Source organism: Durio zibethinus, chromosome 28 (assembly GCF_047325235.1).
Source record: "Durio zibethinus cultivar Kanyao isolate XHJ-2024 chromosome 28, ASM4732523v1, whole genome shotgun sequence".
Lineage (NCBI taxonomy): Eukaryota > Viridiplantae > Streptophyta > Magnoliopsida > Malvales > Malvaceae > Durio > Durio zibethinus.
Genome location: NC_143189.1, coordinates 5,643,795 through 5,770,683, shown reverse-complemented (window position 1 = coordinate 5,770,683; position 126,889 = coordinate 5,643,795). Strand labels below are relative to the sequence as shown.

The 126,889-nt window shown below is 32.2% G+C and overlaps 5 protein-coding genes, 1 non-coding gene and 6 pseudogenes across 26 annotated transcripts; 5 read left to right on the top strand and 7 right to left on the bottom strand.

Moving 5' to 3' along the window:
• Window positions 1–2,965: 2,965 nt before the first annotated feature.
• LOC111281306 (large ribosomal subunit protein eL28z-like) lies at window positions 2,966–5,113 on the bottom strand. Its single transcript, XM_022869028.2, has 4 exons — window positions 4,977–5,113; window positions 4,687–4,855; window positions 3,992–4,155; window positions 2,966–3,280 (listed from the first exon to the last, which is right to left on the bottom strand). Exons 2-4 carry the CDS (start codon window positions 4,832–4,834, stop codon window positions 3,140–3,142), a joined length of 453 nt encoding a protein of 150 aa, XP_022724763.2. The 5' UTR covers window positions 4,835–4,855; window positions 4,977–5,113; the 3' UTR covers window positions 2,966–3,139.
• On the bottom strand, window positions 3,655–3,744 carry LOC149510684 (small nucleolar RNA R24). The gene has a single exon (XR_016335261.1). It is a non-coding gene; the product is annotated as a small nucleolar RNA R24 (small nucleolar RNA).
• A 642-nt stretch (window positions 5,114–5,755) lies between the features above and the next one.
• On the bottom strand, window positions 5,756–11,708 carry LOC111280379 (uncharacterized protein At1g51745-like). 5 transcript variants are annotated; one of them, XM_089756900.1, is made up of 5 exons: window positions 11,532–11,708; window positions 10,907–11,253; window positions 10,571–10,696; window positions 8,648–9,726; window positions 5,756–7,209 (listed from the first exon to the last, which is right to left on the bottom strand). In XM_089756900.1, exons 4-5 carry the CDS (start codon window positions 9,468–9,470, stop codon window positions 6,122–6,124), a joined length of 1,911 nt encoding a protein of 636 aa, XP_089613026.1. In that variant the 5' UTR covers window positions 9,471–9,726; window positions 10,571–10,696; window positions 10,907–11,253; window positions 11,532–11,708; the 3' UTR covers window positions 5,756–6,121. The 5 variants fall into 5 exon arrangements, with proteins under 5 accessions (XP_089613026.1, XP_089613024.1, XP_022723459.2 ...); XM_089756898.1 differs by having other exon boundaries at window positions 8,648–10,696; window positions 11,391–11,708; XM_022867724.2 differs by lacking the exon at window positions 10,571–10,696 and having other exon boundaries at window positions 11,391–11,708.
• Window positions 11,709–15,612: 3,904 nt separating this feature from the next.
• LOC111280585 (uncharacterized) lies at window positions 15,613–20,675 on the top strand (annotated as a pseudogene). The gene is made up of 9 exons (XR_016335040.1): window positions 15,613–15,628; window positions 15,823–15,885; window positions 16,132–16,303; window positions 16,360–16,382; window positions 16,654–16,668; window positions 16,868–16,973; window positions 18,173–18,229; window positions 18,789–18,917; window positions 20,372–20,675. The product of XR_016335040.1 is annotated as an uncharacterized LOC111280585 (transcript).
• A 1,502-nt stretch (window positions 20,676–22,177) lies between these two features.
• On the bottom strand, window positions 22,178–31,059 carry LOC111280477 (uncharacterized; annotated as a pseudogene). The gene is made up of 16 exons (XR_016335039.1): window positions 30,719–31,059; window positions 28,836–29,447; window positions 27,808–27,936; window positions 27,494–27,695; window positions 27,093–27,179; window positions 26,935–26,994; window positions 26,758–26,847; window positions 25,958–26,029; window positions 25,681–25,735; window positions 25,312–25,397; window positions 24,455–24,538; window positions 24,199–24,363; window positions 23,996–24,087; window positions 23,212–23,291; window positions 22,692–22,766; window positions 22,178–22,267 (listed from the first exon to the last, which is right to left on the bottom strand). The product of XR_016335039.1 is annotated as an uncharacterized LOC111280477 (transcript).
• Window positions 31,060–33,495: 2,436 nt separating this feature from the next.
• LOC111281320 (uncharacterized) lies at window positions 33,496–50,615 on the bottom strand (annotated as a pseudogene).
• Window positions 50,616–50,621: 6 nt separating this feature from the next.
• Window positions 50,622–57,458, top strand: LOC111280489 (ubiquitin carboxyl-terminal hydrolase 6-like). Of its 3 annotated transcripts, XM_022867943.2 has the most exons (18): window positions 50,622–50,716; window positions 51,539–51,684; window positions 51,858–51,893; window positions 51,998–52,105; window positions 52,896–52,996; window positions 53,105–53,231; window positions 53,674–53,733; window positions 53,827–53,894; window positions 54,191–54,241; window positions 54,734–54,842; window positions 55,251–55,339; window positions 55,558–55,627; window positions 55,823–55,903; window positions 55,989–56,084; window positions 56,174–56,222; window positions 56,589–56,708; window positions 56,804–56,878; window positions 57,292–57,458. In XM_022867943.2, exons 1-18 carry the CDS (start codon window positions 50,707–50,709, stop codon window positions 57,345–57,347), a joined length of 1,452 nt encoding a protein of 483 aa, XP_022723678.2. In that variant the 5' UTR covers window positions 50,622–50,706; the 3' UTR covers window positions 57,348–57,458. The 3 variants fall into 3 exon arrangements, with proteins under 3 accessions (XP_022723678.2, XP_089613484.1, XP_022723679.2); XM_089757358.1 differs by lacking the exon at window positions 51,539–51,684; XM_022867944.2 differs by lacking the exon at window positions 53,105–53,231 and having other exon boundaries at window positions 53,674–53,746.
• A 1,933-nt stretch (window positions 57,459–59,391) lies between these two features.
• Window positions 59,392–61,156, bottom strand: LOC111280797 (dof zinc finger protein DOF3.1 pseudogene; annotated as a pseudogene). The gene has a single exon (XR_016335202.1). The product of XR_016335202.1 is annotated as a dof zinc finger protein DOF3.1 pseudogene (transcript).
• Window positions 61,157–67,257: 6,101 nt separating this feature from the next.
• LOC111280373 (serine/threonine protein phosphatase 2A 55 kDa regulatory subunit B beta isoform-like) lies at window positions 67,258–75,929 on the bottom strand. Of its 10 annotated transcripts, none has more exons than XM_022867697.2 (15): window positions 75,375–75,929; window positions 73,763–73,823; window positions 73,061–73,164; window positions 72,868–72,966; window positions 72,606–72,725; window positions 72,028–72,237; window positions 71,266–71,357; window positions 70,183–70,301; window positions 69,850–69,973; window positions 69,579–69,702; window positions 68,671–68,739; window positions 68,490–68,581; window positions 68,298–68,375; window positions 68,138–68,205; window positions 67,258–67,976 (listed from the first exon to the last, which is right to left on the bottom strand). In XM_022867697.2, exons 1-15 carry the CDS (start codon window positions 75,471–75,473, stop codon window positions 67,840–67,842), a joined length of 1,596 nt encoding a protein of 531 aa, XP_022723432.2. In that variant the 5' UTR covers window positions 75,474–75,929; the 3' UTR covers window positions 67,258–67,839. The 10 variants fall into 10 exon arrangements, with proteins under 10 accessions (XP_022723432.2, XP_022723429.2, XP_022723431.2 ...); XM_022867694.2 differs by having other exon boundaries at window positions 68,671–68,757; window positions 75,375–75,750; XM_022867696.2 differs by having other exon boundaries at window positions 68,671–68,757; window positions 72,031–72,237; window positions 75,375–75,750.
• Window positions 75,930–88,454: 12,525 nt separating this feature from the next.
• On the top strand, window positions 88,455–90,111 carry LOC111280520 (inorganic pyrophosphatase 2-like). Its single transcript, XM_022867997.2, has 4 exons — window positions 88,455–88,686; window positions 88,776–88,897; window positions 89,009–89,210; window positions 89,615–90,111. The coding sequence occupies exons 1-4, from the start codon at window positions 88,546–88,548 to the stop codon at window positions 89,972–89,974; spliced, it is 825 nt and encodes a 274-aa protein (XP_022723732.2). The 5' UTR covers window positions 88,455–88,545; the 3' UTR covers window positions 89,975–90,111.
• Window positions 90,112–92,664: 2,553 nt separating this feature from the next.
• Window positions 92,665–93,744, top strand: LOC111280584 (inorganic pyrophosphatase 1 pseudogene; annotated as a pseudogene). The gene is made up of 2 exons (XR_016335038.1): window positions 92,665–93,012; window positions 93,511–93,744. The product of XR_016335038.1 is annotated as an inorganic pyrophosphatase 1 pseudogene (transcript).
• A 4,898-nt stretch (window positions 93,745–98,642) lies between these two features.
• Window positions 98,643–100,282, top strand: LOC111280521 (inorganic pyrophosphatase 2-like; annotated as a pseudogene). Its single transcript, XR_016335018.1, has 4 exons — window positions 98,643–98,826; window positions 98,896–99,038; window positions 99,152–99,352; window positions 99,755–100,282. The product of XR_016335018.1 is annotated as an inorganic pyrophosphatase 2-like (transcript).
• The last annotated feature ends 26,607 nt before the right edge of the window (window positions 100,283–126,889 follow it).

Below are 126,889 nucleotides of genomic sequence, written 5' to 3'. Positions count from 1 at the left end.
TAATTGTTTGATATAATTGCTCTTTAAATATGATATAAATTCAAATTCTAACAATCCTTCCTTCAAACTCAAGAGTAAGAAAATTTTTTTTATAAAAAACATCAGCTTAAGCATAGCCTGGATAATTTATGCACTAAATTACTTGCATGAGTTGAAATTTTATTTGTAGATTAATGATAAGTTTGTAAAGTACATATGAAATACTAACTCTTAATAAAATGGGATTTTGATTAAAAGTTTCTTGGTCACCAAACCGGGATTAGCATACATTAGAACCTAAAAACTAAAAACTTAATCAATTAATACCAGCAACTTTATATATAAATTAGGAAGTCAATTCCCAATAAATGAATTTTAAAGGGTTGATTAAAGAAACAAGTAAAAACGAGAACAATTCCATTTGGGTATATCAATATGCATATTTGTTTGGTATCTGGTTTCACAGAAATGGTAGTAATCTTAAATTTCTCTGCTGCTTCCATTGAAGACTAATTTAAAAGTTCAGGAATATTCTTTGGTAGCCAAGTTCAATATGCAATTGAGCTAAGGCCAGTTACGACAACAATTTTATATATATATATATATATATATATATATATATATGTTGATTTTAAATGTTGAATCAGTGTCTGTAAAGTTGATTTAAATGAAAATTTAGATTTAATTTAATTAATTAATGTAATTATTAATAATATTCGATAAATTTTAATATTATAATTTTTTTTTTTTTTTTCAAGTTAAGATATCGTTGACAAAGTTGATTAAATAAAAAATTAGAAATGGTATTGCAATGATGCTGAGGTCATTTATGATTTTATGATGCAATTGATATTTGGAAACAATTTCAGCATACCATATGGCATCCAAGTCTAAGATTCGTTCAATTTTGGGTAAATGTTGTCTTCTAGATTTTTTATGATGAAAGAGCTTGAATGGGATTGTTTGACCCTAGTTAAAAGTTCAAACTGGTCTTTTTGAACTAGTAGCGTTTGAGTTGATCCGTCAATTTCGATTTTGAGTTGTTTATTAAATAGATAAAACTATCCCTAATTGAAATCAAGATTACATTATAATACTAACTTGAAACTTAAAAAGCTTACTTATCCTTAATTTTTTTTAACTATATCAAATTAAAACATGTGAATATCGCTTACTCATTTAATTTTAGATAAAAAAATTAATCAAATTTTAAATTATACTACTAAGGGTCCATTTAAATGGGTGGAATAATTAGTTATGATAAGATTAAAAAATAACGATAGTGATGAGATTAATTATTATAATAATAAGATTAAAATAAATGATGAGATATATGATTTGATGCAAACACAACGATAACAGTAAGATGCAGTATAGCAATATGAAAAAATAATTATTATGGATAATAAATTACAATTGATATATAATTAATTTAACAATATATTTGGTATTTTTAAAGTTAACAAATAATTAAATTTTAGTAAAATTAATTTTATATTTAATTATTAATTTTTTTATTTTTATATTTATTTATATGATTTTTTTTCAAAGTAATAATACATCTATTCATATAAAATAACTAAAGTTAAATTTATTTATTATTTGTTTATTTATTTATTTTAGTTAATTTATATTGATTATAAGGATATTTATTTTTATTCATTTATTAATAATTTAATTCATTGTAGAATTTATTATTTTTATGTATTTCTTCAATTTCTAATTATATATATTAATTAGTTTATTCTATAATTACAAAAAAAATGTGTTATATTATACAAAATATATTATTTGAAAATTAAATAAAAAAAAAAAGGGTCCATTTGGATCCTCAATGCCGGTACAGTGCGATTAATACCTCCAACCTTACTGGTGGTTCCATTTGGATCACATCCTTATTACCCGATGAATTCATTTCCATTAAAAAGCAGTCTCAATTTCTGACTGAACCATAATAGTCAGTGAAAACTTTGAATCTTCATTGCAGTTTTTCTTCCAATTATATCCATGTTTTTTTTTTTTTTTTTTTTTTTTTCTGCTCTTATAACTATAGTGTAGTAAAAAAAAAAAAAAAAAAAGCCCATACCACTTAGTTTTTTTTTTTTTTCATTTTTTATTTAATTTTCAATAAAATATTTTGTTTAATATAACACATTTTTTTTGTAATTATAGAATAAACTAATTAATATATAAAACTACAAATTAAATAAATACGTAAAAATAAATAAATTTTACAATGAAATAAATTATTAACCTTATCGAAATTAATCCTACCTTCCATTTATCCAAACGGACATATGGATTTTTTTTGCCTACACTATAGTTATAAGAGAAAAAAAAACATGGATATAATTAGAAGAAAAACTGCAGTGAAGATTGAAAATTTTCGCTAACTGTTAATATCCACTCAGAATTTGGGGCTACGTTTCAGTGGAAATAACTCCACCGGGCAATAAGGATGTGTTCCAAATGGATCACCAGTGAGGATGGAGGTATCAATTGCACTACACCGACACCAATTGAGAATCCAAATGGACCCTAAGCAATTTCTTCAACTGAAAAATGAGATTATATCATTTTTCATCAAGTTCTAACTTCGTATAAATATTAAAATTGACTTCCAACATCAACAGAAAACAAGACAATACAATTTTTAACTTTCCTAGAGCTAATACAAACAGAAAATGCCACCATATGATAGAACGAAAATAAAAAGGAAAAAAATATTAATCTATTACATCAGTTGTAAATTAACAAATTATGTTCTTCCATTATTACTTTAAAACTTCATTTTTCTTTCATCTTTCTCTTTCTTTTCTTAGCTCAAGAAAATTTATAATCTATGGCTGAGATACAACTTTATTGCTTTTAAAAACTTAAGATTAGTTTACAGAATAGTTTAGCGTACACCAAACATTGACTGCCAACCGCAGTAGCCAATTGCTATGTTTTTTCTCAATGCCAGTGGAAATTAAAAGGGGGAAAATACTCAAAAGTACCATATTATAATCAGGAAAGCAACTCATTAGGACCATGATGATGTCTTCTGTTTCAAAATCTAGATATAAAAACCACCTAATGAAAGACAATTTCATCAAAAAAGGACAAAAAAAAAGTGTCTGTAACAATGAAAATCACAGCACAAGACAAATTGTGTAGCTCACTTCCTGCAATGGATCTTCAATGCTTGTCTGTTCCTCTTCTTGACACCAGACTTGGCAACCTTCAGACTCCTGTGGACAGCACTCAACCTTGCCAGGGCTGCTTTTGTTAAATCTGGCCTATAGTAGTTGTCCGTCACCTGCAATTTGTTTGAAACATAGAGCATTATACAAAATTATAAGAGATGTCTAGAGAAGATAAAACTACATTAACAGAATTTCCGAATACCATTGAAAACTAAATAAATAGAATTTCAGAATGTTATTGAAAATCTATATGAATAAAAACAGCATGAAGACAGTGTGAAATTGGAAAGCTCACCTACTTACAATAATATCATTGAGAATATAATAGCTGCCAAGAGCAAGGGAAAGGGGGAAGAGAGGGGGGAGAAAGGTAAAACAGGAGGGGACAAGCTACAAGAGACAGCATGACAGCTACATTCAGCATACATATACACAATTATGTCCACAGTAGTCACACAAGCATTAAAGAAGCATTGCTTAAACATTGGAAGCTCAGAAGCCAAGCGTAACAAGTACATTTCACAGAAGAATCCAACAAATAGATCCTTATTACATGTTATTGCTTCATCACTGCAAGATAAGACTCAATTAAATTTCAACAGAAGCAATAGACAAACAAATCATCGTTTAAGTAAACAATCTAACAAGTTTTACCAATTAGTTTAAGGCTAATGTTAGCTAAGAAAAAAAAACAAAAGACTATTTTCAGGGTTCATTGACAAACAATCTTTTTCTCTTCAACCCAAGATAATCGCAACAATTACCAATGGCAAACCTAGTAAAACAATAAACAGACATATTTCATAAGATGACTTCCTCTTTACCTGGTTTTTGACTGCCTTGGCCATCCTAGGGAACTCCTTTTTCATGACAGACTTGTGAAGTAAGCTCGAAGGCTTGTTCTGCTTCTTAGTCTTGGTCGTTGCTAACAGCACAGACTGGTCTTTGCCCCCACGTTGAATGGTGACTGTTTTCTTGTTTGCCAACCCTAAAATTACATAGATCCAGGAAAGGGTTAAGTCAATTGCACTCAAAGGATCACAGAAAATATATTAGACAAATATGACTCGCATTGTTTGTGCAAGCGTTAAATTCAAGTTTCCAGCTTTAAAACATTCTCAAGATAAAAACAAAAACCTTGCTTTACAATTCTTTGAGTTAAACATCAATTACTATTCCCCATCCCCATCACACTCTAATTTTCCTGTGGTTAACGTTAAATGTAAATTTTCAGTTTTTCTAAGAAACCAAATTCAACGTAAGAAACAAAAAGGGCAGACAATAGAATAAATTAACAAATACCCAATAGTTCTCTTCCCATTTCCTACATAATAACCAAGCATTTATATACAAATCATTTGCGTATGCATATAATATTATTCCATTTTTGTTTTACTTAACAAAAGCAACAGACATTAACTACTATATCAAATTTTTTTTTCAAATAAATCTAAAATCAACATACTCGAATCAACAAGAAAAGAAAAATGAGGCTTTTGGATAAATAAAAAAAGAATACCAGAGTGTTTGTAGGAGTTGAGATTGTAGAGATTGTTTGGCTCTTTGCTGAACTGAACGCTAGCAGTTCCTCTTCCAAACTGCTTCACCAAAAAACAATTGTTCTTCTTCACTACCTCCCAAATCAACTGTCCTGGAACTGTCGCCATTTTCTCTTTCCCTGCACCTCACTGCACCACATCCACCCAAACCCCCCCCCCCCCTCCCCTTAGTAAGATTAAAATCATGTAAAACAAATCAAACAAAATCAGAAATAAATTATTAATATTGAGCTAAGATTAGAAGGAGAACCTGTTGATTTTTAGGGATTTTTAGGGGATGGGAGCTGCAGCTATAAAGCGGATCAAAAAAAGGTTTTAAACAACTAGAAACCCTAATTGCGAGTACTATTGTTGTCCTTAGGTTTTTTTACTAAATTACGATCGTGTCCTTCATTTTCTTTAGTGAAGTTTTATTTAAAAGCCCAAAATTGACTTTTTATTTTTGCATGATAAATAAATAATAAATTTTAATAATAAAAAATATTTTTCATTTTAAGAATATTGGATTAAATCAATCAATTAATTATATTTTAAAAAGAGATTTTACTAAAAAGTGACTTGAAGACACTATAAAATTACCATATTAAAAATATATATTTTTAATAATAATAAAATATCACATTAAGTCATCAACTATCAATTATTATATTAAATACAAAAAATATTAATATTTATAAATAATATGTAAAGAATACTCTTTTGACGCAGTGGCTAGGAAAATCATTTCATCTATGCTATATTCATTTTCTTGTACCATTGAAGCAATTTCCTTCCAATAAATGAGTCATTTAGAATGACAATTATATAGAGATTGAGAGCAGGCCTGACCCATGATCAACCCAAAAAGGGACTACTATATCTCAATTAAAAAAAAAAAGCAACTGCAATTTGCAAGAAAAACATCTAAATTCCAAAAAAAAAAAAGAGTTGAAAAGAAAGAGGCTTTAGGAATTGGAATAAATTACCAAATCACAGTCCCAAAGCAAAAAAAAAACAAAAAAAAAAAGGTAATTTAGGTTATTATCCCCCTGAACCAACCTGAATTCATGAATTATTTTAAAAAAAGAAAACAATATCAGGTCATGGATATACCTAATACCAGATCCCACCTCCTTTACACCTCAACTAATGTAACATTTTTATATATATACAAAGCCAGAGAAGATTTCATCATCCTTCATACTCCTTACTAGTTTCCTTTTCTACAACCACCCAATGTCATTTCAATTGTACATAGGGATACATTCTACCTGGGGGCAGAATGCATGAATGCTACTGCTGCTGCTGCTGCTGCTGTTGCTATTGGCAAGGCTTGTAAATGAACCTACGACCCAGGTTATCTAGCCTAATAGAATCCCAGAAGTGACCACATTCATTATAGTAGGGATCACCTACTCATGAATTGCCGGATGCTAAAGGGCGATTTGTTGGTCGTGCTGAGCCCATAAATGCTTCATTTATCCTGCTGAATACTAACTTCAGAGGAACACAAGCTATTACAGGACCCGTGGGCTTCTCCACCACCAGTTTCCTGTCAGCTACACCAAGCTTCTGACCAGTCAATGATGACAATTTCCGAATCTTTTTAGATAATTGTCCAGATTTGTTTGTTTTGGCTGATTTACGTGGTGGGAAATGTGACTGCAATTTCTTATGCAATTTCTTATGCTTTGTAGGGGCTCGTGCATCTGAATTTCGCTTCACTACATGACATATTTCAGTGCACTCCATAGCAGCTTCATGTGTCAAATTGCCATAGTAATCATCACTCAAAACCTCGACTGTTAGAGGGTGACCAATTATGGCTTTTCCGTTCAATTTACTTGTGAGGGAAACTAACCGAACATGCTGTGGCCGATAGTTAGCTTTCACCTCAATCTTAACATCATATAATGATGAATCAGCAGATTGAGTTCTCCCAGGAAAATCTGTCAACTGATATCTGGAGTGAACAGTATAACGGGACTGACGGTATGGAAGTGACCTTTGAGGGGTCACAGAACCATCAGGTACTAACTTTTCCTCAACTATCGGCCCTCTTGTACGAGGCTCCCCAGACATAGACTTCCTGTCCCGGAACCCTTCAAGCTCCTCTTCAACAACTGACTTGGACTTGGATAGTAAGGCACAAGTATATGGAGCAACTGACCCACCAATACCATTGCAATCAACTTTCTGATCAGAACCCTGAGAAAATCCATCAAAGTCCTCTCTACCTGCCAAATAAGCATTTGGTTCATCATCCATGTCAGCATATTTTCTCAAGTCGGGTTTTTGATTTTTACTTATTTGTCTTGATTTCCTCTTTCCTTTTAACTGCCAATCTGCAGTACCTTTCTCTACCCTCTGGCTAATACTATTTGTATGAACATCCATTGATCTGGTACAAACAGATTCATCATGTCCATTAGTTTCAGCTTGCCTTCCCAAATCACCAACTTCAGGCGTCTCAGATGAACAAGATACAAATATTGGAGAAAAAGCTGTCAGAATCAAATGATTTATCAGTAGCAATATGGAAAAATGTAAAATGCTACAGCTGCAAAAAAGATGAGTAAAAGACACAGGAATCAGGTTCTGGAAAAGTATGCACGCACATCTAGTTATCACAAAGTGGAGGTTTTGCAAGAAAGATCCATAAAATGAAACATTACCAGAATTAGTACCTTCCTATGCTAAATATGTCATCAGACAATATACTTAAATCGACATCTTCAAATTAGAAAAGAAAAACAACCAGAAGATCACAATTCAAATGGAAGAAGACCCAGTACTAAACTATCTTTATTTCAAACTGAATTAGTTGAGATAGAAACAAATTCTGGTAGAGAAGGAGCATAACAAAAGAAGGAAAAGAAATCCAAAAACAAAGGGAATCCCATGTCTTTACTCTAATCAACTTAGTCTCCAGGCAAATTGTGATTCAACAGGGACTACTACCAAGACCATTCAAGTTATTGGTCCACATTATGCCCTTATTAGCAATGCAACTTTGAGTTCGGCCCTGTTCTCGTGGTTATGGAATTTATCAAATGTCATTATATCCTCAATCCATAAGAAAAGTAATTTAGCTAGTGTCCAATCTTAGCACTAGATATCGGTGACAGTTTAAATTCTTATCCATCCCATCTAATACTCAACCTAGTTAGCCACCCAACAGACCACTGCAGATTGGTCCAATTGGCTAGTTACAAAGCACATTATCAGAACAAGTTGTACACTATTTTGGGTTTTGAAAGCACATGTAGATAGAGTTGCCTTCCAGTTTGGTTACTCGTCCTTAGTTGTTTCTTTTAGCCCAAGTTCATCTCATGCCAGAATAGCTGTCATCAAGTCATCAAATCACTAGTGATTGCCTGCAGTTTATTAGTTATGGATATTTAGAAGCCCTAAAGAGTCAAATAAGCTGGAGTCCAGCTAATTTGATTGGTGAACAAATCTGAATAACTGGACTAGATGGTAAACAGTTGGCAAACAGTTGGCCCCAATGATCACCGCAACCACACACACACACACATATCTATGCATGTTAATAGACACAATCATGCAAATAAAAGACATGAGTTATGTAGTTCCAAAAGATATATATGACACTTGAACATAAAAATCTTATTAAGGACCAAAGAAAACCAAACTAATACAGACTCACCACAAGAACAAAAGCTAAAATGCGAGCAGGAATATCTCAGAGGAGTCACACAAGACCAACATCATACAGACACATGATGAACATGGTGAATAATAACAAATCATGAAATAACAAAAAATTTAAACTATCCATCAGCTGCAGCCAAAATCCTCCATTAAAGCCCAATCAATATATACGTACAGTTTATAAAAGTACCAGCATATGTTTAAGCACAAAAAAGATGCAGTGATAGTAAGAAATGCTATAATTTATAAATGTTTAATCCAGAATACCTGCAGATGGCTTATCTTCTCCGACAAATGGCACATCAAATAGCCTGTCAGAAGATTCATTCTCAGCTAACCCTGTTATACTGGAAATTTCATTGTCCTTTGTCTTATTATTAGTTTGAGGTGCATCAGCAGCATGTTCAGAAGCATTTAAGGAGAAACCATTCTCACATGAAACTCCAGTACTATCTGAGTTGTTATTGTTGTTGTTGTTGTTGTTAATTACCGCAGAAACACTTTTCCGTGATTCATTAGAATCCATTCCTGAAACCTTGCTGTCAGAGAGTCCCCTTAGGGGTGAACCACTTGAGCTTGGAAGTTCATCACAAACCACTGGAACAGACAACATAGCTGTACTCTCCAAAACCTTGGTTAATGGTCGCCGACGATTTTTCCTTTTCAACAATTCATGAACATTTGCCACTTGAGATCTCTTTCTTTTCAGTGATGATGAATGATTTCTGCTACCATTTACGGGACCTCCATTAGACAGGCAATTACCAGTGTTTGGGCCATATAATGAAGCATTATCTTGTTGAACTAGCTCAAGCACCCCTGCAGCCTGCACTTTTCTTTTTGACCCTACACCCAAGCCTAGATCCTCGAGTCCTCTCATGCGCTTGATTCCTTCAGTTCCATCATCCTCTGAATCATTTGGGGTTTTTCTTCTCTTTACCAGCATAGAGTGCCCCTTAGTGCCATTAATTTGATTTGGCTCTTCAAAGGATATGCCTGACTGTGATAATTCTGGAGCTGAATCTGAGCCATCCTCTGCTTCACTCATTTCATCAGTCATATCCTCATTTTCTCTCCCAGAACATGACATTATCGGTGATTCTTTGGCCAAACTACCCTGATCACCACCAGAATTATCTTTTCTAAAGAAATAATCTGGATGATCCTTGCCTAAACGTGCACTCTCAATCTCAAGAGCATGGAGAATAGCATCTTCTCTTCGTGCATATTTTACTGCTTTCTTGCTAGAATTTGCTGCCGAAGCCTTTGCTTTCTTGATGCATTCATCATATTCTCCACAGCGAAAGGCCTTCACCCTCTTAGACTTTTCAAGATTATACCAGTCCCTAAAGCCAAAAGAGCAAGGAAATGTAGTCAACAAAGTTAAGTAATAAGAACACATGCCAAGCATTAAATTCTTTTCATTCAAAGGTGCTCATTTGACCAAAAGGCTTCATCTCACTCATATATTTCAATCTTTAGAGACAAATCCTTTTAGAAATTTTTTTTATTTGGAGGAAGGGTGATTCAATCATTCTAGAAATTAAATGAAGAAAATTCAGCACTAACAGTGCTTTACTCATAAATCATTCAGTATTGAACAAGGTTTAAAGATAGATATGATGGAATATAAAGGCAAAACCTTGAATCTAAATCATCACAATCCAAAAAGAAAAATAGTAGTCATCTTTCGAAATTTTGAATAATTTTGTTATTTTCTAGTGGAGAAATACATAGTCACCAAGTTACAAAGTGAAAATTGCAACAAGGGACGGTTACAGCCTCTACTACTTTGGCAAAACAAACACTTTGTGACAGAACAAATACTCATGTATCGAACTGATTTAGAATTTTATCTTTAGAGCTCAATTAACCAATGACTATTTAATATAAGACTGTAAAGACATGGCAACAGGGAAAAAAGTACAACAGCTACAAAGGGCTCTCAGAGGATCAAATGCAGATTCTCTGACAGGCCTAATATAAAATCATTGGTCCTTAAAGAAAATTTTTTCTCAAGTTACCAAAAGTTCTAGTTTTTATTATTATAAAATAGCCACACAAGATTTTATTCAAAAGACAGCCTGTTGAGTTAAATGATTCACTAACAGCACAAATAACAATCATAAATCATAATGCACCAAGGCAAACAAGCAGGCTTTCAATGCGATCAAACGCTCAACTTCCCACCATATATTGCCACCAAAACCATAGATATGAACATGAAAGTGTACGACATAGGTTGAAACCACAAGTTTGCAATCCACTCCTCAAAATGGAACCAAATAGCCACCAGAGCAAAAGACCACTTATTATCTGCAAGTGTTTCCCCTTTTTTCAGCATCTTATTCATTAAGCAATATAAAAAAATTCTACAAATGACAAAACTATCAAAACTACTAAACAAATAAACTTGAATAAAAGAAAACTACTACAATTAATCATTAGCAGAAATGCAAGCTATTAAACCTAGCCAAAAAAATTCTACAAAGTGAACAAAAGATTGCAAAAAAAATTTGAACTCACACGCTTGCATCTTCACGTCCAAGAAGCTTAACAGGAGTACCGGATCTCGGAGAAACCAAACAACCCTCAGCGAGCTCGTCAAGGCCCATAATCCGACCCGGCCACCACGAACCGTTTCTGCGTCGGACCCAAACCAAACCACCCACCGACGCATCAATGCCCTTTATGTTGGCCTCATCGGGACTCCCCATCAGAAAACCTCTTCAAGATAATCCTCGTAAACAAATGTTAAAAATAAAATCTGATCTTTAAAAGTCAATCCTTAAACTCCGTTTTGAAGCAGACCCAAGACTCTAAAATCACCAAAAAAGTCGATTGCTTGAACAAATGCATACGCCCTTTAAAACCTGAAAAAAAAAAAAAAAAAAGAAGCAAAAAATCAGCAACAAAAACCTTAATCCTGCATGAAACGAAAACCCAGAAAAGAAACAAAGAAAAACCCACAAACCCAGTAACTAAAAAGGCTTAAAAGAGAGATAAAAACCTAAGCTTTAAAAGGATCTAGGTGGTGAAGACAAGCCCAGTTTAAACAACAACAAAAAATATTTGAGGTGATTATTTTTATCTTTTCTTGTTTTGAAGATTTCTTTTGGGTTTCCCTTTCCACTTTTAAAAATAAATTGACCTTTTTTCCTCGGTTTTTCTTGAGAGTCTTGAAAATATTTGTCTGTAACTTCACTTTTTTTTCAAAGATTTTATGGTTTTTTTTTGTTTTGCAGTGTACGGGTATAGTGTGAAAAGAAGAGATAGAGGGAAAAAGGGCGTTTTTAAGAAGAAAACGAAGGCTGAAAGGCTTCTGTTTGGGCCATCAAAATCAAAACAAAAGTAAAATACTTTTTCCCTTTGGCGTTTTTAGTCGAAGGTTGGGAATGAGAAAATATAATACTAAAATTAATTAAAAAATAAGCCATGTTAAGTAATATAATTGTCCCGTGCACGTTACAATCGTACGAATTTTTTAAACCGTTGGATTATTTTTCTTGTTTTAATCAAACAGTGCTGATTACTTTTGAAGGTTATCGATTGTCTCTTCTTTCATCTCGGGAAACTTTTATAGAAACAATTTCAATTAACGGAAAAAAAAAACAAAAACTATTTCAATTACTTACCTTTTTTGCTTGTGGGGCAAGGGTTAATTAAAAACAATATTATTATCATTTTTTTCTTATAAAACTGTAATTTAAGTAAAAGAGAAAGATAATTTAAGAATGAGAGAAAGATAGTAAATATTAAAATTTTAGAAATTTTATTTACACGAAATTTATTATTTATTATTTTTAAATATATTTTAAATTTTAAATTTAATTTCTTATTTCTAGTAAATACACCCACATTTTTTACATTCTATTTTTTATTCTTACCCCTTTTTTTTCTCTTTTTACTTATCAGTAAAAAATTTTAAATCCATAAAATTAATTTAAAATCATTTGTGTTTTTTCTAATGATTAAATATAAAAAAATTCCTACCTTGTTTTTTTATTGATTTTGGTTAAATTGTAGTTGAAATCATATGAATATAAATTAGGGTTTGTGGTAGGGTTTAGGTGAAATTGAATTTTTCAAAAATTGATATCTAATAAGTTTCAATGATTTTCGGATATGATAAGCCTTAAAGCTTATTGAATATTTACTTTTAAGAATCATTGAAAATTTTTAGAAATGAATTTTTGAAAGATATTAAAGTTTCTCGAATATTCATCTTTAAAAATCTTTAAAATTTTTCAAAAATGAATTTCTTACCTTTAATTACTAAAAACTTTACTCATGCAGATCCATAACTCATGAGCTATTCAAGAATAACTTAACTGAAAATATATGCATTTATGGACCATTTATTTGATCATATTTATGAATGGAACTGAAATAAATATTCTTAAGCATACGTAGCACAAACTTATTATTTCTCTTAATACTCTAAAAAATCAAAAACATCTTTTTCTAATTATATAATTTTACATAGGTAAAAGGGTGTTCTTGATTTTCTAATCTCTAAGACAATAACACATTTGTGCCATGCATGCTTGAAAATTAACATATTTTTTCTATTCACACATTTGATTAAGTAAGCATGGGTATATGTGACTCGACCCTCCTACCCATGCTTATTTGAGAGTTTGTCTCCAATATTTTTCATATTTGTATTATTTATTTTAAAATTAAATATATTTATTTTTTAATTAAAATTAAATATTATCAAGAGTTTATAATTAAATATATATTTAAAAGAAAATTTATGTATTTTTGAAAATAAATTTTCGAAAATATAATGTACATATTGAAAACTGAATTTTTGAAAATATAACATAATTTTTGAAAATAAATTTTTGAGAATTATATTGCACTATCAAAAATGGATTTCCAACATTTACATTATATTATCAAAAACCCATTTTTAATAATGCAATGTAATTATTCCCATCGTTGAATTTATAAGAAGAAAAAATGTTGGGTATATAAGCTATTCGACGTACTTTTATCATTTACTAAATGCTAAAATTTATATTTGTTATGTGGGTATTTTTAAAATAAAATTTAAGAGATGTACAAAAAAAAAATTGTGATGCATTTAAAAGCTCCCTTAAAATTTTTTGAAATTGTTGAATGTTATTTTTACTGAATTAATTGATTAAATCTTGATTTAATATTAATAATATAATATAATAATTAAGCCTAGTTTAATACTATTGCTGAAAGTAATTTTTATGGTTTACTTTTTATTCAATCTAAATGCTAAACAATAAAAAAATAATTTTTTGATTTAAAAATCTAATTTTGTAGTCCAAATAAAAAAACAATTTAAAAAGTGTTTTAAGTGAAAAAGTGTTTTATAAAAAGTCACTATAGTATTTTATATTTTTAATATTTTATTTTTTCAAACATTTCAAATATTAACAATATATTTTTACGACAATATTAAATATTTAAAATTTTTAATCATAATTTTTTATTTTATTTTTTAAATTTACTTATTTCAATTCCAATTTTTTTCAACTATAACAACAATGTTAAATTAACCTTATAATAAAATTCTATTCGAGAGAATGTTGAAAATATTGATAATAATTTTGATAAAAATAAAATGAGGAATGAGAATGAGAATGGTTATTTCCATTTTAAGTACCCAATTATGAGAATAGGTTTTGGGAAGCATATCGATATAAAGAAGTTAGGTAAAAGGAATCATACCAAAATTAGGGAAATGAAAAATTTTTTTAGATTTATTATACTAACTAGAGGTAGTACTATTTGATTATTGTATATATTCACCTTTTTAAAATTGTTACTTTTTAGTTTTTATAATTTTTAATAGTTTTATCATTTATAAGATATTTTATTTTAGAATTAATATCATGAATTATTTTTAAATTATAATAAATTTTTGTTAAATGAAATTATTTAATTATTTTTCTACTTTTAACACCGTATTTTTTATTTAATACAACCCCATACTCAAAAAATAAATCGAAAATAAATTTTTGAAAAATCATATAATTTTTGAAAATAAAATTTAAAAAAGTTTTAAAGATTTTGGAATATTCATTTATAAAAAAAATTACTTAATTTTTCAAAATTTTATTTATGAAAATATTTATAATTTTTTAAAAATTCATTTTCAAAGCGAGAAAAAAAAGTAATTAAATAATTTATTTATAAAATAAAATAAAATAACTGAAATACGAAGAGAAAAGAATAAATGCATTTAGCAGCACTCTTTTAAATTTTATAATAACCAGCAAAAATCCACCCACAAAAGTAAGAGAGAGTAAAGAACAAAAGTGAAACGGTGAGTTTAGAAGTGAGCTTTCCGTTAGGTTTTATCGGGCTGAACTGTTCATGGCAACTGTGAGCTTCGATCATGCCTGAGAGGAAAAGCAAAATCAAATCCAAAACAAAAAGCATAAAGGAGTAATATCCCATATTCACAACCATGATTGGTAATTCTTTTTCTTTTTTTTTTAACTCAGTATTTAATAAAACTCTTTCTTTTTACTAATCAAATTCTACTATTATATTGCTTATCAAGTTCGTTGAGAACGTTCCTTCAACCATCTCAATTGCTAATTGAGTTTTTTTTACCTCTTTTTTACTCCTCAGTGTTCACTTGGTTTTTCATCCTGTTTTGGGATTTTCTTTTAATGCAACTTGCTTTTGTTTCTTTAAAGTTTGATATAAACAGACAATCTTTTTTCTTGTTGAGGTAATCAGAAATATCCAGCAGGTGCAATGGCATTTTTTGGGTTGAAATGAAATGGGGTTTTTTTTTTTTTTAGTGGCTCTTAGTACATCATTCAAAATTTTCTTCACACTCTATTTTTTTTTTGAAAAATATATATTAAAGTTATCAATTTTATCTTTTAATAAATTATAATTTTACTTTCTTTACATCCTGTTTAAGACTTTCAGAAATTCATTTTCAACAAACCTTCAAAGGAAATAGATTTCTTTCCTAGAGCCTTTTAAAACTCTCAACAAAAAACTTTACAGACCATTCGCACTTCATTAAACTTTTATGGTTGAATTTTCGAGAAGTGACGAAAAAACTTTTGTAAAAATTTTAATTTTCGTATTATTTCAAATAAATCAATGAATAAAAATCTTAAAATCTTACCTGTAATAAATGGAATACTTAAAAAATTTGTGATTTAGAGATTGGTTCGATGATTTTAGGATTAAGTTTAGAATGAACTTAGACTGAGAGTGAAAGAATGAATAGGGAAAAGGGTACGGAAGAAAATGTAACCTTGTTGGATGAAGTTTATTAGGAGAAATAAAAAATCATATTTTAAATGTGGGATATATTAAGTAATAAGGTGTAAAGAGTTTCTATGGATGTAAATTGAATTTTCCCTTGTTTATGGACTTGGGTTTTCTAAAGATATCATGAAATTTACCGATTGATATTTTAAAAATCATAGCTAATACTAGTGAGGCAAAAGTGGTAAACGTACAGTCTTTACGGTCTCACGCACTAGTTACCGGTTACAACTGATAAATCATGGATCAACCGTGAAGCTATAAGGGAACTAATAAAAATACAAGTTTACTGCGTTTCTTCCCTAGCTGTAGCAGCTGGCTAAGGACATGAAATATAATCAGTTTAACGTTTACTAATAGTAGTTAAACCTTATTTAATCAATCGATGGAAGAATGCGATGCTGTGTTGAGATTGGTTTACTATATACTTCCTTCAACACCAATTCATTTCTATTGAGTTATGTTTACAGACCACGTGCAGGAGCAGGAGATGGAAATTGAAGCCCTGGAAGCAATAATTATTGATGAATTTCGAAGGCTCTTTTCGCTTCTTTTGTTGGAGTTATGTTTTCTCCCTGCTAAAATTTCCTGTTCCGTCCTCACCTGTAATGATTGCTGCTTTTGCATCAGAAATTCACTCTGGTGAGAGTGGGCTAAGCACTTCTAATAGGTGCTTCCAAATAACATTATCTCCTCAGGTGCGTTTTTTCCTTGACATATGGTTATCTGCCATTTCCGCAATGCGATTGGCATTTCTTTACAAGCCCATTTTATTATAGTTTTTCATTGTGAGCTTACAATGACATGGGCTAATAGATACAGAGTTGTTTGATGAGTAATAATGCACCTTCAAATAATTAAGAATGTTTTGCATGCTTAGCTGCTGTTTCTACATTATTATTCATTCTTTGTGACTTTTATGCCTTGACAACTAATTGTCCTCTCATCTAATTACCACATTTTGTGTTTGACAGGATGATGACGCATATCAGTTAACCCCCTACTAGGTTATTCTTTTTATATCATCCAACAAATTCTAGTGTCATATTTGTCTGCCGCCACACTTATATGCAGACGGAGACGAATAAATTTATAACATCAAATTTGATTCAATTTGCTTGATTTTGGGAACTCTTTTTGCTGCCCTTAGTTCAGGATTTTCTGTTTCCCTGTGAACATAAGCTGTTGTTCAAACTTCTGTTGCAGTTCTGTTGCAGTTCTGTTGCAGTTCTGTTGCCCTTAGTTCCGTGGCTTTGGTTTTCTCGCCTACGGAAAATTATCCAGATGTGCCTCCACTTCTGAATGTAAAAAGGTCAGTATGTCCTTTCAGTGCAATGTGCCAATACGCATGCCACTATTTGTAAGGATATTTGTTACTGTCTCCTGTTTACATAAATGATATGAGAAAGAAATGTTCTTTTTTCCTTTTGTTTGAAGCTCATTTGGGCTTTGCTTGATGGGGAGGATAGAAAAGTTTTTATTCTAATGGTTATGCTATATAATAGGAAAGTGGTTATGAATCCTAGCCATTAGGTTGCAAAATTTTCCATCCTTCCCCCTTTCCATTTTCCTTACCTATCATATTCTTAATCTTTCCTCGATCTCATGGGGGTTCCCCTAATACCATTTGAGAATGTACCAGCAAACAACTGCCTTTTTCTTTATAAACTGCTTTCATGCTTTTAATATTCAGTTAGAGTTAAATGTTTCATGAGTTGCACCAATAATTTATCATCTGCTCCTCACTCTGAAGTTACTGCTCATCTGGTACATGTAAGTGATATAGACCTCTGAAAATCATCAAGGAATCTTTTTTTACTCACCTTGGCCACTTCATTTTTTTCTTTTTAGATATTGCTATATAGCAAAAGCAAAATTTTATTTGATTAAAGATGAGCAGTTGGTTTGAAAAGTAAAAACATTTCAAATTTCACGGTTCCTAATTGAATGTAATCATGCCTTTTGTTATCCAAGAAACTAATTATTCCAATGTACTTTTTTCTTCTGTATCCAAACTCATTTTTTCTTTTGAAAGCAAATAAGTTATTAAAACTGACAGCCAAATGGACCCTAACATTGACATGATCTACTTTTTCATTTTCTCAATGATCTACTTTTTCATTTTCTTCTTCTGATTTATTTTTAAGCTACCTAAAGTGAAAGGCTGCTCTAAGATGTCAGTGGCTACCATGTATTAAATGATATTTGTGTTGTGTCCTTGCAGGCTTGCTTGTGTTTCTTTCATTGATGACTCCAACTGATACAATAACTCAGACTAAAATAAAAATCATTTTTTGAACGTGATAAATTGTCAATATTGACGTTATTTAACATTCTTTTATGGATATTGGAGGACCGTATCTTTTTTGTGCTAGTTGTTTGCTGATTATTTCCATCTACTGAAATTGAATGGACTTTATCTTGAGCATTTGTGACCTTGTATAGAAGATGCATTCTTTACCCCTCATGATCTTGTTCTTTTGGATGAACTTTTTTAATTTCCTTTTCCAGTACACGGCGAATACAAACCAGTGACCTGAAAGTTTGAAAGAAAAGCTTGAACAGGAGGTAACCTTGCAAGGCATTTATATTTTGTCATAGAACTGAAATTTGTAATTTACTCTTTAAGCATATCTAAAGCTTCCAGGAAATATTCTTTCTAAGTTTAGGTTTTTGCCCTTAATTGAGAGCCAAGATCATGGCTTTCCCCAACCCGTCACCGCATACTGAAAAAATGCAAAATATCCTGAATGGAAGTGTTAAATGGCATAGAGAATCTCAAGTGTGCAAATCTTTTAGCTAATTGAACTTTGTTTCATGTTCATCTTTAGCTGGCAGTAGCATCTGTTAAGTAAAATATCCTGAATGGAAGCGTTAGATGGCATAGAGAATCTCAACTATGCCAATCCTTTAGCTGATTGAACTTTGTTTCATATTCATCTTTAACTGGCAGTGGCATCTGTTAAATAAATTAATCCTTCTTTTTAGAGGAACATTGCAACAAAAAGTGTTATTTTTAGTTTATATTGCCTATTAGCATCTTTTTCTTATATGTAAATTGGCTAATGGTTATACAGCTTAATTTGTCCAGGTTTTGCAGATTCTCACTTCATTCTGTGCTTTACAGGCATTTGAAAATCTTGGAATGGTTATGATTTACACTTTGGTTACATCAGGCAAGGAATGGCTATTTGAAAGATATGGTCAAGATGCTGATGTTGACAATGCTGAAGAAGAAGAAGCAATAAAAGATGAGGTGTGACCATTTATTATACATTTTCATTTCCTCTGTTCTTGTGGTTAGATGTTTACTAGATTCAAGAGTAATTATAACTTTTGTTTTTTTTGCAATCTTTTAGCAAATTCTATTTGCATTCCTATACCGTTGCCCACCTACTAGTTGGATCTTGGATACAATGTTACGTCCATTGTATTTATACTCAATGTATGCGTAGGTCTGTAATTAGAACTGCCTACCTGCATTAATATACAACTTAGACCTATAGTGAATAAACTTTTGACCTAAGGTACTGAATGCCACAGCAGTTACTAAGGTGGTCCCTGATGATGCCTAATTAAGAGGAAGGATATATTTTCAATATATATGTTTCAAAGGTATAAATGTGATAGTTTGTGTGCAAGATGAGCATTTGACATTGATGGATTGGGTATCTGAGCATTAACTAGAAGAATGAAACAAATGGAGTTATTGTTATTTTAAATGCTTTGAACTAGAACATGAAAAGGTGTACGGTGAAGCTCCTAGATTGCAATGTTGTAATGTGAATGTGCCAGATGAATCTCAACTGACATCAGTTTTAATGCTGGAAAAATCCTATGAGTACAGAAAGAAAATGACTTGCAAGTGAGTGTAGAAGAGACAAGGAAGTTGAGACTAAGTCCCAACATTGGAAAGGATGTTACATTTACTATATTACGTGTTAAAAAATTGAAAAAATTATGGAGAAGGGGGTAAGTTGGATAGTTGAGTCATTCCAACGAGTGAGAAGAAGTATGTATATGTTTCTCATTGTGCATGCTGCCCAGTTAATGGAAGGTGAGAAATAATACCCATCAAGCTTGTGAAGATGTGCTCTATAACAAATTGGATCCAGTATCTTGCCCATTGATTTTCCTTCAATTGTTCCCACCACCTTTCTTCTCAAGTTCAAACTTCAAAATGTTGATATGTCCAACGGAACTTTGCTATATGACAGGATCATGGCAGGGATGTTCTACAATGATGTAACTCATTAGGACTGGTTTCAAAGGAAAGTGTGCTAAAATTCTAAAGATATACTATGCCAGTTACTGATATAGCAGCCAGACTTTCAGACAAGTCATATCTCCTGCAAAAAAAAACTTCGATATTTTCCTGGTAGACAGATTTGGAGACCTTTGTGTTTGTGTTATTTAAAAAAATATATATTCATGATCTTCCCTTGGAACTCTTATGCTAATTGGTCAGTCTGCCGTAAGAATACCCATATTATCTAACAACGCTGCTGTGTGACCCATTTTTTGTTTAGATCTGACAGACATAGTGTTTAAGATTTCTACTTGGTGAATCCAAGAGGAAAGCATAAAGCTTTGTGCTAATTATGATCACAAATCAGGATGCTGTTCAAGTTTGAGAGCACTAAGTTTTCTCTTAATACCAGATGTTAGTCTTTATGTAAAAGAAGCTATAATACCTTTTCCTTCTTGCAGGTAATTGTGCCACATGGAGAACCTGTTATCATTAATACATTTTTGGCATGGAGAGAAAGGTTTGAGGCAGAGTTGGCACTAGACAGAGCCAAGTAAGTTTGGTGACTAAATGCTTTTTGTACATATGTGGACTTGCATACACATATTCACACATCTTTTTTAGTGGTCATGAACTTGTATTTTGGCTGTGATGTTTTCTGCCATCAGTCATTAAGTTGTATCTTGGGGTTTTGTTCTGCTTATTTGGGATTCGTTGAAGCACTGATTAGTATTAATCTAATTAATTAGAGGTTTATTAATGAAAGTGTCAGGAAAAACAAGCATGTATATATATGTATGCTAGGAACTCTGCTCATCTGGACTTAATCTTTTCAAATCTCATGCAGCAGAGTTTCAGCCGCAACTCTTATCTTCTCAAATCTCTCGCCATAAAATCAAACAACATTTTCAGGTTTTTGTCATTTCATTCTCACTTGCAAAATATATCTTGCTAAATATATACTTTTGACAGGTTTCAAGCTTAAAAAATGAAAATATTTTCAGATTCGTTGCTGATTTTCTGTCTGCTCAGTCTTATGGGCAACACTAGGGCTAGCAATTCATGCACCTGGTGTAAGTTCAGAATATTATCAACCAGGTCTGTTCACATCACATGCAACGTTAACCAGACTTTCCTATTGTCATGCTGCCACTGTCACCACCTCGGTTTCCATTCTTTTCTCTTACCAATACACATCTACACCTTCTGTCAAGCCTTCTATTTCTCTTGCTAAGCAATCCAGGTCTCTTATTGAAATTCAGCCATGTGAGTCACATTTAGAAGATATTGAATCATGCTTAAGAGCCGAATGTTGGATCAGCTTGATGCAAGGCAAGAACTGAGATCAGCCAAGATTGCTTTAATCGCTTAATTCCACCGTTCATTAGCCAATTCTTTGGTCCAACATCAAGGAACTTTGTTATGTTCCTCCTCGTCATGCATTGTCATTGTTGTCTTAGAATTCTCTGCTAAGGTAACATTTTCCCTAGGCTTTCATGGAATCGTAGAGAGAATTGCTGATACCCCAACAACCTCCTTTTTCTGAAAGAGGAAAACACTAACATTAAAAATTTCTTGAAATAGGAATAGAGTGGGGCATAACCGCTTGGCTCCATTTTTTGGTTGTGTAGTTATGGTACTTTTGCTCCTGCTTAGATTAACATTTCTAGTTTTAAATTGTGTCTCAATAGTTTTATTCCTGTCAAGAATAACATTAATAATTAGACTAGAATACTCAATGGAGCCATTAGATCCCATTTATAGAGTGTAACAGTTTCATGAATTCTGAGACTAGGGGTGCTCAATTTATGAGAGTGGTGAAACAATTTCAATCAGCAAGAAGAAAAAGAAAAAAAGAAATGGAGACTAATGAATTGAAAATAGCAAAAAAAAAATATTTTATTTCCAATTAATGTTGCTGTCAAAGTATGTCACAGACTCACAGTATTGAGCTAAAATTTATGGGCAACTCTGGAAGGCCAAGAATAAATATTTCTATTCCAACCCTACAACTATGGCACATTGCTCCTCTAAACTCCTATGCCAATGAAATTCTACACTAGTCATTAGTACATGTAACATGTACGTTACAAAGAGATCTGTCATATCTCTCATTTTTTCCTGGCATTGACTTCAAAGATCGAGATCTGAAAACCAATACAATAAAGTTGATGATGAGCTCCAGTGTCCTGCCATGGAGTGCACATTCTCCAAGGGTCATCGGTGCTGACAAACAATAATCAGCTTTGGTGCACATGCAAATAACTCTACACCTTTCTCTTCCATAAACATCCTTGATCAGTCTGGCTTGAGCAATAGCCAGAAAAGCAGAGATGACTGATCCATGTAGCAAAGCCCTGTTAAACGATAATGAAGAAAAGGAGTGAATGATAGATCTCTAGGTAGTTCGCAAGGACATAACATCAGTTGTTACATCTTAGGTTCACAAACAATATATTTCCAACCATTATACCTTCTGACAAAAAAGCCTGCCAAGCCCTTTAAGAAAGTTTAATGAATGATCACTAAATAGCCATGATGTAGAATGGTTTTGGTCACAACTATATAATATGTATAGAAGAACTGATTTCTACTTTTAATAAGAAACAGTCTGACTGCAATTTGGTGAAAGAATCCGGTAAGAAAACCAGATCAGCAGCAGATAAAAACTAGTGTTTGATTCACGTACCTTTCACCAAAGAGAAAAATAAATGAGCAAAAGGCTTTCCGCCTTGCTTTCTTACTACTAAAATGATAGTGCTAACACGGAAAAACACTTACTCAGGACTTTCTTTTTCATAACCAAAATCATTTGCTGCTTTGAGGGCTCCATGGAATGTCTGTTTCATTGCTTCCCGTAAGTTGATGGGCAGAGAAAAGAATCCTCACCAAATTTTGTCATTACTAGATATAAAATTATTTGTGAAGTTAATAAAAGCGAAGAAATCTGAAGCACGCTACAATGGTAAACCCAAAACAAGCCAACTCAACTTCACTAGTATCACACTGACATGATGTTTGCAATTTCAATACTCAACTATAAAAGATATTTTATCTTAAATACACACAGTTATCAACAATTGATTATTACCAAGGTTGAGTTCGTCTGTTTTATAGCTAAATTCACTGCAGGGTACATGAATACATGGCTTCTACTGAAGCAAATAAGGGGTAATATAGTTCCAGAATATGTCCAATTTGCAATAGGGGTGCACGTTGCATTGTGGTAGTATTAGCAAACTGATGAATGCTACTCTAGAATATCACACCCTTTAACAAAGACAAATAAATAAATCTTACCTGTAATTTAGATTTAAAATCCTCTGGTGACCAATGCAATACATTACACTCACGGTTTAATTCAATTTCTCCTGCAACAACCTACAATTAAGTGTGTCATGGAATAAGCAAATAAAGTAATATTATAAATAGAAAACATCAATCAAAATTCATGCCAATATGGATGAATAAAGACGTGTTCACAACAATCTTAGCTTTACTGTCCACCTTCAAAATATTTGGCTATTCCAGAAATAATCTTTGAGACCAGTCCACAAACTAAGAGGTCTCAAAAACTTAGCCATAAATCATCATCCTAAATGAGCATATCTGGCATTTGCTGTTAAAAAGGTGACTCCTGTTGAGGAGAATGCACTAATTTTTCTATTGGAATTTGCTGCTATTTCATATAACCCTCATAATTTATCGTCAATTTTCATTTGCATCTTTGTGACAACACAAAATTCACTTTCTATCAAAGTGAGAAATTGGTGGCTCTCTTAAGTCTTAACCTTTGATAGCATCACATTCCAATACAGCAGATTATAAAAAATCAGACATGGGCACATTATGCTTTTGAAAAATGCCTATATTTACCTTCATAACAATTGAGGTTTTAATCATTCAAATCTAGATTTTCATATTCTTCTTACGTCATTATAGAATTGATTTCATGAACATTACTTTTGTTCATGAGGAAAATCAAGCCTATTCTGAATTTGCCTACAAGCAGACGAAATGATTAAACCTATTTATACTAATGAAAATTAATTTCATCAAGAAGAAGGATAAAGTGAAGATCGCACCCCTCCAGAACCAGCAGCCATGGCAGGAGCAATAAGAACATTAGCCTTTTTCAGCACATCAACTGCTTCAGGAGTGCAAGGCATATTTGAGCCTAGAAGATCACAATAACACATAACTATTAGCTAATATAATTAGTATTAGTATTATTCTTCGGGATGGAAAGATGTTAAAATTGTTTGCGCTTCATATCACAAACTACTACCTTCTACAAGTACACGACAACCTGAATTAACCAAATTAATGGCATCAGCCTAGTCAGTTTCATTTTGAGAACCACAGGGAATTGCAACATCACACCTTTCATTCCAAGGTTTTGCTTCATCATAGTACTTAGACTGAGCATAAGTCTTCAAATAATCTCTGCATTCTCCAAAAGTATAATAGCAGCTCTCAAGAGTCAGTAAAAGAAATGAAATTTACATTTATGGAAATGATAGTGAAGAAAACACAGCTCAAACTTCTTTGTTGAGCTCTGAGATCCCTCAAAAATGATATTTTCATATAATCAAATCCGTCCTCATCAACCAAATATCCCTTTGAATCTGTGCCACATATCGGGCAAAGGCAAGTGATTAAAAGACGAACAGCTGTCTCAACTAACTTTATTTGCTAAGATCTTAACTAAGATGAATGTGAAGCCCACTTTATTAGCTTGCACTGAGGCTATTATACATCATATAAGTTCCTAAGAATAGCATGTCCAAGCTTCAGTCCATATAGTGAAAAAGAAAATATAATACACCAAAATCACATCAAACAATCACAAGTATTTGTATGTTCACTATCCTGAGGATTGTTTTCCTAAATCAACTTAAAGGGTAAAGAAAGTAAGTGATGAGCTAGATATTAAGCAATGTAAAAAGAACTTCTTGGCAATAAAAAGAAGAGCTAGGAAAAATGAACTTGAATATGATTTTAAGGCACTTTTCTGAAGCAAAATAGAATGACTAAGGACCTTCATGTACATTAGAGAAATACATGTGATGAGCACCAGGTTAACATGATTAAAACACTTGCAAACAAGAAATAGACGAATTAATATCCTTAGCTCAATGCATCAACTCCTCGTGCAACCACAACTGTCAAGAAAAAGGCAAAAGTAAAAAAAATGCAAAATTGCTGTGTCTTCTGCAAGAGAGCTCATTTGGCGTCAGTATGAGCATTTTTCATTGAAATTAGTGAAATCTGCACTGTGACAATCTTTTAAGCTAGAATAATAATGAAACCAAAGGAATTCTATAACAGTCAGCACATATCAAGTGCACAGCGACATTACAACTAATGACCTCTCTGATGTATCGGAATGGAGAATTACCTGATACTGTAATGGGAAGAGCACCAACAGCAACAAGTTTTTCCAGAACATGCATTGCAATCTTTCCAAAACCGCTTACAACACATCTGGAGGAAGATTCAAGAAAAAATATATTCATGTGAACAATTTAGTCAAACAACTAGCAGTAATGGACTTCAATATTGTGATAAATCTACTTTTTTGGTATATCAAATGACTAGCAGATCTTTGAAAAGAAAAAAAAAAAAAGACCATGAGTTATTAACCAGAGAAAATTCCACATTTTTATATTTGCACAAATTAGGAAAAACATTAAAAAGAACTACGAATTATAACTCGAGGCAACAATATGCTTTTAAAGTCTAGATAATAATAAGAACAAAAAATAACCTCAGTCCTTGGATATCTTATTCAACTCTGCAAGAATAAGCTGGGCGAAGAAAACCTGCAGAAGCAAGTGAACTTTATCAAGTTTCAAGCTATCAGAAAGAGATATATACATGGAAAGAATTGCAGTCACTATAAAGACAAACATTGTAACAATGAAATAGAAATAGAATCTTTCAAGGATACAGACGTACAAAGTCAGGCATCCATGCATTCACCCTGATATTTAACTACCTACCTACTCTGAAATAGCATTGAGTAGAGATGAGATATTAGTTACCAGCTCATATGCAGTTGCTTCAGTTCGAAGACTAGAACCTGACCAAAATAACCTTGGTCCTGTAAAACTTCCCTGCATAAGTAAGGAATAAAATGAAGACACCAAGACCACCTAATAATTTCATTCAACATAATTCTTACTAAATAACTTAAAAACTCATAGAAGTAATATAGAGGAAAATTTAGGAATTGTTATAACAGTTAATATCCTTAAATGACATGTAGGCTGCAATGTCTACAAACAGCATAAACGCAAGTCTTTAATTTTTTTAGGAATAGATGGTAGCAGAAAGTGACTTGCAGAAATCAATACGCACACAGACAATTTTATTTCTAAAATTACACCTGCATCTGCAAACACGAACAGATGCGCTGAAGTGTCAGAAAAGGGAAACTTTCAAAAACACACACACACTCAATGTGTAGGTAGGTTAAATGTTAGTTTACCCTCTTAGATCTCATAATTTTCGAAATAGAATATTTAATTTTACTATACTTTCTGATTCTACTCAAATTTTTGAAGTGCAAATGACCATATGCATAACTTGACAGGTTTACAGCAAGGAGCATACCAAGAAACAAAATAAATCCATCTTTTCCTAACCTTGTGTTAATCCAACAACTATGAAGAATTTCATCCTTCAAAGCTCCCATGACTTTAGGCCCAGTGACATGTACCATACAAAAAAAAAATTACAAGAGAAAAGAGGGTATGGACCTTAAAACAATTCAAGTAATCGGGAAACTATTAGCCCACAGCAAGAACTGAAGAAGATGAAAATAGAAGTTTAAGTCTTAAACTAACTGAAAATGACCAGCTAGACGTCTGTATTGTCCAAAGAGGTGTCCCATTTTCCGAATACCAACTCCCATTTCCTCCAACAGAATGTCCTGAATATATGGTGAATAATCAGATATGCAAGGCTACACATAATGAGCATGTTCAATCAGATAAGAGCAGGAGTCCTACTCAATTACCTTGTCAGGACCAAAATAACGATATATCTCATTCATGAAACTCTGACAAAACCGCATGATCTGCCAGTGTGGGTTTCATAAACAACTGTAAGAGGAATTGCTATTTTCTAAGAAGGTCCTTATTAAGGAGATTAATGAAATATGAAAAAGGATCTGACCTCGTTATCACTTTTTCCTTTAGGATCAAAATCACTTCCACCTGCTGCCCCTCCTAGTTTGTAGGGTGATAAAGCATTCTTTAATGTCTGCAAAGAGGTGAATTGGCAAATTCTCAGGAGATTTTTAAAAGCCAAACATATTTGTCACTGCACATTTCATTTTTGCTACCATTCTGATTTCTGACCAAGTAGTTCCTTTTATTAGCAATCAAACAAATTTTATGTTTCCTATTTATCTTCAGCTGACATATGTTCAGGATCTGGCCTATCCAACAAATTTGGAGTTTCCATAAGCACCAGTTAGCTAGGATGAACTTAAAGGTAAAGCTTGAGAAAACTTGCTATCTGGCACTGATTTAAGAATGAGTAAATTAACATGAAATGTTTAGTGCAGAAAGTACCTGTTCAAAACCAAGAAATTTGGCAATACTTAAGTTCATTTTTGGAGGAAACCGAATGCCACTCCTACATGGACCCAGTGCCTGGTTAAAGTGTACCCTGAAGCCTCGATTGACATGTGTTTCACCTCTATCATCCACCCATGGAACTCGAAAAACAATCATGCGCTCCGGTTCTGACAAGCGCTCCATGATGTTGACATAACTGAAGTAAATTGGAGCAAGATGAGACCCGTAGTACATTTGACTGAGGACTCTTTACTTCAGATAATGAAGAGCAAATCATATATAACTTCAACTTTTTTGGCAAAACTCACTGGGAATTTTTCAAAATCACTCTCTCTAAAGCATGAACAGCTTCTTGTACAGATTGTTTGAACTCAGCCTCATGGGGTCCCTTTTCAATGCAGCTTCAATGATTGATCCAGCCGTTTTGGACATAAGAGCTTCAATTGAGGAAAATTTTTCCAAGGATGGCAAAAATGCATATAAAGGTTAGATTTCTAGTCCTTATTTAAGGTGAAAAAAGAAACTAAAACTATCATTTGCAGTAATCACTGTAGTAAAACATACACATGCTGGCATCACATAATTAAAACAATCATTAAAAAAAAAAAATTATCCCAAGGATATTTAGTTCAGAAAAACAGGAGGATGAGTTAAAACTTCTGATAGTTCATTCTGACAAGTTCCACTGACACAGATGCAATATTTTTATTATGTTTTATGCTGCAGTTACTTCTAAAAATATAACTAAATATTCAGAAGGGGTAGAGAATAAAGAATTGTGCCACACTTCAACAGCCTATAGCTATAACCTATTATAATGCTAACAGGAACTAGGTTCTGCGTCAGTACAAAGTTTTAAATCTGTAATGACAGAAACCATTCTTCTGTCATTTGTCAAGAGTTTTAGTCGTACACCAGCAGAAGCTTGAGAGAAAATACAAATTGTCTGATTGGATTCCCATTCAGGCTTTTCATTTTAAAATTTAAACACCTCTAGCATTTGGGTTCTAGTGAAGGTCATTTGAAAGCAGTCCTCCAGATTACATACTAGGGTGACTCATTCTATGGTATATTGAATTAATCTGAATTAAATGTACTTTGATAGAATGGTTCAACTTCCCTATACTAGATACAATAATACCAACTTGGAATTAAAACAATAATAATAATAATAATACTAATAATAACAGTTAGCGCTTCAGCACAACAAGATTAAAGGAGTTTAAGGCTTCTGCATAAGTGGAAGTTGAAAATAGCAAAATATAATGGCTTACAATGAACAATGTTCGCATCCATCTAATCCACGTACTAAATATACCAGATTGAGAGAACTAACCTTTTACATAAATGGGCTTATCAACAACAATCTTTTCCTTCGAAGCCATTTGGAGACAAAGAGCCTCTTTGTGAAGCAAACTATTGTTGTGCTCTTCCAATGCACTCATCTGCATATTTCTACTACCTTCATTCCCATAAGGATTCCTTCTATGCTTTCTACCATATTCTTTACAAACAGAGCAGAATATCCATGCTGTTCCTTCCTTCATATCAACATATGCCCACTTGTAAGTATCAGCCCATTCCTCTCTCCATCTTTTTACAACCTTCTTCTTCCTCTTTGCAGGTTGTGCTTTCGACATCACTTGATCATCATTAAGGAGTTGAGAGACTATTGCCATCTGCTTAGTTTCATCCAGCTCTTCTGCAGAAGGTTCTTGTGGTGGGCCACTAATGAGATGAGTGTTGGCAAATGAAGGGTCATCATCTCCAGGTCCAATCTCCAAATCAATCTCCTCACCAAGATCCCTGGCCAGATGCATTTGTGCTTGAATCAAGTTCATATCATTCATTGTAGAATTCATCCCTAAAACACCACCTGGTAGCAACATTCAGCATGACAATCTCACCCAACACCTTAAAGAGCTAGGTTTGCTGTCAACATAAGATGCTGCATATTTGAGAAAAAGTGTTCAACATATTAATCAGCATAAAAGTCAAACTGATTATAGAGAAAATAAAGTTAGGATTTCTCCTCCAACTAAATGAAACTAAGATATTCCATTCAACACTCATACAGCAGAAGAACACTCATACTGAGTTTGGATGTTTGAAGGCAAAAGAGGGTAGAGTAAACTGGTGGAAAAGAAGAGGACAGAGTAAAGGAAGCTACTCTCCAGCACCTCATTTGAGAGTGACATGGAGAGTTGAGTACATCAAAGTAATGAGTTTATGCATTATAACCAATGTGTTCTGATTTAAGATCATTACCAAAATAAATTTTAAGAGACCAAAATGGGTTCTCAAGTTGAAATCATTAAAGTGGAATACCATACTCCCAAATCCACCCTGTTTGAGGAAATATAAAAGGGGAGGTTTTGAGGGGATTTGATTCACCTACAAACCCCTCTTCCTCCATTTAAAGAACAAAAAGAAAAAGACTCCGAAGCATGGTAGGGTAATCCTTTTACTCTTTCTCACTCTACTCTCTTCTACTCCCCCTCCTTCCAAACACACCATAATTGCATCAATTGCTTCAAGTTTTACATTTTGTTGAATGCCAGACAGCATAGCACACAAAATCCAAAATTAAATCTTTCCTATTGCCTACATTTTTATTAGGATGGTCAGATAAGAGATGACTATAGATAGTCACATTCACATTAAATAAGTTGTAATAAATTTCATTAACAAAGATAAGAGCATAAGCATAGATAAGCTGTCATGAACTCAAACTAGCAATTCCCTTCAAGCTTACAAAAAATCAGGGTAAAGAATCATGGTCAACTAGCCAAACATAAAAATCAACTCAGTCTACACATTGTTGCACATAAAACCCAAAACTATAGTATCTACACACTGTCCAATCTATTTCACAATCTATTTCATAATCTAACCAGTAAACAATCCAAGAATAGGCTAAGCATACTCTAGCAGTAAATTCAATTCTCAGAAACAATAACTTCTTTACTTCTAAATTTCGTCATTATCCGAATATAAGTCACAATATAAACACTTCAAAATTGAAAATTGAAACCAATACCAAACCAGAAGGTCAGTAAATTACCATATTATTCAAAACCCACCAGTTCAGATAAAAAGAATCACTAAACCCAGAACTAAAAGAGTGATAAATTCAAAATTTTCAACATACCCAGTAGCTAATTTCGAAGTTTAAGGAACACCCAGAGGCTAAAATCAAGAGAAAAAAGATAAAAGTACCTTGGAAATTCTGCATAAAGGTAACAACTTCGAAAACCAATGAGCCAAATTTTACAGCCCCTTCAAAAACTGGGTACTATTTTTTCGTCCTGAGTCCTCTTTCTTGTTTTCTCTAACAATTTGGCTATATATATCTAAACTGACAGTGAGATCGTGCCCTTCTTGATTCTTTTACTGGTCTGTACATGACTACATATGATGATGGACTAAAATAAATAAATAAAAATATTTGATATTCTTGTGAAAGTAGATAATATAGTGGGGGAAAAAACAAACAAAAGAAAACCGACGCAGACAAAGAGGATGATAGGGGAAATTTTTCCCTTTTTTTTTTTCAGTATTATTTATTTATTTAATTTAATACTACAACAGGTAGATTTAATATTTAGAGTGTGTGAAATTAGGTAAATGTATTATCATTTTTGTTTTTTATATCTTAATTTTTTTAAAAAAAATTTATAAATGAAATATTTATTTTTTTTTTTTCATAAATTTTTGGATATCCATATTAAATAAGTTTTATAATTTTTAGATAATATATGTAATGTTATATAATTTATAACTTTTGGAAAATTTATTTAAATAAAAAGAAAATTAAAATTTTTAAGAAAAATTATAAAAAATTTGTTAAAATTTTTTTATAAATTTGGTAATTAAAAAAAATATTATTAGAAAAATCATAAATTTTAAAATTAAAAAAATTTTAAATTTATTATTTTGATTTAAAAATAAAATAAAATCTTATAAGATTCTAATAAAATATTTTATCTCTTAATGTTATAAAGGGTTATGAAAGAATTATTAGATTTGATTAATATATAAGAACTGAAACTGCATTCTTAAAATTGTATAAGTAATATTATTTAATATTTTATTCAAAAAATTTTATAAATATTATATAATTTTGTCAAAAATTAATATGCTAATTGAAAATCCTACTATAATAAGTAAATGAAATTTTTTTTTCAAAAAGTTCAATTAAGTTATAGTTATTATAAAATTTTAATTATTGATAAAAAATGTTTTATTAAGACAATTATAAATTACAAATTTATAAAAATATTACATTTATTATTTTATTGTTAATTTAATTAGAATCTCGTAAGGATTTATTTTTTAAAATCAAAATAATAAAATTAATTTTTATTAATTTAAAATTTTATGATTTTTTAATAATAATTTTTTCACTACATTAATTTAAAAAATTTTAATAAAATTATTCTTTTGTAATTTTTTAAAAAAATTTTGAAATTGATTTTTGAAAAATTATAAGTTATGTAATATTTCAAAAATAAATTTTTGAATAATTATAAAATTTATAGAATTGAATATTAAAAAATTTATGAAAAAATAATTAAATAATTTTACTTATGAAAATTTTAAAATATATATATATGTATATATATATATATATATAGAGTGTGCAAGGCAAAATTATGATGCATTTAGAAGCTCCCGGGTAAATATGGCGTTTTACTTTTCATAGAAGCGTAATTTTCAAAAGCTTCCCTCTCGCTTTCATTTAAATTGCAATCCATCTCTCAAACTTTCTATTATCTGCAATTTAGTCCGTTCGCCTTGACTGCGGCTAAGTAGTAGGGTTGATGTTAGGGATGGGATCGAGTCGGGTTCGGGACGAGTTTTGTTCGCCCTGAACCCGACCTGATTTTTTGATCACCAAACCCGACCCCGACCTGAATTATTTTAATACCCGACCCCGATCGACCCGACAATATGTAAACCGTACCCGATTCAAAATTAATAAAATATTATTTTTTAAATATAAATATTTAAAAATATTATTATATAAATATATATATAAATAATTAATTAATTAATTAATTAAAAAATAATTTTTTAATAATATCGGGTCGGATTTTAGGCATACCCGAACCCGACCTGACCCCGACTATTACCTAAATTTACCTGATCCGATCCCGACCCGAAATCCGAAATTCAAAAAAAAAAAAACCCGACCCTATAGGGTCGGGTCGGGCCAAAACCCGTCGAGGACGGGCTTGATTGCCGTCCCTAGTTGATGTCAGCCATTTGAAACTTTTAATTTTTTATCTAAGCTTTTCTATCCTTAAATTCATTTATACATTAACATATTTTAGCACATGTGAATTATATGAGAAATAAATGGACAAATGTCTAAAACTATAAAATTTTCGAAAAAGATAGTCTAATTAAAAATTTTAATTTCTTTTTTATTAATTTTTATATAAATACAAATAATTTTAATTTTATATTAATTTATATAAATTAATATTTTCATTTTTATTAATTTTATATGGACTTTTTTATTAATAAATAATAATAGTAATTATTTGTTATATTTATTAAAACTATATGTACATAAACAATATTTATTATTTAATACAATATAAAAAATAATTAGTGAAAAAATGTCCATATGCAAAATTAATAAAAAAATAAAATTACTTTTATGATCTGCTATGTACATATTATATAACTAAACGTACATATATTTTGTTTACTTGTATATATGACAATCACTTATAATCTTTTGCTAACCGTCATTGAATATTAAGGTTATAAAAGTATTTTTTATTAATTTTATATATTAATATTATTTTTAATAATTATTTATAGTCATGATATCATTTTAAAATATTTTGTTAAACCACCCCTTTTTAAAAATTTTCCATTTTACATTTTTTGTGCCATGATATATTTTTATCACATCATTGTCTGCATGTCCTAAAATATGCAAAAAATAAAGACTTATTTAGATATAATAGTAGTTTAGGGGAGGCATAGAATTTCTTCCTGTATAAACATGTTACAAAGGAATTTCTTCCTGTAAACATGAGACCATACGGGATCCTCAAACTGTGATGTTCAAGCCCCAACCCTTACCATTTCTAAAGTTTTTAAAACATTTCTGGTCATTGCCAAGGAATCTGGGAGGAAAAGCAAAAAGAAGAAAATGGATTGGATTAAAGCACTTGTCACCGCTGCTGGAGGTTGTGAAGTATACTATTCGCCTGCTCACCCCTAAGACAGGCACCAGAATTGGGTTTGCGGAGTCAACCCTACTAAAGGCATTGGGACAAGCTGCTGTATACAATGAAAATCCTACTTCTAAATCAATCCTGGTTCACATAACTCCTAAAAAACAAAAGCACCAACCAAAAGGGGGTGATATTTCAAATGTGTTTTTGCAGCAGTCAAAAGAGATTTTGGCATCTTGCTTTTTTGCTTGCTTGCACGGTATCTTTCTTGCTGCCATCCTCAAATTGCCTGTCATATATATATATATATGCACTTAACAGGATTGGTCTGTCACAGCCTCAACTGCCTTTCTGCTATTGTAGAAGAGCCTTCATGATGCTGGAGATAAACTGTATCATACTCAAATTATGCTGAAGTCTAAACAATGCCTGAGCCTCCTTTTTTTTTTTTTTTTTTTTTTTTTTCAATCATTTGTATATACACATTGAAGTAAATTGTTGGCTGCAAACAAGATTAAAGCAGGCTGTCAAAAAATTCTAGAACAAAATTGGGCCCAAAAGCCAAAATTCTACACAATATACACAACCAATTTGGGTAGAGCCTATTGCACATCATACCTTCAATCCCTCAAGGACCATGGACCGGAATGTGATGTGTTCCTATCACCTTGAACCATCTATAACCATTTTACAAGAGCTCTATTCTTAAAGAAGCCAAGCAACACATCACTGTTGCAATAATGGCTGTCCTGCACCGCAATGGCGAAATAGGTTTCGCCGATTGCAGCTTAGGCATGAAAGAAAAGGATCAAATCTGTTGGATAAGAAGTTTGGAATAATTCACTATCAATCTATTGAATATATCTGAGCGTACTCTGTAAGCCTCTGCTTAAGGTTCTGAGATAAGGAAGAACCTCTGAATTATATTACTACTCATAAGGTAAGAGAAGAAAGGAGTAAGAGAGATTAAAAGATAATACTAGCAATCACCTTCAGTTCATTATGGAGCATAACAAATATTTTCTTCAGTCTTCTATGTCCCTGTATATTAAAACGGTACTTAAGTCAGGACTTAAATCCTAAAGGAAAATTTTCAATTTTAAATGTAAAAGAAGATGGATTCACTTCATTAAGAAGTAAACACTGGGAACATTTCTGAAGCCAGGCAATAAGGCATATAACAGATACAAAATTTTCAACCAAGATCAAAGCTCCGGATACTATTGGAGACCTGGGGTTCATTTGTGCTGCCACCACATTACTTTCTGTTTGTTATCCAAATATCATTACATGCAAGCTTCTTCTAATCAATCACATGATGAAGTAATTTGGCTCTGGTAGTAAATGATCTTATCCATCATTCTGTTGTTCTCATCATCTGAACATCGCCCTTAAAATAAGAAAAGACTGCTTGTTTCTCGGTTGTTTATCATCTTACTATATTAAATCACAATAAGAAAGTCAGGGTCATGTAGGCAGAACCTTAATTCCAAATTGACATCAGTATATGAACTTGATAATAAACCAAAATTCAAATTATCATGCAGATAGACTAGTAAGAGAAATTCGTCAGAAGGTTCTTTCTTAAAGCATTCCACCCTCAACAAGAAAAAGGATATACCAAAGAAACTAGAGAGAAAATATCTACCATTCCACACTGGTGATAAGACTCCAGCAATTGCTCCAAGGTCTTATAATATTTCTCCTTGTCCCTATCCTTTGAATATTCGATGTCCTTACAAAGCATTTCAAAGTCATTCCTATAAGTAAGAGGTTATCCCAAATAGAAGTTCATCAAAGAAGTCAAAACACAAATACAAAGTGTAGTAACACCTCATACATGAGCAAAGTAATTGTGAATAATACCTATTGGTCTGTAGGGTCTTGTCCTAGTCGTTGTAAGATTCATATTTTTCATGAAACTCATTCTTATATTCTTCATACCTAACATAAAAAAAACTCAAAAATAGTTAGTTTGAATTAGATGTCATAGTCTTCTAAAATTCAACACATCCTCCAAAATTTAAAAGAAGAATAAAGGACCAAAAACACCCTTGAACCATAATTCAATAATCATTTAACCATAATTCAATAATCATTTAAGCCCTTAAAATGTTATTGAAATCAATCAAGCCCTTAATCTTCTATTTCGACTCAATTGAAACCTTAAATGGACGAAATCAAGTCACTTGACAAAATTTAATCAATTAATCTCCGAACTATAGTCAATTGAATCCTTAAAAGAATCTTAGAGAGAGAAGGACAGAGAAAATAGAGAAGAAAAGAGAAACAAAAAAAAAAAAAGAAAAAGGTTTATGTTATTTAATTTTCACATATATTAATTGCGTCACGGGGCAAACTTTCAACTATTTTATTGATACCACATGGAATTTTATCTTAGTTAGCAAAAACGTTAATGGTCTTAAAGTTTTGATCCAAATAAGGGCTTCATTGGATGCAAATAAATGTTGGAGGGGGTTGATTGATTGCAATAAAAAAATAAAGACTTGGATGATTTTTTAATTATAGTTCAGGGGCTTTTTATACTCTTTAGCCTCAAAAGAAACTCATACATCCACAAAAATAAGAACTTACTGAGATAAATCCTTGATTGGTACCCTGTACTCTGGCTCATCTTTTTCATTAATAAGGACAAGTCTTCAACTGAAGCTGACCCCCTTTTCTTTTGATCATTTTCATTGCCCTCTGTCAAAACCATAACCCTTATGCATATCAGTCACATCCATCATTTTATTTGATGTTGGTATTTTACTTTCCTTTATGAATTGCAACACTGAGCCTCGTTTAGATTCCTGTGGTTGTGGGGCACTAGCTGGTGCTTTCTTATGGCTTTCACCATAATCCCCCAGGCCAAATCCCAAATTTTCACCGGTTTCAGTGTGTCTAGTTTTACTAGTATCTGCCAATTTATTAAACTTCGGGATGGTCTACTCTAGAGAGAGTTTGCAGATGAGAGTGAACAACCCTATGATGTGATCTTGTTAAATTTTCAACATGCTGTTCTGGGGTTTCTTTTAAGCCCACTTAGATTGGGTGGACATGGCTTTCCTGAATCCCAATTTGTCTTACCAACAGTTTTGCCTCTGCTTAGTTTAGTATTAAAGTTCTCTGAGGTGCTTGGTCTACTGCACAACTGTTTAAAGGAACTTTTTCTATCAAATTGCTTCTTTATTGGAGTTTCCTCAACCAGCAGCTCACGAATCTCACTTAACTTCAAGTGTGAAATCTCTCTTTGGAGAACATTGCTTTTCCCATTAGCTGGATATCTATCTGCAGTAACCCTGCTGTTATCCTTCAGGGAAGAATTAAGATATGAGCTAGAAATTCGTCCAGCATCCTTAAACTTTGCAACAGTTTCACCATGTGTTCCTGCGATGGATATCAGAGGGCACAGCATTTTTACCTCCAGCACCACCTTCATTAGGATTTCTCAGAAAACTTTTTTCCTTCATTAAACCATCCTCATTTTGAGGGTCCCTAGAAGGGTTATCCTATTGGATTATATGCACATTCTTCTCAGAGAACTTACTGCAGTATAAGTAGCTTTAGCCCGAGCACCTTGATCAGATGGCTTACGACCTGATTGATGAAAATCTGAACTAGATTTTCTTGGAAACACCTGATTGTATCCCTTTCGAGAGCCAAAATCAGCACGTTCTTCTCTGTCACCTTTATTCATCATTTGAATAGATGAGCTTTGGTAAGGCTCGTCTATGGGTCTAATAGAAGAAAATTTGTGAATACTCCCAAAGAAATTGGCATCTCTACTCCCAAAAACAGGTGGTTGAGACATGCTTTCAGACTTCAATCTTTTAGAATGTTCAGACTTCTCATCAAAGTGCTTCAGATCACATCCTCTTTTGGATTTAGCTTTGTGCAACCTCTCAGAGTTATTGGATTGTTCAGGCCTGATGCTATGATTAACAATATTTTCTGTATCATCAAACAGATTTCCTATGAAATTTTGACACTCCTGGAGTTCTTCACTATCAGATGGAGAGGGTTTTGTTCCTTCCTCAGGTTTCTCAACTTCTTTGTTATTATTGACAGCCATTCCAATTTCCTGTTCATCTTCAGGCAAGTCCTCCTCAATTTCAACAGCATCTGATCCGTGATCCTAAACACCAACAGCATCAGATCCATTACCTTCAATATCAACTGCATCAGATCCATCACCATCTTTATTTTCATCCATTCCATTCTGCAGAGACCTGCTCTGTTCAGTTTGCCATGGTATTGGCGAAGTCAAAAGTCCTGGTTCCGTGTTCTGTAAATCCTGCTTGGTTTCTTTGTCATCATCACTTGTCATTATTATATCCACATCCTCGTCAGACCCTTCCTTGCTGTTGGAAGAAGCGTCACTTTCACTGTCACTGCTACCACCACTCCCACTTGCTGCTGGGCTTCCACTCCTGCTCCTACTCCTGATGTGGCTTCCACGGTCACTTCCACTATCACTGCTGTAACTGTCAATATAACTATCACTGCCACTGTCACTAGTACCATTTGCTGGCCCCTTACTATTGTCAGAAGCTTTTCTCTCACCACCCAAATCAGGCGTTGTTGGATGCCAATTTGTTCTGAAATATTTTATTCTACCCCAAGTTTAGAGTCTGAATGGGTTTGTTCCTTGTATGTATATAAAAGTAATACTGTAATTAATTACAAACAATTGGTGTAACTCTAGTTGGGTTAGAGCCTTATTAAGCCTTGTCCATTGCTTTTCTGGGAGAATTTTCTTTTGGCAGGCTGGCTTGTCCATTGCTTTTTGGTAGGCTGGCTTAATCCTATGGGAGATAGAATCTTCTTTTGGCAGGCTGACAAACTTTGACATTTTGTCGTTTTATCCTTCCTGAAGTACAAAAATTACTTCCTGAAAAATTTTCTGAATATTTTCCTTCTATATATTTAAAAAATAAGGGTATCTCAACAGGCTTTTCTAAAATCAAGTTTAGACTTCATCATGATCTCTATGATATAACCAGTATCAAAATGGGATTTGTTGGAATTATTAAAGTGCAAAATTTATCTTTTCATTTGATACAAAATTTTCCGGCCTTTATCAAATCAAAATTTTTTGAATTTGTTAAAAATGATGACTATTTGTCATATGTTCATATAACTTTAACAAGTTTACTTGGACATTTTCATAGAGAACAATTTGTTCAGCCATATCAAATTTGGTAAGTTAAAAAAATTATTGTATAGACCAGATTTATATTCCGTCAATAAAGACCACCAGATAATCTCAGATTTGCTCTTCTTCAATTCAATAGAGCAAGTTTATATAATTTTCAAATGGATCTAACCATGATGGCAAAGGCTGAAGCACCGATGGAAGAAATGCCTCAACCTTCAGATCCTCATCCCAGGTGTCCTAATATTACCGCCAAAACGGATGTCAAAAGAATTTTTGTTACACAAAGCTACATTGGCCACAGATCAGAACCATCTGAATCACAGGCAGTTGAGCTTCTGGAAAAATTATAAGATTTAGATCACCCACTTTCTTTATTACTCCAGTATCAAGAAGGGTGGGAGCAATGGAATAAATCCAGAACTACTTCTCATGAAAAGGCTATAAATCTGGATAATATTCAAGAAGGATAAAACAACAAAATGTCAAAGTTGCCAGCCTGCCAAAATGCAATGGAGAAACCAGCTTGCCAAAAACAAATTCTTCTAGAAAAAGCAATGGACAAGGCTTACCATCAGCAGATAAGGCTCTAACCTAACTAAGGTTACACCGACAGTTTGTAATTAACTAAAGTATTGCTTTTGTGTATATATAGAGATGCTTTTCTAAGAATAGGCATCGACCCTTGTAATCACATCCCTCTATCCCTCTATCTCTCTCACATCCCTTCTCACATTCCTTATTACTTTTGTAACTGGTATCAAAGCATACAGACCCCTCCATTATTAGGGGCATTGCAGGGCATTGCACTTATGAAAACTCTCACTCAAAAAGACAAACAACATTATTACGTGCTACATGTGCTGCACAGGTGAACATGTATGCTATAATGTTTATATACATAAATGAGCTTTTACCTAAGCAAAAGACTAAACCAACAATGAGGCTCTCAGGGTTCTTTAATACTTAGAAGTGACACCAAGCAATCCTGAATGTACTCATCTTTATTGATAACTACATAAGATGATCACTAAATAGAAAATAACAAGAAAATCAACATTGACCATAGCAACATTTTATTCCAGATAATGATGAAAAAGATTTATGGCATACAACAACAAACTAAGCCTTATATCCCATAACTCTGAGGTCGGCTGTATAAAAGGCCAAAAAAGGGAATCATGTTAGATTGTAGTTTTGAATCTTCTTGTGCCACTCATTTCTATCAACAACAACCTTTTTATCTACTTCCTTAACCATCATATCATCTTTTGTTACTTGCATCCGTGTCTTCATGGTCTATCTATAGAAGTTTTGGTCTCTCCTAAATCTAGAAATTCATTTTTCTTAACTGGTGCACAAATAGGCTTATGTTTCATATATCCAAACCATCTCAAACGACCATCTCTCATCTTTTCCTTAATTTGGACTAACCTTAATGTTCCTCAAGTCTCTTCATTTTTTATTTTGCCTCTTTTAGTCTTACCACACATTCATCTAAGCATTCTCATATCAACTACACTCATTTCTTCTCATGTTATTTCTTAATAGCCCAACACTCAGTTCCAAATAGTAAGTAATGTAGGCCTTCCAATTGTTTTATACAACTTCATCTTTAACTTTAAAGGCATGTTGCGATCATACAACACACCCGACGCACTTCATCACCTCACCCCTCTTACTTGAATCTTATGATTTACATCCCTTCCTATCTCAACATCGCTCTAAGTAATTGATCCCAAATATTGAAAATGACTACTCTTTGGCACTACATCACCATCCAACTTAGCACTCGTTTCCTTATGATTGCTAAACTTATATTCCATTCCATATATTCAATTTTAGATCTACTCAATATAAAACTTCTAAACTCCAATGTATGCCTCCATAGTTCTAATTTGGCATTAAGATCATCACTAGTTTTAGCAACTAAGACTATATCATTGGAAAATAACATACACCATGGCACCTTATCTTGGATTATCTAGTGAGCTTGTCCATAATTAATGCAAAAAGAAATGGACTTAGTGCTAAGCCTTAATATGATCTTGAGGTAATAGGAAAACAATCAATCATGCCCCCAACCGTCTTTACATTCGTTACATCTGCTTCATATATATCTTTAACTATGCTAATGTACTTTAAAGGAACTCCTTTCTTCATTAAGGCCACCAAAACACATATAGGGGAATGCTATCGTATGCTTTCTCCAGGTTGATAAATGCCATATGTAGATCTTTCTTTCTCACCTAAAAACCTTTCAATAAAAGCTCAATAGGTGGATTACCTCTATTGTCGAGTATCCTGGCATAAACCCAAATTGGTTTTCAGAAATAGTAACCTCATGTTGCAACCTACATTCATTTACTCTTTCCTAAAGTTTCATAGTATGACTCATATGCTTTATTCCTCAATAGTTCGAACAATTTTGTATATCACATTTATTCTTTTATAAAGGCACTAAAATACTCTTTCTCCATTCTTCTGGCATTTTTTAAGTACGCCAAATTTTATTGAAAAGATTTGTTGACCATCCTATCCCTATTTCACCCAAATATTTCCAAACTTCAATCGGGAATCCATCTGGTTCTCAACTTTCTTTACTTTCATCCTTCTCAAAACCTCCTTAACCTCATACTTTTAATATTCCATTTAAATACACAATTTATATCCTTAAAAGGTATGTTAAGCCCACCTATATCATGCTTAAAATGGCCATTAAAGAGATTATCAAAATAATCCCTCCAGCTCTTCTTAATCTCCTCATCCTTCACTAAAACTTTTCCATCACCACCTTTGATGCATCTTACACCATTAAGATCCTTACTTTTCTTATCCCTCATCTTAGCAATTTTGAACAATTCTTTTTCTTCATCTCTTGTCTCTAGGTTTCTAGATAATTCCTCATGGATTCTAGTCTTTGAATCTCAAATAGCTTTTTTGACTTCCTTTTTTGCTATTTTATACTTCCAATAACTTGCCTCATCCTTATTGTTTCTTAAATTTTTATAGCACTCATGCTTAGCTTTATTGTCATTTTCACATCCTCATTCCACCACCAAAATTCCTTTCCTAATGGCGCACGACCCCTAGATTCATCAAGTGTCTCTTTAACAACCCCTTTGAATTCTGGTAGTAATATTTTCCCATATTATTTCTACATTCTCATCAAGCTTCCAATCAACTTCTTTTACTAGTCTATCCCTAAAAGCTAACATTTTGTCCCCCTTCAAGTTTCAACACTTAATACATTGTTAATGACTCTGATATATCCCTTTTGACCCCTTAAGATGAAAGATATTGAGTATTAATAGTTTATATTGTGTTGTCACACTCTCACTCGATATAACCTTACAATCCTTACATCTACTTCTATCCTCTTTCCTTGTAAAAAAGAAATAAATTTAACTAGCATTTGACTCACTTCTAAAAGTCACAAAATGTGATTATCTTTTCCTAAAACGCATATTTAATATAGTTAGGTCAAATGCAATAGCAAACTCTAGAATATTATCTCCGATATTATTTCTTTCTCCAAAGCCATATCCTTCATGTACCCTCTCAAGGTCACTACCATCCTTGCCGACATGACCATTCATGTCTCCTCTAATAAACAACTTTTCTCCGTTTGGTATGGCTCGCACTACCTAGTCCAAATCTTCCTAAAACTTTTGCTTACTCGATCCAAACCTATTTGCGGAGAGTAGGCACTAATGACGTTAACAATTTCCTCTCCTAATATAAGTTTAACATGTAAAATTCCACTTCACTCCATTTCTACTCCTTTCTTTACCTATGTGCCAAAGTTTGAAGCCCCGTGTTTCCATCTCTCTAGCCTTTTCCCCTACCCACTTAATTTCTTCGAGACACATAATATTAATTTCTCTTTTCACCATTACCTTTCCTATCACTACTAGCTTACCAGTTAATGATCCTATATTCCAAGTAGCTAAGCATAACTTACCCTCATGGATTAGCTTGTGTTCATCTATTAAAACACAAGAAACTTTGCCTATTTGACCACACCTGAGTGATGATGTGGCGTGTTGCTTTCGGGCGACGACCTAGCAACCTTTGCTCATTTAACACTACACCTGGGCTCCTATGTAGTGCATTGCTGGGAGGCGATGACCCAATGAAAAATCTTATTTTGGTTTCTCATCATGGTTTGATTATGTTTTACGCTGGCCATTAACCTATCACAACCCTCTACACTTTATCCAGGCTTGGCATTGGTAGTGCAACAACACACAGGCGGAGGCTAAATAGAAAAAGAATCTTAGATAATTATATAAAATCTCATTTTGAATTTAATTAGTTAAAATAGCAATACTATCTGTTGATGGTTTTTTGGGACTTCTAGATCTCGATGTGGAGAGGTTGTTTAGCTAGGATAATAAGGACCTACAAAAGAGTAGGAAACAGTCAAAAGGTGCTGAAGTTTGGGCTTTGGGGCACACTCTGACGCTCAAGTCAGTGATTCAAGCAAGATCAAGAGGAGATAAACTGAGAGAGGGAGCTATTCAATATCAGAATATTCAACTTAAGGGTTTGTGCCCCTATATTAGACCTTTTATACGTAGTCGCTTGATGATATAAATATTACCACTATGCCTCATAAGTGTAGCCTTATTCTAGATCTTAAGCCTTGGCTATAGTATAGCAATTGTGGTCTTAGGCCTTAGCTGTTATGGTATAAAAAGTATAATTATGCCCTGACCAAACAGCTTTATGCACAATACTTATCACTGCATAATGTAGAAATCTAATTCTCCTACATTAGCGCAAATCTAATTCTCCTACATTACTGCAGCTTGATTTCATAATTTATTTTGGGAATATTTCTCATTTATTCTTCTGAGTTAGTCCACTATTCTGATTGTCAAGTTTTTAGGAATTTGTTTCAATTTTAGAATAGAATAATTCTCCTTATTTTTATTATTTTTGTTTTCTGTTTCATGTAAGTTGTTTCCTAATAGGGAACTTCACTGTTCCTATTTATTTAGATGTACTCCTTCATTCTAGATAGAATAAAAAGAAATAAGGACAATTGTTCTTTAAGTTTTCTACACATAAATTGATAACTTGCAGTGAAACTGATTACACGCTCAAGGGAAGGGACACATTTGTTATGTTCCCACAAAAAAAAAAAAAAGGAAGGGGTTAAAGAAGACATGCGAAATCAGTTTCCCACAAGGTCAAATCATGGTGACCATAAATTGGTGATCCACAATCAAGATCACGCTTGCCTAAGGGCGACCATAGGTTGAGGATCATGTATGTCACAAGATAATATTTATGTCATTAGAATTATTCCTGAACTGGGCAATCTTTTTCTTCGAAGCTAAGTTACATTTAGAAGGCACAAGAGGGATCATTTTATAGTCACCCTTCTACTTAAGGGCAATTGTTATACCATAACAACCAAGGCTTAAGGCCCACAATTTAAGGCCCACAATTGTTATACCATAGCCAAAGCTTAAGACCCAAAATAAGGCTAAAGCCCATTAGACCCAGTAATAACAGCACAAAACCCTAGGTTGAATATTCTAATATGGAATAGTTGTCTCTCCCAGCTTACCTTTTTTCCATCGTGATAAATCACTGACTTAAGCGTCAAAGCGTGCTCCAAAGCCCAAATTCCTTTGCCCTTTATTTCTTACTCTTTTATAGGTCCACATTATCCTAGCTAGACAACCTCTCCACATTATAAGTCTCAAAATGCCAACAACACTATCTGATAAGAGAAAAAGTCTGTCTTTCTAGTGGATCAAAGCTAACCTGTCTATATATAGGGCAAAACTTAGTTAAAGTTTTTGCCCTATTAAAATTGCATATTGAGTTAAAATTTGCAAACTCAACATTGACCGCACCTTGAACTTTTAACATTAACTTTCCCTACAAAGTGAACAATAAGACATGGGGTAATTTCATTGAGCACCCTAAGAACTTCACCTCAGTCCTCAGTCCTCAATCCTCAGTCTTACCCATATATATATATATATATATATATATATATATATAAATGATGAGAATAAGAAATCATTAAGTATAAAGATGAAAAAAGAAAAACAAGAGAATTCAATTTAATTATAAGATTGATCAAATCAAACACATTGGAAATGAAAATGGCAAGTACCTTCCACTTTCAGAAAAAGATTTCTTCAAGCTTTCCAATCCACTCTTGAGTTTCAAGAAAAATCTTCTTGGAGCTTGGTAAGTTGCAATCTGATGAGGAAAATTAAAGGAAGGTATAAGATCACATGCTAGTCTTAAAAATACTCACATCAAGGATTTCCATCACTTACTCTTTTTACAATGGGCTTGATCATTCGTGCAAAGTTTGGAATTGTATCCCAACAACTTTCTCCAAGGCTTGTAGCAACTCCAGAAAGAGAGAGACTAAGAGATAAATGATTTCAAAATAATGGATTGAAGCCAACAACATGCACTAGCAGCAAAAGAGGGAGGGACAATTAATTTAAAACTTTCACTCAATCCTAGCCCTTGCCTTTAACCTCATCCCCTTGGCATTCTCCTTCGGTAGACTGACTGATCAGCAGACTCTGCAAGTTCATTGGCTTATGTCCAAAGTTTCCTCTATGCCCTGGCATCTCACACACTGCACTAGTTGCCATGGTTGGTATTCCTTTCTCAGAGCTGGAAATATTTTCTTTGCTATTCACCTGGGGAGGCATAACATCCTTAATGCTTGCATGACTGTTGGTGATATTTCCAATTCCAATAAGAGATGCTGCAGCACCAGAGAGCTCAGGTTGGGATGGCAAAGGCGAAGATGAGCGTCTTCCTTTTGCACTAGCTGTTGAAATTAATCCAGATTTATAGCCAAAATTTGGAGGGCCTCCAACTGCAGCTGGTGCAAGAAACATACATTGCAATAACACTATTAAGAAACCTAAACAGAAGAGAAATGGAACTGCAACCATTTAAAAGTAAAATCTCAATACCTCATACAGATTGTTGCTTTTGGAAAGACCATGTGGAACATAAGATAGTTTTCATAATTAATTAAATAAAATTTAAATGATTTACCTTGAGGTGTCTCAACTTTCTGCTTCTTAAAAGCAAGCTCCTTCTTTTTAAGGTGGGACTTCCATGGACTAGCTGGAAACACAAGAGACATATAAGACAGTAAACATTTATGCTTTAAAAAGTGACCTCTTCTGATCTTAAATGTTCCCTGCCAGAAATTACTTTCAGTGAAAAACATTTTCAATGGGTTTCTTCTTCTGCTATCATTCAGCATGTATTGGGCATGCAAATTCGTTTTCCCTAAGGTGAGTGAAGCCCAAGGCTAAAAATACATATCAGAAGAATCATCCTCATTACTAAGGAATTTCAAGAAAGAGAAAGTAACTTGAAGATATCATCTCGATTAGCATAGGCATCAAAGCAATTTATTAAGCAGCAAAGAATTAGGACCCCAAAAGGAAAATTAAATGCATAAATAAAGCATTGAAAGAAGAGACACAAGGGAAGAGATCTTAAATAGACCTAAGTCCTATCATATTGTAATGCTTATTATATTGGTACCTTCTATATGTCAGAAAAGGCAAAAATATACTGGCTACTATGGAAGAAGAGAGGGGGTGCAAACACAACATCACAAAGAAAAACTTACCCTCAGCACCAGCAAAATTCTTGATTTGATTCTTCATAGAAGGGTTACCATGGTCTAGTTCAATGGTTCTGTCATCAACAACAAAAGAAGAAAAGATGAAAACTACAGTATTCATTTAACTTAACCCTATTTCCAAACATGACCATGTATAGTATCATAAAATATTAATAGCAAATGAATAACCAGAACCACATAAAAGATAAAATGAAAGGCCAGAGTTTCTTCATGAAACATTATCAGGGAGAAGAATCCAACTTTTAAATGCAAACTAGGAAATGGTATTTGACTAAAAGGTTTCTAATATTATTTGAGTTGTTGTCTCAGTAACAATAATGTGGAGATGTATGCACATCTCCTTTCTGAATGTTCTTTTCCAGCTAGTGTCCATTCCGAATTCTTAAGGAAGCACTGCAACATCAGAAATACTGCAAAAGATTGGGTGAACTTTAGCTATGCTGATGATGGAATAAGCAAAGTGAGAAGAATTACATTAGCTGCTATAAAGAATAGACTCTGGTATGAGAGAAACAATAGTTTACGAGGTGATTTCAAAGATCATATGGCTGTTCTCTAGCATATTATTATTGATATTAATTTGAGACTGATTGTTTGAGTTATAGAGTGGTAGATCAAGACTATTACGTTTATAACTGGAACAGGAGGGGCGAGCTTCAACAGTGAAAGATCCCATGTAATGGAAGGAGCTCTCAGAGGTTATAATGATTTAAACAACGTTGACGGGTCTCTATTTGAGAAAAGATTATGATTGAGGTGTTCTGAAAAATTCTCATGGTGATGCAGTGCTTGTTTTTCCAGGAATTTGCTTACCTACAAACCGTTCCACTGCATTCATTAGAAGAAATAAAAAAGGACCCAGATTGCACTTCTGCATAGCATTAACCTTGTTACTTTTTCTTCAGGTTCTCACCATGCTGTCAGTATTTGAAGGGCTCTATCTTGGTGCTAAAAGGCTGGTTCAGTAGATTATGAAATATCAGCAGAATTTTTATCAATGTACTGGCAAATATGGGTATAGAGAAAAAAAAATTGTATACCTAATTATTGTGTATAGTTTTCTACTATTTTAGGTGGTGTCCACGAAAGGGATTGTCTTCATTGACCCAAAAAAGAGCTAAAAGAACTAACTAAAGTGTACTGAATGAAACTCCAGATACAGAAAACAGAAACCAACTAGATACTCTTAAACAAAAACAAAAGCAACTAATGTAGTGCATTAACCAGCTAAAAAAATGTCAAAAGATGTCTCCTCACACGTATATTAATAACATGTTATATGGTACAAAAACATCTATATTTTGATAACCAACCATAGTGGAATATATATCTAGATCTGAATCATCTTAACTGGACATAAAGAACACAAAGTAAGTTAAAGAAGAGAAACAAATATGCATTCTTAGGCAAATAATGACTATGAGAAAACCATCCTAGATAACATACTTGTGTGATTTATGCTTGCATTCAGCTTCCTCTGACTGCATCTTAACATGGTTCATGGTTAACTCATTCAAGATGCATTGAACATTCAGCTTGCGCCATGCACACCCAGATTCAACAAGTAAACCATTTCCATCTTCACCACTTTGACATTCTTTATATATATCACACAGATCACTAAATTCCCATGACCAAGTAAATCTAAACTCCTTGCCACCAACATCAATGACCTACACTAGTAATGATCAATTTAAACACACATTTGTTGATAATTGACAGGCCAGAAAGATGTAAAGAAGTTTAGAAAAGACAAAAAAATGAACACTGAAGAGAATTCAATTGCAACTTCTGGCTCCAAAAGTCTAACAAATAATGGGAGCTATCATCAATGTTTAAAATAAGAATAGAACATTAAATCAAGATTTTTGGTGCAGCTACATCTCAAAACAGAAGACCAAAACTCTCAGGCCCTAACCGGTTTTTCTGTATTCCAAGCTATAAACTGTCATGCTTAAAAGGCCTTCCATCAACCACAAGAAATTTCTTCATAATTCTAAATCCACCCAAAAACAAGAAGAAAGCCAGTGATGCAGTCCATAAAACATATCAACCAACAATGGTACCCCAGATAATATAATGCAATCAAAAGAAAATTCAACCCATGCTGCACTAAATTCTTGTGCCAATGATTTGAAGGATCTATTTACTGTCAAATTCCACCGTCAAACAGACTATGCAAATATTAAAACCTTTTGTTTACACACAAGAAATACCAACATTGGCAGATAGAGATAGCCCTATCATTTTAAACCAGTAGGTAAAGTTGGTTCACTTTTTCTGCAAATGCATCTTTTTCAGAGGTGTTGGTCAGTGAAAATTCCAGCAAAATAATGTCCCCCTACTACATGTTAGTATGTCCTCAACAAACAAGGAAGTTTGTGTATAAACTTTGTACTAAACTTTCATATTTTACATGCTTATCACTGCTCCTATCTTGAACTCCCCCTGGTACATCTTGTACATAAAAGACTTAAAAGCCAATAATCATATTCAAAGTACAAATCCCCAAAATTAAGAAATGAAAGCTAAATCATCATATAATAAAAATTAAATAACAATGAAAGTCTATAAAGATTGAATATAATTGGTGCATAATGTAAAAATTTCAGGAGGAAAAAGTACTAGGCCACACCCAACTCAAGACATGCTAGGGATAACAAAAACCAAATAGACCAAACTCCCTCATAGCCTACTAGAATCAAGAAAATGTACAACCTATTTAAGATAAAAAGACCAAAGAAACCCAGCACAATTACGGAATTACCTGAACATCTCCTAATAAACCACCAAAATCTAAATAAAATAACAGAACACAACCCACAATCATCCATGAAATGCTCAAGCCTAAGAACTAACATAACAAAATCCACAACCTACCCCATAAAGTCACCCAATTTGATGTAAGCCAGGTTTTTCCTATCAGGCAACTTACATTTTCATAATCAGTTGTAAACTAAGAACTACACAAGCATGACCACATAACCCAGACATAGTTACACCCAAAAGCAAAATCAGAAAACCAAAAGATAGCCAATAGAAAATAACAAAGAAATACAAAGAAATATATATATATATATATATAAACAAAATGCCATAACAATTCAAAGAAGCAGCATAAAAATTTCCATCAGCTAAACCCAGAAGAATTCTGATCAAGCAGCATTCTTTCCTACTAAATTTATCCCCATAGACCACCAAATTTAAGCTAAACCCAGATGAATTCCAATCAAACAGAATCGTTTCCCACTAGTTTTATCCCTAAAAACCATCAAAATTGGAGGAAAAAGAAATACAATTTGAAATAAATAGCAATAAATTATATAAAAAAAAATTTACATTCCCGCTAGGGTTAGGCGGAATTGAATCAAATTTAATCCTGGCCAACCTTATGATCATAGTGAAAGCCAATGGATTGTTCCCAGAAACAAGCGAAAAGCTCTCTTCGACAGACGGTGCGGGTCCTGAACCGCCCCCAATATCGGGGCGGTAGCTAGAGGCGGAGCCAAGGGAAAGCCGGCTAATTGGGGCGGCGGAAGAAGGGCGATGTGGCGGTGGCGGAGGGAATGAAGAGCGGTTCCAGGGGCCTCCACCCGATGGCCACCGCCTCGTCCGCTGCCGAGCTTCAAGGAGCCTCCGTACATTGGTTTTGTGGAAGGGGTTTACTAGATTTATTCCTTTGCATTATTAAGAAATGGAAATCTTATTTGCATACGTATATTTACACGTATGCATTTCCGTATTTGTACGAATATAAATTGAAAGAATGGCAGCGTGGTTGAAGAAAGAGAGATGGGAGCGGAGAAAGTGCTGCGAGCGAAGAGTGTAGGGGGTTGTTTCTGTTTTTGTTCTGTTCTTTTTTTTTTTTTTAACTTTTTTCTAAAGTGGGAGTCTGTCTAAAAATAGTTTTTAAACTCAAAGTCGTTTTTTTTTTTTCTTACATCCATTTATTTGCTGCTTATTTTTATTATTTCATGTAATTGAAAAAAAAAATTAAACCTTTGATCCGTCAACGAAAACCCTAATACGGGATACAACCCGAACCAACAAGAACCGGGTTCGGAGACGTTTCCTCTATATAAAAACAAAGAACAAAATATGGAAACAAATATCGTAAAAATAAAATACTTTTCCCTTTCTCCAAGCTAAAAGAAAATAGAATTCTTTCTTGGTCGATCCCGACAGCAACCCAATCATGCTGACAGGTTCTACACTCCTAAGCTTTTTGCTGATTTTTTCCTCTTTCATTCATAGTTAATGCCTCATTTAGATATTACCTAGAAGGGGTTTTCATTTATGGTTTATTATTATTGCTGATTAATGGAACTGCTACAGCTTTTTTTCTCTTTTGGACTTCATTTTGGATTTGATGAAGTGGTTCTTCTTGGTTTTTCGGTTTTTTCATATGTTTGTTTTTTGGATTCGATTCTACGTTTCCATGTGATTTATAGGGGTTTTTGTTGTTGTTGTTGGGGATATACTAGCTGTTAAGGGACGAAGCTAATGTTGGTTTCCCTTGTCTTACCGTTTATTTTGAGGGCTCTAGTGTTCGTTTTTCTTTTTACAGTAAATATTATCGAGTATTGAGATATTTCATCAAAGCAATTGATTAAGGCGTCTATATTGCATAAAAAAAAACTTGAAGTTTATGTACTTGAATTTCGTGGATCCATGTATCATTTGAGAATATCCAATTTTTTAACTCTATGAATCACGTTTTGCTGATAGGACTGAGTTTTTAAATGTAAAAAATGGTTAGAGTTATAAAATGTATGGAGAAATTTAGATAGAGAATGTATTCACTTTGAGAAAAAGTGAAACTTTGAATTATATTAATACTTAAAAGCTTTGTGTTGCAAACTTTAGCAATGGGTTTGAGTGGTGGTTAGTTAGAGAAGGAATCAGCTGTCACTGTTGAAGCTTTATCTGTTTCATGGTGACCTTTTTTTTAACCCTGATAGTTAATGCTTTTGTATTTGATATTATAATGATTTTGGACTCTTACGAATTCTTTTTGAATGTTGTAGTTAGTGTGAAATGGCAAAAGGAAGTCTTTAAGGCTGTGGAAATTGACACCAGTCAGCCTCCATATGTTTTCAAGTGCCAGTTGTATGATTTGACTGGAGTACCTCCTGAAAGACAGAAGATTATGGTTAAAGGTGGCTTATTGAAGGTAATTGGGTGGGTTTGGATAAAAAAGCTAGAAAACTGCTTGATAAAGTGCTTTACCTGTTTAGTACAAAGACTAGAGATACATGCCCTTTATTTGTAAACTCATGGTTTTCTACTGTGACTATTTTGAGTGTGATTCATTAATTTCTAAAGCTTGTTCTTTTGACAATTTAGGATGATGCAGATTGGTCAACTGTTGGAGTGAAACAGGTGAACAATCTTGATAGCATTTACTTTTGTTTTTCTTCCGGTTCATGCTTGTGCACAGCTTCTTAACAAGCATGTTGTGCCTTGTGCCGTAATGTTTTTTCCAGGGTCAAAAATTGATGATGATGGGAACTGCTGATGAGATTGTTAAGGCCCCAGAAAAGGGTCCTGTTTTTATGGAAGATCTTCCAGAAGAAGAACAAGTGGTATCTTTGGTAAGTGCCAATTTCACTCCCTGTTTTTACTGTCCTTTTTCATGTTCTTCTTTTTCTCTTTTAACTGAAAAATATATTCCATTCTGATTATATAAAAAAATAATATGGTATTATTGTCTTGGTGTTGTGATTGTAGTTCGATTCCATTGTATGTCCAGCTTGTATCATGTTGTTAACCTACTTATGATTTATGCACTAGTCAATTGTTTGGTATTCGTCTGTTAATCTCATTGAACATTAAGAAGAGCTAAAAATCACTGACGTTGTTAGTTGACATGTATCTTTTAAAGAATTATAGTTTATTATATGGAGCCTATTCAAGATGTATCACAAGACTTGGATGAAAGCATTCTCTACATTGTTACTAGCTTTATCCTGCTTACCCCCCTAAAAAATATGGAAACAAAGGAACTCTTCCTCATATTAAAAAAATTTGATGGATTTGCCTGTTCTTGTATTAACATATGGTTTTAGATTTGCTAACTATTCTTATTCTCAAATTATGCTGGCCTGAGTTTCAGTTGTTTGACTTGAAGTGTATTGAAAACAATTTGTTATTCCGTTTTGGGGTGTTATGGATCAGGGGGGAGAGAGAATTGGCAAGTGGTGATGGTGATAACTTCACTGCTTTTTTGTTTAATTTTATTTTTTCTTCATTGCTTGTTAGTACAATTTACAATCAAGTGAAGTCCTAATCTACATAGTGGGTTCACTCTTGGTTTTTGTAATTTGTTCCTTTTCCCTAGCCTTGCAACTTAGGACTCTTACCTGGTTAATTTTTTTCTTTCAGGGTCATAGTGCTGGGCTATTTAATCTGGGAAATACCTGCTACATGAATTCAACAGTACAATGCCTGCATTCTGTTCCAGAGTTGAAGTCTGCTTTAACAAAGTAGGTTTTTCTTCTATACCTAACAATGTATTATGTGAGAACCTGGCACTATATTGTATGTTTTTCATACGATGTAAATGTAATGTATGCTGTATCGATTGTGATCAGGTATTCACATTCTGTAAGAAGCAATGATTTGGATCAGACTTCTCATATGTTGACAGTTGCAACTCGTGATTTATTTAATGAACTTGATAAAAGTGTCAAGCCAGTTGCACCAATGCAATTTTGGATGGTTTGTTCCCTTTTTTCCTTATCACGCATAATTTGAATCACCACATTCTCTCTGATCTGTGGAGCTCATAGGATATCACTAGATGGAATTTAGGTGGAATCCTTGTGTATAGCATGTAACGTGTTTGTAGGTGTACTAGGCTACATTTTGATATTTGCATAAGGTAAAGTACACAGAAACAGTTTAACACTGTGCCTTGTTTAACATTTCTGTTGCTGATTCTGTCGAACTCTTGTTCCTAGTGATTTAATCTTTTTCTTTTTTTTATCATTTAGTGCTGGAGCTTCATGCAAATATTTTTCTGTACTGTTGTAAACAGAGTTGTTTCACTGTTCTTCAAAGTTCATTAAAAGCTTTTCTCTTATTCTGCTTTGTTGCTATATGGAACTTAGTTCAAAGAAAAGTATGGAGAACTTATTGTTTTTATGTATCTTGGTTGCAGGTATTGCGTAAAAAGTATCCTCAATTCGGTCAGTTGCATAATGGTGTCTTCATGCAGCAGGTTTTTGTTTAAAGTTAATAATCTCCTGTACATAATACTCTTCCTGTTTTAGATTTGTTTATATGCTGATAAGTGGTTTGGAATTTTCTACAGGATGCTGAAGAATGTTGGACACAACTTTTATACACCCTTTCTCAGTCTCTTCGGTCGCCAGGTTCCAGGTAGTTTTCTTGTTCTTTTTTATTTAGATCACTAAGTTATGCTTGATGGCACGAGCTTGAGCAAATACGTGGTATTCCTGATAATTGAACAGTTTTAGTTTCATAGAAGCCTGTCACTTTCGCTTTATCAAACTTTTTCAGCAAAATTAGGGATCTTTTTTAATTTTGAGTAGTGTTAACTTGCATAGTTCTTTTGGTACTACAATGCTTTACTAGCATATATCTTCTTATTTATTAACCAACATCTATTTAGAAAAATAATACTAATCTCTCTCCTTTTTTTTTTCTTTTTACAGTGAAAATCTTGATGCTGTAAAGGACCTTTTTGGTATTGAACTTGCAAGCAGGTAGATATCTACAGATTTTATCATTGTTCTGTATTTTTATTTAACAATGACAATATCAAGTTAGAGGGTTTATATAAACCAATGCCGTATTCTGTAACTGTTGGATACTTGTTGGTGCTATTCATGCAAGAAATACAGAGAAAAGTAAACCATCAGTTACTAACTGGGGAAAAGATAAAGAAGATCAAATTTCAACTAGTCTAGACAAGCAAAACCAGAACATCCCTCGGCTTTTCATGCCTACATCAAAGTAGTTTATGCAGTTTCTAAGTTCAAGGGACATTAGGATTTTTGTGTTCATTATTTGGTTTATGTTACTTTTGAGATAATTATTTACCCAATATTCGGCTGATTTGTCCATATGCACCAAGTTTATGTATTACCTAGCAATGCATTGTGAAATTTGGTACCTTTCATTTTTTCTGCTTCTTTTTATATGAAGAGTTCTCGACAATTTACCCTTGTATTATCCAACCTGTGTTTAATTGCTAGCATTCATTGCCAAGAGAGTGGTGAGGAAAGCTCTGAGACAGAATCTGTTTATTCACTAAAATGCCACATTTCACAAGAGGTGAACCATTTGCATGAAGGTCTAAAGCATGTAAGTTATATCAGCTATATTCTTTCCTATTCTATATATGTATTAAGTATTGCATGCAGTGCTTTTCTTTTGATAGTCTTGTCAATTTTGTGGTCGAATAAAAAGATTCAATTTTAGGACAGTTATTGTGTTCAGTCCCCTCTTGCTGCTGATTTGACTTGTAATGTTTTTTAATCTATGTTTTTTAAAGAAAAAAATTGAATAACAAATTTATAATATTGGAATTATTTTATCCTTTCTTTCTCTGAGTAGGGGTTTATCCTAACCACTCTGCTGTGCTCATCAAGTTACAAATAATGTTGAAGTCTATTATTATTCATCCTTTTGGACCTTCAGAAGTATTCAGATGAAGAATCTTTTTCTTAATCCATTGATAGTGGGCATGATTAAAAAGGTTTCTCTATGTAGGGTTTGAAATCAGAATTGGAAAAGGCTTCTCCCGCTTTGGGGCGGAGTGCAACTTACTTGAAAGAGTCCCGAATTAATGGCTTGCCAAGGTAAGTAATGGCTTCTTTATTGTCCTCTTTATATATTGTACATTTTTACTGTAGTCTGCTAAAATATCACTTGACATTTCTTTCTGATGTTACCTCACTGATGTAGATTCCATTTGCTATTTTGATCTTCATACTTTCCATGTTTTCATCCATCCTTTTGAAGAGAAGAATGTTCTGGTAACCGTTTTGGTTTTGTTTTCTTTGGGTGAATTCTGAAGGTACTTGACTATTCAGTTTGTGCGTTTTTTCTGGAAGAGGGAATCAAATCAAAAGGCTAAGATTTTGCGGGTATGCAAATTTTGTTCTTTCTTGGTGTACATGTTTCATAAACAAATATTTATTTTTGAATTAACCAACAGGAGATAACTTGGTAAAGGCGCATAAAATATTGAGACCCTTCTGTCTGTTTATTGAACAATGTTGTATCTGTGTGTTGAACATTCAGTTCAATTGTATTACATGATATGGGTGTCCCTTTTTCAGAAAGTGGATTATCCATTGGAGTTGGATGTTTATGATCTGTGTTCAGACGAACTTCACAAACAATTGGAAGGTCCTCGCCAGGTAGCCATTTTTGCCTTGTTTTGATGAATAATTAAATTTTGGTTTGCAATCATTGAGCAATTTTTTCTTGATATGCAACTTTTAGCTTATGAGGGATGAAGAAGGTAAAAAGCTTGGTTTGAAAGCTAATGAGAAGAGCCGGAGCTCAAAAGATGATGATTTCAAGATGACTGATGCGGAGGTGACTAGATGATTTATCTTTAAGTGCAGGCTGAAATAGCGATCCTGAGTAGTTGTGCTTGATACAATTTTTCTATATTATGCATGCAGGGTTCATCAAATGCAATTGGAGAATCATCTGGGACTACATCTCAAGAAGGTAAAAACCCACTATGACCTGATCTTTTGTCACCCTAAACTGTTTGTTCAAGTACTCGATTGCAGTTTATTCTCCAGATATATATTATCAAATGGTTGCAGCGAACACAGTTTTTCTCTTTTATATGAATGCTTATTTGATGAATATTTAAGTTTTTAAAGCTAATTTTACAGGGATAAATTTCTGATCATCAGATTGTTATCAAGCTGCAATGTTTTAATAATTTTCTAATTCCTTACAGGGGATCTCTTGAATAGCATAATCTGAGCCCAAATTGTACACCATAATTCTTCTCTGTGAAGATGCAGTAATAGATGAGATACTTAAAACATTTTGATAGATTGATTTCTCACTTCAATTTTTCAGGGATTCCCGCTGACAAGGAAACACGTTTAACTGGGATTTATGATTTGGTTGCCGTTCTTACCCACAAAGGTCGAAGTGCTGATTCAGGCCATTATGTCGCTTGGGTCAAGCAAGAAAGTGGTCAGTTCCCTGGAATAGTTTGTTCGGAACTTTATTTCTATTCTATTTTTTATGCATTTATTGTTATATTAATAGCTGTAACTAATCAATCATAGGGAAATGGATTGAGTTTGATGATGATAACCCTATTCCACAGCGGGAGGAAGGCATTGTTAAACTGTCTGGAGGAGGTAATCTCAACCTCACTTTTGCAAATTCTAACCCATCTTGGTTTTCTTCGCTTGATCATAAGCCGGTCTATACAGTGGTGGATTCATTCTTTGAACTAGGGTATTCATGTACATCTCCAAAATTGAAAATTTTAAAAAATTTTTAAAAAGTACTCTCCTGGATATTCCTAAAATTTCTCTGGAGAAAATTGATAAATTTGTCAGATGTTTTTTCATATATATTTACAAGTGGATACTTTAAAAAACAATCTTAAATCTACCATTGAATCTATACCAACAAATTTAATGTGCTGATGCTTGGAATTGACAAGTCATCTCACTCGTTTACTGCTTACAAATAACATGCATCATTAATTGACCCCATTGTTTTCTAGGGTGTTCATCTTTTAACTGGTAATTTGTTTTCTTTTTAGGTGATTGGCACATGGCATACATCTGCATGTACAAGGCTCGTACTGTTTCAATGTAATCTTCTTTTTATATCAGAGTGTACTTTGATTTTGTTTTGTATTAAATGTGAAGCTTCTTCCTCTATTGAGATTCGTGAAATAGCCAAAGATTTTACGGAGTTTGTGTTGCACTTCTATACACTGTCACATTCATGCAGTTTTTAGGGTGTGCTTTAAATTGATTGAGTCTTAAATAATTTGACCGTATGTTGAATCAAGGTTGTCGAAATTTACAATAAGCTTAGTTTTGGGTCTCCTCAATTACTGCAGCTCTTTTCAAATCCTATTTTGAATTATACTAAAATGCTCCATGTTTTCTCCTGAGACATAAACAGTTATATGTGTTTCATGCCGCCCTATTTACAGAAATTGTTGATATGAAAAGCCATAAAATAGTTTTCGATCAAATAATATGAAAATGATATAAATAAAAATATGATAATTATATAAATTAAAATTTTAATAAAAATAAAAAATATTTTATATTTTTTATATTTATACAATTTGAAATATAATTTTTGTATAAAATATAAGAGTAATAAAAAGGATATTTAACACTAATTTCAAGCGTTAAAAGCAAGCAAGCCTCGAGTGTGTTAGATTTGATTTGACAGTCAGAGGAGAGGGCTCTTTCATTTTCATTTCCATATTAGCCATGATTTTGGTTGACTAGGCAGTGTAATCTGGTCAATATATATCTGCTCAGTGCTGTATCACATTAATTGTGCCGCAAGGAAAGCCAAGTCATAGCTTCTTACCCTTCAATTTTGGCAGCCAAATAAAATACAAAAACCATTGTATCCACGACGACTAAGCAAAATCACTACAAAATCTATGATTAAGAAGGAATATGTATGCCATTCCAAAAGAAGCTACTAGTTCTCATTTCATTGACGAGTGTCCTTTAAGTATGATACGAAATTGCCAACTGCTACCAATATATGAGGACCAGAGCAGCACAAAGCATCATTCTCTTTTTGGCCTCCAATGGCGATAATGCAGCTGCTCATTGATTTTTTTTCTTCATTTGGGTCCACCTCCTCAACTATATATAATGTAGTTTATATTTTTCTTTTCTCCATTTTTGCCAAAATGGATTAGGGAGAGCCCTGCTACAGGTGGTTGGTTGCAGTTGACATTGTTATACCAAAGGGGTGGTCCAATATTTCTCTAACACATTATAGTGGGTGGCCCATAAGGGCAGACATTGAGAGAGCAGCCAGCATTTGATGATTCAAACCCTTACTCATTCCTCTAAACCTACCATTTCTGCCACTGATTATAGGTACTAGCAGCCCTTTGCCAAATAAGACCCCTATCTGGCTAGAGCTGAATATGCTAAAGCAAAATCTGATTTGAACTTTGAAAGCCCCTATTGTATGTCCATAGACTATTCAACAGTAACCCTAGCACTAGAGCTCGATCGATATATTCATGTTTTTTGTAGAATGTACCACCACAAAGAAAGCATCCTCCCTACGTGAAAAGAGAGCAGATTGTGCTTGTCTACAACCCACAATTGTAATAATCTTTTTGTTTTCCGTAAAACGAATAACCTTGTTTTTTATTTGACAATTCGATTGCTCATAAATGATAAATATAATAAATTTATAAACATTTATTCTTTGTTAGTAATCATTTCTCCTTTTGTTATTGGTTTCTTTGTTAGTAAGATTGTTATGATTATGCTTAGAGAAATGTTAACTAGCGTTTATGTGCAAAATCCATTGCATGATCCATTTGGAAGTTGAGATATGTGGTCAAATATTATAAAAAAAATTTTATATAAAAAACTTAAAATTTAAATTTATTAAATATTATTTTTTAATGATGATTGAATGATACAACTTAAGCATTCACTATAAAAAAACTTAAAATAATATTGTTCTCTTAAAATAAATATTGAATCTTGACAAGTTAAAAAAGCAAAGGGTACAATAACAATCCATATCAATATCACAGTGAAGAGGAGAGTTCAATTTTGTCTAGCTCTCTTGACAAATTGAAAAAAAAGGGCAACATTGAAATAACAAACGATATCCCAATGAAGGGGAGAGTTCAAACTTGTCTAGCTATTGAAAGACAAACTTTATTCTTTAAACAAATAGAGCTTGAATTTTGGGGATTGGATTTCCCGTATCTTCTCCCACTCCACCAAATCACAAACAACAAAAAATTGCAAATCCCAAAAATATTTAAAACACAAAAAAGGCTATTATAGTTAAATGATGGGGTACTCTATTATAGCATCATTAAATACTACAAAATCATGAAATTATCTTTGACAACCTTAGCTTTTAATTACCAAGATAAGCACAATTAAGCATAAGAAAAGTAGGGAGATTAAATAAAAAGGAAAAACATTTTTTCTATCCCTGCTGATAACTTGAACCTGGAGTGTAAATAGCAAGATCTGGCCACCCATTGCTACCGCCAGTCCAACAATTTGTATCCCCACCACCCTGCAAACCCAAATAAGTGTTCACGTTGTTATTGCTCTCCCCCAATTCCGGATCCCGACCCGGACCCGGACCCGGATTCATTCTACGACCTGAATCCAAACTTCCTCCAAAATCACCCATTTGCACCGTTTTTAAACCCGACCCATTTGGATTCAACCCTTCTAGAAGGTTCCCAAACTGCCCATTCGACGCCAACAGCGAGCTAAAGCTCCCACCGATATCCATCATCTTCCTATCTTGATGATGGACCGACGAGACATACATCTGGGTCGAGTCGGCATCAGAACCCGAAATCTGAACCCCCGAGTTCAAAATAACCTGCTGGGGAATCGTAGAGGATGTTGTTGGCGGCGGAGAGGGGTCGGGGAGTTTTTGGTTTCGGGTCGGGTCAATAGCAGGGTTGGGCTGGCGTTTGGGGTTATTGTTGGAGGAGGAGGAGCGTTTGGTGTTCTTGCGGGTACCGCCACCGACAGGGATGTTACGAAGGGCGCCACCTTTGGTCCAGTAACGGCGGCAGTTCTTGCAGAAATGGCGGGGCTGAGACAAGTTGTAGTTGTTGTAGTAACAGAATTTAGTGTTGGTTGACTCACATCGTGGGCATTTTAGCTGCTCTTGCTCTGGAAAAACCGGTGCTTTCATTTGTTGAAACCCCGTCGGGTCTTGCATTTTTATTACTTCTTGTGATCTCAAAAGGAGCAAAAAGGATTACTTTTTTGGCTTTGGGAGGATCAAAATACTTCAATCTTAAGCTCAAAAGTATCACTTTTTGATTGAATTTGATGATCAAGCTTTGTTTTCTTTGGAGAAAATTGGGTTGAGTTGTTGAGGTGAGAATGGAATTGTAAAAGTCAGCAAAGAAGAGCCTTGAGAATCTGAAAGCGGTGTGCTTTTGTTTCAAGCAATTTAAAAGCTATTATCCTTTAAAGCCTGTGAAGTGGCAAAAGGGCCAAGCTGGTGAAACTGAAAACAGGACAAAAAGGAAGAATAATATTTGTTGGGATTCATACAAACACATGAACCCTCTTACAAAATGCAAAACATTCAACCTCCATAAAAAATAGAGAACCAGACCAGAAACCAAAGCCAGAAGAAAGGACTAAGTGAGCAATGAACTTGATCGGTTCCGAATCATGGAAATTTATAAAAGAGAGGAGACAACCATCAACCTAATTTGTCGGAATTCGAAGATTGAAAGACGCTGAAAGATTGAAAGAAAGATATTTGGGTGTTGAAATCGTTGAAGAGGAAGAGACTGATAATTCTGCTCGTGTGTCAATCCGCTTAGTGACCACTTCAAATAGGGACCAGACCAGACATTGGTTCAAGGAAGCTTGATTTCTTTAATTCTTTATTAACAGACCCACAAAAGGAAAAAAAAAATTCCACTAATCTAGCAATTAATTAAAAAATAATATTTGTGAACAGTGCCATAATATTCTTATGGCTAGATACTTTTGGGAATGTTGCTAGTGATCTTGTTTTACATTTATGTTCAAATGCTCATTTCCTTTTTTTTTTATATATATATATATATTTTTACAAATATTTATGCGTTGGAGAAACAGCAAATGTCAACCGGAATGATTAACTATTTCACTATCCTCACACAAATGATTAATTTGGCATGCGATTATTTAGGCTTTATTTAATAAGAAATGTAGACAGAAATAAGAATAAAAACGTTGTTAATTTAATTATTAAAATTTATAATTATTTGTTTATTTTGTAATTTAATTATTAAATTAATAAAATTTTCATTCTTATTTTTTTTATCTTTTGAATCAAGTAAATTTTTAATCTTATAATATTTTTATTTACATATAGATTTAATAAAAAATTTTAAAAAACTTAACAAAAGAAACTCATAAATAAAAATATAATCAAATCAAAAATAAAAATATTTTATTTTATTTATTATATATTCGTTTGATTAATAAATTTTAAACTGTTATTTGTAATCTCTTTTAAATTTAAAAAACTCACACTATAAGCTAAGAGTGAATGAAGTATATATATATATATATATATATATATATATATATATAAAGGACAAATATTTACCAATAAAATAATTAATATTTATTAAGAATATACCATAAAAATAAAATAATATATATATATATATATGTATACACCTCTCATGCTATATAACACTATAGAATAAACACTTAATCAAATCTAAAAGCAATGAAAAAACACATTTTTAAAAAATATACATAGATTTTAAAATTTAAATATCAATATTTATATTTTTTTATTTTAATACTAAAGTTTCATTTGTAAAATAATTAAAATAAAAATCTTGAGATTTGATTTATTGACAAATTATGTAATATTTAATAATAAATATAAAATAAAATAATAATATTTTTAAATGAAATCATATTAAGCCACAATCTTCATCAAGTGAGCCACCTAAGCCACGCCAAAAAAGCCAACTCTCCCAAGCCTGCGTGTAAATAAAGCAAGTTCCCCTATGAGGGCATCATTTTAGATTACTGTAGCTAATCAGGGCCGTTTATTGTGTCACATGTTTGTATCAGAGCCGTCGTCAATATAGGAATTTTAGCGTTAAGGTGCCGTCACCCTCTTCCCCGCAATAGCTAATACCACAGGAAACACGTGGCGGAACCCCACAATCAGTTGTGAGCTCTTTGGGATTGGGTCCGGGTGGGAAGGTGTTAGTGTGAAAGCGTATGAGGTGGGCCCATTTAATCCGTAATTTATTGGACTGTTGTTTGTGTTTCCCATGTGTCCATCACGAATAAACATTGGAGAAACTCCCTTTCTTTTTTTACTGTGTGGCAAGGTGAAATGTTTTAGTAAGAGCTAAGGATTTTTTTTTTTTTGAATAATGAGAAGACGCATAATTTTTTATTTTACTATTTTTACTCAATTTGTGTTTTTCACTTTTTATCTCGTTTAAGTACCCTTAACCATGTTATAATTTTTTTTCGTTTTTTAGTTTATCTTAATTTTATTTAAAAAATAATAAATGTTAAAATTTAAAGTTAAATTTATTAAATATCATTTATTAAAAATAATTATATGACTAATTGATTTGAATTTTAAAATTTTTATTTTTGCTAACTTTATTTAAACTATTAAGAAAAAAACCTCAAAATTATTGTTTTTCAAATAAACTCGTCTACTTTTATTGTTTTCCTTCATATTACAAAAATAAATAATCATAAAATTATGTAGGGATGGATAAGATAATGCTCTAAAACTTTAAGTTTCTTTTAATATTATATACTTGTTTGATTTTGTGGGTTCTATAAAAAAAGTTGCATTTCATTATTGGACAAAAAATTATGAAGAAAATGAATTTAAAATTTAATTACGTTAGTTTATATAATATCTTTAAAAATTGATATTTAATATATTTTAAATTTAAAATTTAACACTTATTATTTTTTTATTTTTAAATTATGATATTATTTATAAAAAATATTATAATCAAACAAGGGAGAAAAAGAATAATCCCACAATTAATATCTTATTTTGTGGGTACTTGCATTCATTCCACATTGGTAAATAAAAGACAAGCAAATTTAATTATTCACAGTTAAAAAAAAATAGCATCCATATCATAGTCAAAAAATAAAACAAGAGAACATAACTTTTTTTTATTATTATTGTCATTGGATTTGCCACTTCTTAGATAACTTATAATAATTTTTTTCTATTTATGTTAAATTTTGTTTATTTACAACTTATAATATGTTAAACTTATAATTTATTATTAAAAATATCAATCTTAACGAAATACTATTCAACCATTTTAATTAGAAAAAGCTTTGGTTTTACTTTTTTAACAAAGATTTTCGTAAACACCAAAAAAATATTTTTTTTTTTCAAAATTCATTATTATTCAAGCCGAAAATAAAAGACTATTAAGGTAAATTCAAGGATTATGACTAGGGCCCATCTCAAAATATTGAACGGCTATGATTCTGGGAATGGAGACGTGGACGGATAAGATTGCATCAAGAAAGTGAGTGTAGAAAATGATCTTTGGAAAAGGTATCGTAGCACGAGAGGGATGATGGGCAGTAGGGCCCATGAAGAATGATGGGTGAGGCCCATTAGGCCCCCATTAGGCCCACAAAGAGAGAGTGTGTTCCTAAGCCTTACAATAAAGCGTCTTGTCCATGTCTTTCCCGCATGCAACACTGGCGTGCGCCTTTCGTCCGGATTGACCGCTCGTTTATTATTGAATTTATTTATATTTTTTAAAGGCTTTGTGACTTAAAAATTTCACGAAACGATTTATATAAGGTTATCACGTGCTTATTAAATTTTATAATTAAAAGAATTAATAAATTAACATATAATTTATAAATACGTTAAAATATTTTATTCAATAATAAATATACTATCTTTTTATTAAAAAGACTAAGTTCGAAATTTTCTTTTCTTCAAATAAAAATTATAAACTCTCATTGAATAACCCATATTATATATTATCAAAATAGTAATAAAGAGGAAATAAATAATTGTAAACCTCTAAAAATAATCTTCAATCCAAGGAACTTACATAAGAATATTTATTTACATATAAATTAATTTTTTGAATCAATTAATATATTATTAAAGTTAACGCTTGAATATTATGAATTTAAAAAAATTTATATACATTATATTTTTTTAATCAGATAAATAATAAAATACAAAATTTTAAAAATAAATGAAAATTTTAAAAACATATATTCATTTACATTAAAAAAACTAATTACAAAATTTTTGTAATTGAGACTCTTATTACTAATTAATTAATTAATTTATTATTACGTGTATTAGCCTTCAAAAAAAAAAAGTCAATGTAACGATTCTTTATTGTTGATTTGGAAAATGGATGATTGGAAAGGAGAGATTATACATTAATAATTGAGCTACATGCAAGGATGCAATTCTTAATTAAAAAGGTTAAAAATGTAACTAACTCAAAATTTTAATGGGAATGCAAAAAAGAAAAAATTGACATTTGAGATTGAAACAGGCAGTAGTTTGAAAAAAATCCTGAGTTTTCAATGCAAACCAAACTGAATTAATCCATGACTTGGTGTTTTGTAAAGGGATTAATTCGGTGGAGAATCAGATAAAAAATTAACTGATCACTCATTTTCTCGGTTTTATATCTGATGTTGACCCCCCCCCCTCCCCCAAACAAAAAAAAAAAGTGGCCCATAGGTTTATTGTTATTGTTTTTTTAACAGCAAGATCAAGGATTCTCAAATTTTGTTTGGGTTTAAATTTATTTTTTTGGATGATTTTGAAGAGTATCTTTTTTATGTTTATATTAATTTGATGCATTTAAAATTTTATTTTTAAAATATTTTTTAAATTCAGATATGCAAATATATATTTTTTGTAAAAAGAAAGTGAAATTAAAAAAAGAAATAAATTATAAATATTAAAATTAAAAATTAAAAATTATTTTTAAAAAATAATTATATAAATTAATTAAAGTGCAGGATTAAAAGCATTTAGATGTTGCCCATAGGCTATAATAACCTCTTTTTTCTCTTTTTAGTAGATTCTCAAAGATGATGTTTTCAAGCTTTATGTTGATAAATCAAGTCAATGCATTAAAGATAGCTTTAATGCAGTTGGCAGCATGTTAAGAGTTGTCATCTAGTGTGAACATTTAAAACAATATAAGAAGCTAAAATTTCACTTGGCTTCCAAAATTTTGCTAAAATTAATATCCTGGGAAAAAAAATTAAGATGGAATCAGATTTACAAGCATATAATCTTTAGCCCAAATTAGAAAAGGAGTGGATGAAGATATTTTTGCAGCAAAAATGGTCACTTAAAATTTGCAAAAAAATTATTGTGCTAGTAATGTCTAGCTGACAGACTTTCTCATCAGCTTCAAAAATTCAAGAAGATGAAAATTATTGCATGTAATAGCAGATTATTGATATAAAGTTACCCCCAAAAAAAAAAATATGGAGGTGGTACTAGAATTGGAAAATTTTAAACATTGTAACCTGTAAGTGTAAATCCTCTTCCAATTATCTCCCCAGGCAAAGCACTCAAACTCCAATCAGAGCAGCCATTCCAGCATTTTCAAAGCCCCAAGCCTCCTTGGTCTTTAAAATTTGTTTGTGTCAAGCTCTTTGGAGAATGCCTCGTATCGTCTAGGAATGCTGCATGTAAATCAGGCAGGCAGGCAGGACATAAAATGGTGAACAACCATTAGGTTAATCCGATTTTACAAATTTATCATCCACTTGTAACCAATTCGATATATCCAGTTAGATTGTAAGTAAATCCCTCAAAGAGAAGGAAATCAGACCATTTTTGTACATATGCCATAGAAAAGAAACTAGCTGGCAAGTGGAGTAAAAAAATTGGTTGGCTAACAATTGACACGTCTCAATACTGGATGGTTTCCGGATGTATCACTTGTTTTGCTCCATCAAATCCTTGTAGTCGGAACCTCCATTCTTAGTTGAGCTGCCTTGGTTTGCAACTGTTGAAACTTTGAGGCCATCTGCAATTTCCTTTAAATAAAATCACAATTGCATCAACAAGTCAAATGCATTGGAATATTAGGACAGTCATTCCTACGAGACTTTTTTATTTGGAAAACGAAACAAAGAAACAACATGTAAGAAAATTGCCTTTCAAGTTGTCTGGAGAAAATGTTAACTGTGTGAATTTTGAAGGTCTGACTTTCACTAATACCAAGCCATGAAAAAAGAAGGTTAATTATTTACTTAATAGACTTTGTTTTTGAAGTATTCAAATTGTAATCAAGTCATTTTTGCATAATCCATATAAGGCTTTGGATATTTGCGTCTACCCATTTCTTTGCGAGCCCCCAAGAAAAAATCATCAGATGACATCTTGACAAGGAGTTTCCCGATACAGTAGGGTAGCCTTTTTTTTTTTTTTTTTCACAAAATATCACAGATGATTACATGAAATGAATCAATTAAACTAAACTTTAAAATTACTTCATTAATCAACTGAATTAAACTCTGAATTTAAAAAATAATGTGTTTTTGTGTTTGAGCTTCAAATCGTCATTTTTTCAGATAAAAACTGAAGAAGACGAGGAAACTCTTGTAATTACGAATGGGTACTCAGGGGAAGAAGGAAAAATTTAGTTAGTAAATAATATAAATTATTAAATCTAATCAAATTTAAGTGGGTTTATAATTGAATTTTAATAAGGACGAAATTAAAACTTTTCAATTTATGATAATTACAATAATAATAATATGACAATAATAGTAACAAAAAGAGAATTGTAAATATTACCTAGCGCCCAAGCCCAATCCAAGCTACATTGTTTTACCCAAAGGATTTGATAAAGTAATAAAGATAAAGGAAACTAAAGGGCGGAACAAGAAGAGAAACATCATCCTAGTTGTAATTTGCAACAAATCTTTTAGGTTTGGTATTTGGATTCAAAACTCAAAAGTCACTTGGCAAACCTGGTGACAAAAATCAATTGAGAAGAGAAGAAAAAAAAAATACATTTATCTTAGACTTAAGAGGTTGAAATTCCAAACATGACAAAAGAATCAATAAAAAAATTGATGCACTGCAAGTTTCAACAGCTCCTTCCCACCAAGATTTTGAGCAAAAAAAAAAACAAAAACTACATTTACCTTAAACCTAGTGGCAGGTAATGAACATCCCTTAGTTTTGTTGTAGGAGAGCTACAATCACATTTTGTGCTAACTTCAACCCAACACTAATCTAGAAACATTACTCCATCTTCTATTTCAGAAGAAGATAGGGGAGGGGTTAAAAGGGAAGAAAAGAAGAGGCAAAAGGGATTTTTGGGGTTTGGTAAGAGGAAAAGAAAATCAAGCTGCCCGCCCGGGAACAAAGACAGGTTGCTTCCCCGTGGATCTGTGACAGCCATTTCTCGACCTTATACTATAGCATGTGCTAGGGAATTTAGGTGCACCGGAAGCGTGAGAATAAATGTAGCCTTTAACTCACTGATTTGGCAGGAAAAAGGAGCTTTTGCCATCAGCAACCCAAAGAAGTGAACCAAGCAAACACACTTCTTATTGGATCATCTTTATGCATAGTACATGTATAAGCTGTTTGCAGCAGCACAGGCAATTGAGTTTTCCGCTGGGTGCCATGCTAGGTGCAGCAACTTTGTTGTGAAATCTAAAGAATTTCCATTTGCGTCTACTCCAGGGGTTTCTGCTCCTGTTATGACAAATTCATTCACCAAAATAAAAGCTTTTGAGTACGAATCAGGAACTGAAAGAATTCATTTAACTCCCTCCAACTGCAGCCCAAGGAGTCCAGCAAGAAACTAATAAAAAGTTAACAGGAATTAAAAGGAAACAAAGAACACCAATCACTACCTCGTCTGACAACACGTGTTATACTGCTTAGGGATCTGGAAGGCCTTGAGGGAGTCTGAACTTGTCTCCTGAAAAGACATAGATGTTTATAACTAACATCATTACAGAAATCATAATTCACAGCGCTCTTTATCTTTTACTCTGCTTGAGCGAATTTTACCTTATTGGATTTTTACTGGCTTCCAAAGTTGTCGCTTCAGTGCTTCCAGGCGCACAACCAAATACACGGAATAGATTGCTGTGATCACAGGTGAAATATATATTATGATACATGGAAGAATATAATGACAACAACAACAACAATAACAACAAAAAAAAGTTTGTTAACAGACTTTTTTGCTCAAAAACAAACCTGTAGGAACCTGTTGCCACTCGCAATCCATCACCACTTAGGCAACACTCAAATTTGTCAAAGATTGAATCATTTTCATACAAGTCACACAGCTGAAACAATTAAAGAATGCCATAATCAGCTGACATAGAAGAAACCGGATATGATTAATTTCATCTCTTTCAGAAGATAGAAACCTTACCTTGGGTCTTAAATATTCATGAACCTGGAATGTTGCAACTGGACCTGAATCCATATTGATGTCCCACAACTGACAACCAAGTGATATCTAAACAAGTTAGATGACATGTCCTAAGATCCCATGAAACAAGGAAACAACAAATGCCCATGATATCAAGAACAAGATAAATAATCAAGTTTAAAACCACCATTGGAAGTCCTAGAGCTGAAAGAAAGTAGGAACTTTGGAGATATTTTAACAAAAGAAGCCAGATAATTTTTTGAAAATAATAATATTGAGGGATTCACATGAAGTGTGTTCAAAGATTTAAAAAAAAAAAAAAAAAGAAACAAAATGGCATGTGATTGATTCAGATAGAGAAGGGGAAGGAAATCACAAGCAGCAATTTACTTTAAATTGTTTAACTTGTGTATTCATGCTCAATTACCGAATAGAAGCTATCATAACATTTAACCTCACCCCCACCTTTTTCACGTCTTCATGATAAGCTCTCTACAAGATAAACAAAATTGTTTGACTGCCTGCATCCTAGCCAAGATGCAAACAAACCAAATTGTTGTTTCTATTTTAATTACTTTGTGTTAAATGTTTACAAACTAGAATCTTTATCAGACAGATATTTGCAGTGAAGAGTCATTAGACTTCATGCTTTCTGCACAATACATCATAACAATTGCAATGAAATCTTTCAATGTCTTACTGAATAAGCTGACAGATAATTAAGTAGGGATTAAATGGCATATAAAGTCACTGCAGCATGCTTAAGGAAAATTGCATACATAATGTGATGCTCATGCAATGCAAAATATAATTATATATATATATATATATATATATATCAATAGCAAAAAGAAGAAAAAAGAAAACAAAGCAAACCAAAAAAAAAAAAAAAGCAACAAAGTCAAAACCTTAATAGTCATGTAATCACGGCTAAGTATATATCTTCCATCCTTTGCAAATTTAATATCTGAGATTGAGGCAATTATCTCTGTAAAAAATGATCTGGAACCAGGTGCCTCTGGTTCCTCAAACCTGTTGGCATAGAATAGCACTCATTATTCTGAAAAGATACTGAAAGCAAATAGCACATATACCCACACATATCAGGATCTATAGCATTTATTTAAGTGGAAATGTAAGTAAATTCAGCAAAAGAAAGGAAAAAGGAAAAACACTTACAATTTGGAGTGAGAATCGCATAAAGCTGACCGCCGCAAATCAATGAGGCGAATTGAGCCCTTTGAACTACTATATGCTAACATATTACAGTGGGTAGGGTGAAACTCTGCTGATGTTATAACCTCTGCAAAGATAGACATAACAATTGCTCAGCCCTCTACAAAGATTATGGTTGAACAAACCTAGGGAAATTAAAACAATCTCCGGACAAACAAGTAACCTTAAGGGTCATTGACAGTGGCTTCATACTTTCACGAATTTATTAAACAGCACTGAAGGTGCAAATACTTTAAGTAGTAAAAGCTGCACAGTAAAGTACACTAAGAGGCTTACCAGTTAGATCCTCCATATTTGCAGGCTTTACATCAACAATATTGAAACTTTGATTGCTAATTTCCAAGTTCCAAAGATTTATACGCAGATCATCAGCTGATATAAAAGTTTCGCCATCACTAGGAAATATAAGAGAGAGAGAGAGAGTATTCTGTTAAATCAAGCTAATGATGAAAAGCAAAGTAATGTGTAAAAGTGTATTCAAACACACATACGCTTCTCATACAACAGCATAACTTCTATAATCCAACAAAATATAAATTGCAGACAAGCCTGAATGTCAAGAGGCTTAAATAACACTATAAGGATTTCCAAACAAATTACATGAATAAGAATAACAAAAGCACAGAAAACATGGAGTGCAGACAATCCAAATTCAAGACAAGTACTAGATAATTCTGCAATAAAAGATGATTCCTTCTAGATTCAAATATTTAGTAGGAGCTAAAAACTCTAATGATTCAAGGGTTACATGGCATAAAGCACGTTCAGTTGAAAGAGCCAACTTACCACATTCTCATGCAAAATGAGAATGTGATGGTTCAGAGGCCTAAAAAAGAGATAATTCCTAAAGAAAACGCATTCATAACATTTACATCCTGTAGTTTAGAAGTTCTCCAGTTTTCTCAAGATTATTAATCAGCCTTTCATTTCTAAAGCATGAACAATATCCTCAGAGATCATTTCACAATTACAGCTTCTTGCTTGGACATAACATTATAACAATCTACAATCATGTCGGGTTTAACTTTCTACTCCAATCTAGAATCTAAAACTAGATAACATCACTTTCTCAGGAGACACCTCAGAATGATACTGCAAAGGACAAAATAAATCAACAAAAAATACAACACATGGAGGTTAAGCAATTATCAGACTGAAACTCATTATAAGGGCATTCAAGTCTCAGGTGATGATGGCTTTTCTTCCATTAGAGAAGAAAAAACTAAGATGCATGGTTTCAACTATATATCATCCAGGAAAAAAATCATATTTCCTCTTTCCAATTGGTTTTAAAATAAATCCAAATATAGGAAGTCAAAGCACAATAAAATTGTAATAAAAATAAAAGAGAGTAGCTACCTGTTATTTGAAATAGAATTGATGTGGTAATCATGAGCATGGGCATATACTCTTCGACATCTAGCCACTAAGCTGGTCTCCTGACTTGTTACCTAGATATAGTAAAGATTAAAGGTTATTGTGGAGCAAAAGACCAAGAAGCCTCCAGACAATAAAGTAAGTTCATGATTATTCAACAAAATCCTAACACTCACAAACCCCAACCCCCAGCCCAAAAAATAAAAAAAAAAAGAAAAAGAAAAAGGAAAAGGAGACAGAACAACAAAGTGGTCTTCCAAGGACTTGTGCCACTTATGGTTGCCAACGCCCAGTCATCCCGAAAGACGCAGAGCAGAAAGTGGCAGATTCTTAGATCATAGTAAATAAGAGGATAGAATCTTAAATCTAACAGTATATTTGAAATAAATACCTAGAAGTGCATGTTTATAAGAAATGACACAAAAAGATAACATAAAGGCTGAATATTCAATCTCCTGCACCTTCACCACCAAAAAAGGGACAGAGAATCATGGGCTTTGCCCCTTATTCAGTTAGGCATCAGAGAGGAAGTCCTATACCTAGTTGAAGTACTGCACCTTGGTCGCATCTACTGCTACAAAGAAGTTCATCACCTTACCTTGCAAATTCTATTAAGCTTTAAAATGTTTTTATCACTCTCCCTAGCCTTGAGCCTATTAAAATTCACATAGCTAAAAAAGTATTTAAGTTTTAGCCTAAAACTTAATCACGGCAAGAAAATAAAATGATTGTGCAGAGTACAACTACCACAGGTAAACGCAATGATGGAAGGCCTCCTGGTGGGAAAGAAAAGTCATTGCCAAAATAGTTGCAGGATCTGTCAGAGGAGCCTCCATTAGCAAGACAAGGTTTGGGGCAACTTGAATTGCTTGAACTAGCAATGCACCCATTTCCTACAGTTTTTGATGGGTCCAAATTCATGTCAGAAATTTTCTTGACCTTCTTTTCTTGTACCTGTTGAACCCTCAGCCAGATAGCAGACAAATAAGTGGGTAAAATGGCAAGGACAGAGCTATCCACAAATCATAATATCAATAATGAAATATGCTTAACACAAATGGTTAGAAGAATGGACGAATAAAATGAGAAATATTACCAAGCATGTTGCCTAACCATTTCATAGGAAGTATTTTATTGACCATTCTATCTATGCACCACTACTATTGGCAGTGGTTTTACAGAACACATTCCATTATAAATGCATGAATGTACTAAAATACCAACCACTACTTATTGCAAACAAAGTGTTCACATGGACAATCTACAATCAAACTGAAAGACATATAATTAAGAGGGATTTATAGCACAAATTTCCTTCCTACCTTCCAAAACTTGATGGTTTTATCATTGGTGGAAAGGAGAAACAGGGCACCATTGGCTGTTTGGCACCATCTGATTTTGTTGATTTTTTCCTCTATTTCCAAGCTCTTGAGATAGTCAAACTGAAAAAAAATAATAATAACAAAATAAAACCAGACAAATATAAAGCAAAAAATTCAAGCCCAGTGGGAAACAGGTGTTTTTGTGCATGTGTGCATGTGCGAATGTGCATGTATTATTACATCAAAAGCAATGATAGAGCACCTCAGGCTCATGGCTCTGGAACTCAGTCTTGTAACGAAACTCGGGATGCCGACTAACTGGATAATCCATTCTCTCCAGATCCCTTCTTGACAAACCAGGCTACAAATAGTAGTAAAATAAGTTATTATAAAGTTACAATCCAAGAAAAACACTCAGGTAATACATTAACATCAGTGAAGGTAGCAGAACCCACATCCTTTGTATCTGTCCTCTCAAAGAGAACAACACGGCCCCCACGGTCACCAGTGGCAAGATGATCCCCAGTTTTATCAAATTCAATTGCTGAAATAATATCAACTGCAAGAGGAAACAAAAATTCTTAAGAAAATACAATTGTACTGCCAGTAAGAGTAATGGAAAAATTTTGTCAAGATTATCTAGCTTTCTATATAGAAACTGCATTGCTTGGGAAGAAGCCTAAATCTTTTTTTCTTTCTATTGATAAATTACAACTCTCAGTCTCTTGACATAATCTTTGTTTTCTACACTACATCTTTCTTTTGGAGAAAAATAGAAAAGGTTACAATTTGATACAATATTATCTGACATATTCTACCAAGAATAATCCACAGCCATTGTAATGCACATTCTTGTCACCCTTGCATCACTATTACCTGGCAATCTTAAGAAAAAAGTGCAGCAACAACAAGCTTAATTTGAAGAGACAAGATGAATACAAAGACAACAACTACACAGTGAATGACAAGCTCTAAAAGTATCACAAAGTCCAAGATGGTTCCTTTCCAAAAAAATCCTTGCCAGAGACTCTATCATTTAATGCTTTCCAGAACTCAAAATAAAATTTTGCAGTATTTAGCTAAATTTTGTGTTATTGTTTACAGAAAATAATTAGCAATTCCAACACAAATGTTTCTGAAAGAAATCCATATCTCACTGAATCCAACTGAACTTATTGCCATGCATGACCTTTGCATACTGCTATTCATGCGTGCAAACTGCATCAAAGACAAAATCCTTAGTAAAGATATGCATAAAGGCAGCAAGATCTGACCTAACTAGCTTTTCTAGAAGCAAAAAGACATCCATACCAGACATCCAAATTCTCCACCTAATCTCTGTCCAAAAATCCACAATTAAAGAAGCCATATAATCACAACCATACTTTTCTCAGTTATTTTTCAATAATTAGCTAGAAAGGACTTTCAATATAAACTGATTAGTCTTAAAGACAAAATCAAAAGGTCTATTATGGCTATTTCCTCCAACAAATAAGGAACTCTCTTGTTTAGTATCATCGAGAATTCACTTTAGATGTCTTCTTAACTCATTGCTCCTTGAATCATTATGTTCTTAAACGTTATTGGTTTTTATCATACATCAATGAGCCATCTTAGTTCTTAGGCAACTTCCTAATATCTTGTTCTCCATATTTCTATTTCAAGCTTTCACAGACTCATTACTTTTCTTAGTCATTAGCTCATTAGGATGTTATCAATGTAAGCATCCAACCATCGTCTGAAGTTTCTACCTCAAACTTTCCATTCTTATCATCTAGCGAGTACTTATAGTGTCATCAAACCAAGCATCACCAAGCTGGTTCTATCATTTTTTTCATCAGCAACTAAGTCTCTGTCCATCTGTTTCAGTAGTAGTCACATATTTTGATGTTTACCCACCTTATAAAGGATTGAACTCAACTTGTTAAGCCAAGTTTCACTATTGACTTACTGAACTGCACAATATGAATTGAACTGAGTATCTAAAAGGTCCAATATCTACCAATCACTAAGCTATATCTTCCATAGAAGCATCATACACTCTTAAACCATTCCACTCGTAATCTAACCTGCTTTCTGCCTGTCCCATTTACTAGGAAGTTTTCCATAATATAACCCATTCGTATTTGAAATAAACCATCACCAAGTAAACCCAGGAATCTGTAAAATGTAGCTGTTTTTTAACCCCCACCATACAACTAGGAAAGCCATGGCACTTCAATGTTGTCATCCACCCATGGGTTAAGACTTAAAGTAACATAAACTCCTGAAAAATAGTCTATCTCCATCCTAATAGAATGATGATACGCAGATTCCAATTTCAATTCAATTCTAAATACTATTAATCAATTGCCATTCACTTAAAATCCGCACAACAAATAAAATAGCTATAAAAAATAATTAAGATCCAAACCACTGCCATTAATTCAACACTACAAAAAAAGAAAAAGAAAAGAAAAGGCACAATTTTTTGTGCATGCACCATCACTAACTTCATCAGGTTCACTTCCACACTACTTTTTTTTCCTAACGAAACTACTACGCATAAATGATTCAAAGCATTATTTGGAAACAAACCCACTATTTTTCCCAGATCAAAGCCAAAAGCACCCCCAAAAAAAAGTCACAGCTTTTTTCTCATACCCATTAACCTTAACAACCATTATTCAATAACTCACGATCCCAAATAGATCCAAAACACCAAGATAAGCCCTAATTCCAATAGAACCAACAAATTACCAATTGGATCCAAAAAGAATAAAAATTTACCTTCTTGAACTTCTTCTCCAGCGGTTCGTTCACCAAATACCTGAGAGAATTTCCAATCCAGCGGCTGTGGCGGGCCCACCGGAGCTGCGACCACCTCATCGCCTCCGCTCATTTCTCTCCCTCTCTTTTTTGGTTTGTCTCTGCCTGTATTTTTCACTGTCTGATAACCAATCGAAAAATGGAAAATCTAACGGCCTAGATTTCACCACACTCCCAGAATCAAATCTAAGATCGCATCTTCAGTTAGTTTTTTCCTTTTTATTCCTTCTTAAATTCGAAAGGGGAAAAAATGAAATATTGTTCCGAATTCTATAATTCAACCATTGATAATAGCCCGAAGAAAAAACAAAAAACAGACGCCGATTTTTCTCCTCCTTCTTAAAAAAAATTATATAAAAATAAAAACTTTTCTTCTCTCTCTCTCTCTCTCTCTCTCTTGGGAGGAGAAATTTGGGATTTTCAGATTTCTTATAAGAGGATTGACATGACTGAGTAGAATTAAAAAAAACAAAAAAAAAAACTCTCTCTCTTTGCTCTATTGTCTAGTTCTCTCTCAATAATGTCAGTTTTTTTTTTCTCTATTTTATAGTTTTTAAGTGTATGATAAAGTCACATGCGGTGACTTTTTTCTATTTGACTGTTAGTTTTGATTGGGTTAAGAGGCGCCGTATAATTCGAGGAGGGTGCGGGTGACGTTGCGGGAGCGTGAGATTATGAATTGTAAAGGCCTGTGACATGACATTGTTGTCACTGGCTTTATAGCTTCTGGTGAGTTTTGGGACCGTTTGATTGAAGAGGTTGAGAAGTCAAGTGATCGGACGGTGAGAGATGAGGTAAGAGGTTGATGAGTGGAGCATACTTTTTTTTTAGCATGTAATGATTTCTTTTGTTAGGAGGTTGAATGGAGCTTGCATGAACTAAAAAAACGTTTGATCTTTGTTTGTTGATTATAAATTTTGATAAGATGTTTTTTAATTTATTGGATGCTTTGACTTCTGATGTTTTTATTGATTTAAATGAATTTGTAAAAAAAAAAAAGCAGCAACCAATTATAAGCAGTTCTAGTGATAGAGCTTAACTTCAAAAACGTTTTTTTTTTTTTTTTAAAGAGAGATGTCCGAGTATACTTAAACAAAATCCAATCACTTTTAAATTTTGATAATTCGTATATATGTATTTATATAATATAAATATTAAAATTTATATATTTATATCATATTTTATATAAAAATTAAGTGTTATAATTCGTATTAATATAAAATATAATTTTTTTTATTTTATTAAATTCATATATAATTATTTTTATAATTTTAAATTATATTATTTTCGTATCTTATTTTTGTATCATATTTATATCGCATGATCATATTATATTTTAAATTATCAAGTTTATTTGTAATTACTTTTTATCTTCGAGTTGTATTTTTTATAAAAAAATTAATAAATTATTTGTTTAATAATATTGAAACCAATTTTAAAATTAAATATTTAAAATTCAAACTGCAATCATATTTTAAAAAAATAAAATAATAATAGGCCCAAAAACTTTTAAGTTCAAATTTTTCATTTTCAAAATCATTAAAAAAAATAAGTCTTATATTTTATCTATTGTTTAGATAAGCAATTTTGATAAGTTGAGTTTCTTTTTTAAGAGGAGTTAGTATTATTTAGTGATATGGGCATGGTTAATAAAAGTTGACAAGTGATTAAGGTTTAAGGTCTTAATCATTAAATATAAAAGCATCCAGATTTAAAACTTGCACAGTCTCTTATTTGACAAGCGATTTGTAAGCTTTTTCAAATAAAATAAAAGTGATGTGGGTATGAATTAGTAGATGGAGAATTCACTAATGAAATGCATTTATAATGTCATTTAGTGACACATTTAAACAAAATTAATTTAAAGACATAATAAGAAAAAGTGAAACTTTTGATCTACCCTATACCATTAGGTTAGAAGGACTTTATATTAATAAGGCTGAATTGTTAAAATTTTTTTTTTTTTTATTCAATTTGAATACGTGACTATGATTTGAATGGTAAACCAAAAAATGTTTCTCAATTATTTAATTTCTTTTATACATTCCCATTTGCATTAAAATAAAACATCTGTTGATACTTGTATAAATGTGAAAATTTATTTTGTTCAAATTTCGTAAGCATAAATATTTATATTTTTTATTTTATTAACCACATTTATCCTTTCTCAATATACAATTACTATATTATTATTTCAAATGTTTGGGATGAACTTAGAACTTGTAAAAAGCCCAACCTCAAGTCACAGTTGGCATTCAAGGGCCGGGTTCGAGTATGATATTTCACCATTGGGTTTTGTTGGTTGGTTCTTAAGCACCAATTTAATGGGCTTAATTACAATTTACTGATGAGTACCCTAGGGCTTAGCTGATATTTAATTCGACCCATCAATGAGGAAGCTGCACCAGTCCTTGATATTGGGCTTAAATACAAGCTCATGATGAGTTCATAGATATAAGGAGATTTCAATCTTTTTAGGTCTTAATAATTGTTAGGCTAAGTTCAAAGTTGTCACAAAATTTTCTACTTGGAAACTTAAAGATCAAAACTTTAAACATAAATACAGTAAGTTAACAAGGATGATATCGTCATATTTAGTCAAGGTTGGATTTATATAAAACCAGAGAAATGGTAATGGTGACAGTGACAATATTAAAACGGAGGTTCTCATGTTAATTTTTTTCTTAAAAAAAGATCGTAATGTAAGTATAAAAGAAAAAAATTGTAAGTGTTAAGATATTTAAATACTAAGATTGTATTTGTCAATAGGATGATAGATAGGGTATGATAATAATAATTTTATATTACTTTTGGTTTGTATTTAAAGAAACTAATAAGATTATAAGAAAAATTAATTATCTTTTTAAGATAAGAAGATTTAATCCTCTCAAAGTGAAAATAATTATTTTTAATTCATGAAATTAAACTTACATGTCTTATTATACCTTTAAAAATTACATTAATATTTTAAATTATATAAACTTTGAGAAAAAATAATTTTGACTAATAAATAAAATATCTTATTATAAATTTTGCATATATTAAATACAAGATATGATGATATTATTTAATCATATCTTATTCATAATATCATTTTATTTATCTTATCTTATTATAATTTTATATATCAAACGTATCATAAATTTATTAGATATCATCTCTTAAAGTTGTTTTATGAACTAATTAAATTAATCATTGAGTATGAGGTTTTCATGATAATAAAGAAAAGTTTTTCATGCTGAATTTTGAAAACTTTTAGCCAATATAAAGGATATCATAAATCCTTATTAAAAACAAAAGTTAAAACTTTAGACATCAGACTCCAAGTTGCTTGCCAATGAAACAAGGGAAAAAAAAAATCAGAATTTCTAATTATAGCTAGAAAAGGCATGGAAAAGGAGAGAGATAAAGTTGTTGTAGAACTAATTCCCCAATTTTTTTTTCCTTAACCTCTTTTTGATTGTTCAGAATGTTACCACTAGCTATAGATATATATATTTTTCATAAAAAGTTTAGGGTGAGCAAAGGCTTCCCTAGTCCAGCGTTAGGACGAAATCGCATGTATCAAAGAAAATTTACATTGGATTACTCAATAAAAAAATTTGTTAGTGATAAGATTCAAACTTAAACCTTACAAATGAAATATTCAAATAGTACCAATTCAACCAACTAGCATAATCATAGATAATTTCTTTTTAAATGCTAAACATATATATATAAATATATATATGAAGAATACAATGACACATTGCAGAAATATAAATTTCTTTAGACCTGCAGAGTGAGCAGAAAAGGTTTATTAAACCCATATCGTCCTGATGAATTGCCATGTGAATCAAACTCAACAGCTGGTTTCAGAAATTGCTTTCTGGGCCAAAAAAGTTGAAGATAGATTGAGTGTAGGCAACAACGTAGTGGTGGAGTTCAAAGAGAAGAACACGAAATAAATAAAGAAAAAGACTGAAAACAGAAGTTTGAGCCTTTGCGCAATTTTCAAATTTGTGACAACCATAAATCCTGGCTTTTGGTTAGTTTTTGGATGATTGGATTTAGCGTGACTAGATGATCACATGTCATTTATATCACCCATGTCCTGTACCAATAAGTTTTAAAATAATGAAATTTGGCCTCACATAGCTGAGTAATATCTAGTGTATTAAAAAAAGAGAGGAAATTAAAGTTTTTTTTTTTTTTTTTGCCTTAAAAGTTATCTGAATTTATATTTTGGTTATTATAATTTATGCAATTATTGGCAAAAATTAAAGATATTAATAACAATCGATATCATAAAAAATTCACGTGCGGAGCCGGAATCAGACTAGGGTCGATGAACTTAGCTTTTTGGAATGACCTAAGCTAAAGCTAAATCTATATCATATATGAAATGGATGTGCATTGCCAAGAAGGTGGGATACATGCATAAAACCTAATATTGTCACTAGGCATTAAAAGGTGTTATATATATCTATATATGAGAGAAGGATTAATTTATACAGTATAATTATATTTCAGATTTACTTTTTTTAATTATTTATTTTAATATATTCAAAAGATAAAATTAAATAAATTTTTTTCTAATTTTGCCTTTTTTTTTATCCCTTAAATCTATTAAAATCAAAAATTAAAAAATATATAAAACTTTTTTAATTTTACATGTGTAAATTGCTCCTCATATATATATATATATATATTTATATATGATGGATCAACTTCTACAAAGTAATTCTTTTTTAATTTTACAAATATTTTTAACCCTTAATTTTAATAAATTTAAATGGTGAGAGACAAATAAAAATAGAAAAAAAATCGTTTAATATCATCTTTTTAATTTATTAAAATTAATAATTAAAAAATGTGTAAAATTAAAAGAAATTACATTACGTAAGTTGACCCCTCCTCTCCCTATATATATATATATATATATATATATATATATATATATATGATATATGATATATGATATATGATATATCCCTTTCGGCTAAAGATTGTTAAAGTATAAAACAAATGCTAAACTCTCACTCAACAGAGTACTAAATTGGTAATCATCTTCAACATGATAATTAGAACTTTAAAATATAAATTAAGACCTCCAATAATTTTTTTCATCTCTCATTCAAACATGGATAGATTTCTAATGTGATCAACAGTTTTTTTGGGTGTATATATAAAAGGTCAAGAGAGAAGAGGGTTTAATTTTAAACTTGACATACTATATATATATATATGTATATATATAGTATTTTCTTTAAAAAAATGTGGATCATAATTTGAAGTAAGATAATTGTTCTAAATTGATTATTATCAACATTAATATACCATATATTTAGTGAGTTTCTTATTAAATGTTAGTTTTTGAGTATTACCCTTACATTTAAGTTTTATTTTATAAAATTTAATGATAATTAATATGATTCCGCAGCTTAATTAAATTTGTTACCATCTTTAAAAAATAATATTTAACAAATATAAATTGAAATTTTAATATATATTTTTTATTTCAAAACTGTGACTTCTTTATGTATTTAAGCTCCAGATTGGCAAAAAAAAAATAAAAATCCAAAAACAAATATTGGGCTCGGAGCTTCTCCATTGAATATTGATAATCAGGAGGTTGTTGCCCTCTTTATTAACCCTTGTCGGGGGTATTAATTATCAGATCACGAGTGTGTCTTTGACAAGAAAATAAATTTCCCCATTAGTGTAATTTTCTAATATAAAATATTAAAATTTATATATTTATATTATATTTTATATAAAAATAATGTATTATAATGTTTATTGATATAAAAATATAAAATATATTTTTTAATTTTACTAAATTTATATATAATAATTATTAAAATTTTAAATTGTATTTATTTTTATATTTTTATATTATATTATTATAACATATTTTAAATTATTAAATTTAAACAAGACAAATCCAGCAAAATCTAGATCTCAGTATAAATAAATCACACAAAGGCCAATATTGCTGGGATCCAAAAAAAATCATGATATGATCGATGGCTTTGTTTTTCCTTCTTTATTTGGTGGTAGAACAATTTTATTCTCCACGACTTTAGGGAAAAAGAAGTCCCAAAGTTGGCTGACAACCACAAAAAGGAGAAAAGTGAAATGGTGAAAAAAAAAAAAAAAATCAAAATCTCGTGAATTTGAGATGGCCTGCTCTAACACGGATTGTCCTTATGGCACGTCTTTACAACATTTATAAGTATATCTAGTACTTTTAAAAATGATATAAAAAAATATAAAATATAAAAGTAATATATTTTAAAATTTTAATAAATTAATAAAATAAAAAAATATATTTCATCATTAATAAATTAATATATAATTTACATAATATTTTTTTATTTTATATCTTTTTAATATGAAAATAGACATAAACAAATAAATGAATGGCTAGATATGTTTGTCAGACGTTGATTTTCTTAGCTAAGGTCTGGCGTCAAATTGACCTTTTGCAGCAAAAGTAGAAGGCAGATCACCACGTTCACGAGTCCTTGAGGTTCTTGCTTTCATGGAAAGAAAATAATAGTCTCCGGGCACCTTGTATCAATTTTGTTTTCACCTTAAAATATGTAAACCTTTTTCAGAATTATAATTTGGGTAAAAAACCTAAAACCCCTTTTTTATTTACAAGTGAGGGAGAGGTAAAAATCATGCTTTTTTTATTAATTTATTAGGGTTGAATGCCCAAAATTATAATTTTCCCTTTTTTTCATCTCAGCTTTGCAATGACAAGTCCGGCTCGCCACTCCACCAAGTATACCATGTATCACGCTATTTTATTATATGCGTTTTCACTTAGGTTAAATTTTTTTTATTTGAACAATTTCAAAAATATTTGACCTGGATTTAGATAAAATAAAACGTAAAAGCTTGATTGAGCATCATCTAAAAATTAAATCTTAAATTGAACATTTAGACTAAATGGATATTATGAGTTTAGTTTCCTAAGTACAAAGACGAATGAGGATTAAATTCCACTTTAAAAAGAACATAACTAGTGTCCACCAATCAATTTGATCAGGATGATAATCAGGAATATAAAAACAATGTCTCATTCCTGTTCCAATTGAATAATTGTTTAGTTCCCTTATGTCAATCTTCTTCTTCTTTTTTTTTTTTTTAAATTCAACTTAGTAAGAATAGGAAAGACCTCGCATGAAAGAGTGGGATCTATTGTCACCTTAACAACTTTTTAAAATGCAGGATTATCAGAATTCGGAAACCATCAACGCAAGCCAGGATAACACAAAGAACAAAAATATTGAAATTGAATGAGAGTTAAACGTAAGACGTGACAAATTTCTGCCTGCCAACATGCGCATAATCTATTGATAGGAGAATTCAAATTTTTATTTCTTTTCGTAAGAACATAAAAAATGGTACACAAAATCATTAAAATTGAGCTGATTCCTAGATTTTTCTTTCATTGTGCTTTCCAGATCATCAATTCAATGAAAACAAGAACAAAAAAACAATTAATTTCAGGAAAATAATGTGTTGTTGACGCGTCCTTGTTCCGAAATGTGAACCAGAAGAAGGTGGGCTTGGACAACTTCAAGCTTAGCAGCCACGGAAAGTAAAATTAAAGAACCAACCGAGTGAACCATACCCAGAATATTCTCTTTGGTTGTAGTAAGTGCGTCTTCAAAGGTGGCCTACTGAATTTGGTTCCCCTAGAATATTCCCTTATTCCTCCCACCTTTCTTTGCTTCTGATAAAACTTAAACCTAATCGCTTTCATAATTAACCAACACCCTTTTACCCCTGATCCCCTGACTAAACTTGATTGATCACATGGTTCCAAAAAGTTATCCATCAAACGGTTAATATTCCTTATACCAGAGAAATAATTTACAAGCAATTGTATCAGATTAGTATGTGTTGCGCAGGAAGCTTGCTGGAAAAAGGGCTTCTTGTGTCCTCCTAAGTGCTTCCTGTTGCGCCTGAAGCAATAATCACAACAATACAGAAGCAATAGACAACAATCAATAATCAAATGCGCAGAAAAATAAAGCACACCAAGATTTACGTGGAAAACCCTCCAGTGTAGAGGGAAAAAACCACGGGCCGCCAGAAAAATCTTCACTATCAAATAATAGTTATACAAAGTTCTTCTCTAGCTAAAACTAGAGCTAATCAACAACTAGAGAAACAATTGGAGAAATCTCACCAAATAAGTGACTCAACAAATACACCCTGGATTTGTTCCTAGAGAGCTTCAAACCCGATCTTCACCGTTCAGAATGTCAAACTCTGAATCATAAACCTCCTGACAAGGTTCCAACTCAATCGGACCACGGATCGACTTCCGTTCAACCAACTCTCCCTTCTCCTTTTTCTCTCTCTGCTTTTCCTGGCTTTTCTTCTTTCTCTTCTTGGTTTTCGACACACACCTTAAACAACCCCACCTCTTTTTTATTAAGTAGCTAGGGCTCTGTGTAAAATAAAAGATCAAGGCCCATGGCCTTTACTTGGTCCAAAACCACTTACATGGGACTGGACCCCATTTTCCTAACAATCTCCCCCTCCAGTCCCATTAGAAGGAGATTCATCACCATAGCAATTTCATTTGGAACTTACCTTGGCCAGGGAACTCATTCCGGCCAAGTTACTGCAAAGCTCAAGCTTTTCCCTGGGAAGTATCTTAGTCAACATATCTGCCACATTTTTATCAGTATGGACTTTCTTCAATAGCATCTGCTGTTCTTCAATCACTGAACGTAACCAATGATATCTAACATCAATGTGCTTTGTTCTAGCATGGTACATGGTATTCTTACTCAAATCTAAAGCACTCTGGCTATCACAAAATATCACATACTCTTTCTGATTCAACCCCAATTCAAAAAGAAAACGTTTCATCCAAAGCATTTCTTTACATGCTTCAGTTGCTGCAATATACTCAGCTTCTGTAGTTGACAAAGCAACACACTTCTGCAACTTAGACTGCCAAGATACAGCTCCTCCTGCAAAAGTGAACAAATACCCTGAAGTAGATTTCCTACCATCAAGATCGCCTGCCATGTCAGCATCAGTAAACCCTTCTAGAATTGGTTGTGAAACTCCATAAGTCAAACACATTTTTGAGGTACCCCTCAAATATCTAAAAATCCATTTTACTGCTTCACAGTGAACCTTCCCTGGATTAGAAAGAAATCTGCTCACTACACCAACTGCATGAGCAATGTCAGGCCTTGTACAAACCATAAGATACATTAAAGAACCGACTGCAGAAGAATAAGGAATACTAGACATAGCTAGTTGCTCTTCCTTAGACACTGGACAAGATTTCTTACTTAGATGAAAATGGTTGGCAAGTGAACTGCTAACTGATTTAGCATGTTGCATGTTGAATCTACCAAGCACTCGTTCAACATACTTTTCCTGTGACAACCACAGCTTTCCAGCTCTCCTATCTCGGATAATGTCCATACCAAGAATCTGCTTTGCTGGACCTAAATCCTTCATATCAAAGGACTTAGACAATTGTTCTTTCAACCTGCAAACCATACTAGCATCTTGTCCTACAATCAACATATCATCAACATATAATAATAGGATAATGAAGTTACCATTAGGGAATTGTTTAATATACACACAAGAATCTGCTGCTGTTCTTTTATAGCTATGACTCATCATAAAAGAATCAAACTTCTTGTACCACTGTCGCGGAGCTTGTTTCAAGCCATACAAGCTTTTCTTCAATTTGCAAACTAAGTACTCTTTCCCTTTCACTTCAAAACCCTCAGGCTGATTCATATAAATGTCCTCCTGCAAATCACCATGCAAAAATGCAGTTTTAACATCAAGTTGCTCAAGCTCAAGATTCAAACTAGCTGCCAATCCCAGTACCACTCGAATAGAACTCATTTTTACAACTGGAGCAAAAATCTCATCAAAATCGATGCCTGGTTTCTGAGAAAAACCTTTTACTACCAATCGAGCTTTGTACCTCACTAGTTTGTCACCATCCTTTTTCAACTTGAACACCCATTTATTCTTTAATGGCCTCTTTCCTGTTGGAAGTTTAACAAGATCATAAGTACCATTCTTTCGCAATGACTCCATCTCTTCTTTCATTGCTTTTAACCAGTGCTCTCTATCCGGAGTAGCCTGCACATCTTGAAAGCTTTCTGGCTCCCCTTCACTGGTAACTAAAATAAAATCTGAACTTGGATACCTGGTAGATGGCCTGCGCTTTCTAGTAGATCTCCTGAGCTGAGACTCTACATCACTTGATGCTGAAGGTAGCTCCCCCTGCTCAACACTCTCAGGTAGAGAGGATTGCTCCCCCTGCTCAAAACTAATAGCATCTGGCTCATCACCAACTGTAGCTGGCTCATCCATATCCCCAAGTTCTGTTTCTAGCTCATTTTCACCATCTGTGGCTCTTTCCTGTGAAATCCCTGTCGGTGTTGAAATATCACACTCAACAGTAACTCGTGTAGTCTTCTCATTTTTCTCAAGGTCTGCTATGGTTTCTTTTTCATGAAAGACCACATCTCTGCTTCTGACTGTCTTTCTCTTTACTGGATCCCATACCCTGTAGCCAAATTCCTCATCACCATATCCTACAAACACACACTGTGTAGCTTTACTATCAAGCTTTGACCTCTGCTCTTTTGGTACATGCATGAATGCTTTACACCCAAAAACTTTTAAGTGAGAGTATGAAGCATCTTTTCCTGTCCACACTCTTTCTGGAATGTCAAAGCCCAAAGGAACTGATGGTGACCTGTTAAGTAAATAACAAGCTGTGTTGACTGCTTCACCCCAAAATGGCTTTGGTAATTTTGCCATCCTCAACATACATCTGACTTTTTCCACAATGGTGCGATTCATTCTTTCAGCTATACCATTATGCTGCGGTGTTCCAGGTTCTGTCCTCTCATGCCTGATCCCATGCTTTGAGCAATACTCTTCAAAGCTTTTAGATGTGTATTCCCCACCATTATCAGTTCGAATACACTTCAAGGGTAACCCTGTCATCCTTTCAACCATGACATGAAATTTTTGAAAATTCTGCAGTACCTGACTTTTATATTTCAACATATACACCCAAGTCTTACGTGAAGCATCATCAATAAAAGTAACAAAATATCTGCTACCACCTAATGACTCAACCTCAATGGGACCACATACGTCAGAATAAATTAATTCCAATCTATTTTCTTTTCTCTGAGAACTTTTACGAAAAGAAACTCTATGATGCTTACCAAACAAACAATAATCACATGAATCGAGAGACATACCTTTGGTCAAGGGAATGAGAGAGTGCCTTGCCAAAACCTGTAACCCTTTTTCACTCATGTGTGCCAGCCTCCTGTGCCACAAGTTTGCTGAAGCATCATTTTCAACGGTATTTACCTGGTTACCGTTCAATTGCATCCATGTCTTATACATTGTGCAGCATAGTTTTCCCCTTGCAACTACCATAGATCCTTTGAGAAGCTTCCACTGTCCATTCTTTTGTCGGCTTTCATATCCCTCCTTATCAAGGACATTAATAGCAAGCAAGTTCATTCTCATATCTGGAATGTGTCTGACATCCCTTAAAGTCAACATGCAGCCTGTACTAGTTTGTACACCAATATCACCAATCCCAACAATCTGCGACACACTCTTGTTTCCCATCTTGGTACAACCAAAGTCTCCTGCTTTGTAAGTTGTAAACAACTCTCTCTTAGGAACACAATGATATGCCGCTCCTGTGTCAACTATCCACTCAATGCCGGGATCACTAACATGATTACAATCACCATGTGTACAAATCAAAGTAACTGAATCACTATCTGAATTCACTGCTGCAACATTGCCATCATCTGAACTCTTACCTTTCTCATCTTTTCGCTCTTGCTTCAAGATTCTACAATTTCGTTTTATATGACCAGCCTTACCACAATGGAAACACTTCACTTTACCTCTAAACTTAGATTTATGTTTAGACTTACAAGTTGCAATCTTTTTAACAAGCATAACTTTATTCATACCTGTTTTTCTCTCATACAATGCTGCCAATTTTTTCCAAACAATGTGAGCATCCGATTCCTGCGCTACATGATGGAACACGCTGATATCAACCCATTTTCTGATTGTAGCCAGCGTCTTTCTACCTAGCTTCTTCCAGCTTTCATCTTTCATATCTGCTGGTTTAGTCGAATCACCCAATACTGGCTCATACAAATCTTTGCAGTATAGATGATCCTCCATCATAGGCTTCCAAATTGAATAATTTGATGCTGTCAATTTTATCATGGAACCTGTATCACCTTCCATGATCTCAAACAGAATTTACTTCTATCCTGGGTTGCTTCTGTATCGATGTCTCAAAATAACCTGGCTCTGATACCACTTGTTGCGCCTGAAGCAATAATCACAACAATACAGAAGCAATAGACAACAATCAATAATCAAATGCGCAGAAAAATAAAGCACACCAAGATTTACGTGGAAAACCCTCCAGTGTAGAGGGAAAAAACCACGGGCCGCCAGAAAAATCTTCACTATCAAATAATAGTTATACAAAGTTCTTCTCTAGCTAAAACTAGAGCTAATCAACAACTAGAGAAACAATTGGAGAAATCTCACCAAATAAGTGACTCAACAAATACACCCTGGATTTGTTCCTAGAGAGCTTCAAACCCGATCTTCACCGTTCAGAATGTCAAACTCTGAATCATAAACCTCCTGACAAGGTTCCAACTCAATCGGACCACGGATCGACTTCCGTTCAACCAACTCTCCCTTCTCCTTTTTCTCTCTCTGCTTTTCCTGGCTTTTCTTCTTTCTCTTCTTGGTTTTCGACACACACCTTAAACAACCCCACCTCTTTTTTATTAAGTAGCTAGGGCTCTGTGTAAAATAAAAGATCAAGGCCCATGGCCTTTACTTGGTCCAAAACCACTTACATGGGACTGGACCCCATTTTCCTAACACTTCCTACTTACAGCTAATAACCCCTTCACGTAATATTCCTTTCGCATAAAATAAAATCCATTGTTTGCATATAAATACCCCTCCCCTGTTACGTGACCATACCAACAAAACAACGTTCAAAGAGTTGTTGAGTTTTTCCAATCTTGTTTCATATTTTGTTTGATTGTCATTCAGAGAGATGGCTGCTGGTATTGTTGTGGTTTTTGATTTTGACAAAACTATCATCGACTGTGATAGTGATAACTGGGTTGTCGATGACTTGGGTTTCACAGACTTGTTCAACCAGCTTCTTCCTACCATGCCCTGGAATTCTCTCATGGTAACCCATATTAAGCCCTTTGCAATTTCTCTCTGTTGGCTTTACATTTATAAAAGTTGAAACTCAGTGTTTGTGGTATAAAATTACAGGACAGGATGATGAAGGAGCTTCATGCCCAGGGAAAAACCATTGATGACATTGCTGAGGTTCTGAAACGAGCTCCTATCCATCCTAGGATCGTCCCCGCTATTAAATCAGCTCATTCTTTAGGGTACTCCTTTTTTCTATGCTTCTCCTCTTGGTGCTGACCTGTGACTATAAAACTACAGATTGAAGCATTAGAAATATAGGGTTATCAAATTGGTTTGAATATTTTTTTCAGGTGTGAACTCAGGATTGTGAGTGATGCAAACATGTTCTTCATTGAGACAATTCTGGAGCATCTTGGATTGAGGGAATATTTCTCAGAGATCAACACCAACCCCGGCTTTGTTGTTGAAGAAGGGAGCGTGAGGATCATTCCTTACCATGATTTCACCAAGAGTTCTCATGGCTGCAACCTCTGCCCCCCAAATATGTGCAAGGTATCATATGTTTTTCATCACTAACATGAGATTTAATTTCATTAATATCACAATTGTAAATATTTTAAATCAAGACACCAAACTTTTGTAGGAGGACCTAGATTTTTCATATTAAGTGAAAATTTCTAGAAAATTTTATTACTTGATGGTGTTCCACATGTACAGAGTCAAATTCGTCCAACTAGCTTGGAGTTTTTATTTATTTCTTTATTTTTTAAATCTATTTTCATGTTAGATATGTCAACTTCTTTTCTTGACCCCACTTAATCTATTAAAGTAATGGCTCATATAAGGTAATAAACAAACCCAAGATCTTGACATGGGTCAACAATCATATAAATTTAATAACAATCATGATAAAAGATGTCAACAGTTTTAATTTTCTCTTCTGCTTTGTGTAACAGGGGATGATCATTGAAAGGATTCAAGCTTCTTTAGAGGGGAAGAAAAACATCATCTACCTTGGAGATGGTGCCGGTGATTACTGCCCGAGTCTAAGGCTTGGAGAAGCAGACTATATGATGCCAAGGAAGAATTTTCCAGTCTGGGATTTAATTTGCAGGAACCCTTTGCTCATCAAGGCTGAGATTCGTGAATGGAGTGATGGTGAAGAGCTCGAGCGTGTTTTGCTACAAATAATCAACATGATTTCTGTTGAGGAAAATAATGATAACTCTGCTCAATTAATCTCTGTTGACTGCAAACTGCAAACGATTTCAGCATCAAACCAAGCCTTGCCTCAAGCTCTGCCAGTTCCTCAGTAGATTAGTTGTTAGGCAGATCGGAGGCCAATGCTCATCTAATGCGAAGTTGCTCAAAAGGATATTGATTGTTAGGCCAAATGGCCTTTTTTTTGCCCTCTACTTTTGAAATAAAAGTAAATAAACTTTTTCAATGAAAATATGATCGCAAAATCTTATCAAATTAAATTCATCAGTTTAAAATTACGAGGAACATATTATTATTATTCTTTTTACAAAAGAGCTAGTAACTTTGGAATGGGAGAAGGTGTCGTGTTTTAAATCTTAAATTTATTAAATATTATTTTTTAAATATAATTATATGCATAAATTAATAGAATTAAATTTTAAATTAAAAGATTATTTTTATTTTTTTCGTCATTTAAAAATCATTTATCTTTTTTTTTTTTTTTTGCATATATACTCAATTTTAGATATATATTCCAATAAAATTAGTTTATATTAGGCGAATTATGTAATAAGATTAATGATTTAATTTCATGATTAACATTTCAATATGGAGATTGCTATTTCCATGACCAAAAAGTTACTTAAGGAAGTTCCTATCAATGGAAAAGTTTTACTGTTTAATTGCAAGGTTAAGATTAGTTAAGCCGAGGGGTGATTATTAAATTAATAATATACTATAGAAAGGTTGGACCAAAGGTAGATTAACAAATCATAAAAAGTCTGAACAAAATTCCAAATGACTCTTTTTATTTAAAAAGAAGTTACTTGGAATAAAAAAATAAAATATAAGTATTGAGATTTAAATTTTAATAAAATATTATTTTTAAAAATAATTTCATAAATCAATTAAAATAAATTTCTTTTTTGCAAGTACTAGATTGTAGCATAAATAAATATAATTATTAAAACAAAAACCGAACCTATATGTCAAAAGTTTTATTCTTTTAAACCCTATACATGTTATACAGCTTTTCTAGAAATGCTTCTCTATCTGATTGTACTAGGCAAATTCCAAAGGTTCAATATTCAATATTCCTTGCACATGCTTTGATTCTTCTTTGACGAGAATTTTTGTCACTTGTATAAAAGACATTGAGGATATGAATGTTTATGATATATACTTATATAGATTAATTATTCTAATAATAAAGAGGTTAAGAATCAGAATAAAACATAAATTTAATATATCTTAATTTTACATGATCTAATTATTAGAAAGAATTTGAAACTGTAATTTAAATTTAAATCTTATAAAACAGAAATAATTTTTATATGTAATATGATTGCAAATTACTTGTCTCTATTATATAACTTAAAATCTGAATATATAAAAGAAAAAATTATAAATTTTAAAACTTATAACAAAGGACCTTATCAATTCAAACAAATTAAGTGTACATAATTTTTTTATTACAGATTATTTTTTAATTAAGAAGACCATTTGAAAATATGAAAAATAATTGTAAATATTGAAATTTGAGTTTTAGTTAGATATCATCTCTTAAAAATAATTTTATAAATCAATTAACCTTAATTTCAAGTTTCATATATCTCAGACGTGCTATATGGTTGTTCAATCAATTCCTCCCTACCATGCCTTGAAACTCTTTTATGGTTAGTCTTTTAATTTATTTGTTTTTCTTTTTCCTTCTTTTCCAAACGTAAGAACCAGGGCTTAATTTTTTTATGTACAAAACAGGTTCTAATAATGAAAGAACTTCATTCACATGGAACAAAAATTGATGACATTATAGCTGTTCTAAAAACAACTCCAATACATCCCCGAATCATCCAAGCCATTAAATCGCTCATGCTTTGGGCTATGTATACATTTTTCTCTCTCTTCGTGTCTATTTTCGTTTTTTTTTTTTTGTCATAAATGGTATTTCATTGGTCCAAAGAAGTAGGAGGCTACCAGTCCACAAATCAAAGAATAAGCCTTAGCATTTCCTATACAATCCTTTAATTTTTTACATACAGAGCTAATAGATGGATTATTCATATCTTTTTACAAATTTTAAAACGCAAAACTTTACATTAAAACTAATGTCTGGGAAAGTATTTGTCAATGTTTGGAGAACAAATGCCAAGTTATGGAGAATCCCTCGCATGGCATATGTGATATATTTATACTTGTTGTTCACGCTCCTCTCAAAATTACAATCTTAAAAGTTTTACCTCTGGTATGCCGAATAATCCAATCAAGCTCCTGCTGCCACTTTTGGATGTTGCAATCAAAAACACACTTCACTTTTGCTAAAACTAATTGCCAAACTTGCTTTGAGAAGTCACAAGAAAAGAAAAGATGATTCTTAGTCTCTTCCTCTTTATCACAAAAGCAGCAAGTGATTTTTGACATTTGAGTGCACTAACTCCTAATATTAGGTAGTGTGCTCAATCTATTAACAACCTCAAGCCAAGTGATAAAACTATGTTTAGGGAGTGAAGAGGAATCCAGACCAATATATGCGAAACCACAGTCGGTTGCCCATCCCTGATCCAGTCCCATGTATTTGAAAGTATGAACTTGCCGGACTTTGATGCCAGCCAACAACATCTTCTTCTTCAGTGAAGGTCAGACCAGCCAACATCTGCTGCATATCCCTCATCTGTAGAGAAGTAGCGAGATATTGAGTCCAATCGTTTGTTGACAGAGCAGATGCCACAGTTGCATTCTGAGGGGTTGCAGCCTGTGATATTATTCCTCTGTGCAAGAAGTAATTAAAGGACCATACACTTAATAAGCTCTCTGGCAACATTTCTTAGCTTTAGGAGTTTCCTCCTTGCCAACTTCAGTCCTGCCGGCATGTATATTTAATTTTTCTTTCTGGTTTTCTCGCTCGAAAAAAAGAAAAAGAAAAAAGTCGTATGGCATTATTAATTTCAGGTGTGATTCGAAGATTGTATGCGATGCGAAGGTGTTCTTCATCGACACAATTTTGAAGCATCATGGCCTGAGGGAATGCTTTTCAGAGATCAATACCAACCCAGGTTTCGTAAATGAAGAAGGCAGGCTAAGGATCTTGCCTCACCATGATTTCACTCAATCTACTCATGGATGTCATCATCCCTGCCTTCCAAACATGTGCAAGGTATGTCATTTTTAACTTGAAAATCATACTAGTTACTAACAACGTGAACCACGCATGCATGCATCAAATATGACTGAATTCTAACGGTAGCAGATGCAAGATATTTTTATGGAGGTGTCCATTTATTAGTGGATGTTTACTAGGTGTTGGGCATTAACTGGCTGTGAGATGTGATTGGATATTAGATAGTGGCAGTAAGTGAAGGATTAAGGAATAAGGAATTAAGAAAGATATGTTCAAAAGAAAATTTTGAAGGTCTCCAAAACAAAATTTGAAGGCGTCCAAAGAAAACATCTTTTGTTTTCGAATCTTTGGAGGCGTACATGAATACCCGATTATACCATATGCATCCGCGACTGAATTCTAATGTTTAGTACACGTAATGAATCCAAAGCATGATTAGCTGTAAGATATATAATTATATGCTACTAATTATTTTTAAGTTATCTTCATTTTCTTGCCATCCTATTGACTAATGATTGAACTCTTTCTTAATAGGGTATTGTGACTGAAAGGATCCAAGTCTCTCTCATGCTCGTGGAGGAGAAGAAAACAATAATCTACCTCGGCTATGGGCTTGGCGATTCCTGTCCAAGTTTGAAGCTAGGAGATGGGGCCTATAAAATGACAAGGAAGAATTTCCCGATTTGGGATTTGATTTGCAAAAACAGGAGGCTAGTAAAGGCACAAGTATGCGAATGAAGCAATGGAGAGGAGTTTGATAAACCTTAAACCTAAAACCTAATCCCTTTCATAATTAACCGACACCCTTTTACCCCTGATCCGCTGACTAAACTTGATTGATCACTGGTTCAAAAGTCATCCATCAAACGGTTAATATTGCTTATACCAGAGAAATAATTTACAAGCAGTTGTATCAGATTAGTATGTGTTGCTGTTAGTGTGTTAGTGGTTGAAGCATGTTAGTGTTTTAGTGGTTGAAGCAACTAAGTATGGCATTTCTGCTGGAACTTTCTGACAGCAGATTAGTCTAGGTAAAATGATGGGTCTGTGCATGGTGACCCATGCTGTTAGGCCAACAACTTTTGTATTTTTGAAGCCTATAAATTAATAAAATGAAGCTCATGATCAAATGAGCCAATTTACTTCAAGTAACAGATTAGTTTTTGTTGTTTTCTGCTCTAAATCCTTCAATTGGTATCAGAGCATTCTTTAAGGTCTTAGAGGATCTGTGAGTTCCAAAAATTGAGTGAAAAGCCATCAAACACTTACTAGCCAGCTTTTGTCAACCTTAAATGGCCTCAAGCAATTGCTCCTTACCTCCACCTCCTATTTTTTCTGGTGAAAACTACCAGATATGGGCTGTCAAAATGAAGACTTATTTGAGTGCTTTTGATTTGTGGGAAGTGGTGGAAAATGAGAAGGAACCACCACAACTTCCTGCAAATCCAATAGTAACTCAAATGAAAAATTATAGTAAAGAAAAGGCAAAGAGGTACAAGGCTAAAAGCTGTATTGAGTCTTTAGTTTCTGATGACATATTCATTAGAATCATGACTTGTGAAACTGCAAAACAAGCTTGGGATGTGCTCAAGGAAGAGTTTCAAGGCAGTGACAAGACAAGACAAAAGCAAGTGTTGAATCTTAGAAGAGAGTTTGAAGTCTTAAAGATGAAGGAGTCTGAAAATTTAAAGGAGTACAATGACAGACTCATGAAGATAGTAAACAAGATTAGATTACTTGGTGAGGAGCTGTCAGACAAAAGAATTGTAGAGAAGGTTCTTGTCAGCTTACCAGAGAGGTTTGAGTCAAAAATCTCATCCCTTGAAGACTCTAAGGACCTGACCAAGATAACTCCAGCAGAATTGTTCAATGCTCTACAAGCTCAAAAACAAAGAAGGGCTATCAGACAAGAGGATTCAACAGAAGGTGCTTTTACAGCCAAGGAGAAAGGCAAGATGCAAACAGAAAGCAAAGGCAGAAAACAAGGAGATCAAAGAAACCAAGGTTCTAGAAACAGTGAAAAGAAAAAAAAATTCCCACCATGCTCTCACTGCAAAAAGACTACTCACTTGGAGAAATATTGCTGGTACAGACCTAACATACAATGTAGGTACTGTAAGCAGCTTGGTCACATGGAGAAGGTATGTAAAAACAAAAAACAGCAGCAGCTAGATCAACAAGCCAGAGTTGCTGACAATCAACAACAGCTAGAAGAGCAAGTTTTTGTTGCAACTTGCTATGGAACCAGAACCTCCTCTAGTGCATGGCTCATTGACAGTGGCTGCACACACCATATGGCATCTGATATCAACATATTCAAAGAACTAGACAAGACCTACACCTCTAAAGTCAGAATAGGTAATGGTGATTTCATAGAAGTCAAAGGAAAAGGAGTAGTGGCAGTTGAGACACCAACAGGTACCAAACTCATTTCAGATGTGTTATTTGTGCCCAAAATAGATCAAAACCTGTTAAGTGTAGGATAGTTGCTAAAAAATAACTACTCTTTAGTCTTCAAAGACAAGGCATGCATAATTCATGATCCCACTGGCCATGAACTCTTTACTGTTAATATGAAAGGAAAATGTTTTTCCTTGAATTAGCATGAAGCAAACTCCTCTGCATATGCTACTTCACATGATGAATCTTCTTTATGGCATAAAAAGATGGGACATTTCAACTACAATACATTGAATTTCATGCATAAAAATGATCTTGTATTAAACATGCCTACTGTTGAAGTCAGTGCTGGAGTGTGTGAAGTCTGTCAACTAGGAAAACAAAGTAAGTTGCCATTTGCAATTAACAAAGCATGGAGGGCAACTGAAAAATTACAACTTGTTCATACTGATGTTTGTGGTCCTATGAGAACCTTGTCCTTAAATGGCAGTAGATATTTCATTGCTTTTATAGATGATTTTACTAGAATGTGTTGGATTTACTTCATGAAACAAAAGTCTGAAGTTGCAAATGTATTTTAGAAGTTCAAGGCTTGGATTGAGAATCAAAGTGGCTGCAAAATCAAGATCATAAGGTCAGACAATGGTACTGAATACACATTTGACAGATTTAATGAGTTTTGTGAAGTTGCAGGAATTGAACACCAACTGACAGTAACTTACACTCCACAACAAAATGGAGTTAGTGAAAGGAAGAATAGAACAATCATGGAGATGGCAAGATGCATGCTGTTTGAGAAGAATCTTTCAAAGAAATTTTGGGCAGAGGCAGTCAATACCTCTGTCTACTTGCTCAACAGGCTGCCCACAAAAGCTTTGAAGGGAAACACTCCTTTCGAAGTCTGGAATGGAAGCAAACCATCAGTGCACCACCTCAGAATTTTTGGCAGCATCTGTTATGTGTTCGTTCCTGATATCAAAAGGGACAAGCTTGATCAAAAAGTAGAAATATGTATTTTTCTGGGCTATAGCAACATCACCAAAGGCTATAAGACTTACAATCCACTTATAGGCAAGATTATTGTAAGTAGGAATGTGAGATTTAATGAGCAAGCTACCTGGAATTAGGAAAAATCAAAGGGAGAATCAGTCAAGTAAATTGCTGCAGACATGATAAGCTTCCAAGATCAAGAAGATTATATGTTTGAAAATGAAATCATTGATCATGAACCAGTGAGAAGAATCAGACCACTCACAGATATTTATCAAAGATCAAATGTTGCCATTCTTGAACCTGCAAGCTTTGAAGAAGCTGTCAAATTTTCAGAGTGAAGAAATGCCATGAAGGAGGAGATTCAAATGATTGAGAAAAATCAAACATGGATGCTGGTTGACAGACCAAGTAACAAAAACATCATTGGTGTTAAATGGATTTTCAGAACAAAGTTGAATGCTGATGGTTCCATCAACAAACTTAAAGCTAGATTGATAGCTAAAGGCTACTCCCAACAGCTTGGTGTTGATTTTTCAGAGACATTTGCTCCAGTTGCAAGGTTGGACACTATAAGGCTGCTATTAGCCTTAGCAACTCAACAAAGTTGGAAAATATACCAACTTGATGTCAAATCTGCGTTCTTGAATGGTTATCTTGAGAAGGAGATCTACATTGAACAACCTGATGGTTTTGTTGCCAAGGGACATGAAGGCAAAGTCTATCTACTTAAGAAGGCTTTGTATAGATTAAAACAAGCTCCCAGAGTGTGGAATTCCAGAATTGATGATCATTTACTGAAGTTAGGATTCAAGAAAAGCCTAAGTGAAGTAACATTGTACATTAAAGTTTTTAACAGTAATGATCTGTTGATTGTTTCTTTGTATGTTGATGATCTTCTGGTGACAGGTAGCAAATCAGCTCTTGTGAAAGATTTTAAGCTCCAAATGCAGGAAATTTTTGAGATGACAGACATGGGAGAAATGTCTTATTTTCTTAGAATGGAGATTCATCAAGACCAGCAAGGAATCTTCATTTGTCAAAGAAAATATGCAAATGAAATCCTGAATAAGTTTGGGATGGAAAATTGCAAACCAGTCAACACTCCTTTGGCTCAAAATGAGAAACTTGTTAAGGAAGATGGAGCTAACAAAGTTGATGGCTCTATTTATAGAAGCTTGGTTGGTTGCTTATTGTATTTGACAGCAACAAGGCCAGACATCATGTATGCTGCAAATTTACTCTCTAGGTTCATGCAAAATCCTAGTGAGTTACATTTTAAGGTTGTAAAAAGAGTGTTGAGATATGTCAAAAGAACCAATGAACTTGGAATTTGATTCAAGAAGAATGACAGTTCAAGATTGGTAGGATTCACAGACAGTGACTGGGCTGGCTCTCATGAAGACATGAAAAGCACTTCAGGCTATGTGTTTTTCATTGGATTAAATGTGTTCAGCTGGAATTCAAAAAAACAAGGAACAGTGGCTCAATCAACAGCAGAAGCAGAGTATATAGCTGCTGCAGCTGCTGTTAATCAAGCAATTTGGCTAAGGAAAATTCTGTTGGATTTGAGTCAAAAGCAAGATGATCCAACATAAATTTTTTGTGATAATCAGTCAGCAGTTGCAATGGTCAAGAACCCTGTGTTTCATGGAAGAACTAAGCATATTAAGATCAAGTATCACTTTATTAGAGAAGTTGAAGCTGAGAATGAAGTGAAACCGGTGCATTGCAAGTCAGAAGATCAAATTGCAGATATTCTGACCAAAGCCTTACCAAAGGCAAGGTTTGAAACATTAAGGAAAAGTCTTGGTGTTTCCAGCAGAAATACCAAGGAGGAGTGTTAGTGTGTTAGTGGTTGAAGCATGTTAGTGTGTTAGTGGTTGAAGCAACTAAGTATGACATTTCTGCTGGAACTTTCTGACAGCAGATTAGTTTAGGTAAAATGATGGGTCTGTGCATGGTGACCCATGCTGTTAGGCCAACAACTTTTGTATTTTTGAAGCCTATAAATTAATGAAATGAAGCTCATGATCAAATGAGCCAATTTACTTCAAGTAACAGATTAGTTTCTGTTGTTTTCTGCTCTAAATCCTTCATTTGCGTAGGAAGCTTGCAGGAAAAACGGCTTCTTGTGGCCTGCTTGGTGCTTCCTACTTACACCTTATAACCCCTTCACGTAATATTCCTTTGGCATAAAAAAATTCATTGTTTAAACCTAATAACATTTTTCTGCATATAAATACCCCTCCCCTGTTACGTGATTCTATACCAAGAAAACAACATTCAAAGAGTTGTCGAGTTTTTCCATTCTTGTTTTGTCTTTTGTTTGATTTTCATTCAGAGAGATGGCTGGAATTGTTGTGGTTTTTGATTTTGACAAAACCATCATCGACTGTGATAGTGATAACTGGGTTGTTCAACCAGCTTCTTCCTACCATGCCCTGGAATTCTCTCATGGTAACCCATATTAAGCCCTCTACAATTTCTCTTTCTGTTGGCTTTACAGTTATAAAAATTGAAACTCAGTGTTTGTGGTATAAAATTACAGACAGGATGATGAAGGAGCTTCATGCCCAGGGAAAAACCATTGATGACATTGCTGAGGTTCTGAAAATAGCTCCTATCCATCCTAGGATCGTCCCCGCTATTAAATCAGCTCATTCTTTAGGGTACTCCTTTTTTTCTATGCTTCTCCTCTTGGTATTTGACCTGTGACTATAAAAACTACAGTTTGAAGCAATAGAAATTTAAGGTGATCAAATTGGTTTGAATATATTTTCAGGTGTGAACTCAGGATTGTGAGTGATGCGAACATGTTCTTCATTGAGACAATTCTGGAACATCTTGGATTAAGGGAATATTTCTCAGAGATCAACACAACCCCAGCTTTGTTGATGAAGAAGGGAGGCTGAGGATCATCCCTTACCATGATTTCACAAAGAGTTCCCACGGCTGCAACCTCTGTCCTCCAAATATGTGCAAGGTATCATATGTTTTTCATCAGTAACATGAGATTTAATTTCATTAATATCACAATTGTAAATATTTTAAATCAAGACACCAAAGTTTTGTAGAAAGACCTAGATTTTTCATATAAGTGAAAATTTCTAGAAAATTTTATCACTTGATGGTATTCCACACGTACATAGTCAATTTCATCCAACTAGCTTGGAGGTTTTTTTTATTTCTTTATTTTTTAAATCTCCTCATTTTAGATATTTCAACTTCTTTTCTTGATCCCACTTATTCTGTTAAAGTAATGCCTCGTATAAGGACATAAACGAAACCCAAGATATTGACATGGGTCAACAATCATATAAATTTAATGAAAATCATGAAATAAGATGTCAAAAATTTTAATTTTGGCTTCTGCTTTGTGTAGCAGGGGATGATCATTGAAAGGATTCTTAGAGGGGAAGAAAAAAATCATCTACCTAGGAGATGGTGCCGGAGATTACTGCCCAAGCCTTAAGCAGACTACATGATGCCAAGGAAGAATTTTCCAGTCTGGGATTTAATTTGCAGGAACCCTTTGCTCATCAAGGCTGAGATTCATGAATGGAGTGATGGTGAAGAGCTCGAGCGTGTTTTGCTACAAATAATCAACATGATTTCTGTTGAGGAAAATAATGATAACTCTGCTCAATTAATCTCTGTTGACTGCAAACTGCAAACGATTTCAGCATCAAACCAAGCCTTGCCTCAAGCTCTGCCAGTTCCTCAGTAGATTAGTTGTTGGGCTGATCGGAGGCCAATGCTTATCTATTGCGAAGTTGCTCAAAAGGATATTGATTGTTAGGCCAAATGGCCTTTTTTTCTCTACTTTTGAAATAAATGTAAATAAACTTTGCCAATGAAAATATGACTGCAAAGTCTTAGCAATTTAAATTCATCAGTTTAAAGTTACAGATAACAGATTATTTTTAGTTTTTTTTTTTTGTTGTTATAAAAGAAGATTGTAGCTTTGAAATGAAAAAAAAGTATTAAAATTTGAATATCAAATTTATTAAATATCATCTAAAAAAACAACTATATGCATGAATTAACAGAGTTAAGTTTCAAATTACATAAGTTTTTTCATCACTTAAGAATCATTTGCTTATTTTTTTTTGCACATATACTTAAATTTAGATATATGTTCCAATCAAATTAGATCATATTGGACGAATTATATAGTAGGATTAATGATTTAATTTCATGATTAACATTTGAGATTACTATTTTCTTGACCAAGAAGTTTCTTAAGTAAGTTCTTATCAATGGAAATGTTTTACCTCTTTAATTGTAAGGTTAAGATTATTTAAGCGAAGTGATGGTTATTAAATTAATAGTATACTATAGAAAAGTTCGACCAAAGGTAGATTAACAAATGATAAAAAGCCAACAAAAAAAATGCACATGACTCGTTTTTTCTTTTTAAAAAAAGTTATTTGAAATAAAAGAAACAAAATATAAGTATTGAGATTTAAATTTTAATCGAATATTATTTTTTAAAAATAATTTTAAAAATTAATTGAATTAAATTTTCAATTAACATATCTCACTTTTTACATGTACTTGTCCGCAACATAAATAAATATAATTATTAAAACAAAAACCAAACCTATTTGTCAAAGTTTTATTCTTTTAAACCCTATACATGTTGTATTTTAGAAATGCTTCTCTAACTGTTTGTACTAGGCAAATTGTTATGTTCAATATTCCTTGCACATGCTTTGATTCTTCTTTGATGATAATTTTTCTTGTTTTTATAAAAGATATTATCGATATGAATATATATGGCATATACTTATATAGATTAATTATTCTAATGATAAAGAAGTTAATAATAAGAATAAAGCATAAATTTAAATATATCTTGATTTTACATTATCTAATTATTAGAAAGAATTTGAAATTATAATTTAAATTTAAATCTTATAAATCAAAAATGATTTTTATATGAAATATGAACATAAATTACTTGTCTTTGATTATATAACCTAAAATCTTAACATATACGAAAAGAAGTTAAAAATTTTAAAACTTAGAACAAAGTAACTTAACAATTCAAACAAATTAAGCATACTTAATTTTTTCTTTAGACTACTTTTTTTTTTTTTTTAATTAAGGAGACTATTTGAGAATACGAAAAATAGTTGTAAATGTTGAGATTTGAGTTTTATCATAATGAATAGATCTGTGGATTTATCACTAGACATAGATTAAATGAGTCACCACTAATCTTTTTTTTATATGCGATTAGCCACCTGACTGAATTTGTCCTATTTAAAAAAGAATCCCAAGATTAACTTAAGTATCTTTAAATAGTAAATTCTAGTCTATGAAACCAAATTTTAGGTTCGAGAGTACGATTACATGTAAGAAATATTATATCCCTTACAGCGCTCATATAAAAGATGGTATTAATTTGATTCCAAGTTATTCAAGCCTTAAAATATATTTATAATTTTACCAAATAATTTTAACATTAGAAATTTTCTTTAAATTACTCCAATATGTTGGTAATAATTTAGAAATTTTTCTCACTTTAAGAGTATTCAATGAGACTATTTGTCACGGTTTAAAAAAGTTTCACCATCAGATTCATTTAATTTTGCTTGTAGAAGTAAATTTTTATAAACCTAATTTATGGTAAAAAATATCTTTCAATACGTTGGTAAGATTTTCTATAAAAAATTATCCTCTAATATATTTGTAGGATTTTATGAAAAAAAATATTATTTTATTTTATTTTATTCAAAATTATAAAAAATTATAAGACTTTCCAATATATTGATAAAACCTTATTTTTGAAAATAAAATATTGGCCCTTCAATAAATTGGTAAAGCTTTTCTTAAAAATTATTTTTTTAAATTAAAATTTGTAAAGCATTCTAATATGTTGATAAAACTTTATTTTGAAAATAAAATATTGGCTCTGCAATCTATTAGTAAGGCCTTTTTATTTAAATATGATTTTGTAAAGGTATTTTAAAAAACAAGTAGATAAATAAATGAATAAATAAATAAATAAATAAATAAAACAAATAAATAAGATAAGCATATAAAAAATACCTCGAGTCGACTTGGTTTAGCAACTGAAGAATGTAGCTACAAGCACAGGGATCGATGTGACTAACACTCAACTAGGGCATGGCTCGACTTAAAGCAAAAAAAAAATTCGGGTTGAAGAATAGATCATACTAGTGGTTGGGTTGGAATGTGGCAAAATGCACGGATCCCAAGTTTTTATGAATCCAAAAAATAGTGTTGTTTTATACAAGAATAGAAACCCCTAAATCTCCTCTTTTCATTTCAGAACCATTGGAATTTTTTCTCTTTAACACCGTTTTTTCTCTGTTTCTCTTTCTAACATTCAAACGATAAATTCAACGTTACCCAGAATCTAGCAAAAAAATTTTAGAAGCTAGTGAGATTTTTAACGCTAGTTGCTAGGAACTTCAACCCCTTATAGGAAAATTCAAAGAAAATTTCAAAAAATCTAAAAAAAATTCAAAAACTTGAATCCAAAATCCTTAGAAACCTAATAGAAATCCAATCAAACAAGAGATTGAATCCCAATTCCAAAAAAAAAAAAAAAAACCAAGGTAAAAAATCTCAAAAAATAAAATAAAACCAAAAATTCAAAAACCCTTGTCATAACGTATAGATTCGTTGACTTACCATTAGACATGGATTAGAGGAGTCACCACCAATCTTTTTGTTTAGGTGTGATTGGCCACCTAAAACAGATTTTGATATGCTAAATCAGATTTTAAATTCGAGAGTACGATTACATGTGAAAAATGTTATAGCACCCTTATAGCACCCATTTAAAATATAGTACTAGTTTGATTTCAGATTAATCAAGTTTTGATCATATTTGTAATTTACCAAATTATTTAATGTTGAAAATTAATCTTAAAATTGTCCTAATAGTTTGATAGTAATTTAAGATAATTCTCTCACCTCAGGAGTATTCATAGAGACTAATACCCCACTCTAAAGAGGTTCTATCATCAAATTTATTATAATATTTTATTTAAAAAATTATTAAAATCTTATAATAGTTTGGTAGGATTTACTTTGAAATAGATCTCTCAATAGTTTGATAAGATTTTATTGTAAAAAGATTTATAAAAATTTTATAAATTTCATTAAGTCCTCAAATAGTTTGGTAAGACTTAATTTAAAAATAATCTTTTAATAGTTTAGAGGAAAAAAATTCTATTATTTTTTTTCTTTAAAAAAAAAACTAATTTATGAAATTTCTGAATAGTTTAGTGAATTTCATAAATTTATTTGAAAAAGATTTCTTTTTTAGACTTATTTCTTTGTTTTTTAAACTTATTTGAAAGGTTTTTTTTTCTTTAACTTATTTTTTTTTAATTTTTGAAAATATATTTTTTTATTCTTTGCTTTTTCTATTTTTCAAAAAAAAAAATTTTTCTTTTTTTTTTGAAAACTAGCAAAATTAAATAAAAAAAATACTGAAAATAAAATAAAAATTTAAGAAAGCAAAGAAAAATAAAAAATAAAATGAAAAAATAAAATAAAAAAGAAAAAAAACTGTGAAATGGGTTAGGTTTGCACGTGAATCTTTATATGGGTTGTTGGGTAGATGAAAAGATCTGAGGTGTTCAAAACATTGTCATTTTGGACTAGTATAAAAGCTAAGTCTTTATGCTTAGTTTCATAAACCTTTTACCCACACTCTCTCTTACCCAAAAACTCTCTCCCCTCTCTTTAAAAACCTACCTAGAGATTTAATTGGAATCTGAAAACTTCACTAATTTTTGAAAATCTCATTAAAAACTTCAAACTTCTTCCGAAAACTTCATATGTTTTTCTAGAATTCCAAAATTTTCCAAAAAAAAAAAACAATATTTTCCCAAATTCTCCAAAATCCCTCCAGAAATCTAAACCTAATCTTAGAATCCCAAATCTAAACCTAGAAACTTTAGATCAAACTCAGAACTCCTAAGAATCTAAATCCCAGAAGACCAAAATTTTCCAAAAAACCTTACTGCCTAAAAATTATTTCCAAAATAATAACCCTAACTTTTTCACTACTTTTTTTTGTCATTCCTTTGATTTCTTGTTCAATTTATAGGCCCTCTTAGAACAGATTTTAGAAAATGGACGGAATCAATCCTAGGCTTGAATTTTGGGATTTGATTTTGCCTGAGTGTGATTTTGTTCACTGATTTGATCACCATTGAATTCAACCATTATCCAAACATGATTCTGCATTAAAACCTTTGACTGATTGATTAGATTTCGATTTCTATAATTTGTTCAGCCCCGATCAGGAAAAAGGAAAGAAAATCTGATAAAAATAATAAAAGTAATAATAATTTCAAATATAATAATATTAATAATAATAACTATAATATGATAACCTAATATAATATAATAATATACTATAATATGATATAATACTAATATAATAATAGTAATATACTATCAACATACTATAATAATAATATAATATAATATTATAATAATATAATAATAGTATAGTAGTAACATAATAATAGTTTTGTAATGCAAAAGTAGTGGCAACAAATAATAAAAATTGATGCGATGGACCTCGGCCACATATGGGTGTCTACAGCTATCCATTTTTGCACATCACTATTAGACAGAGATAATGCAAAGACCTAGACATCCACTTTGTTCGAATCAAATCACAAGTAAAACTGATTGGGAATTAACTACGAGTTGGAAAATGACCAGAACTGAGTCGAAGCTGAATGACTGGGACAATGCTGTAAGTCAGTAAGTGACCAAGATCGAGTCAAGGTCAAAGATGAATGATTGAGACGATGTCATAAATCTGGCTTGGATGATTGGTACGATGTCGCAAGTCTAGAAGTGATCAAGATCGAATCAAGATAAAAAATGAATGACCCGGACGATGCCGTGAGTCTTAAAATGATCTGGCCTGAGTCAATATCGAGTGATTGGGATGATGCCACGAGTCTAAAAGTGACTAAGATCAAGTCTGGATCGTAGATTATTAATTAGGACGATGTCGTGAGTCTTGAAATGATCCAACTCGAATCGAGATCAGATGATTGGGATGATGTTACGAGTTTGAGAATGATCAAAATTGGGTCGAGGTCATAAATTAATAATTGGGACGATGTCACGAGTCTTAAAATGATCTAACCTGAATCAAGATCGGATGACTGAGATGATGCCGCGAGTCTGAGAGCGACCAAGATAAAGTCAAGGTCATAAATTAATGACTGAGATGATGTCGCAATTTGGCTTAGATCAAGATCGGATCTGTAATGAATGATCATACAATGATATGAATGTATACCCTATCTAGGATGCGAATGTGACATCCATCATGGTATTAAGGGTTTCACAGTTTTCATCTGTATTCTTATTTCTGTACATCTTTGGCAAGAAAACTATCTTTTATTACCCTGAACAAGTATTTACTCGAAGGAAAGCTTTTAAAATTAGTGATTTTTTTCTTTTATTTAGAGGAGTTCATCCATGGTCCTTGTTTTCTTTCAATTTTCTCAAAGTAACACACAGTTTCTTATGACTTTGTTCAATTATTAATTATTATCTAAATTTCAAAATATGAGATGTAAGTTAGGCATTTCTTCTATTCATGGTAAGGCATAAAGAAAAAGGAAAAATATATATTAAAAGTGGAGAATAAGACAAATATCATTTATTTGGATAAATAATAAATTACAAATGATGGCTTAGAACAAGATGAAGGTGTATAGGGATAGCTATTTAGAATAATGATGCCCCAATATAAGTAATCAGGTAATCATGACAATAAATCTTGGATTTCTTCAAAAATTTAACCAAAACATAATGCCCCAACACCTTCAAACTCTTTAAAATTCACTGTATTTGTTATGCTTTTCAAGTGATTTCATATTTTACTCATTCGAGTTTCTCTCATTTAAACCACCTTTTGGGGTTTTCAACTTGAACTTTTTTTTTTTGGTTTAAGCTACCCTTTTGAGTTTTCAACTTGAATTTTATTTTTCTTTTTTGGTTCAAGCTACCTTTTTAGGTTTTCAACTTAAACTTTTTGTTTTTTTTTTTTAGTTCAAGCAAAGTATTTCTTCACAACGTCAAAATTAATAGGATTAGGAAGCTCATTTCCATCCATTTCTGACAAGACTAAGGCTCTTCTTGAAAAAACTCTTTTTGTAACATATGTTCCTTCCCAATTTGGAGTTCATTTCCCTTTATCATCATGTTGGCTTGAAAGAATTCTTTTCAATACCAACTTCCTTTCTTGAAATTGATGAAGTTAGACCTTTATGTCATGAGCTCTCATCATTCTCGTTTGGTATAGCTGGCTGTGATAGAGTGCTGTCAGTCTTTTTTGTTCAATAAAGTTCAATTACTTATAGCGCTCCCGAATCCATTTAGCTTTTTCTAATCCCATTTCTTTTAAGACTCTTAAAGATAGGATTTTTACCTCTACCGGCAGTATAGCTTCCATTCCGTAGACTAAGAAAAATAGAGTTGCCTTGATGGAAGTACGTACAGATATTTGATAAGCATGTAGAGCAAAATACAATTTTTCATGCTAGTCCTTATATATTTTGGTTATCTTTTTCAGAATCCTTTTGCTATTCTTATTTGCAGCTTTCACTGCCTCATTCATTTTTGGACAATATGGAGCTGAATTATGATGCTTAATCTTGAACTGAGCGTATATTTCTAGCATTATTTTGCTATTGAAGTTTCTTGCATTTTCTGAAATGATCCTTTACAAGAGTCCATATCTATAGATTATCTCTCTTTTGATGAATTAGCAAACCACTGATCTAGTCACAGTTATGAAAAAAGTAGCTTCAACCCATTTAGTGAAATAATCGATCATCACAAAAATGAATCTATTTTTGTTTGAGGCCTTTAGGGTAATGAGACCAATGACAACCATTTCCCATGTAGAAAATGGTTAAATTGGTGCCATAACATGTAGAGTAGTAGGTGGGACATGAATTTTATTAGCATAAATTTGGCACTTGTGACATTTTCGAACATAATCAATGTAATATTTTTTTATTGTCAACCAATAATATCTAACTTGCATGATCTATCTAGCCATCATGTATCCATTTGTATGTGCACCATATATGCCATCATGGACTTCCCCAATAATCTTTTTGGCTTAGAAGCACTTATGCAACGTAGTGATACTTGTTCTCTACTTCTCTTGTACAAAACTTTTCCATTTAAAAAGAATCCCATAGCCAATCTTTTTAGGACTCTTTTATCATTTTTTATTGCTTATTTGTGTACTATTGATTCCTTAGATATTGCATAATATTATGATACCAATGATTACCATCTTCTTTTTTTTCCAGGTCGGCACAATACGTCAATGTATTTTTCACATCTAATTTGATGGGTTGAATTTTAATGGTATCATCAATTTGCATCATTACAGCTAGAGTTACCGAAGCATCTACTATCTGATTATCTTTATCAAGCAAATGTTCAAGTTGGATGCTCTAAAATTGCTTAGATAACTTTAAGATGTATTTGTGGTAATGGATGAGTTTTGAATCCTTTATCTTCCTTCGCCCTTTAGTTGATAGATAACCAAGACTGAATCTTCAATGTCTTTAATGTCTTGATTCTTTTGTCTAAAGCAGCATGCAATCCTATAACACAAGCTTCATATTCAGCCACATTATTAACGTAGTTAAAATTTAATCTTGCTATCATAAGGTAGTAATATTCTGTTAGGGATATTAATACTACTCTAATCTTATGCCCCATGGCATTGGTAGCACCGTTGAAATACATTCTCCATGTTCGTTCTTCATTTTTATCTTCTTCTACTCTTGAAATGGCCATTAATTCTTCATTTAAAAAATCTAGTTTCATAGGTTCATAGTCTTTAGTAGCCTGATCCGTGAGGAATTTAGCAATGATGCTTCATTTAATTACTTTTTGACTTACATATACTGTGTCGTATTCTGAGAGCATCATTTTTCATCTTGCGATTCTTTCTGATAGCGATGGCTTCTTGAAGATATATTTGATTGGATCTAGTTTAACTATGAGCCAAGTTGTATGGTATAACATGTATTGCCTGAGTCTTTTAAAGCATAACACATCTTTTTGAGTGATGAATACTTGGACTTATATTTTGTAAACTTTTTATTCAAGTAGTAAATAGCTTTTTCTTTCTTGTTGAAATTATTTTGTTATTCTAACACACATCCCATTGACTTTTCGTATACCACTATATATAGAATTAATGGCTTTTCTGAAATAGGTGGCACTAATATTGAAGGATTTGATAAGTATTGCTTGACCTTGTCAAAAGCTTTTTGGTATTTCTCATTCTATTGATCGAGATCATTCTTTTGGAAAAGCTTAAAGATGGGATCACATTTAAGGGTGAGTTAAGAAATAAATAAAAAAAATATAGTTTAATCTACCTAAAAAGCCTCAAACCTCTTTTTGGTCCTTAGAGAGGATAAGTTCTTGATGGCTCAAATTTCTCTAGGTCAACTTTTATCTCTCTTTCACTGACTATAAATCCCAACAGTTTCTCTGAACTAGCTTCGAATGTAGATTTGGATGGATTCAGCTTGAGCTAAAACTTTTTTAACCTCTCAAACAATTTTTTGGGGTTAGCTACATGATCATCTTTTTTTTTAAGATTTTGTAATCATGTCACCCATATATACCTTAATCTTTTTATTCATCATATTATAGAAGCGTATTACCATGACCTTTTGATAGGTTGCCCCAGCATTTTTCAATAAAATAGACATGACCTTATAATAGAAAATTCCTTATATAATGACAAATGTGGTCTTTTCCATATCATCTTAGGCCATTCTTATTTGATTATAACTAGAGAATCCATTCATAAAAGAGAACACCAAATGTTGGGCTGTATTATCTACCAAAGTATCAACATAAGGCAAAAAAAAAAAATTATCCTTCGGACTAACTCTATTTAGATCTTAATAGTTTACACATATCCATACTTTTTCAACTTTTTTTCGGGATAGGTACTATATTAGCCACCCATCCAAAATATTTACCCACTTGCAAAAAGCCTGCATCAAATTACTTTTTTACTTCTTTTTTGATTTTTAATAACATCTCTAGCTTTATTCTTCTCAACTTTTGTTGGACTGATTTGCATTCAGGTTTCAATGGTAACCTATGTTCTATTATTTAGGTGTTGAGCTCAAGTATATCTTACTAGGATCAGGCAAACACATTTACAAATTCTTGCAGTAGATCTTCTAACTTGTTAGAAGTGAAATGCCAATTTTGATTTCTTTTTTGTTTTCGGCATCCCCTCAATTGACCATTTCAATAACTTCTTGATAAGGCTCAATGGATTTATCTTTTTGTTCAATTAGTCTCATTAAATTTGAATACAAAGTATATTTTTCAAAGTCCTTTTTAGTATTAAGTTCATCGGTATTAATTGAATTTTCAAAATTAAACCCCAGATCATTGCCATGATTGTCTTTATATTCATTTGGCAACCTAAAAGTTAATGAAATAGGAAATATTGGTGAGATACTTTGATGGGATAATGAATGGAATAGAAGAAATGGACAAAATGCATGTTTATACTTTTATTGAAATAATAAAAAATAAAAAGCCTAAATATAAGAGTTTATCCCAATGTTCTTGGGCATAAATAGTTAAGAGATGTGATTACATTGAGAAAATATTAGGAACAATAGGCATCTAGATGACCCTTCAATTTTTCAGTTCATAGCGAGGTAAGCATGGGTAAACCAAAGCTTCTTCATTTTGACTTTCATTATCCACCATATGAATGGATAATTTGGTAAAAGCTTCCTCCCATCTTGGTTCTTTTCTTATATCTTTCTTAGCTCTTGGGTGTTTGTATTCTCAAAGAATAAAAGTTTTATTTAGATAGGGAGCAACCATCATCCCATTCTTTGTCTTTTTATTGTTGCTTTACATTTTTTCCTTCTCATAACCTAATCCCAATAGACCATTATTGTCTTTAATCTTCAGAGGCTCTCTCATTCCTTGAAGGCTTTTACCCAAGTTGAACCCAATACTCTAACCCTTGTTAATCATTTGATTGATCATAATTTGATTGAATTTGAGCCCTTCACCTACTGCATTGATAGGTTTAAAAGATCGATAAGAGCATTCTAATGACTCTTCTGCCACTTCTACATATAAGGCATTTATAGGTTGTGTCACGAATAAATATTCTTCTTTAGCCACAACCACTAATTATTTTTTCACATTGAATTTAATCTTTTAATGTTGTGAGAAAGGAACAGTGCCTGCCTTATAGATCTATGGCCTTCCTAATAAGCAACTATATGATATGGAGATATCCATGACCTGAAATTTTATATTGAAGATACATGATCCAATTTACAAGGGTAACTTAACATCCTCTAAGACTTCTCGTCTGGTCTCATCAAATGCTCAAACCACTAAATGACTACATAGGATATGAGACATATCAAAAGGTAGCTTGGTTAAAATGGACATGGGCATGATATTAATAGCCTATCCATTATCAATAAGGACTTTGGCTATTATATAGCCTTTATATTTAATAGTGATATGCAAAGCATTAGTGCTCCTTTTACCTTCAGGTAGAATCTTATCATCACTGAAAGAGATATGATGAGACACCACAAAGTTTCCTGCCAAATGATTAACATACTTCACAGATACATTGTGGGCCATACAAGCCTGATTCAATACCTTTAGCAAGGTATTGTGATGTGGTTCTAAGTTTAAAAGAAGTGATAGCAGAGATATTCTGGTTGACATCTTATTTAATTGCTCCATCATAGAGTATTCACTATATTTTACTAGCTTTAAAAATTTAAAAGCCTCATTTTCTAACACAAACCTTGAGGTGGCTTCCTCTAAAATTTTTTTTGGTTTAGTCTGCTTCTCTTTTTTTTTCTTATTTTTTTTAAAGTTTTCAGAGTATAACATCTCTTACTTCTAGTTATGCCTCATACTTTTATTATGTTGGCAGATTCAGACTTTGGCATAACTTTTTGTTACTTTTGGGTTGTCATCTTGTAATCATATCTTGATGGTACAACCTTTTCATCTTTGTAAAAGAATGGGCATAGAACTTTAAAAACTATTACTTTGGGAACAAACTTATTTCCAACTAATTGTGACTTTTCATTATAGTATATGATGATAGGTTTTGGCACCCGCCTATCTGTTATAGCCACCCTAATATCTTTCGAAGCTTCTGACTCCTTATATAACTCTATATGGTATGAGTCTATTAGTTTCTCTACCTTATCATAGAATTATTTATAGATATTAATAGAATGCCTTGAAACTCTATTATGATACTTACATCTTTGATTGGGGATGCATCTTCTTGCATAGGTGCGTGAAGCTACTAGTTGTATCAACCCAGCTTCATATAAAGTAACATACAGCTAGTTGAATGTCATTTTAAGCTTTTTCACCTTTTTTTCCATGTGCTTTTTATTTTTGTTCAAGACATTGACTGTATAATTAGGTAAAAGATTTTTGCTAATATTGGGTGTTGAGTTTTCACTAGTATCAAAACTTATAAGCTCTTATTTAATCATATGTTGCACTTCTTACTTAAAAAAAAGGTAATTTTTTGTATAATAGCCTATTACTCCATAATAGTAGTCACAATAGGCAGTGACATCATATCATTTAAGATATGGAGGTTCAGGTTATTTTACAGGAACGAAAGCAATAAGGTGGTTTTATAGAGCTCTTGATATAACTTTATGTAGCTTATGGGTATAGGATCAAATGTGGCTCTTTCCCTTATTTATGGTTCACAGTTGGGCACTACTTGTTATATTAACTAAGTGGGCAGGTGATCGTAGTGAGGATAGATAAAAAAGTCATGTATTTGGTTGGTAAGAAGAAGTGGAAGTATGATTCACAGTGTGGTGATATGTGGGATAAGTTGGCCGAGAGTAGCTTCTAAATTTTTACCCTTTAAAACTCATAACTTAAGTCTCATTCTCTTTTTTCTTAGGTGCTTTTTCATAAGACTTCTTTCCTTTAAGTTTGCCATTTTTTATGGCATTTTCGATGATCTCTCTTGAAATCACCATATTAGCAAAGTTTTTATGCATGTTTTCTATCATTCTTTCATAGTATAGCGACTTTAGAGTGCTCATGAATAGCACTATAATTTTTTTTTGTTAAGGGAGGTTGTACCTGAGTAGCTACATTTTGCCACCTTTGGACATATTACTTGAAGGATTTAGATACTTTTTTTTTTCCATTTCTTGCAAGGAAAAGTTATCAAAGGCTATATCAATGATGTGGTGATATTGATTAATAAATGATATGGTCAGATCTTTTCATGACTTTATGCGAGTTTCATCTAGTTACACATACCATTTTGTAGTAAACCCAATCAAGTTATCTTGAAAGACATGTATGAACAGCTTCTCATTACTAGCATGCGCTACCATCTTGCAACAATAAATTGTGATATGTGTGATGAGGCACTTAGGACCATAATATTCTTAAATTTTGGTACTTTAAATTTGGGAGGTATCACCATGTCTGGTACTAAACAAAGCCTTACTGCATCCATGGATATGTAAAAATCAATTCTTTTTACAGCCTGTAATCTTTTTTTGATCTTATTCATGGTTTGATTGATCTTAGAATTTTCCAAAGATACAGTTGCCTGTAACTTTTCTTTCTCCTTTACTTATCCAAAGTAGAGAGTTGAATGGGTCTAGCTACCTTTTTGATGAAAATAAAATTATTAAACTCTGACATTCTCATGATTAGGTACATAAGTCATTTATGAGTAGTTGTAATTTGGAATGGTTGGCTATTGTGGTTGAAACATTAGGGCAGTTTGGGTCTGATATGGACCAAAACCTGAAGCATATATGGATTCAATAGCTTCAGATGAGGTATCTTCCTTTATTGCCTTTTTTTTATTTCCCTTTTCCAAAGTTTTTAGAATTTTACTTAATTTTTCTTCAAGTATCTCTTGAGCTTTTTCTATTCTTTCAAGATGATTTGCCTTGTCTTACTCCATCTTTCTGGCTTTAGCTTGAGTATTATATGAATGCGTAGCTATTTTTGCACCTTAGTACCATGAATTAAAATCAGTGATCATGTCATGACAATGAATGATAGTGAATGAATATGATGCAATGCATGAAAAAAAATGAAAGAAAAGAAAAATGTTTACCTTTATTTCAGCAAAAGTAAACTTTCATTTATTCCATAAGAGTCTGTTTTACATCAAATCTAACATTGTCCCTTTATAAAAATGCCTAACTTGCTATTAGTGATCTTTAGCCTCTTTAATGAGGTTTAGCAATATTTGTCCATGCTCTTTTGCTGGTGTGACTGAAGCTCTTAACACCTCAGCCTTTTCTGCCATTTCACTTACCTTGATCACTGCTTTGCTTATCTGAGTTATGAGATGCTTTATGTTTTTTTGTCTTCCTAATATTTCTCTTTTGCTGAGCCACACCTGATAAGATAATTCTTTATGCTTTTTTGTGAGTGTTTTAATGTGGTTTCTCTAGTCATCCAACTTTAGTTTCAGGGTCAAAATGTAATTTGAAAGCATTTCATTTTCTTATTAAACTTTAACATAATTATTTTCTATTTATGCACATTCTTTTTTCAACTCTTCATTCTCATAAGCCAGATCCATGTTTTTTGTCTCTTTAGCCTGCACCTATATGCACAATCTCTTATGCTTTTGTCTTAGCTCTCTCAATTCCTTAATAGCATTATCTTGTTCTCGGACAACCTTTTGGGCCTTGCTATATTCCTTGAAAATCCTGTGGACTTGGATTTCTAATTTTTTTGCTTTGTTTTGCCACTATTCCTTTTCTTTCTGAAGCTTCAAAAGTTCTTGTTTTAGTTTCTCTTTTTCTACTTCATGTTGTTTCCTTTTAGATTATGATTTTAGAGGCACATCGTTTGATTCTTGGTCTATTAGCTGGTAATGGTCTTTAGGCATAGACGCCACATTTTGGTCCTTTTTGGTTCTCCAAATCAGATATCTTTGAGTGGCCTTATTAGTAAATGGTCCAGGACTTACTCTCTTAAGCTTTTTCCAAGCCTTGATCATACTATTAATCTTTTGAAAGGTTCTAGGCTTCCCATATAAATAGTCAAACTAGCTGAACTTACAAGTCATAAGAGTAAACTATTCAGCTCTATATTGTTTCCTTACCATTAGTGGTGTATAACTTGTTGACCCCTATAACCCTAAAAGTGGGACCTTTATTTTATCTTCACATTGATACAACATAAGTTCCCTGTTTATCTACGGAGCTAGCCATTTTACCTAACCAGCTATGAACTTTTGTAATAGACATTTTCGCCCTTTTGAGTCTTTTCTTTTAGCCAAATGCTCTAAAAGAACTCTCTAATTGGGACTCGACTGTAAAAATAAAGCTTGGAGAAAACACTTTTTTTGTATTTGAAAATGGCTTTTCATCCACAGATATAGTATGGTATGCAACCCATAAATCTTGCCTTATCATTTTGTCTACAAAAGTTCAGAGATCTGATGGTTTTTACCAAGATAGTTGTGAAGTGTTACACCCTTTTTTGATATGCTCAAATAGATCAACCACTTCTTTCTCAATATGGCCTAAGATCTTAAGAAAAATGATCATCCCATATATGGCTAGAATGAATACATTTATTCCTTGATCATTATCCCATGGAATACCCTTATGATCTATTTTTTCTCAAATGCATAAATTTATGATCTCTTTTCCCACTCTTAGAATCTGGCCTAATTTCCTACGATTTCTTGATTTGTGTTTCTTTACATATATTCTATCTAGATATAGTAGATGCATACCCATTAAGGTTGAACACTTCTTTATCGTTGGCACCAAATCAATCTCATTAAAGATAAAGTAATGGTAGGAAGGATTCCAAAATTGTACCATTACCTTAAATAGTGAGTTATCAACATCTACTGATAAGAGATATGCTATATGCCTAAACTTCTAACAAAAAGCTTCTTACCTTGAAGGAGTCATGTTATTCCATATGTTTGATAGGCTTTTCAAATCATTCTGTTTGAGGAGTAGGCAAACTTCATTTGATAGTGTAAAAATATGACTAGCTGGTAAACAATCTCCTTCTTCTTACTACCTCTTATTTGATTCTAATTTCACATTTATAGGTAAGTCACATTTGAAAAGTATAGATGAGGTGCAAACTTGATGTTCTATGGAGTCCATGGGAGTTTTTGTTGAAATGACTTTTAAGGTAAAAATACTATGCAATCTATAAGTATGTTTATGAATATGCACAAGAGGAAAGAAATAATAGAAGACATGGAAATTAGGTAGTCACTTTAATAATAAAAAAATAGAATAAACACTGTATACTAAGTAAGATAATAGCATGACCTTGAATTTTGGATTAACTACGAAGGGTGAAAGGATAAGGCTCTAGCTATAGTTAGGCTTTTAAAGTTAACTATATGCAGTTTGGGTTAACTCTAAAAGGTTCTCAAGTTGTTCCTTATATCATTGTCCATCACAGACTAGTAAAGCATCTTGATCCTCACCCATCATAGGTTACAAGTGAAAAAAGTTCAATTTGAGTGGGAGTATTTTACAAGCCCATGCGAAAACATGAAATCTCATGAAGGCATAGGTACTTCACTCCTTCCAAAGGTAGAGCTCGAGTGGAGAACTTATGTTATGCATATGTAAATGAATGATAGATATATATAATTAATAAATAAATAATTAAGCAAGCATAAACAATGAAAAGAAATAAATAAATAATTAAGTGTAAGCAGTGAAAAGAAATAAATAGGAAAGACAAAAATAATCTTGAATTTATTAAGCAAGGCTTGGATAATAAGTAATCATTGACTGGTTTAACTCTTGATGTCCCCAATGGAGTCGTTAAACTGTCATAACGTATAGATCTATGGACCTACCACTAGATATAGATTAGAGGAGTCACCATCAATCTTTTTTGTTTAGATGTGATGATCACCTGAAACAAATTCTAATATGCAAAACTAGATTTTAGGTTCGAGAGTACGGTTATACATAACGAAGGTTGTAACACCCTCATAACGTCCATCCAAAGGATAATACCAATTTGATTTCATATTATCCAAGCCTTGATCATATTTGTAATTTATCAAATTTTTAATATTAAAAATTAATCTTAAAATTATCCCAATAGTTTAGTAGTAATTTCAGATAATTCTCTTGTCTAAAGAGTTTTCATAGAGACTAGTATCCCACTTTGAAGAGGCTCTATCATCGAATTTATTATAATATTTTATTCAAAAAATTAGTAAAGTCTCATAATTGTTTGGTAAGACTTACTTTGAGGCAGATCTCCTAATAGTTTAATGAGATTTTATTGTAAAAAGATTAACAAAAGTTTTGTGACTTTCATTAAGTCTCCCAATAGTTTGGTAAAACTTAATTTAAAAATAATCCTTCAATGGTTTAAAGGAAAAAAAATTTCTATTATTCTTTTTTCTTTAAGAAAAAACTAATTTATAAAATTTTTCAATAGTTTGGTAGATTTCATAAATTTATTTGAAAAAAATTTCTTTTTCAGACTTATTTCTTTTTTTTTTTAAACTTATTTGAAAGAAATTTTTTCTTTATATTTTTTTTGCTTTTTCTGTTTTCCAAAAAGAAATTTTTTCTTTTTTTTTTAAATCAGCAAAATTAAATAAAAAATACTGAAAATAAAATAAAAACTTAAGAAAGGAAAGAAAAATAAAAAATAAAATCAAAAAATAAAATGAAAATGAAGAAAAAAACCTACAAAATGGGTCAGGTCTGCACACAAATTTTCATGCGGGTTGTCGGTTAGACGTGCGAATCTGGGATGTCCAAAACACCATCATTTTGTACCAGTATAAAAGCTAGGCGTTTAGTTTCAGAAACCTTCTGCCCGCTCTCTCTTTAACCTAAAAGATCTCTCCCTTCTCTTTAAAAAGCTACCTAAAGATTTAACCAAAATCTAGAAATTTAGTCAGTTTCTGAAAATCTTGTCAGAAACTTTAAACTTTTGCCGAAAACTTCATTAAAAAATTCATATGTTCTTCCAAAATTCCAGAATTTTCCAAAAATAAAAAACAAAAATTTCCCAAATTCTCCAAAATCCCTTCAGAAATCTAAACCTAATCTTAGAATCCCAAATCTAAACTTAGAAACTCTAGATCAAACCCAAAACTCCCAAGAATCAAAATCCCAAAGACCAAAATTTTCCATAAAACCCTACTACCCAAAAATTATTTCCAAAATAATAACCCCAGCTTTTTCACTACTTTTTTTTCTCCCATTCCTTTGATATATTGTTCAATTTATAGGCCTCTTAGAACGGATTTTAGGAAATGGATAGGATCAATCCTAGGCTTAAATCCTGGGATTGTATTATGCTTGAGCGTGATTTTGTTCACTGATTTAATCAACATTAAATTCAACCATTATCTAGACATGATTCTATATTAAAACCTTTGATTAATTGATTCAATTTTGGTTTCCATAATTTGTTTAGCCTCGATCAGGAAAAAGGAAAGAAAATCTGATAAAAATACTAAAAGTAATAAATTATCAAATATAATAATAATAATAATAAGAATAATAATAATAATAATAATAATAACTATAATATGATAACCTAGTATAATATAATAGTATACTATAATATAATATGATACTAATATAATAATAGTTATATAATATCAACATACTATAATAATAATATAATATAATACTATAATAATATAACAACAGTATAGTAGTAATATAATAATAGTATAGTAATTAACTATAGTGGCAAAAAATAATAAAAATTGATACGATGGACTCCAGACACAGATAGGTGTCTACAACCTTTGTTTATAGCTTTTGCCTAATCTCTGTGTATATATTTGTGGGTTTGAGCACGATTTATATGGATTTCCTAGTAAAAAATTTTAGGGTTCCATTATTTAAAGATCAAATCTGCCATAAACAGATTCGATCTAAATCGTGGTTTGACTTTGGGTTTTAATTTGATTCTGGTCAGTGTTTTCTTTTTTGATTTGTTTCCAATTCTATACAATCATGATTTCAAGATTGATCTTAAAAAAAATTCCTGATTTCATTTCTTACTTTTTATCATTTTTTAAATTAATTTTTTATTAATATTTAATTAAAACATAAGTGCAATTATAAAGTGGGCTCAAAGCTTAAATATCAAAAGGTACCTTATATTGGCTTAAAGCCCATAATCAATTTAGGCTTTACACTAGTTTAAAGGCCCGATAGATACCTTGCAAGCCTAGAAAACCCAAATCGAAGTTCAATTACAGGCACCAGACGAAATGGAGTGTCTACGGTTACCTCTTTTTGTACATTTCTGTGAAATAAAAATGATGCAAAGACATAGAAAACCATTGAGTCCGGTTCAACTTAAGTAATTTTAAAAGAATCTTTTAAAAAAAGGCATGCAATTTTTGAAAAATTTTAACAACTCCTTTAAACAGAGGCATAAAGCTTAAAAAGTCCAAATAAATCATCTAAATAGAGGTTTAAAAAAATAAAACTCCTCTATATAAAGGCTAATAAATTAAAAAATGAGCTCATCTATATAGAGGCTAAATAACTTTAAACTAAGAAATGAGCTTCCCTATTTAAAGGCTAAAAAACTTTAAACTAAGAAATAGGCTCGTCTATATAGAGGCTAAACAACTTTAAATTAGAGTCCTCTAATCAAAGGTTTAAAGATTTTGAAAAGCTTTTTTTTTTAAGATTAAAAAATCTTACCTTAAAAATTTCTTCTCCATCGAGAATTTGAAATCTTTGGATTTGCATTCTTTATGTTGGATCTTGTGACATCCCTACTCTAGATAAATGGAAAAGATATCCCTATATGCAATTTATTCAGTGCAAATGATTATTAATGAACTTTCAGTTGTGGTACATAGATTCTCAAGACTTTTTCTTTTGAATTCCAAACTCTTCAATTTTCCAACAATAGGAACAAAATTAGCTATTTTCTTTATTGTTCAAAGTAGGCGCTCGCCTTTCTCTTTAGAGGAATTTTCTTTCTTTTCTTTCCTAAATCAATGTCCTTTAACAGGTTTTGAAGGTTTTATCTTTTGCCTTTGTATCTTTCACTTTCTCCAAAGTAATATATAATCTTTCATGATATTATTCAATTATCAATCATTATCCTATTGTCAAGACATATAAGACGTAAATCATATATTTCTTCTATTCAATGCAAATAATTTAAAGAAATGATAATGATTGAAAATGAGATATAAATAATGAAATGAATATCTTTATTTGAAAAAGATACCAGATTACAAATGGTGGCTAATTGGACATGGTAAAGGTAAACAATGATGGCTATTTGGGTTAACAATGCTTTAAGATATACAATCAAATAATCATGATAACATATATCAGATTTTCTTAGAAAACTAAACCATATAATGCCCTTAGTGCTTTAGAGCTTTTCAAAATATACTAGTTTTCATGTTGGTGAACCATTCAAATGATGTCGTACTCTCATCATCCAAGTTGCCTTTACATATTTTCAACTTGGATAAACCCACTTTTGGTTCAAATTACCCTTTTGGGTTTTCGATTCAGACTTTTTTTTAAAGTAAAGTACTTTTTCATAGTATTAGAATTTATAGGATTAGGAAGATCATCTCCATCCATCTCTATTAAAATTAATGTTTCATCTAAAAAAGTCATTCTTACCACATATGACCTTTACCAATTTGGGTCCACTTTCTTCTATTATCACGCTGACTAAGAAAAATTCTTTTCGACACCAACTCTTTTCTTCGAAATTGATGAGGTCGGGCTTTCTTGTCATGAGCACTCATCATTCTTATATGATATAATTAACCATGACACAACATTACTAGCCTTTTCTCTTCAATGAAGTTTAGTTGTTCATAGCGCTCTTAAATTCATTTAGCTTTTTTTAATCCCACTTCTCTTAAGACTCTAAAAGATGAGATTCCTATTTCAACTAGTAATACAACCTCTATCCCATAATCAAGGAAAACAAGGTTGCCTTAGTAAAGATACTTACTGACATTAGATAGGCATGTAAAGCAAAAAGCAATTTCTCATGACAATCTCTATATGTATTAGTAATTTTCTCTAAAATTTTTTTGATATTTTTATTAGCAACTTCTAATGTCCCATTAATCTTTGGGTGATACGATGCTGAGTTATGGTGTTTAATTTTGAATTGAGCACATATATCTTTCATCATCTTACTATTTAAGTTTTTAGCATTATCTAAGATGATCTTCTCTCAAAGTCCATATCTGCATATTATTTCTCTTTTTATAGCAAACCACTGATCATGTCACATTCGTATATGAAGCTACTTCAACTAATTTAGTAAAATAATCAATCATCACAAAAATGAATCGATTTTCATTTGATACTTTTGGAGTAATGGGACCAAAAACATCCATGCCCCATATAGATAGTGATGGTAACAGATCGGGTCGAGATGGGTTTTTGCTTACCCCGAACCTGACCCGACTTTATATATATAAAACCTGAACCTGACCAACCTAATGATTTTTTTATTTTTTATACCCGAACTTGATCCTACCCAACAAGACATTGTATGAGATTGTACCTGACCTGATCTGACCTGAAATTAATAAAATATATTTTTTTAAAATATAAAAATATTATTTTTAATATAAATATAAAATTAAATATATATAAAAATTTATAAAAATAAATATAAAATTAAATAAATAATTAAAAAAATAATTTTTAAATATATCGAGTAGGGGGTAGGGTAAGGTGGGGTTTGCCTAAACCTCAACCTGAACTAATTTTGAATTTTTTCTTATATTACTCGACCCAACCCGACACTCAATTTTACAAAAAAATTGACACTAAAAGGTTGAGTCGGGTCGAAACTACTGGATTTGGGTTAAATTGCCTTCTCTATATGTAGAGAATGGCTAATGTGGTGTCAAAACATGCAAAGTAAATGGTGAAGCATAGATCTTGTCGGCATAAATTTGACACTTATAATACTTTTAAATATAATCAATACAGTCATTCTTCATTGTTAACTAGTAGTATCCAACTCTTATATTCTATCCTACCATCATGTGTTTATTTGCATGTGCTCCATATACCTTATCGTATACATCTTCAATAATCTTCTTTACCTTAGCTGCATTTACACATTGTAATACCACCTGATCTCAGCTTCTTTTATAAATGACCTCACCATTTAAGAAGAAACCATAGCCAATCTCTTTAGGACTCTTTTATCATTTTCTATTACTTCATCTGGGCATTACTGATTCTTTAAGTATTATAGGATGTCATAATACCAAGGCTTTCCATCTTCTTCTTCTTTCACATTAGTGCAATGTAGTGGCATATCTTGGATATCTAACTTAATGGGCTAAATCTTAGTATTGTTATTAACCTGAATCATCACTGCCAAAATAGCCAGGGCATCTACAATTTGATTTTTTTCACAAGAAAAATGTTTAAATTGAACTTCCTTAAGCTGTTTGCATAACTCTAAGATATATTTATGATATGGAATAAGTTTTGAATCCCTTATCTCTCATTCTTTTTCAATTGATAAATGGTTAAAGTTGAATTCCTAAACACTTTCAATACTTTAATTTTCCTATTAAAAGCAGCTTGTAAACCCATGACTTAGGCATCGTATTTTGCCATATAATTAGTGTAATTGAAGTTCAACCTTGCCATAATGGGATAATAACATCCTTTGAGAGATATCAAAATTGTCTTAATTCCATGCCTCAAGGCATTAACAGCCCCATCGAAGTACATTTTCTAGGATTTCTCATTATCATCTTCTTCCTCTAGCTAAAAAATGGCCATTAATTTTTCATTCGAAAAATCAAGTTTCATTGGCTCATAGCTTTCAGTAACATGATCTATAAGACATTTTGCTATGACACTTCTTTTGATTGCTTTTTGGCTTACATACATAATATCATACTTCGATAACATTATTTGCCATATTACAATCCTTCTAGACAATGACAATTTTTTGAAAATATACTTGATTGGGTCTAATTTGGCTATAAGCCAAATGGTATGGTAGAGCATGTAATGCTTGAGTTTTTTAGTTATCCAAGCTAAAGCATAACACATTTTCTCTAATGATGAATACATAGACTCATATTTCATAAACTTTTTGCTTAAGTAGTAAATAACTTTTCCCTTTTTACCAAACTTATCTTGTTGCCCCAACACATATCTTATTGATTACTCATGTACAGTCAAATATAGAATTAATGGTTTCCCTAGAACAAGTGATACCAGTGGTAGAGAATTTGACAAGTACTACTTAACCTTATCAAAAGCCTCTTGACACTATTTATTTCACTCAATAGGATTGTTCTTTTGAAAGAATTTAAAGATGGGATCACATTTGGATGTAAGTTAAAAAATGAATTGAGAGATGTAATTCAATTTGCCTAGAAAACCTCAAACTTCTTTTGGCATGCTTGGAGGAAATAGATTCTAGATGGCCCATATCTTGTTTGAGTCAACTTCAATCCCTCTTTCACTAGCCATGAAGTCTAGCAATTTCCTTGACTTAGCTTCAAATGTGCATTTGGATGGATTTAACTTGAGTTGAAACTTTATTAACCTTTTAAATGACTTTCTGTGATTAATTACATGGTCTTCTTCTTCATGATATTTTGTTATCATATCGTCCATATACATCTCAATCTCTTTATACATCATGTCATGAAATAATATTACAATAACTCTTTGATAAGTTACCCTGACATTTTTTAGTCCAAAAGGCATAACTTTGTAACAAAATGTACCCCATATAATTATGAATGTAGTTTTTTTTATGTCATCTTAGGCCATCTTTATCTGATTATAACCTAAGAACTAATCTATAAAAGAGAATACCGAATGTTTGCCCTTATTATCCACCAATGTGTCGATATAAGGTAGAGAAAAATGATCTTTAGGCCTAGCCTTATTCATATTGCAATAATCCACACACATCCATATCTTTCCATCTTTTTTAAGAATAGGTACTATATTAGCTACCTACTCAAGATATTTGGTCACTTGTAGAAAGCCTACATCAAACTATTTTTTTTTACCACTTTTAATCTTTAACAACATTTAGGCTTCATTTTTCTCAATTTTTGTTGAACAGGCCTACATTCAAGTTTTAGGTAACTTATGCTCCACTATTTTGGTGCTAAACCCATGCATATCTTAATAGGACTAGTCAAATGCATTTATAAATTCTCAAAGTAGATCTTTTAACCTTTGTCTATCAGTTGATGGAAGTGATAAGCAATCCTTGACTTCTTTCTTATTCTTATCATCCTCTAAATTTATAATCTCAATGATTTCTTGATGAGGCTTAATAGATTTATTCTCTTATTCAATCAATTTAATTAGATCTGAAGGTAAAGTGTATTCTTTAGAGTCATCTTTGGTGTCAAGTTCATCAATATTAATTGAGTTTTCAAAATGAAATTTTTGATTGTCATCATGATTATCTTCATATTAATTTGAAGACCTAAAATTAAATGAAATGGAAAGTACTAGAAAAATGTTTTGACTAGTCAAAAAATGAAACCAGAATAGAAGAAATGAATGAAAATGCTTATTTCTATTCTTTTATTGAGATAAGAATTGATAAGAGGCTTGTACATAAAAGACCATCCCAATACTTTTAGGCACAAACAATTGGGAGTTATAATTATATTGGAAAAGTATCAAGGATAGCAGGCATCTCGATAATACTATAATTTTTTAGTTCAAAGCCTGGTGGACATGGATGGACCAACACCTTTCCCTCATAGACTATTGTATCTTTTTTGCCTATTATTTGGATGGACAACTCGGCGAAAGCTTCTTCCACACTCAATTTCACTTTAGCATCTTCCTCTAACCTTATATACATATATCCTACTAGCCTAAAAGTTTTATACAGATGTAGAATGACCATCGATTGTATACACCCAATTTAGTTCGAGGTCTAAATCAACTGGGCTCAATTTAATTTCAAGGCCAAAGGCCCAAATCAATAGGGCTTAGATTTGATCCAAGCCTAATGGTCAAAATTGTGTTTTTACTTTATTTATCTATATATATTTATTTGTCCTTTTTATTTTATTTTATTATTTATTTTTCTTGCTTATTTGTTTTTTATATTTAATTTTTTTCCTCATATTTATCTAATTTTTTAAAAATTTATCTGGATATTTCAAAAAAATGAATAATTGAGAAAAAGAATGAACGACCATAAATTAAAAAGGAGTGCCTAGTGATAATGTAGTTTTATCATGATTAAATTTAACGTTAAACTTTTCAAAGATAAATTTTATTTTTCCATGATAATCCTAATTTTTTAAGTTGGAATCGATCTAAAATTCTCCATATTGTACCATATAAATAGACATTTAAATCACAAAGCAAAACGTTAACAATTAGAGAGCAATTGGAAAGAAAAAGAGGAAAAAGTAAGAGTAAGGGTTTGACAGCAATTTAAGGTAAAATTATGGCATAATTACCCAAATTTTGACGATCAATCCTAAAATCTAGCAACCTACACCTAAGTCAAGTTGTGTTGTTTTTCAAGCCTTTCCAGCCAGTTTCATACCTGCAGCCTAGTGGAACACACTAACCGAGCCGAGTCGTTCCTATTTTAGTATTTTTATTTTATTTTATTTATTTATTTTTAAAGTATTTTTACATGATTAAATTTTAGGAAAAGTTAGAAAAAATAATAAAAAATAAAATAAAATATTAATAAAATTTTTGAGAACAAATAATAATTATCTAATGATGAAATTTTTAAAAATTGTAAATGGTAAATTTTAAAAAAATTCCTAGGCGAGAAATTTTTTCTAAATTTATCCCAAATGGTAGAAAAATTTAAATAAAGATTCAATAATAATAATTAACATTTATTTTCAATTCAAAATAAAAAATAATAAAATTTTAATAAAATTTTGGAATTAAATAGTTATTATGCGAGGATGATATTTTTAGAAATTTAAAATGGTAAATTCTCTAAGAAATTTTTAAGTAAAAATTTCTCTAAATTTGTCCCGAATGGTGGAATAATTTAGATGAAATTTCAATAAAAGTAATTGTATTCTTTTTCACATAAAAAATTTTGGCTAAAAATATTTGGCAATTATCCAATGATGAGAATCTTAAAAATTTTAAATGGTAAAATTCCTAAGAAATCTGTAGGTGAGAAATTTTCTTTAAATTTATCCCAAGTAGTTGAAGAATTTAAATGAAATTTAAAAAAAAAATTTGTTATATTATGTTCTTCCAAAAATAACAAAAAAAGAAATTCTAAATAGACTAAAATAGTGAAAATTTAGAAATAAAAAATAAAAATAAATCTCGATGATGAAATTCTTGGTAATCACAAATGGTTGATTATCTAAGAAATATTTAAGTGAGAAGATATTTCTAATTATGCGAAAATGGTGGAATAACTAGATATATTTTTAATAAAAAAAATAAAATAAATATGATTAAACCTTCTTTCGACGATAAAGCTTTTTAAAGAAAACAAATGGGATTTTAGAATACTTTTGAGGTGAGGAAGTATTTTTAAGAATTCTACCAAATTGATGAAAAAATCTTAGAAGTCATTTCTAATATTTAAACATTAAAGTAAAAACCATTAGAACCAAGATAATTGTTAAGATAATTTAAAATTAAATGATACCATATTAGGATGGGCATTGGGGGGCATTATAACCTTCCCTACACATAATCAAACTCCCAAACCTTATTCTATTCAAAAGGTTAGAACTTATTCTTTAGGGACCCTTAGTCAAGCTTATGAGCTTCTTAAAATGGTAGATTCATTAAATGACCAATCACACCTAAAAAAAATTAGTGGCAACTCTTATTGTTAAGTCTAGCTATAAATTTACAGATTTATATGTTATGATAGTATGGCGACTCTATTGGGAATACTAGAGAGTTAGGCCATTAATTAATTTTGAATTATCTCTTTTTTTTTGCTTGATATTAAATTATTATTTTTTTTATTCTTTGACTTTGCTTGTGAAAATTACAAATAAAGATATATGTGTTCCTTCACATACCATCACATGCATATACATCATATGAGTTTTATACCTAGGTTCTGTCCTTTTTAAGAGAGAGTAAAGTACCTATGCTTTCATAAGATGATAATATCTGTAATGGCTAGTGAAATACTCTCACTCAAATTGAATTTTTTTCATTTGTAGCCTATAATGAGTGAGGATTTGAGTGTCTTACTAGTTTGTGATGGACAATGATATGAGAACAATTTGAGAACCTTCAGATTTAACCTAAACCACATATAGTAATACATAAGAAGCTAACTTTATGTTAGAGCCACACCTACCCATCACTAGAATATAACCCTAATTAGGACATATGAGTGAACTTTTTGAGCTTCATTCATAGGACTTTCATGATAAATGTTATTTTATCCTTATTGATTAAGTTGTTGTATGTTA

What these genes read in the sequence shown, in the direction of transcription:
- LOC111281306 (XM_022869028.2), bottom strand. Translation starts at nt 4,834, where the DNA reads ATGGCGACAGTTCCAGGACAGTTGATTTGGGAGGTAGTGAAGAAGAAC. An exon ending in CAACTCCTACAAACACTCTG is followed by an intron (nt 4,156 to 4,686) that starts GTATTCTTTTTT and finishes ATGTAATTTTAG; the next exon opens with GGTTGGCAAACAAGAAAACA. An exon ending in CCAAGGCAGTCAAAAACCAG is followed by an intron (nt 3,281 to 3,991) that starts GTAAAGAGGAAG and finishes AACAAATTGCAG; the next exon opens with GTGACGGACAACTACTATAG.
- LOC111280379 (XM_022867724.2), bottom strand. Translation starts at nt 11,097, where the DNA reads ATGGGGAGTCCCGATGAGGCCAACATAAAGGGCATTGATGCGTCGGTG. An exon ending in GGACGTGAAGATGCAAGCGT is followed by an intron (nt 9,727 to 10,906) that starts GTGAGTTCAAAT and finishes TTTTGGCTTTAG; the next exon opens with GGACTGGTATAATCTTGAAA. An exon ending in AGAAGATAAGCCATCTGCAG is followed by an intron (nt 7,210 to 8,647) that starts GTATTCTGGATT and finishes TGATTCTGACAG; the next exon opens with CTTTTTCTCCAATATTTGTA.
- LOC111280489 (XM_022867943.2), top strand. An exon ending in CACCAATGCAATTTTGGATG is followed by an intron (nt 53,232 to 53,673) that starts GTTTGTTCCCTT and finishes TCTTGGTTGCAG; the next exon opens with GTATTGCGTAAAAAGTATCC. An exon ending in AATTGGAAGGTCCTCGCCAG is followed by an intron (nt 55,904 to 55,988) that starts GTAGCCATTTTT and finishes TGCAACTTTTAG; the next exon opens with CTTATGAGGGATGAAGAAGG.
- LOC111280373 (XM_022867694.2), bottom strand. Translation starts at nt 75,473, where the DNA reads ATGAGGTGGTCGCAGCTCCGGTGGGCCCGCCACAGCCGCTGGATTGGA. An exon ending in AAACCATCAAGTTTTGGAAG is followed by an intron (nt 72,238 to 72,605) that starts GTAGGAAGGAAA and finishes AGGGTTCAACAG; the next exon opens with GTACAAGAAAAGAAGGTCAA. An exon ending in ATGAATATTTAAGACCCAAG is followed by an intron (nt 68,582 to 68,670) that starts GTAAGGTTTCTA and finishes TAATTGTTTCAG; the next exon opens with CTGTGTGACTTGTATGAAAA.
- LOC111280520 (XM_022867997.2), top strand. Translation starts at nt 88,546, where the DNA reads ATGGCTGCTGGTATTGTTGTGGTTTTTGATTTTGACAAAACTATCATC. An exon ending in TGCCCTGGAATTCTCTCATG is followed by an intron (nt 88,687 to 88,775) that starts GTAACCCATATT and finishes ATAAAATTACAG; the next exon opens with GACAGGATGATGAAGGAGCT. An exon ending in GCCCCCCAAATATGTGCAAG is followed by an intron (nt 89,211 to 89,614) that starts GTATCATATGTT and finishes TTTGTGTAACAG; the next exon opens with GGGATGATCATTGAAAGGAT.